The following is a 144,179-nucleotide window of genomic DNA, read 5'->3' on the forward strand; positions in this document are numbered from 1 at the left end:
ATTGAATAATTTTCTTATGGGATGATGATGTTATGATGTGTGTATTTTATAGTGTATGTCGAGATATGGGTTTGACTGATGTTCTGTTGTGTAGTGAAGGTATGATTCAGTAGTTACAGATCTATATGTAGTTTTTCTTCATAAACATTGTGTACATACTCGTATCTGCTTCTGGGAAGTCGTGTATCAATTCTGCAATATGGATAGATCTGTACACAGGTATGCTTCTTGAAAGGTGTGTACATACGCGGAAGTATCTTATAAGGGTTGCGTACATATGCTAGGGTTTTATTGAATATGATGTTTGATCAGTCTTTTTGTGTTTACTATTGTCTTTTGATGAAGTATTTCATGATGATCTGTGTTTGACAATGTTGGTTGAGGTCGAACTAATTATGTTATGAAATGTTGAATAGTAATGATGTTGTTATGAGATGATCTGTATTTAGTTCAGAGATATGTGACAAGGTCGGTATGTGTTTCAGTGATTGATTGCAAAAGTGTAGTGATTCAGTTTTAGGGTTCAGTGTTTTTAGATATGTACACGAGTTATCTGAAGGGAAAGTGCATATAAACGCGGGTATGTCTCATAATAGTAGTGTATATATTCTGACATAAGATTGACCAAGGTTTGCAGTGACAGGATCGAATTTCTGTGATGAACAGTGAGTAGTTTGACATTATGATGAAGAGTATACAGTGATTTGAGATGATCTAGATGCCTTGGTTGTTTGAGATACGGTAATTAGTATATTCAATGATTTGATATTATATTGGTTCAGTGATTTGATACAGTGATTGGTTTCATTTTTTTATTTGATATTGGGCTTAAATGATGGTAGTGGGTCCAGTCGTAAAATTTGATGAAACGTGGCCTACAGATTTGAAGTTTTGGTTCAGGTGGATCCAGTATGAAATATTATGAAACATAGTCCAAAGAAGTGTTGAGTGTTGGATCCCTCAGTGAATAAGTTGAAGCTTCCTTCAAGTGGTAGCTAGTAAATCTAATTAGGTGGTTGGAGCTCCCTTCCAATGGGTGTCGATAAATGAGATCAGGGGGTTGGAGCTCCCTTCAAGTGGGTGTCATAAATGAGATCAAGGGGATGGAGCTCCCTTCCAGTGGGTGTTGGAGAACGAGAGAAGTAGTAGGCTTCTACAGGTGGGTGCCTTCGTGCTGGTATGAGTCTGTGCCAGAGTAATATTGTAATAAGTTTTTGATTATAATAAAATATGAAGACAGAGATGACAACAGCAGTGGTTTTTTCCCACATTTGTTTTCCACATAAAAATCATAGTGTTAAAGTGCATTGATGTGTTTCTTATGTGTGATGGTTTATTTTTTCCTCATTGGACATGGTCATTGTTTAATTAATGCCTAATGAAGTACTGACACAATAGTTCAAGTTAAACAAATGATGAATTAACCAAAAAGTTAGTTAGCTGAATATACGCTAGTTGTCTGCATAACGGTCACTTACATATGCAGGTTTACTTCATCATAATCACGTACACAAATATGAATAAGAAAACAAAAGTTTAATTCAGTTTTTAAATACTGATTCAGCACCCCCCCCCCCCCCGCCCCGCCTCAGTATTTTTCCCACAATTGGTATCAGAAAAGGTCCTTTAGAAGAAGCTTGATCACTTGAAGGTGATCCATCAAGATGAGTAGTCAAGAAGGATTATTTTCTATCAGGCCATATCTATTTAATGGAACTAACTTTATCTTTTGGAAAGTCAGGATGAGAGCCTACTTGCAAGCGCTGGGAGCTGATGTATGGGAAATCGTTGAAAATGGATATCAATATCCAGCCTCCATTCCCACATATAATGTAGGAAAGAAACATTATGAAATCAATACAAAGGGTGTGAATGCCATCTTGGGATGTTTGGCTGAGTTTGAATTCGCGAAAGTAATGCAGCTGAAAATAACATAGGCAATGTGGGATAAGCTTATCCAAAGTTATGAAGGTGACACCAAGGTAAAAAGTGCTAAACCTAAATTATTTAGAATACAGTACGAGACATTGAAAATGCATGTTGATGAAAGAATTACAACATTTTTCCTTAGAGTATATGAAATTGTTAATTCCATGAGAAGTCTTGGTGACGAAATAAAAGATTCTACTGTTGTTGAGAAGATTTTGAGATCACTAACTCCGAAGTTCGATTGCAAAGTCTTCGCTACTGAAGAAACGCAAGATCTGAAAAGCATCACACTTGATCAACTCCACGGAATATTGACAAAATTTGAGATGAGGAAAGGTGGTCCTTCATACATGAAAGAAGTAGCCTTCAAATCCACATATAAACGAAAACAAAAGGAAGCACCCAAAGACACAAGCTACATATCAAATGAGGAAGAAGCGAACTTCATAAGAAAGTTTCAAGTGGGAACTGGAAAATTCAGAGGTAAGCTTCCCTTTAAATTTTTTTCTTGTGGAAGAGTAGGCCATTATGCATCCAAATGTCCTTATAGAGAAAATCATAAAGAGAATGGAAATAATGTTGCTAAAAAAGTTCTTTGACAAGATAATCTTTTACTCTATTGAAGATAGTCATAACACATCCGATGACCAAGAAAATTCAGATTCAGATTCTAACTATTTAGTACTTATGGCTCTTGAATATCAGTCATTAAATGAATTATTTAGTTGTGAGGTAAGTGATCCAATGAAATCTCTAAAGGATAATGATAAACTCAAGAATGCTAAGAAATAATTGGAATCAAAAGGAAACTGTATGATTGAGGAAATAAACATTTTAAAGATGGAATTAGAAGCAACCAATAGAAGAATTGAAAGAATAAGAAAACAACTTCAAGAAAAGGAAAAACATTGTGAAACATTAGAATATGAAATTATGACCCTAAAGGAAGATTATGAGAAGATCAACAAATGGGAAAAGGCATTTGAGTATTTAGAGAAGATTATTAATGAATAACGCTCTCCTTTGATCAAGATAGACATTAGGTATGTCATACACAATGCAATGACAAGAACCAGTATAGTATTGTTCAAGGGAAATCTGAATCAAGTCACACATCTCCTAGATCAAGGTCAAGATTTGTTCCTAGGCACAAAGGATGGTTTTATGGATATTGTTTCTCTTGTAACTAATTTGGGCATAAGGCCACTTATTGCAAGTCAAGTATGCAGAACAGAACCAGGAGATGGGATAAGTTCCTACACATAATTAGAAATTGCAAGAGGAAGAAGGAATCTCAATCATAAATGTAGGGAATATTGACCCTACATAATCCATTGGTTCTTAAAGCTTACTTCTCACAATGTCTGTAGAAGTGATGTGAGGTATAGGAACTCATAAGAGCAGAAGATGACTAGCCGGTCCTCAGGATCAGTGATTTGTAATCTTACGAGGAGTAATACATATGTTGTCTTGATGATGACTCTCGTGGTTTTTTTTTATATTCATGTTTCTTACATTACTGAAAATGCATTTGATGTAGTAATAGTGAACAAGAACAGACAAAATAGGCTCAGGGGGAGTTGTGGTTATGAAATTTAAAGATTTTACTTTATTTACGTGGATATTATAAAGGACAGACAGGTATATACGTGAGTTTTGATACAAATAGTTGCATGTGTTTGCCTATGATGAAGAAAAAGTAGGAAAAACTCAGGGAAAGGCTCTGATATTCTTCAGACAATTATTATTTGGCTTTCTTGTTCTGATGTTGTTGGTTACAGTCAACGTATGCTACTTAGAAATGGTATTGGCTTATAATGGTTTATGAGTTGTTGTAATATGTCATGAATTTACTGATTGATTTAGTTTCTTTGATGACCTTACTGATGGATGAGTTGATGTGATCAAACCTAACAAGTGAACAATTGGTAGAGGTTCACGGGGATCATTTGTTATGCTTTTGTTGGAGCGCCTACAACACCCTCCAAAATTTTGGCCTGCATCCAATTTTAGAGCCTTCCTTAGTTTTCCCTTGATGGTTGCAAACACTCGGGCTCATCCCATGAGCTCTTGTCGAGTCTTTACGCCCTCTTTGCTTGACCAATCACTGGACGTATTTTAGCATGTTGGTTGCAATGACATGCTTGCAGTCTTATTCTAGCTATATTGAAGGCATGTATTTGTGCGTACGAGTTGTGTTTGCTATGTAAACATCTTTCACACTCACACATGAAGTTGTAAACAATGTTGTGAAAGTGTTGTCATGGTCATTCAATAATCTATCCCAAGTGTCATGCTTGTCACTCTCACCCTTTAGTCAGTCACATTGAGCATATGTTGTCTTGTGGTTTGGGGTGTCTTGTCGTCGAGTCATGTTGAGTGTGTGTTCGCAATGTCATGTATACACGTGTTCACTCACTCACACACTTAACCATTTTTCCGAAGATCTATCGACCAGACCACCCTCCATCAACAGGACTTCCACTGAGATGCACAACACACTCTCAACCCTTAGTGACCAATCATTGTTGCCCAGAACTACATAGCGCTTGAGGCTTCCCTCCAAGCAGTCTACACTGTGAAATTCTAGAATCAACCTGGCTGACTGTCACCCAAAATAGTGCAGAAGTTTCCTAAGAATCCATCTCAGTCTACGGTCCCTGCAAGCCTATCCATCAAGCCTCCCACTGGTCAACTGGAGAATTTGACATTGGTAGTGACCCAGGGCTGCACTCATATCCAAAACTACACAAAAGTTGTCCAGCCTACCTGCCTGAAGAAATTGTGCAGACATGAGGGACAATCACCTGCTGCATATCACTGTAGTATACCGGGAAATTGTGTAGTTTTTCCAGGAACTCCCCATGTGGCCATATCTCCACTCCTCGTGAAAACTGTGCAGTTTTCATTGACATTCCACCTGATGCCCGACACCCCACTCAACACAGGAAATGCATAGTCATGTACATCTTGACTGCCTCCCAGAACTACGCAGTTCTGACCAGCAGGCTCTCGTAGCCCTCAGCCTCCTCTAGAAAATAACAAAGTTTTCATTTCTAGTGCCTCCTTCTAGCCGTGCTGCATTCCCTGGAAAATCTGTGAAATTTTTCCTCTCAGGTGAGCCATATCCCATAGATGTCACCGTTGTCCCGGACTACTCAACCCAACCTCTTAGTGACCTCTGCGCAGTTTTTCCCGACAGTGCCCCGGAGACTTGCATCCCAGCCTAAAATGTGCTCTGCGCAGCTTCAGAGCCTTGTCCTCTCTCCTGGTCACCTACACCCGAAAATGAAATATGATGCATCATGGTAGACTAGGGTATTTCTGGATTTGATGTTGTCTCATCATGAGTGATTGCAGAAACATGTAAATGAATGAGACATGGCTCAACGACAAGTGGGATGAAAAAGGAGTGCCCGTTAGGAGACTTATTCACGGACAAATGAGCACATGAAGCATATCAGGTACCCAACAAAGAGGACACATGCACATGCAACATCAAGAGAACACTAAGACCATTGAAGTCTCCACACACCTTTTCATGTGGAGGTGAAGCTATGATACACCAATAGCACACACATTACTCAGCAACACAGTAGCTCGACACAGACACCAGCATCAGCATGTACATACCAGCAGTGTCATGTTGATTCATGTTATGGGTCATCTCGGCTACATCACTACTATGGACCATACATGTTGTAATCAATGTAATGTAACGTGTAAGTCCAAGAGACTCACATATGAAGTGGAAGAGTCATGTTATTTGAAGAGTCATGTAAGTCAAACAGTGATGAGGGAAGTCGAAGAGTCACAAGGATCAAGTTCACCCTTGGCTATATATACCCATCATTTGTACATGCAAAGGACTTTTCACCTTGGCTCCTCCCACATAGCCTTGAGAGTTTGTAGTCTTTTATTTAAGGAGCGAGCAGTGGCTCTAATGCCCCACTACTAGGGTTAGTGATGTATGGTGTACGGATGTATCTTGGAACTTTTGCTTAATTTAGAAGCCTGTTAATAGGCCATCACATTTTCACACATGTATTGTATTCATTTGTAAGATTATTCTTTGAACGCTTGTAATGCATGTTTCTTTAACTTGTACTAAGATAGTTGAACTATTTTGGTTGCTTTAGTGTATACACTATTGGAATGTGTTGTATCAGTTGTTATCATTGTCTCGCCTGTGCGGACTACTCCACTGGACACTAGATATACTCATTCTTGTAAACTTGTTATAACAACCATCTCACTCATATGGACTACTCTGTTGGTTATTCTATGTACTATCTGTTCACTTTGTGTTTTTGACTGCCGCATCCATGTGGACTACTTCGCTGGGAGCTTCGCAAATCCTATTGTGTTGTGTGTCTCTACCTGAGTTGGGACTATTCCCTCTCGAATTGAGATTCACTCTCACCTTCTCCCTCTGCAGTGAAAGAACTTGGACACAAGTTACACTAAGCACTCACCAGGCACATGAACCTTGCTTTTTGAAGACTAAGTGAACCACTCTCATGTGTTGACAAGTACGAGATAAAGCATATCTTTAAGATAATGGCAACCAATCCATCATACCAGATGAGACTCCTACACCAAATGATGTGAGGTCTATTTGGGACTTCATACCAGGGAGATCCCCTGAATGTTGGCAGGTCGAGTATCGTCAACATTTCTAGTGCTAGAAGGAGGGTTGCCCGTAGTTTATTGTTGAATGTCCTCTCAATCCCACTCATCAATCATCTGGTCTAGGTAGTAATTCACACTCCATCTCACCTGCGTGAAACTATGAAGTTGGTCAATCCTCACCTCCTAGACATGAGCACAAAATTTCATATCAGCACCTCTGCTTTGTTCGTCCCATCAATCGTTAGTTTGCTAAAGAAGTCAGATTGATCCTAGGAATATAAGATCTTCCATACGCATAAAAGAAGCCAAAGACCACTCCCACGGGAGTTATTTTCTCATCAATGGAAGAAGCAGTTCTTTCCACTCTCAAAGGTCTGGTAGAAGCTGTTGAGGATGGAGAGGAAACTCCAGTCTTCTAATAGGGAGAATATGACACCCTCATGATCTTGGGCTTAGGCTCCGGTACAGGAGGCAGAGGGGAAGGTAGTAAAGGAGGTGGAAGTGGAGATGAACCAATCGACTCAAAGGCAGAACCATCAGATTCTGAAGAAGAGGAGGCGTACGAAGAATAAGAAGACATGGCTGATCAGAACTTGTAATGGATGACTCGTTGACCATTGGCTCTCCCAGGTTCTTTACACAAGATACCAAGGCATGCAGAGAAGTTGTTGACAAATTTTGACCTGGTAGAACAATGAAGGCAGAAGACCACTTGGACAAATTCTACCTACATCTGCAGACACTTGATGTGTGTTACGACGATGTTGCATGTAGATTGTTTCCCTGTACTTTGGATGGTCGAACAACGGTATGGTATCACATCCTTCATGTGAACTCCATCCAGAATTGGGGTATGTTCAAGAAAATGTTTCTGGAAAAAATTGTTGATGACAAGACCCCTTCCATGTTGCTCAAAGAGTTGGGCAATCTCAAGATGGAGTCGAAAGAAAAAGTGAAGGACTTTAACCAGAGGTTTTCATTCATCTTGAGAAAGTTTGTAGTAGACACAAATCCTCATGAATCCATCATTGTCGACTACTACACATCTGCATTACTGACCAACATTGCACAGTTCATCAAGCGAGATGTGAAACCAATGTTACTTGAACATTGTGAAGAGGCGATCATTGTGGAAAAGGACCCATGCGCGATTGGGTCAACAAGGATGATGAGCCAGTGAGAGACTCCAAAGATGTGAGAAGGAGGCCCCAGGCTGATGCGAGTAAGGTGAAAGACAAGGAATCAAGTGACATTGAAACCCTTACTCGTCTTGTCAAGACCTTGACAACAAAAGTGTCTGAACTGAAGCAACCACCAGTCAAGACAACTACTAGCAGTTGGCCTCCTAAAAACCCAAAGAGGAGCATGTCATCAAGCAGTAGCTACCTAGCTAAAACTACGTAGCGCTCCAACTCAGTGTTCCAAACAAAAATGTGCCTGAAGCCTAGTTTTTTCTCATTCCATGAAGACAATCACTTGTAAAGGACTTGTCTGTATTGGAACTGAGTTGCGAACTTGATGTGCGACGATATGAGAAACATGGGAAACAATGTGTAGTGTCATTCGCAAGATGAAGATGATGAATAATATGTTACATTTGATGAAGCACCAAGTGCTGGGAAGGTGATCAACATGTATCAACGTGTGCGCAACACAGAAAACAAACACCAAGAAGCAAACCCCAAAGCAATATAATCAATACAATCTCAAAAGTCAAGGGGCTACACTCAATGTTGGGGAGATGCATGAAAATCTTAAATTGATGAGGAAGGTTGATCCACTAGCCATCCTAAAGAAGAAAACACAAAGCAAGCCCAGGAATACAACTGAAAACAAGATTACATCCATGAGAAGTAAACTTCAGAACACTCCGCCGGACAGTATGGACATGAGTCTAACCTCGGACACCTCAGTGAGTTTACCCTCTCTTGACTACAATATTGTTGAAGATATGAAGAAAAATGTGCAAACATCTCTTTATTCGAGTTAGCCAAGATCAAGGGTCAGTCTGTTACACACATTGGGGAAAACATCCACAGACAACAAAGCCTCTACCAACAAGGGAGTAAGCACATCTCCCACTCTACATACAATTGTTCTCAACACACTCCGGATGGAAGAAGAAAACTCTCTTTCCCCTCCATTCTTTCTCTCATTCAAAATCTTTAACTACAATGTACACAATTGTTTGGTTGACTTTGGCACATTAGCTAACGTACGACCACTCTCCATTTCCAAGATGATCAATGCTCAATAGAGCAAGACATATGCACAAATCATCCAACTTGATTTAACATGTGTACCAACCATTGGTGAATGGCAGGATGTGATCATCTAATTACCTCATGACAGTCGAGTTCATCAGTGCATCAACATTGTCATTGTGGACATATCGGAAACATACGGCTTGCTACTTAGCAAAGACTGGTCCAAAAAGCTGAATGGATACTTTGCCATAAACTGGTCACACTCACGGCTTCTGTAAAAGGGAAAAAGCAATTAGATTTGGGTGTTATCTAAGAGATAGATGAAAGATAATGTCACTCCCATCAATGGTGAGAACGAACGGTTGGATTTCGTAGAACTCATGTTCAACAACTACCTCCTGGAAACACAGCTAGAGTGTTATCTCGCACAACCAGCCCCAACTCCACTAGACATGCTCTTGGGCCTCCTTTCTTGCCCAACTAATGGAAATGAAACATGTACAACACATTGTAACACTAGAAGTAGTAGCAGTAGTAGTACTAGCACAAGAAGCGGTCCATTTACAAACAAGTTTTGGACCATGTATTTTGACGGATCAAAGACATGGGATGGCTCTAGAGCTGGGTGTGTCTTGATAGAACCAATGCATAGGAAACACTTGATCTCAATCCGCTTGGAGTTTGAGTGCACAAACAACACTATTGAATATGACGCACTCGTATTGGGCTTACACAAAGCCATTAGCCTCAATGTTGTTGCGCTCAAAGTGATAGGTGATTCAGAAATCGTGGTACGACAAGTACATAACACCATACATTGTTTGCCACCTCATCTCAAAAGTTATCAATAGGAGGTATGGCGACTAGTCTCTAAATTCCAAGCTTTAAATATCATTGTTTTGCCAAGAATGTGTAATTCAGCTGTTGATGCCTTAGCTAACGTAGCTGCTAGGATAAAACCACTTACAGATAGGTTTATTGTTGAAATTTTGTATAAGCCTTCTATCACTAACATAATAACTAACTTAAACATTTTTTACGATGATCAACAAATACTGAACTTCATGGCCAATGCTAATGTCTTCAAGGACACAACGATTGACGAAGATGAGGACGAGAAGTCTCTGCAAACCGCAGCTGATGACAAGAAAGGAAACCTCATCCCCAAGGGTGTGGTATCTCTTGAAAAGATCTATGGCTTGTCGAACCGTTTCCAAGGACCAAGGAACAAAAAAACCCATAGTTCCACCATGATGCATGAACAGATCAACTTGGGAACATAACAAGATCCGAAGTTTTTCAATCTCAGTACGTGTTGCACACTACAGGCAAGCCTTTGTCTGCTTGTTTAAATAGTACGAGGATGCGTTTGCATGAACATGCGATGATCTGAAAACATATGGCACGAATAATCCAACATGTGATCTCGATCAAAGAAGGGGTCAATCCATTTCAACAGAAGTTGAGAAAAGTACATTCATCACTTGAACCCATCATACAGAAAGAACTGACTAAGATGTCGGATGTTCATATCATTTACAGAGTTCATCATTCTACGTGGGTTTCTAACTTAGTTCTTGTATGTAAGAAGTCCAGTACATCGTCTTATGCGTTGATTTTTGAAATTTGAACAGTGCCTCAGACAAGGACAACTAACCCGTGACGTCGATAGAACACATTCTACAGACTGTATCTGGAGCAGAAATGTTTTCTCTACTCGATGGTTTTTCAGGATATAACCAGAATGTAGCAAAACTTGATAGACCAAAAACTACCTTCCGTACCAAGTGGGTACATTTGCTTACAGAAGAATGCCATTTGGTCTTGTGAACATAGGTGCAACCTTTCAGTGCACGATGGAAATTGCCTTCCATGGAATTATTGGAAAAAGTGTAGGGGTTTACCTTGGAGACATGATAATCTTTTCTAGAAAATGTCAGACCACATACACCATTTGAAGAAGTTATTCGAGTGATGCCAAAAATACGGGATATCCTTGAATCCCAATAAGAGCATACTATTTGCAGTGTTTGAGGGGAACCTCCTTGGGCACATCATCGCTAGGAGTGGGATCAAGGTTGATCTGGACTAAGTTCAGACGATCACACAGATTCCTCACCCAGTCAACAAGAAATCCATGCAGTGCTTCTTGGGCAAGATCAACTTCCTTAGGAAGTTCATCTCAGATTATGCGCAGAGGGTGAAACCAATGCAATACATAATCAAGAAAGATGCAATCTAAAACTGGGGCAATAAGGAAAATGATGCATTCACCCATATCAAGCAGGCTATAGCAGATTCAAATTCACTTTATAGCCCAGACTTTATAAAAGGTTTCTTGCTATACACCTTCGCCTCCGACACTTCGCTTGATGCAGTACTCACTTAGAAGGATGAGCTGAAAAACGAACATCCTATCTCCTTCATGAGTGCAAGCATGCAGGGACTTGAACTCAACTACCCCGCCATCAATAAACAAACATATGTAGTATACAAGGCAGTGAAACACTTCAAACCCTACTTGTTGAAGAACCATTACATAGTCTTTGTGCCACACCCAATAGTATGATCACTGCTTGTTCAACAAGAGCCAGGTGAAAGACGTGCGAACTAGATCATAGGCTTAAAAGAGTATGATGTTGACATCAAGCTAGTTCACATTGTTAAGGGTCATGGTCTCTGCAGACTCGCAGTTGAAGCAGTCCATGCACAGGAGGAGGAACAAGAGCTCACTGGCTGGGAGCAAGAAATCGAGATGTATGATGTAGAGCGAGCACTACCTACTTCATATGGAGACTCTTGGTACGAAGATGTGTGCCAGTACCATGACCGTGGCACCATGCCCTCTCACTTCTCCATGTGACAGAAGAGGGCACTATGCCTCAAAGCTTTACCTTACCAGTTGGCTCACGGAGTGCTTTACCGAAAGCACAACAACGAAATTTTTCTCAGGTGCCTGGAGACACATGATTCAGAGAAGGTCTTGCATGATCTGCATGATGAACCAGCTGAGGGTCACTTCATGGGAAATGCCACTGCGCACAAAGTCATGTGGGCCAGTTTCTAATGGCCCACATTATTCAAGTATGCACATGCTTATGCCCGCAAGTGCCCGATATGTTAGCGATGCGCCGATAGAACATGAAAGTCAGTAGCCCCATTGCACCCTATTGCAGTGAGTGAACCATTTCAACAATGGGGCTTAGACATCTTTGGGGAAATTGTTTCACACTCATCAAAGCAACACCGCTACATATTGACAGCTACAAATTACTTCACGCAGTGGGAAGAAGCAATTCCACTTAAGCAAGTGAACGACCAAGAAGTAATCAACTTCCTTACACTAAGAATCATCTCACGATTTGGCATTCCAGTATCAGTATTTTTTGACAATGCAACTTACTTTTCATCTTTAAAGCTTTATTATTCTGCATTGAAATATGGTATCATGCTTAATCACTCAGCTAACTACTACCCATAGGGAAATGGTCTCATCAAATCTATGAATAAAAACCTCATTCGCATTATCAAGAAGACCATTTACTCTGAACAACGAAAGTGGCACACTTCTTTGACGAATGCCTTATGGGCTAACCATGTAACACTCAAACACTCTTTGAACACTTCTACATACTTCCTATTTTATGGGAAAGAATCCATCCTCTCGCCAAACATCTACTTACCTTGTCTCCAATTGTCCCAAGAATCTCAAGGCAAGCCATGTCTGTTAATTCAGTGTACGATGGATACACTTCACAAGATCCAAGAAGAACAGGTGAAAGCAAAGAAAAATTCACACTCCACTAGAACAAAATCAAGGGATTGCTCAACAAGGAGTCTGCAGGGAACACTATGTTGGGCATGGAATCCCCCCAAGGCATGTTTTGGGGCTTAAAGCCCATGTTTTGACTAAGTATTTTTGTAAAAGCTTTGCGAATTGTGGGTGTGGAACACGAAATTAAGATAGAGTCATAGGGTTGTGCACCCTTGTTTTTTTAATGTAATGTCGGCTTGATAGACCTACCCATGGTCTGCGAACCTTGGGATTGTATAAATAGAGCGAGGCTCTAAGTAGAGAAGACAACCAAAAAAAGATAGAAGATCATGCGAAGTCTAAGTGATTGAGTAGAAGTGAAAAGTGTGTCTTTGTGTCGTAGAGTAGGGGAAGGCTCTGCAACTGAGTGTGCAGAGGCCAAGTAGTCCGCAGCTGAATGCGCGGATCCCTATAGCTGAGTGCATAGGGTAGGTTGAGTCTGTATCCATTGGAGGAATCAATAAAGAGAAGTTTACCATATTTCTGTGCATCTTTTCCTGTTTTAATATATTATTGGGCATAATTTGCAAGTATATTGTTTATTTTCTACGCAAACTTATATGAATGTTTTGTATAACTAATCATAACGTAAGACATCCAAGTATGCAAAGGTAATTAACTGATATAGAAAGATAAGTAAGATCTGGGGTAATAGCGTAGAGTGTGGCTCTAGCAGTGTGGAAGCTCAACAACACCTGGTTAGGGTTGTGTGAAGGCAGTGTATCAGGGCATCAGGAACAGGGAAGTGCACGAAGTGACTTGCACGTAGGGACAAACGGTGGGACCAGTCGAACTTCTTAGACATCTCAAGGGTGCGGAAGCTTGGTTCTAGCACCCTCCCATACTACTTCGGGTGAGACCTCAGTCCGCACTACGTAGACTGTTGCTGAAAGGGCCAGTAGTACAAGGAGTTGTTTGGCTAATTAACTCCAAACCTAGGTCAAGCCCCAACAAGCCAACAAATAGTTCCATTGTTGGGATAAGGATTTGCATACAAATATTTGATATCGTATGACTAGAATCCGACAAAGAAAGGAATTGAAGATTGGTTGGACAGGAAGATTCACGAGTTCATGGCGCAGGAAAATAGGAATCCGTGACTATCAAAGGAAGAGTGGTTAGACTGCTACTTATATACAAAGATCCATGAAATTTTCTTTGCATCCTTCCCCACTGAGTTTTACGAGTGGATCGCGAAGCTAGCAAATAGCCAAGGAAGGTGTAAACTCGACAAAACTATTGTGTGGACTCCAGAATTGGTGCGCAGACTGGAAGCATCAGAATATAAGATCACGTGCTTTGTCGATCACTGGATCGATTGAATCATAGGAGCATTCATCACCGAATTCGCGATAGATACTTCAGTAAGTTATAGCGAGGCAGAACAACACTTCCTCAAAGGACCGCGAGGTAAGTACGTTAAATATTTGAACACTTGGATTAAAATGCTACTGTGTGAAAATGGGTTATGCGAATAAATTTATGTTTGGGGCTACGTGAAGTGGGAGAATCTACAGAAAAGAAGGTAGAACAGAACTAGAAACTAGCCCCTTGATTTCACCTCCACGAGGGGGCGAAGAAGAACTCGCGAAGGTCTCGCCAAGAAGTGAGATCAATCTGATGAGACAAAGAATTCCGCGCATACCACCCCGACCCACACCACCGCCAGTTTCACCATCTTCATCCTCATCTTCGCCCATACCACCTCTACCACCACCATGAAGCAGTATGGCAAGCGCGATAAAGATACCATTGTTCAAGGGAGTAGGGAATGAAGATCTAGACCAGTTTTGGTTTGTGATAAAAGCTGTATGGGAAGCACAGGGAGTCATAGATGACAATATAAAGAAGGCAATGTTGATCAGCGCTCTGTAGGATAGCGCGCTGACCTAGTACATTAAGAATTCCAATGACAATCCTAATGCGGGGATCACGGATATCCAAGTTGAGCTAAACAAAGGATTTAGCAGGCCAAAGTCAAAGGCACAGTCGATCATTGAGCTCAAGGAAATCACAATGCTACCAGGCGAGACCCCATGGGAGCTGGATCAAAGATTGAAGTGCACAATTCGTGAAGCGAACATGACATTAACAGATGGGCAACACCGCGAATGGTTTGTAGCATCATTAATGCCGCATATATGAAACACACTATCGCAACAAAGGCTAAGCACTCAGGCTGAGACCTTGGAGGTCGCGATGAGATTGCACGAGACCCCGATACAAGATCCCAACCTAGGGGTTCAGCAAATCCATGCGCAGTTGAAAAACTTGTGCCTTGAGATGCAGAGTTTGAAACAAGACAGGACAACCCTCCCAGAGATGTGCGATGAGGTATGGTGCATAAAATGCAAGGGCCAGGTGCATGAAAAGGACCACTGCCTGGTGTTTCGAATTACCTTGCGGGAGGAGGGCCAATGCCACTAAACTGGAGGCACAAGTAGTGTTAGATTGTTTTATATTGTTTCCACATAGTTAGTAGAGGGTTTGAAGGGCACCCGTAACCCCACTTTATGCGGTCTGGGGCAGCGCCCTGGAAAATTTGGTTTTGGACCCTATGTTAGGTTGGGCAGACCCACCTATGGTTTTTTGCATGATTTTCGCACATGCTTATTGGACGCGATGGTTTCTGGTCCATGGTATTGGACGCGATGGTTTTCGGTCCATGGTATTGGACGCGATGGTTTTCGGTCCATGGTATTGGATGCTTCCACATGTATAAATATGTATTGTAGCATTGAAAGGAACATAATGAAAAATCAAGTTGGTAGTCCTAGTTTTGGGATCCGGGGGAAAATTTCTGTGTATATGTGTTTTATGTGTTCTGCTCTCGCATTGTTTATTTTCTGTGTTGTAGAATTCATATGTAGGTAATTTATGTATGGGGTTAAAACCTACATTTGGTATCAAAGCAGTTTTGGCTTCAAGGGGACGCCTTTGTTGCTGAGGGTTTTCGCTCTGGCCTGTGGTAGACCCTGTTCAGTGGGAGATCTGTGAGATCGATTCTAGTGGTGAAAGAAGATGGCGAGCAGTGGAAAGATAAAGATCGAGAAATTTAATGGTCAGAGTTTTGAGTTGTGGAAACTCAAGATGGAGGATCTGTTGGTGGATAAAGATCAGTGGATCACGGTAGATCTGGGTACTAAACCAATGGAAGTGTCCGATGAAGAATGGAATAAGTTGGATCAGAAGGCAAAGAGCACAATACAATTATGTGTCTCAAATTCATTATTGTTGAATGTATCAGGGGAAGCTACAACAAAGGCTTTGTGGGACAAGTTAGGGACCTTGTACCAATCTAAGTCTCCGTGAATAAAATGTTCCTGCGGAAAAAGCTGTATAACCTGAGGATGAAAGATGGAGACTCGGTGACAGAGCATCTGAACGCATTTAATACTGTGGTAAGTCAGTTAGCATCTGTTGATATTAAAATTTTAGATGAAGATAAGTGCATCAGTTTGTTGTGTTCTCTACCATATTCGTGGGATAGTCTGGTTATTGCAATAGGTAGCAATGCAACTTCCTTGCATTTTGATGAAATAGTCTCATCCTTGATGACGGAGGAGATGAGACGAAAAAATATGGGGAGCCAAAATGGTGATGCCTTGTCTATACGAGGGTGGACCCAAAATAGAAACAAAAATAAGTCATCAAGTGGGAGATCTAAATCTAAAGGGAGATCTAAATCTCCAAGAAAACCTGTAAAGGTGGTTTGCTGGAAATGTGGAAAGGAAGGGCACTACAAAAGGGACTGTAAATCTAAAGCTCCTGACAAAGGAAAGGGATATGATGAGGCTCCTTCTGCTAAGGAAAAAACCACCTCAAATGAAGGTGGGGATGTGTACTTGGCTTCTTCAAGTACACATGTAGATCATGAGGCATGGTTGATTGACTCAGGTGCATCCTTTCACTTCACTCCCCATAGAGAGTGGTTCTGCGAGTATGAGAAATATGATGGCGGTGATGTCTTCTTGCGGGATGACAGGAAGGCTAGAATCATTGGTCATGGAAAAGTAAAGTTGAAGTTTCAAGGTGGAAGGGTTAGAAAACTTCCGGGTGTTCTACATATTCTTGCATTAGCCAAAAATCTGATTTCTGTAGGCAAGCTGGATGATGCAGGTGTAAAAACTGTGTTCGACAAGGATACCTGCAAGATGGTTTAGGGAGCACTGGTATTGATGCAAGGAGTTCGGATTGGAACTCTGTACAAGCTGCAAGGTAGCATTGTTATTGATGGGTGCAATAGTTCTGTGGTTCCTGAAAGTGGAGTAGAAAATCTAGTGGTCTCTGGAGAGAAGACCATGCTGTGGCATCAAAGGCTTCGACATATTGGAGAAAAGGGCCTTCATATACTTCATGGTAAAGGTATGGTAGAAGGAATGAGTAATAGCTCTCTGGATTTTAATTTCTATGAAAATTGTGTATATGGGAAGCAGAATCAGCTGAGTTTCCCCTCTAGTAGTAAGAGGGCGAAATAGATATTAGAGCTTGTGCACAGTGATGTGTTTGGACCTGTGAAGGTTCTGTCACTAGGTAAGTCTGTCTACTACGTATCATTTATAGATGACTTCTCAAGGAATACATGGATATATTTCCTTAAGAAGAAATTTGAAGTCTTTGACAGGTTTAAATAATTTAAGGCTCTCGTGGAAAATTAGACAGAGAAGAAGATAAAGGTGCTGAGGACAGATAATGGTGGAGAGTTTTGCAGCAAAGAATTTGAAGAATTCTGTAAGAAGTGTGGTATATCACACTAGAAGACTACTCCATGTACACCTCAGCAAAATTGAGTTGCAGAAAGAATGAATAAGACGTTGATGGAAAGGGCAAGAAGCATGCTCAGTGGTGCCGAGTTAGGACAAGATTTCTTGGCAGAGGCGGTGGATACTGCATGTTACCTAGTCAATAGGTCGCCTTCATCAGTGTTGGAGGATAAGACTCTACAAGAGGTATGCACTGGTAAGAAACCCTCTCTTTCACATCTAAGGGTATTTTTATGTGATGCATATGTACATGTTCCAAAGGAGAAACGAACCAAGTTGGATAGTAAATCTGAAAAGTGCATCTTTATTGGGTATAAGGATGGTTTAAAGGGTTATAAGCTTTGGAACCTAGTAACAAGGAAGGTTGTGTATAACCGAGATGTAGTGTTCAGAGAGGTGAAAGATGTTATTAAACATGAAGTCCAACCAAAGGAACCTGAGAAGATAGAGTTTAAGCTAAAGGAGGAAGAATTAGACTCTACAGCAGAGGAGGAATCAAAAGATAAAGAGCCACAAACTCTCGCTGTGAGAAAATCAGTTCGAGAAAGAAGGCAATCAGAAAGGTATAGTCCATCTACTTTCTATTCAAATTTTGTTTTGTCTGTTATTGATGATGATCCCAGAATTGTGAAGGAAGCAGTGGATTCAGAGGATGGAAAACTCTGGAAAGAGACCATGGTTGATTAAATGGCATCTTTGCACAAAAATGAGGCTTGGGATCTGGTGGAGATGCCAGCTGGAAGGAAACCCATTGGCAACAAATGGATATTAGAGAAGAAGACAAATGCAGAAGGGAAAGTGGAGAAATACAAAGCTCGGTTGGTAGCAAAAGGTGATTCCTAGGTGCTGGGAATTGATTTTGGTGATATTTTTTATCCTATTGCCAAGGTAACTTCTATTAAATTACTTTTATCTATTACTGCTGCTTTTTATTTTGAGGTAGAACAGATGAATGTGAAGACAACATTTCTTCACGGGGATCTGGAAGAGGAGATCTACATGAAGCAACTTGAAGGCTTTGTGGTGAAGGGTAAGAAAGAACTGGTGTGTAAGTTAAAGAAGTCTCTGTATGGGTTAAAATAGTCACCAAGGATGTGGTATCAGAAATTTGATACATTTATACGGGGACTTGGCTTCACCAGAAGCAAAGCAGATCACTGTGTGTATTTTAAATTAATTGGTGACCGTGTTATTTATCTAGTCTTGTATCTGGATGATATGTTGCTAGTTGGAAATGACAAAGAAATTATCCAGGATTTGAAGACCCAATTGTCCTACAAATTCAACATGAAAGATCTTGGTGTTGCAAACTATATTTTGGGCATGGAAATTAAAAGAGATCATACAAAGAGGAAGCTCTGGTTAAACCAGAGGAAGTATGTCAAGACAATACTGCATAGGTTTAATATGCAGGATAGTAAACCGATAAAGGTTCCTATTCCTGTAGGTGTGAGGTTATCTGCTGAACAATGTCCCAAGAAACAAGAAGAGGAAGAGGACATGTCTCGTGTTCCATATGCAAGTGTAGTCGATAGCCTGATGTATGCAATGGTCTGTACTAGACCAGACATTGCACATGCAGTGGGAGTATTGAGCAGGTTTATGTCAAAACTAGGAAAGGAGCATTGGAGAGTAGTGAAGTGGGTTTTCAGGTATTTGTGTGGCACTAGTGATTATGGTCTGTGCTACCAAGGAAGACCAGGATTGGACAGAGTGTTGGATATTCGTGGCTTTGTTAATGCAGACTGGGTTGGAGATCTGGATTAGAGAAGATCTACAAGTGGGTATGTTTTTAACCTATTTGGAGGTGCAGTCAGTTGGATGAGTAAGAAACAATCTGTAGTGGCACTATCAACTATAGAGGCAGAATACATGGCAGCCACTCATGCAAGCAAGGAAGCAGTTTGGTTGTAGAGATTGTGTTCAAGTCTGGGGTTAGTATAAGAAGCTATAAGGATAGACTATGACAGCCAAAGTGCAATTTTCTTGGCAAACAACCCTGCATATCATTCAAAGACAAAGCACATTGATGTTTAGTATCACTTTGTGAGGGATATGATAGAAGAAAAAAGGGTGTTGCTGGTAAAGTTGGACACTTTGAAGAATACTGCAGATGCATTGACAAAATTTGTGAGCTCTAAGAATTTCTCTTGGTGTAGAGAAACAATGGGTGTTGCAGAGCTGGATAAATGACTAAGCTCTCTTGTGGCCCCCTATGGAAAGAAAACAACAAGTGGGAGAATGTTGGGTTGTGTTATATTCTTTCCACATAGTTAACAGGGGGTTTGAAGGGCACCCATAACCCCACTTTATGGGGTCCGGGGTAGCACACCGGAAAATTTTGGTTTTGGACCCTATGTTAGGTTGGGCAGACCCACCTATGGTTTTGTGCATGATTTTCTCACATGTCTTTTGGACGCGATGGTTTTCGGTCCATGGTATTGAATGCTTCGATATGTATAAATATGTATTGTAACATTGAAAGGAACATAATGAAAAATCAAGCTAGTAGTCCCGGTTTTGGGATCCAGGGGAAAATATCTTTGTATATGTGTTTTATGTGTTCTACTCTCGCATTGTTTATTTTCTGTGTTTTAGAATTCGTATGCAAGTAATTTCTGTACGGGGTTAAAACCTACAAGTAGGACCAAGCGCAGCGCTGACACTATGGTGTGCGATTTGTCAAATAGGAGGAAAGCATGCTACAAATAACTGCCATCTATTACAGAAGTATACGCAAAATTCACAGCAGTTGTTCTGTAATTTCTGTAGATCAGTGGGACATGATGAGTGCACCTGTAGAAGTTATGAGCTGATGATGGATCGAACTTCTACTTACAGAGTTCAGTCTGAAACATGGCCCCTCTATCAGAATGCAGGAATGGCGTGCATCGGATTTCAAGGGTGCGAACGAGGCCAAGGTGGAGGGGGACCATGAAGGGGTCCCAGACAGCTGATATGTTACAATTGCGGAGGGCCAGGGCATTATGCCCATGATTGTACGAATCCAACATGACCATCATGCTTGTATTGTACATTATTTGATCATGAGATGGAGGATTGTCCCACACTGATAGCGAGGTTGCACGATAAAGGAGCACTCCAACCTCCCCTGAATCAGAACCTGCAAATGATGAGGTCTGAGCCACATGAGTTAGACCCTAATGTAAATATCGTGCTCTGGTTATTACGACAGGGGATGACAAAGGAAAGCAGCCTGAAGAAAGTACTTGGATTTGCAAGGCTCCAACAAAGGATCCAGAATTTGATTTGGAGCACACTAAGGAGACTTTCATGGAAGCTAAGAGGAGCTTCGTTGATGCCTCCACTTCAGGAATTAAAGATAGGCTAGAGACGGAAATGAACCCATCAATGCTCACTATGTTCTTGGAGACATGCATGAAGTTGTTGCATGACAACAAGGCTATAAAGGGGATGAAAGAACTCATAACTAGATGTGTTGGGACCGCGATAGGAGAACAGCGTGTAGTCTGGAAGCTCGAGAAACACACGACATGAATAGGAGGGTACATGAGATTGACTGCGCAAATAAGGGAATATGAGATGGACCAAGTGATTCTAGATCTAGGATCGGATGCAAACATCCTACCAAAGCAAACATGGGAGCGCATGGGTAGGCCTGCATTGTAATGGTCTCCTATCCAACTACGAATGACGAACTAATGAAAGATCCTACCTATGGGCAGATTGCAGGGAATCATAGTAGATATCGAAGGAGCAAGCGCGCTAGGATATTTTGAAGTGATAGAGATTGTTGATGACATCAATCCCTACCCCGCGCTATTAGGAATAGATTAGGACACTGACATGAATGGAGTGATAAATCTAAAGAAGCGCAAGATGATCTTTGAGAAAAAGTCTCTGCGTGTAGTGGTACCTTCATACCCTGCAGAAGGATCGCGCTACACAGAGCCAGTGCACGATTACGATAGCAACGATGATCTGGACTACATCTACAAGATAACTGCGCGGGAGCAAGACTAGGCAAATCCAATTGTGGGTAGCCAAATCTCATGGGATTTTGAAAGCTCCTGCACATTAGATTCTGATGAGGAGATAGAACGATGGCAGAATCGATTACGCGAGGTAACCATGCTCAACTGTAACATGATGACAAGATCACTATGCTACGTAGCAACAGAGGTAAGAGATCTACCTACATATGACGGGTTAAGCGAGGTGGATGACTTCCTGGATAGATTTGAAGGAGAAGTGCCAGAACAATAGTGCTTTGATGCTCTGAAATGGGTATTGCGAGCTACACCTGCAAGATGGTGGGGTACGCACCAAAGAAGTTTTGAGGATTGGCATGAATGTAGAAGGATGATGTGCATTTGGTTTGGGAAGCCTCCAATGTGATTAACAGACAAGATTTTCGGACGAACCAGCTAACACACCCACCTATCCAGGTGGATACAGGCATATGGTGCGAAACCTGCAGAAATGCACACAGTCCTCACGGTAGGAGACACAATCAGTAAGCAGGGGTGGGTAAGGCAATGGCACAAATGACCCCTCCAGTGGTGACCACAAAGTATGGAAAGACCAAGTGCACAAAAGGATATCCACGTAGAAGCTTTTAACAAAATATGCAAAGCGCCGAACAAGGTCCACAATTATGGATTTGAGACTTTTGCGATTTGCATTCTGTGTGGTTGTGTCTTCCGGATTCATCGCATCTGTTGTTTTAGTGCATCGACGTTTCGAACCAGCCTCTGTGGTTCATCATCAGGATGAGAATTATTGAAGAAGTCAGAGATGGGAGATGGTGAATAAATAGGTGAAGATAAGGGAGAGTGCAGGACCGACAAGATTCAGATAAGAGTGGTTTATTAATTAGATTTAGGATGAAAATTTTTAATTTTTATAAATATTTTATTACTATTATCATTTATCTTTTTTATTTATTTGTATTATGTTTAAATCTTTTTTTGACTTAATCATGTTTTTTAATTATGAATAGACTTATTAGTTCATATGTATATAAATGTTTATGTATATTTATTATGCTTTGACATAATTTGTTTTGTTTTAAACTAATTACAAGTACTTGATTTAATGTATTAGGATATGTATGTTGATTGATTTAATGTATATATATATATATATATATATTTTGATTTTAATATATATTATGCTTTGTTTTATTATATTGTGATATATATATATATTGATTTAATATGTATTGTGTATTATGTTTATTTCTTTATACCTATATATGTATATTGATTGGTATTAATGTATTAAGATATGTATATATTGCTTTATTATGTTAGGATATATATGTATATTTTGAATTAATATATATTATGTTATGTTTTATTATATTGTGATGTAATAAAACATCACAATATAATAAAACATAACATAATATATATTAATTCAAAATATACATATATATCCTAACATAATAAAGCAATATATACATATCTTAATACATTAATACCAATCAATATACATATATAGGTATAAAGAAATAAACATAATACACACTACATATTAAATCAATATATATATATATCACAATATAATAAAACAAAGCATAATATATATTAAAATCAATATATATATATTAAATCAAAACATAATATATATTAAATCAAAATATATATATATATATATATATATACATTAAATCAATCAACATACATATCCTAATACATTAAATCAAGTACTTGTAATTAGTTTAAAACAAAACAAATTATGTCAAAGCATAATAAATATACATAAACATTTATATACATATGAACTAATAAGTCTATTCATAACTAAAAAACATGATTAAGTCAAAAAAGATTTAAACACAATACAAATAAATAAAAAAATAAATGATAATAGTAATAAAATATTTATAAAAATTAAAAATTTTCATCCTAAATCTAATTAATAAACCACTCTTATCTGAATCTTGTCGGTCCTGCACTCTCCCTTATCTTCACTTATTTATTCACCATCTCCCATCTCTGACTTCTTCAATAATTCTCATCCTGATGATGAACCACAAAGGCTAGTCCGAAACGTCGATGCACTAAAACAACAGATGCGATGAATCCGGAAGACACAACCACAAGGTCCACAATGCGAAGCAGTCTGACTGGGACCTATGCGTACCAACGGTTCTATGGGCTTATAGGACCACGTGTAAGAACCTGGCTACGTAGGCACCACCAAGGCTGGAGTATAAAGCAAACGCTATATGCCCTATAGTACATGAAAATCTTAGATCGCGCATGATAGGACTCGTAGATGTGACGGTTCATATAACCTTGGAAGAAGAAATCCAATAGGGAAATTCTAGGCTCCAAAAACATGAAGAAGAAGGGGTACAATTAAGGAAGAAAAGCACTCTAGTAGACGCGGAAGTAAAGAAGCTGGAGGTTGAGATAAAGGAAGATTTCCTCGGTAAAAAGACTAGGGTGATAAGGCAGGATGCACATGACCACGAGGAAAAATTTGAGGCATATCGCCGCAAATTGATCAGTTTGATGCCTTCGCTTGGATCGCACATTACTAAGCGATTTCACCAGGGTAGCGCGTTACTGACGATAAAGTACGCGATGCCGCCTGTAACAATAAAAGGTGGGTATTTTATAGGAAACGGGATGGACGACAGAATGAAGCTTTACACAGGTGGTGCGACCACCTGACTAGACGAGGCAAGTACAGTCTTAACGCTCTAGGAAATTGAAAGGAAGCGCGGGACTATAAACTATTCTGCCCGAGAGTTACATTATGTTGGAGCTACGTGTAGAAGCAAAGAGTCACAAGGTTTGTGACCGCGCACTGGCAGCTGTGCTACCACGCGGGTTGGCTAGAAAGTGACCGTTGAAGTCACTATTCATGGTGGGATGCTCGACTTGAGACCAAATGGACCGAGCGGCAGGAATTTAAGACGTGATTTATGGGCCAGATTTGGGAAAATCTGCCGCCAAGGTTGCATTAATGTACCGGATTTGGGGGGAACGGTCGAATTCAAATTCAAAAAGTGTTATAAATTACAAGGGGTTTCCTAGCAAAAAACACTTGGTCATTTGCGAATTGAGCTATTGAGCAGAGCCCTATTTGTTTTGTGTCGAGCGTTGATTGAGCCCTTGAGTTTTCTAGTGATAGATTTGTGGACAAACATGATGGCAGCAACTGAGGAAGTTATGGAAATAATAGAAATGACCGCCAAAAAGGCCGCGCAGGCCCTAATTGTGGGGGATGATCTTGAAGGCGTCGAGAGTGTGGAAGAAATCCCGAAATCGCCGTGCATGCCAAGACCAAAGAAAGACAAACAAGCGACGATTCCCGTACGTGTGTCCCCATGGAACCCGCTATGCACCAAGTTGTTAATGGAGGACAAGGGGAAAGCCATCACCATAGAGACCGATGAAGAAGAAGAAGACCTGGAGGAACTTATTATTGAAGAGGATGAGGAAGAAGGCATGGAGGAGGAAACTGAGCCTGCGCACCCCTTGACAAAGCTTCCCGCCTATGTCCCCCCACGGAAAGGGAAGGCTAAAGTGCCCAAGGACCTTGAAAAGACCAAGAGCTCACTCTAGACCCCGCTCCTCCCAGAAAACATTATTTTTGAGGGCACACAACTAGGACGAGTGCCAAGCTTAAAATTTGAAGATTGGGACCTCGCTGACCACGAGAAGTTCCCTCACCTTAATACCTTGCACCTCATGAAGCCCAAGCAGAACATCAAAATGGGGGTTACAAAATTAGAGCTGTGAAAGTGGTTGCGCGGAGTGGAAAAGGCTGGGCTACTTAACCTGCTCTGGGTGCCGCATTTCCACTGCGACCCAATAACAATTTTTGTCATCAGGCAGCTCTGCCTAGAGCACGGTGGGTGTTTATGGTTGGAGGAGCCCATCCCCATCATGAAAGACTTGATTCACTGCATTACTCAGCTACCGCGCAAAGGAGATGATCTGAAATGGGGACCTAAAGGCTTCTTGTCAAACTTACAAGAATGTCTCCCACTCCAAAGCTTATATATTCCCAAGATCTAGCTTATGATTGATAATTTGCGGAATTAAAAGTGCTTGAAAGAGGTGTATGCTTGTGTTTTTTTTTATACTGTTCAAGTGCTTATGTACATTTTCTTATGCTGATGTAAAACACACATAACAGTAGATACAATGCAGCAAATAAGCAAACACATGAGACAACAATATAATGTGGAGTTCACCCTGATATCTTGGGCTATGTCTCCTTGACTTCTAATCAACTCAAATAGGATCTTTGGGATTATGGCTTAAATTCTTTTACAAGTTCCACACTTAAGTCCATAAGTTTACAACTATACCTATGGGCTTAGAATACCATCTTACCCGTGGTTGTCCTTACTCTGCAGACAGATCTAGGCTTCTCTGGACTAGACTCCTTCAGTCAGCGCTCTGATCTATCTTGAGCTCTAGCTCACACCAACTGCCTTAGAATTCTTTTAACTGTCTCTAGAATTCCTTCTTCTGTCTTTAGCACACATCGGACATCAACAATAGCTTGATCATTTGATCTCTTTATTTTTCTCTGGCTCTATCTGCCCTCTGGCTCTCTGGCTCTCAGCCTTTGTAACTCTGTTGTGTTCAGCTCTCTAGCTCTACAACTCTTCTATGCTCAGTTCTCTGAGGAATCACCCCTTTTCCATTGCCCCCAACCTCTGATGGCTTCTCTGGCTTTCTATGGAATAGTGGCTCTACCTCCAACCTCTGGTGGCTCTGCCTCTATCAGCTCTCTGAAGGGAAAACTACTCCTTCACTTGGTGCTCTGGCCTTTGACGAATCCTACGACTCTACGGCTTCCATCCGTTCCTTTATCCCCTAATCATGAGGAATCGTCCCTTTCTGGCTTTGTCTCTTCATGCTTTGTACGCATTCTTGTTACAGAAACGCCTGCTCATAGCGTGGCACAGGTGCGATGGACTATTTCCAATGGAAATGAACCGATGGGCGTAGGAAACCTGGTCGTTTGGCCTTCCTATGCAGAAATACCGAAAATAGCCACATAACAAAATACATAAGAAAACCGACGAAAAACACATCATGGAGCATTTTACTGGAACTCAAATAATATAAAATCGCCCCTATAATCCTCTCAGGTCCATCATTCTATCACATATTGCAATTGCATTCCATATGGCCAAAAACCCAATACACGGGAAAATACAAAGAAATCCTGTAAATCTAGATTTCAAATGATATGAAATCATGCTTATAAACATATCGGGTCTACACCCTGATCACAAATTGCAATCGCATATGTTAATGACCCTTTATATTGGGGATCCACCGATCGTCGATATCGGTGCATCGCATATCACTGTCAGCCCCATCGCATTGGCGTATTGTTATTGGCCCCCTCACATCGGTGTTATCGTTGATCAACTCCATCGCATATCGCAATCGCAACGGCCCGAGGCCTATACAATATCCCATGGACTGCTCCGATGCGATATATATATCGCCGATCATCAATCTGCTTCATTGCAATCGCTCGATCAGCTTGCCGAGGTTCTGATATCACATGGGAGCCTACTTCCGATGCGATACATCAGAGATTGCAATCGGGGATTCTTAAGGCCCACTGCTTCACACTTTATCATTGTGATGCGACTCCTTCAAGGAGCCCTTAAGTCCCATTTATAAGAAATTGCCTCCTTTTCTAAGGATAATGGACAAACTTATTTTTACAATAACTTCTTCATCCCAAGTCTGTTTTAGCCCATTCAAATTGTGTTAGATTCAAAATGAAGAGATCTATGCAATGAGGCTATTCCCAAGAGCATAATTTGACTTTCATTTTTCCTTTGTGAGGAAAATTCATAGACTTAGAAGTCTATGTTAGATCCATTTTGGATCATGCCTTCCCACTAAAAAGATTTTGGACTCCAAAAGACTAATATACTGTTCTAAATAGTAAATGAGAGTACATCACCCTCTTCTTTCAGCCTCCATACACTTGACTTGCATAGTGTCTCTGAACCAAAGCCTTTGAACACTCCCTTCCTAGATGTGCTTGTCCTCCTGGGAAGAACGATCTTCCTCCTTGACATCATGCTGAACTCCTACTGAGAAGGTCACTGAAGGTAGTTTGAACTTCTCTACCTTGATCATTGATCCAAGGTGGCTCAAACCAATGTGAAGTTACATCTGCTTCACAAAATTTTCATTTGTACCTATTTGACATCCTGTCAACAACAACAGGATTATAGACAACAACTAGATGGTCTAAACTCCTGCTTCAACAGAAGAAATAGATTTCACATCTTGTGAACACCTCCATGTCTTTACATTCGCATACAAACGATTGACGAGATAACAAGCCAACAAAACATGCCTTTAAAACAATTGACCCTTCAAGTAAAGCATGTAGAAAAATAATTCTATAGTTCTTTTCAAAGATGAAACACTTCATCATCATCTCCATCTTGGAGACCAAATCAACTTTTCTCAAGTCAATATTGCATTACATGCATGTTTACAACAAAGTAATCAACCCTTGAAGTTAATCACACATACATGTTCAAATACAAGGAAATCATGAACATCCTTGTGGTCATGCATGTTTGTGTTAGTCTTTGTAGCCTTCCTCCAGTGATCAAACATGCTCTTACAAAGTGATTTTAAGGTGTTAAGGTCAAATTTTGTCATTTCAGCGAGTCTTCAAGCAAAATTTGGTCATTAGGTATTAGGTATAGGGTTTGCTTTTACTCCTTCCAAAGTTGTCCAAATGTCGGTCTATGTCACCATTCAGCTGAGTGTACCAACATTTACAGGTTGTCATTATCATTTCAAGTTTCACTGGGTCATTTTACACCTTGTTCATGCTTCAGTTGCGCCTAGGCAAGGTTCATTTCCCTCTCCTAGGGTTTTGAAGGCAATTTCTCTTGGATGGTCAAATAATTAGCAAAAATTGTATCCGGATGTTCATACACCTTCCCCTATCCTTCGTGTACCTTATTAAATACTTCCCGTCACTGAGATCCCCCAAATTCCTCATTTTCGCATAAACCGTAGTTTCTTGCTACAAACCCTATTTTCTAGGCTAGGCCTGTGTTTTGGCCTTTTGGATCCCTTCCCCTCACTCAATTTCTAAGATTCCACTTTCCCCTACTTCCTAACATCCCTCCCTACTTCCCAAAATTTTCTCAAGAATTTAGAAGCCCCTTGTCCCCTTCATTTCGCTTCATTTCGACAAATCCCTTATTCCACACATCGGGATAGGTTTTACTCAAATGATTTTTCTAAGCAATAAAATATGACTTTGAGAAAACTGAGAGAGGTTTTTGTCCAAAACAGGCCAAGGAAGAAAAACCTCCTTCACTTTTTACACAGGTGTCATGGTTTTAGAGAAATATAAAAAATACAATTGTCTCGGGATAATTGATGCACCTCTAAAGTGACCTTGGGAAAATCACGTTTTCTCCTAGCTTGGTTGGCCAAATGACTTGATTGATGAGTCAAAGGCTAACTCGACACAAATATCATTCTATTGAGCTATCATGAGCTCAATTTGGAGTTAAGGAAGACATTCAAAACTTGACTGTAACAGCACTCTGCCTTGAGGCAGCCTCATTTGGCACATTTTGACCAGTCTTGGAAGATTTGATTTTTGACAGGGAATATGAACTCCAAATTGACAAATTCTAGTTGATATAGAAATTAGACTCAAATACCTTTCCAACGAGCTATCCTGCGCCCAATTTGGACACCGGAAAGGCCTCCAAAAGGCTCCTACAAAAAGGCGCGACACACTGGGGAGGCGCGCGCACTCGGAGAAAATTTCCAGTGTAAATTTACACTGGCGCGACGCACTGGGAAGGCATGGCGCACTAGGCTAAAAAGCCTGAAATTCACTCAAAAAACTCTCCCAAATTGCAAACTTTGCTCAATATTCTTGTGTTCAAGTAAGTTAACATTTCTCCCATGACCAATGAATGAGTTACCTTGGTGTTTATGGTGTTTTAGTGAGAAAATTTTCAAACCCTACCTACTTGCAATTTTTCCTCAAAAACATTGCTTAGGGTTTGCAGTTTGAGCTTTTGTTGTCAAGTCCACTTCTTCAGTCCCTCCCTAATTTATTTTCCAATTTCATAAACCCATTCCCTAACCCCATATCCCTAATTCTCATTAATTGTTATATCCCTAATTCTCATTATCCCAACCCTAGCTACATGTTTCTAAATCCTAATTGTTATCCCAAAATCTGAAAACTATCCCTAAAACCTTTCTATTCCCAAAATTCCAGTCGGAAACATTCCTAAAGCCCCTCTTACCCTCTCCCTCCACAATCCCACCTATCACTCTCCCCTTGGTGGCAAAGGTCAAGGCACACCATAAAATCACCTATTTTGCATCAAGACATTTCAAGGCAACTCCAAGACATTTCATCCACTAGTAGAGATGGCATCTGATCCGTCATATGATCATGAGGAGGAGACCCACAGTGATTCACCAACAGAAGTACATGCACCCAGGAGGCCTCATAGAGGTGGAAAAAACATAAAGAAAAACCGCCAAGCTACCCAAATAAGGAGGGTGGAGTTCACTTCGCTTGAGCAAGAAATCAACGCTGATCGAGAGTCTTGGCTCGAGAGAGTCAACATCCACTTAGAGAGACTGTTGGAAAAGGTCGATAAGGATCATGCATTGCTGAGACACATGGCTTTCCACTACATGGCGCAGAACAAGGTCTACAAGGTACAAATTAGGAATCTAAAGGCAAAATTAAAAAAAGGCAATAAGGAAACAAAAGAGGCAAAGGGAGCTTGATCGTCTTCAGATATTGGCTGAAGCCTCTTTAGCTCAGCGTGGCACTTAATGAAGAAGCTCCAGCCCAAATTTCAAGAAATTTGGGGCATTTTTGGCATTTTGGCAAATTTTGGTACAAAAAACAGGGTTTTTCTCCGTGTGCGCCGCACCACGTGGTGCGCGCTTTTGATAGGAAGCTCCAAACTGCAAAAAGTTATATTTTTGGATTTGACATGAAAAATCATGACTGGTGGTGCATGCCCAAGAAGTTTGGGCAAGTTTTGAGTCCTCAGGAGGTCAAAAACACTTAAAAAATGACCTCTCTGCCCCTATTTTGACACACAGGAAGTAGTCTTGGGAGATTGAAGTTTTGGAGGTGAAAATGGGCACCAAATTCTGAAATTCCACTTAGGTTGGAAAGTAGACAGGAAGGTATTTCCAACAAGCACACTTGGGCACAATTTGGACTTCAAGAATTTCCTCAAAATCAGCTCCAAAGTGGCGCAACACATACAGATTTTGGCGTGGCGCATAGAGAATTTTGGCTCGTTTTTCACTGTTCAGCTCAACAATTCGCCCAGTTTTGACCAGTTTTGCTTCTTGAAGTTATTTTTGACTTTTCATGATGTAATTTGACAACCATGATGTAATATTGGTATATTTTTACTTGTTCTAGAAGATTCATTCACAAAAAGGTGAAATGTGAGTGAATGAATTAGTTTCCTAGCATATAGGGGTAAGTTGTTTGACTACCTAGTTTTCAGTTCCTTGTTTAGAATTGGTTCAAACAACTCCTAGAATGATGAGCTCGACCCATAGAGGAAAGGGAATGGGTTGGGATAGTCTATATGATGTAATTTCTAAGTCATTTTCAGGGTTGGACACTTGGGATTGCTTTGGCATATCTTTGTACATTCTATCTCTACATTTTGGCTAAGGAAAGACTAGGGTTTTGCAGCACTGTTTGGGATCCATGTGGCTTTATGTTTTGATGGTGTGCTTCTCTAAGTAATTGTAAGTTCATTAGTGTTATGTGTATCATTTTTCTCTATTTTCTTCTGGATTTGAACAAATGAGTGATTAAGGTGGAATCCATTAACTGTTATGCTCTGCCTTTGAATTTTTTTAAATTTCCATGTTTTCATCTAAGGAGAATTCTTGAGACTCTCTTGCCCTCCTTAGCTCCTCGTCAGTCTGATATATACATTCACTCGATTTAAAGCATCAAAATGGTTGCCTTCCTTGCCCCAATCAGAACTCTGCAGAAATTGTGCCTCATCCCCGAGCCCAATTTGCCTTTCCCTGTTTCCAACACAAAACCCTTAAAAACTCAAATCAAAACCTTTGCACTTAATACCTAGCCTAAAATCAGTTGTTAAATCAGTCATCTCCAGCCCCATTTATTATCTTTCGCTGAGATTGACCCGGAGAGAGCCCTCTCCTGTCCTCGTAGGGCTAGCTACGAGGCTGAGCGTGGTTTGATGTGGACCTAGAACCTTGCCTTTTCAACCTGAGGCAAATCTAGGCTCTAACATAGTGGCGACCGTAGTGGGGAAGAAAATGGTTTGCTTTTTGATGTCATTTATTTTATAAGCTACAGACGGAGCATGAAGTTATGCCAGGAAGCCTTCAAAAAGCTTTTGCTTTGCATTAGCGGAAGTAGATAAACGCCGCTTCAGTCAATCTCGGTCTAGCTTGTAATCGTGACACTTGACTTGTAAATTGCCCCAGTACATGTATCAAGTTAGATCTGATGGTTGATGGTGGACAATGATCAGACACTGGCAAGGCTGAAATCATTCACCTAGCGACTCTAAATTAGTTTTGAGATCAGATCTAAAGACTCCACTGGAGGATGATCCTGACTAGCAGAAACATGAAAGGACAATATGGACAGATCAGGTATTCAAGTTGGAATTTCATCCAAGACATTTTGTTCTTTGTTATAAATTATTTCTTCTCTTTTCCCGAGAATGTCAAGAATGCTTTGCAAAGTATACTGTATTTGAGAAGAGATCCTCGGCCTGCAGTTGATTCTTTCCCTTTGAAGATTGTGAATACCAAATATTTGCATACCTTTGAGCTTGATCAAGACCTTTCTTCTGAATCTTGTGATGACCGTCTTAAAACTGATGAACCTCAAGAGACCAAAACTGATCCCGTAGCTCTTGTATATACTCCTACACCTTTTATAGTCCCGGATAGGTATAAACCTCTTGTTTTACCTTCTGTTCTCCATGCTTTCCCCAAAAACTATGATCTATACTTGCCGAGGTTTGATGGTGAAAGTAAGAATGTCAACGCTGAGCAACATGTGCAGAATGTTGAGACTTTTCTTGATCTTTTTGAGGTTGATGAAGAGGATGTTAGTATTAGGATTTTTGCTCTTTCTTTGCAAGGCAAAGTCAAGAGTTGGTTCAAAACCCTGCCTGATGCGAGCATCTCAGATTTCCAGCAGTTCATCAAAGCTTTCCTCGACAGGTGGGTGATCAGACAGAACCTTTTCTTGATTATAGAAGAGTATAACCAGCTGAAAAGACAGTCAAGGGAGACAGTACAACAATTTTCTGCCAGATTTAATCAAGTTTATTATTCGATGCCAGTTGATATAAGGCCTCCTCCTAGATCTTCTCTCTTGCACTATCTGGGTGCCTTTGATCCGGAAATGGAGTTTCAGTTGAGAGAAAGGAATGTTGCAACACTTGAAGAGATACAAAACAGTGCAGTAAATGTAGAGGCTCATCTACGGATCCGAAGGGCAAGGTTGAAGGAAGAAGAAATGAAAAACATAGATCCAGAGGAATCGACATCACTAGAGGTAAAGCTTGACATTTTGGTAAGTGTAGTGGAAGAGATGATGCAAAAGATCACCGCAAGGAATGATTATGATGTTCAAGCCCATGGCTCGCTGATTGAAGAAGAACAAGTGGCTGATCCAAAACATTTTGTTTCTTATCCCAGTTGTCATAGTGATTGTTTTATAGATCATCTTGGAGAAGAGAGAACTGTTGATATGACATGTATGCTTGATGATGTGTTTTATACTGATGATTTGCCTCAGTTTGATCAGTATGATGATGATTATGTTCTCCAAACAGAAGCTAATCTTGCAGACAAATCAGCAGCTAGTTTGTGGGAGGAGGAAGTTCACTTACAATAGCTTGAATACAATGTTCAGCCGATGCATATCACCTATGACAATGACGAGGAAAGTGCAACAAATTTTGAAGTTAGTGAAGGATCTTTGCCTTTTTGTTTTGCTTCGTTTCAGTTCATCAGAGACAACATTCATGCACTAAGAAATCAATTGTCGACAAGTCTTGATATGAACTACCTTGTGTTATAGACATTTTTGTGCCTTACAGCTCTAAGCATGAAATGTCCATAAATCAAGGGCTCCTAAGTCCCTAAAAGTGTTGTTCTAACTCCTAAAGAAACAAGGTCAACAAATTACAGCTTCTCCCAGAAGTTCTCCACCAGAAACTGCTCAGAATAAGTCAAATCAGGATCATTTCAGCTGCTTCACTAGCCAAGTGTGTTGCATAGCACCTAAGTCCACTAGCTAGGTGTGTTGCAAAGCACCTAAATGCACTACCAGGGTGTGTTGAGAGGGAAATGACAAGTGGCAGAGTCATTCCACGAGGTGGAGAGACAATGGAAGCTTCCAGAATCTTCTCCAATAACACTTGCCTCACTGAATTCGACCAAGGATGAGTAAGAGGCTTTCAGTCTCCAAGTGGAAGCAAGAACTGACAGAGAGAAGCCACTAATCAAATCATGGGCTGACTCATCCTCCTTGCATACATCTATATATGGATCCCTCATCCCAGAGATCCAGAGGCTGGAATTTTGCACATTGTAAGGAATTGCTGTTGGTTTTGAGATACATATCAGAGAATTGGGTGATCTATGCTTTGTTGGGGTTGAAGAAGGGACTTCTTTGCTGGGAGGTTGATGCTGGGTCAGGAATCATCGGTTGTAACTCCTCCTGGATCTTCTTGTATATCAATAAAACTATTTGAGTTTCTTCTCCATGCTTGTGTTTCATTGATGCTTGTTACATTTGTATGGTTAACTTAAATCTGATCCTAAGTTATTTGTGAATATAAACCCATGTCTTTGTATAGTTTCCTTCTTCTGTGATCTTACAGGTACTTGGTGAAGCTGGGAAAGTGAGAGAGCAGGTAGCTGGAAGCTGTCAAAGAGGAGAGAGATTGGATCAAAGGACTAGCGCAAGACACAGGTTGGTTCATCCTATTCCTCTTTGTTTATAGTTCATAAAGAAGAATACAAAAGTAGTTTTCTCTGTTTGTTTCTAAGGTAGCTGTCACACCTTAGTGAGATAAAGTAGTTCTAAATAGACACTTTTCCCGATAACAAAATGGCGACTCCGCTGGGGATCGTGTCTAGTTAGTTTATTTGTGTTTCTCTTGTTGTTTGTTTCATAAACTTAGAAGTAGCAATCGAACTGCATTTGCCTTAACAAATGCAAAGTAGATTACTTCTATCCATTCACTGGATTTGTTTATGATTTGAACGGTTGATTCATAAACTAACTGATTACCCTTGTGACAGCTCTTAGACCCCCCCTTAGATCTACCTCTGATTGTGCATTTCTGATTGCCTTTACTCGGCCAAAAACCATAGATTAAACTGCAAACTGTGACCCAGAACCCAGATAGAATTCTCGTTTCTGCCCTAGCGCAGGCTCTGTGAAGAGGTTCTGCATTTCAACGCACTTTCCGAGAGGGCTACTTGCGCTGCAATGCAGTTTCTCTGTGTAACAGGTGCGCTGATCAACCTAGCCTTGTGCAATTGAGGTTCTTTGCTTCATTTTTTCCAGTTTTGTCTCTGATTTTGCAGCCTGTGATCAGTATTTCACTGTTTCAAACCCCTTTTCCTTACTGATATTCCGCCTTAGTTGTACAAAAGAACTGTAGATGTTTTTATGTGTTTGTTGCGTCGTTTACAGTTTTCCATTGCAAAAGTAGAATAGTCGTACTGTCGTCCTTTGATTTAGATCTGTCGCAAGTGTCGATTTTGATCATAGGAGAAAGTTTATTTGTTGTTGACAGTCGATTATGCTTTTACTTTTGCCTTTGGTTTGAATTTTTGACTTTCTAGTGTCAAAACGAGTATTTATTTCAAAATCATAAAGTGTCGTAATCATCTCTACCTTTTGATTTCGAAAAGAAGCTTGTTTGTGTTTGTCACTTGAAAGCAAATTCAGATTTGTACATCAACTTTCTTTTTAGGCATCAATATTAAGAAAGTGAAAAACAAAACACATGCATGTGCATTTGCATATTGGCAGTCTGTTTGGCTTGATTTAGGAAAGTGCATTTATAGTGTGCTCTTTGCTCTTTGCGAAAAGATTGTGTCTTTCTTTTCCCCTAGTAGCTAGGATTTTCATTACTGAAAAGAGATAAAAGTTTGTTTATCATCTTTAGATTGCATTTTAGAAATTACATCTACATCTCGTGGTGATCCCAAAAGGAAAACTTCATAAGAAAGATCAACTTAAAATAAATTCAATGAACTTAACAACGCTTTGGAACTTAACGCACAACATTTAGAGGTCTAGGCTAGAGACGTATTCTGGCATCGTAAAGCCTGGTAACTGTTGTCCTCATTGATGGTTGGGTGATTCCTCCACTTTGAGACGATAAGTGCCAGTATGGACTTGAGCTCCCACGTACCGTCGAGTATATCTTGGGAGACCCCTATAGGCTTAAAACCTTTATCCATAGGAAGCCGTGTCGGCCGCCCTACTGATCGCAATGCACCGAACACAGCATTCGGGAAGATTGACTGCCGTACCGCAAAAAGTATTCTGCAGTTTTGCGATTGGTTTGGTACTCCCTCTACCTAGACCTCCAGAGCAGTCCCTTTCGTTCCTTTTCAGACTCTTTAACGGAAAAGGTCCATCTGAGCACTTGTCACTTCAGGCTCATTAAAAATCGAAGGAGACTAGAGTCATCTTTTATTTTTTCTCGACTCTTAAAAACTGAAAAAACAAGTTCTGTCAAAGCATGTTAAAATTTATTTTTAACGGAATATTCATACCCTTTTCCTACGTTGATCTTGGGTTGAGATAATGGAGCCTACCAACCAAGGAATTCCCCTTGGTGGAAATCCTAGTCCCTTCTCCTCTTGGGGAGATGTTGGTGCACTCCATATGGCCACATTGTCGCTTCTAGGACTGACAATTGGCTTGCCAGTATGGCTCTTCTCAACCAATGTCGTTCAGAACACCACCATTCCTGAACAATCGAATCAGCTATTAGACGAGTCCAGAGTTACCCACCAACCTTCTACTTCCTCTAATTCTTCCTCTCCTCCTTCCTCTTCGCTTGATGGAACTGGTAAAGCTAAAAGCCATGTTCCTAAGGAGAAGAAGGAAAAGAAGAAGAAAGAGAAGAAGAAGAAGGAGCCAAAGGCGAATGGGGGAAAACGAGTGTCGTCTAACGAAAATCCACACACTGCACCGACCAGGCCTAAATCGCCATGTGTCATTTGCAAAGGAAACCACTTTCACAGAGATTGTCCTTGCATCCCCCGGATACTAAGGGACTGGTCTCCTCGTTTGCACAACCTGGTGTCGTCAACCTCTGGTGATCATGTTGAAAGCACACCGTCAACTAGTGAAAGTGAAGCCCCAGGACAAAAAGGGAAAGCTAGATTTCCTTATAGACTGTGCGAAGGCAATCATGTCGTCTACCGTTGTCCATTCTTAGACGAAGCTAAAAGAGTTTTGGATGATCGTCCGGTTTCACCGTTACGACTCCCTCCTGGATATAAAAAACTCTTGCCGAGTCTGTCACTAGTTAAGAATCCAGCTGGCCCGCTTAGGTGGTCGGCTGAAGCGCCTATCATTGAAGATAAACCAACTGAATCCATACCAGACGAAAGTCAAAAGGTCGAGGTGGCAGTTGACCCGGTCTTGCCTTCAAAGGTTTTATCTTCAGATGATACAGTGACTAAAGAGAACAAGGATGACACCGTCCAAATTCTCTTCATAAACACAGACTCCGGCGAGCATGGGGGCAATCCACCCGTTCCTTTACCGCAGGAAGGAAGTTTGTCAGAGCCATACCCAGCCGTCTATTCGGTCCCACCTCCAAGCAACCTAGTTGTCTCCTTAGACTGGAATCAACTAGGCAGACCCCGCCTACCAGCAGGCATACCATTCCGAATTATCGTTCAAATATATAGAATGGTTATGGCTGGTACCATCATAGATGAGGGGTCTTCTGTGAGTATCCTTTCCTCAACTGCTTGGAAAGCGCTTGGTTCACCATCACTTTTGCTTGAGATGAGAAATCTGACAGGCTTTGATAAAGGAACCAGTCGACCTTTAGGTATCCTTCCCGATGTGCCCATAACATTGAGAAGGAAGACAGTTCGCATGAACGTAATGGTAGTTCAAGGACCCTTGGATTATAACCTACTCCTTGGACGAGACTATATTTATTGCATGGGATCGATTGTCTCCTCACTCTTTAGAGTAATGTGTTTTCCGCACGAAGGAAGAGTGGTCAAGCTCGTGGACCAGCTTTCATTTCCCGGATCGCGCATAGCAAATAGTCATATACCGTCCCTAAATGGTCTCTTCACGCAAGAAATGTCTCAATCCCCAGTCTGTCCTCCCGATGAGCGTGAGTAATTCGGAGGGATATGACTGAAACCCAGGGGGCATGCGTCCTGGTCTGCTTCGGCAGGGAAACTTCGAGTATAGGGTAGGTTTCCGCGGGAGAATATGACTAGTCTGTACCCCGTCCGTGATTGGAATAGGGGTTATTCTAGAATAAGATTCTCTTGTCAAAGTTATGTGAGTTGGCGGGCATCGTCACTCACCTTTGTTTATTTCGAGCAACATCACCGAAGAAGTGTTTTGTTTACGCCGTAAATAGAACAATCTTTGGGTAACCTGTAAGAGGTAGACCTCTCTTGGTAAAACAAATGTTTTGGCGGAAGTGAAGTAGAGGTAACCTTGAAACTCGGTTTTAAAACTGGGGGCATGCAAACCTTTTGGAGTGCAAGTGAAGAGCGACTATTTATTTTTTAAATTTATAGGACCTCTAACCCTTTAAACTCGTAGGATTGGTCGTTTCCTAACTTGCATAAAGAAAGGATGTGGGGAAACACTCGAAATATTGTTGTTTTTATATGAGACATTCTTATCATATGACTGGATTAATCGAGTAGTGTTACTGCAAGGTTCAAGCTCGTTAAAAAAATAAACTCGCACCGAGCAAATGTTTCTACCCGCGTTTAAGCTTGTTAAAAAATGAACTATCCCCTGGTAAATGACCACCGTGAATGTAACATTTCAGCCATAAAATCCTTGGTCGTGTTTGCACCGTCACCTCCACTTTTCCATTGGCCGATCATTCACCTCCATTTGATTGTTTACCCATTTTGAGGAACAGCTGCGAAGAGTGATTTCACTAGCCATCCTTGTGACACTGCCGTGATTGGAAAATTCCAAACCTTACCTGGAATCAGCTGCTACCCATTTTATCACTCGTTCCTCAAAAGACGAGTCTTCTTAAAGCTCTTTTCTGACTCATAAAATATGAAAATATTGCCGAGTTCTGGCCTTCCAGCTCGTTAAAGCGACAGAAAGTGCTATCCCTCCTCTATATTTTAATCTTTTTGGACCTGAGGGATTATTGCACAAAAAGATCGAGCGCTTGTTTTGTTCGGCTCGTTAAAGCTAATCGAAAATTCATCCCTTCTGTATTGTTTTATACTTTTTCGGACTTAAGGGATTAGATGACGAAAAAGGAATTTTGGAGTTACCTTTACGTACCTTTTCAGACTCTCTAAAAATGAAAAGGACCGAGTTATCTTTGTCTTTAGACGAGAACGAGTTTCACTATCACTAGGCTCGTTAAAACATAGTGATGGGTTTTCCCGAAGGGAAAATTATAGAACAAGTATTCCTCCTCAAGCTTGACAAAAATAAAGAGGTACTGGTCAGCAATGACTGGGGAAAAATTGGGAAGAAAACTCAAAGAATCTTTATTGGTAGCAAGTCGCTCTTGAACATGACACTTCCACTCCGTGCCCGAGTCGGGTTGGGTTGTTTCATTCACCGGTCACATCGCCATGGTCTCGCCATACCATCCACATTTGGGGTTAATGCTACCAATCCATCACATAAGTGTCGCCGACATGTTCAAGAGAAGTCATCCAAAAAGGCCACCTGTGTCCCACCCACTACCATACATTATACTCCATTCTTTCATGACCACCACCCTGAACCATATATCATCAGATCGTTTTCACCTCCATCAAAATAATTTGCTCCGTTCCGTGTCATTGATGTGGGATTCATTAAGGCCCTCCTATGACGGATCACTTCTTGTCGACATCAGCTCATTATCCAAGAATTTGATCTAGGAACACCCCATTCAGTACTTTGAAGCTTGCATGCCTCAATGGCAAGTTTCTCACTTCTGGCGACAAGTATACATCAATGACCTTCGACCGAAAGATTTTGCGTGGTGTTCGACGCCAAGTCCTTTATTCACACCACGTGAATTGTACTGCAGTACCTTGAGGGTCATTATCATTATCGATGATTCCTCTCACACTTGTTAACAGTTTACATCATTGACTAGTAATCAAGCGATGTCTTTCCATGTTCGACTTCAAAACATTTCTCACATGGATCGACTTGTACTTCGAGTGGAGATCGGACGATATTGAAGACCCCGGATCTAGTTTCATCCATCCGGGCTGCGATATATAGTCAGGAAAATAAAGACATTGAAATGTACAGCTGTCTCTATCAGAATCATCAGTCTACCATCAGACGATTGTCTGTCCTATGTACATGAAAATGAATTTATAAAGCTGAGCATGGGAATGCCCGCCTCAGCTAGATCATGAAACAGTATGAAGATAATGTATTGTATTGTATCTTATTACAGGTCTCCTCCCAGCATTGAAAGAACTTCGGATCCTCCTAATAAAGCATTTCACCCAATAAACGGCCTCATACTTTAGGGGGAAACTGTTATAGACATTTTTGTGCCTTACAGCTCTAAGCATGAAATGTCCATAAATCAAGGGCTCCTAAGTCCCTAAAAGTGTTGTTCTAACTCCTAAAGCAACAAGGTCAACAAATTACAGCTTCTCCCAGAAGTTCTCCACCAGAAACTGCTCAGAATAAGTCAAATCAGGATCATTTCAGCTGCTCCACTAGCCAAGTGCGTTGCATAGCACCTAAGTCCACTAGCTAGGTGTGTTGCAACACACCTAAATGCACTACCACGGTGCGTTGAGCGGTAAATGACAAGTGGCAGAGTCATTCCACGAGGTGGAGCGACAATGGAAGCTTCCAGAATCTTCTCCAATGGCACTTGCCTCACTGAATTCAACCAAGGATGAGTAAGAGGCTTTCAGTCTCCAAGTGGAAGCAAGAACTGATAGAGAGAAGCCACTAATCAAATCATGGGCTGACTCATCCTCCTTGCATACATCTATATATGGATCCCTCATCCCAGAGATCCAGAGGCTGGAATTTTGCACATTGTTAGGAATTGCTGTTGGTTTTGAGATACATATCAAAGAATTGGGTGATCTATGCTTTGTTGGGGTTGAAGAAGGGACTTCTTTGCTGGGAGGTTGATGCTGGGTCAGGAATCATCAGTTGTAACTCCTCCTGGATCTTCTTGTATATCAATAAAACTATTTGAGTTTCTTCTCCATGCTTGTGTTTCATTGATGCTCGTTACATTTGTATGGTTAACTTAAATCTAATCCTAAGTTATTTGTGAATATAAACCCATGTCTTTGTATAGTTTCCTTCTTCTGTGATCTTATAGGTACTTGGTGAAGCTAGGCAAGTGAGAGAGCAGGTAGCTGGAAGCTGTCAAAGAGGAGAGAGATTGGATCAAAGGACTAGCGCAAGACACAGGTTGGTTCATCCTATTCCTCTTTGTTTAGAGTTCATAAAGAAGAATACAAAAGTAGTTTTCTCTGTTTGTTTCTAAGGTAGCTGTCACACCTTAGTGGGATAGAGTAGTTCTAAATAGACACTTTTCCCGATAACACCTTGAGAGCAATGAAAACCTTAATCAAGGCTTCTCATATTCATATATCCAGCCCCCAAATGCCATTGATTGTCAAGTTTCACATGAAGACTTGGAAGCTGGAACATATGCTCAGATGATGCAAGATGATTCCATACCATTTTGTTTCGAATCATTTCAGTTTTTGAAGGGTAAATTGCACAATGAATCTTCGAATGGGCAGCCTGTAGGAAATCAACAATCTCTAGGTTTTAATGTTGAGGATGAAGGTTAGATTACAGATGAAGGTGTGGCAGCTGAAATACATGATTTAATGATGCAAGAGGATTCTGTACCCTTTTGTTTCGAAGCATTTCAGTTTATAAGGCAGAATCTTCACAATATCTCTAAAGAAAAAGATGAACAGCCAGTTGGATGTCATACCGTTTCAATGGATACATCGCAACAGTCTTCTCAAATTTTTGATGATCCTATTGCTCGTGTGTTGGATGATGTTTGCCGTAAAAGTTCTTCCCCATTGGCTAACCATGTGCTAGATAAGAATGTTGATAATAATCTTATTCAAAGGTCACCTTCATTGTCTTGTTTAACAGATTGTTCATTGCATACCCCATATCGAGGTTTGTGGTCATATGAGGAGATGGATAAAGGAGACCTTTGTTCTGTTTGGAATCAGCAACAGAGCTTAGTTATTCATGAAATTCAGGATCCTTTTGGCAGCTTGCTGCAATCACCAAAGAAAGACAGCGCAGATGTGAGGAAAATTTTAAAATTCAGCTATGATGGTTACTTGGACTAGAGCAGTAATGTGTTAATGGAAATCAATAGCTATGCTTATGAAGATCCTTTTGCAGTATTCTTGAAGTCATCCAGCCAATTCATATTCTGCAAGTGTATCACCAGTCAACTTGATTCCAAGTTTCCATGGGAGTTGTCTTTCGATTCTTCCCTTTTCCTGTGCATCAGAAAGCATTTAGGAAGCAATCAAATATCAGCCATGATGCTCACATGGTTGCATTGGTTGTTTCATTTCACTTGTTCTGGCAGTGAAATATAACAGTTAGAGTAGGTCGTATTAAATCAGCTTCATATTGAGCATTATTTTCCAGATTTTCGGTTGTGTTTAAGTATCGAGTCAGTTTTTAGTTGAGTGAGAGCCAGTTTGTGTTGTCAAGACGTCAATTTTCAGTCATGCCTTTCAGCTTGAGTTTTTTACTCCATTGCCCAATGGATGAAGGCACTTGTCTGCTCTCCCAGAGATCTGTCGTTCTTGGCACCTCCAAGGAGCTACCATCCCCATTGGAGCCAATGTTAGTGTTAGTCTTTGCAGCCTTCCTCCAGTGGTCAAACATGCTCTTACAAAGTGATTTTAAGGTGTTAAGGTCAAATTTTGTCATTTCAATGAGTCTTCAAGCAAAACTTGGTCACTAGGTATTAGGTCTAGGGTTTGCTTTTACTCCTTCCAAAGTTGTCCAAATGTCAGTCTATGTCACCATTCAGCTGAGTGTACCAACATTTGGAGGTTGTCATTATCATGTCAAGTTTCACTGGGTCATTTTACACCTTGTTCATGCTTTAGTTGCGCTTAGGCAAGGTTCATTTCCCTCTCCTAGGGTTTTGAAGGCAATTTCTCTTGGATGGTCAAATCATTAGCAAAAATTGTATCCGGATGTTCATACACCTTCCCCTATCCTTCATGTACCTTATTAAACAATTCCCATCACTGAGATCCCCCAAATTCCTCATTTTCGCACAAACCCTAGTTTCTTGCTACAAACCCTATTTTCTAGGCTAGGCCTGTGTTTTGGCCTTTTGGATCCCTTCCCCTCACTCAATTTCTGAGATTCTACTTTCCCCTACTTCCTAACATCCCTCCCTACTTCCCAAAATTTTCTCAAGAATTTAGAAGCCCCTTGTCCCCTTCATTTCGCTTCATTTAGACAAATCCCTTATTCCACACATCGGGATAGGTTTTACTCAAATGATGTTTTTGAGCAAGAAAAGATGAATTTGAGAAAAGTGAGAGATGGTTTTGTCCAAACAGGCCAAGGAATAAAAACCGCCTTCACTTTTTACACAAATGTCATGGTTTTAGAGAAATGTCAAAAATGCAATTGCCTCGGGATAATTGATGCACGTCTAAAGTGACCTTGGGAAAATCAAGTTTTATCCTAGCTTGGTTGGCCAAATGACTTGATTGATGAATCAAATGATAACTATACACAAATATCTTTCCAATTATCTATCATGAACTCAATTTGGAGCTGAGGAAGGCATTCAACAGTTGACTATAACAGCACTCTGCCTTGAGGCAGCCTCATTTGGCACATTTTGACCAGTCTTGGGAGATTTGATTTTTGATAGGTAAACTAAACTCAAAATTGACAAATTCTAATTGGGTTGGAAATTAGACTCAAATACCTTTTCAACGAGCTATCCTGCACCCAATTTGGACACCGGGAAGGCTTCCAAAAGGCTCCTGCAAAAAGGTGCGACGCACTGGGGAGGCGTGGCGCATTGGGAGAAAATTTCCAGTGTAAATTTACACTGGCGTGGCGCACTGGGCTAAAAGGCCTAAAATTCACTCAAAAAATTCTCCCAAATTTCAAACTTTTCTCAATCTTCGTGTGTTCAAGTAAGTTAACATTTCTCCCATGACCAATGAATGAGTTACCTTGGTGTTTATGGTGTTTTAGTGAGAAAATTTTCAAACCCTACCTCCTTGCAATTTTTCCTCAAAAACATTGCTTAGGTTTGCAGTTAGAGATTTTGTTGTCAAGTCCACTTCATCACTCCCTCCATGATTTATTTTCCAATTTCATAAACCCATTCCCTAACCCCATATCCCTAATTCTCATTAATCGCTATATCCCTAATTCTCATTATCCCAAACCCTAGCTACATGTTCCTAAATCCTAATTGTTATCCCAAAGTCTGAAAACTATCCCTAAAACCCTTCTATTCCCAAAATTCCAGTCAGAAACATTCCTAAAGCCCCTCTTACCCTCTCCCTCCACAGTCCCACCTATCACTATCCCCTTGGTGGCAAAGGTCAAGGCACACCATAAAATCACCTATTTTGCATCAAGACAGTTCAAGGCAGCTCCAAGACATTTCATCCACTAGTAGAGATGGCATCTGATCCGTCATATGATCATGAGGAGGAGATCCACAGTGATTCACCAACAGAAGTACATGCACCTAGGAGGCCTCATAGAGGTGGAAAAAACATAAAGAAAAACCGCCAAGCTACCCAAAGAAGGAGGGTGGAGTTCATTTCGCTTGAGCAAGAAATCAACGCTGATCGAGAGTCTTGGCTCGAGAGAGTCAACATCCACTTAGAGAGACTGTTGGACAAGGCTGATAAGGATCATGCATTGTTGAGACACATGGCTTTCCACTACATGGCGCGGAACAAGGTCTGCAAGGCACGAATCAGGAATCTAAAGGAAAAATTAAAGAAGGCAATAAAGAAGCAAAAGAGGCAAAGCGAAGGGATTTCCAAAAAGCACACTTGGGCTCAATTTGGACTTCGGGAAGTCCCTCAAAATCAGCTCCAAAGTGGCGCGACGTATACAGATTTTGGTGCGGCGCATAGAGAATTTTGGCTTGTTTTTCATTATTCAGCTCAACAATTCAATCAGGAATCTAAAGGCAAAATTAAAGAAGGCAATAAGGAAGCAAAAGAGGCAAAGCGAAGGGCTTTCCAAAAATCACACTTGGGCTCAATTTGGACTTCAAAAAGTCCCTCAAAATCAGCTCCAAAGTGGCACGACGCATACAGATTTTGGTGCGGCGCATAGAGAATTTTGGCTTGTTTTTCATTGTTCAGCTCAACAATTCACCCAGTTTTGACCAATTTTGATTCTTGAAGTTATTCTTGACTTTTCATGAAGTAATTTGAGAACCATGATGAAATATTGGCACATTTTTACTTGTTCTGGAACATTCATTCATCAAAAGGTGAAATGTGAGTGAATGAATTAGTTTCTTAGCATATAGGGGTAAGTTGTTTGACTACCTAGTTTTCAGTTCCTTGTTTAGAATTGGTTCAAACAACTCCTAGAATGATGAGCTCGACCCCTAGAGGCAAGGGAATGGGTTGGGCTAGTCTATATCATGTAATTTCTAAGTCATTTTCAGGGTTGGACACTTGGGATTGCTTTGGCATATCATTGTACATTCTATCTCTGCATTTTGGTTAAGGAAAGACCAGGGTTTTGCAGCATTGTTTGGGATCCATGTGGCTTTATGTTTTGATGGTGTGCTTCTCTAAGTAATTGTAAGTTCATTAGTGTTATGTGTATCATTTTCCTCTCTTTTCTTCTGAATTTGAACAAATAAGTGATTAAGGTGGAATCCATTCACTGTTATGCTCTGCCTTTGAATTTGTTTAAATTTCCATGTTTTCATTTGTTTAAGGAGAATTCTTGAGACTCTCTTGCCCTCCTTAGCTCCTCACCAGTTTGATCTATACATTCACTCGATTTAAAGCATCAAAATGATTGCCTTCCTTGCCCTAATCAGAACTCTGCAAAAATTGTGCCTCATCCCCGAGCCCAATTTTCCTTTCCCTGTTTCCAACACAAAACCCTCAAAAACTCAAATCAAAACCTTTGCACTTAATACCTAGCCTAAAATCAGTTGCTAAATCAGTCATCTCCAGCCCCATTGATTATCTTTCGCTGAGATTGACCCAAAGAGAGCCCGCTCCTGTCTTCGTAGGGCTAGCTACGAGGTTGAGCGTGGTTTGATGTGGACCTAGAACCTTGTCTTTTGAGCCTGAGGCAAATCTAGGCTCTAACAATGCATATCATGCTTATGCATGCATTTCACCTTTCAGTTTTTGCTTAATCACACCGTACTTTCAAAGCTGAAATGAATATAATGTTGCAACAATAGAGTGAGTCTCCTACTCAACTTTTCCATTCACCTTCTTGGTAAAACCCTGAAACTTGCATTCAATTAGCAAAGAAATGCAAATAGATGCATTATATCAATAGACATGCAATCTTAATTGGATAAGAACTCTGACCATTTCTTACCAATCCATTTCAAAGGTCCTTCCTTTGTCTGCACATTAACATCAACATGTGAATCATCTTGAAACACATCATTCATGGAATCTTTCTTTTCATTCCTGCCATTTTCTCTTTCCACCTTCTTCATGTTTCATGGAAGCATTGTTGGATTCAGAGTCCAAAACTTTTCAGCAATGTGTCCTTGCCTATGGCAGTAAGTGCAACACATGTGCATCTTCTCAACAGCATGATTTGCCTTGTCCAATGGATCTTTGGCTTCTTTCTTTTTTTCCTTCAAAAGTTTCATGTATGCAACCATTCTCTTCCAACATTTAGAAACACTATGGTTATCCAAAACACAAAAGGAACATGCAATGCTTTTCCAATGCTTATATGGAAATTTATCATGCTTAACATAATCAAAAGATATATGATTAGAACCAGATTTATACCTTTCTTTTTCACCTTTATTACCTTCATGAGGAGGTGAATCAAATGAAGTGGCTCCCTTTAGAACACCATCAATCTCTTCAAGGATTCCAAAGTTTCCACAACTCTCTGTTCAAGTGTATGCTTCTGAACATGTTGTGGGGTAAAATGCACGGGATGAAAACTACCCTCAAAGGCCTTCCTGGGACCTTCGACAAACTGTAAGATTATCTGCAAAAGCTACCTATTACACACATGTTCATCTATCAAACATAAATTGACATGGTATGGAATGAGGATCACCTTTGGTTCCTCCTAGATTCTCTTGGGGATCTTCGTGCGGCAAGAAGAACTCCTAAGCCGGCTCCAAGTCGATTCCTGCACAAAGGACAAAGCAAACCAATCACAGCATACGCTTATGAAAACTAATGTAAGAATCCGTAAGAAACATGTATAAATGTATAACTTAACTACTCAACTCGACAAGAATCAGAATGAACAAATAAATGAACAATATCACCGACACTTTGGAGTAGGGAACACAACTGCAGTTCTATATTCAGAATGGAAGAGTGATTACAACAATCCATTGTATCAGCCTTCCTTATCCCTTATTCCTCTCTCTCTCTCCCTCTTTCAACTAACTTCTTCAATAATATGACAGTTCACAACAGCTCTATGGGCTATCCTTCCAAATGCTCTGACCCTTTTGCAATGGCCCTCTCGCTGCTTATGTAGCAACTGAATTAGGGCTGCCAAGCTCCATCTAGAGTTCATTAGGGAAAAAGCCATGAACCTGCCATGTTTACAAGCATTTTCCCTTTTGCCTTCATTCTTAGAATAGAATTTCTCCAAATATCTTGTTTTTTGGAGTTTCCTTGCTTTTCTTGCACAAATTTAGGGATTTAATATCTAGATATTTATGAGCAGATTCGTTGGCATGACCTTCTGAACATCACTTAAGTTCACCAATGCTCCCCTTGGTCTAACAACATTAGTTAGCAGGGTGATTAACGCTCCTTTATGCTCGGTAACAAGATTTATAAAGCACGTTGTCAGTGTATATAGAGCGTTAGTGTGGATTTTGGGCCTGTAATTATGGTCATTGCTTTAGTCACCTTGTTTTTCTCCTCTGAGTTGATTAGGAGGTCAATTTTTCCTATAACAGATGCCCCATAAAGTATGAGATCAGAGGCAGAGACGATGGCCGAAATACTTTATGAAAAATCACTATAATTTGTCGTCAAAAATCTTTGTAGGGAGAGAGAGAAGTTTCGAGTGGCAAGGAAAACCTAATACAACACAGATACATATATATAAACTACTAAAATCATGTCCCGAGTCAAGCATTCCCATGCTCAGTAGCTATGTCAGAGTAATTTTCTCCTCGGAGATATAACAATGTTGGCCACCAATATGGCACAGGGCAGGTCCAATGTCATAATAGATCATCCTGAAATAGCTATCTCCAAAGAACAATATCACAGCTTGGGAGAGGAAATAAGGCTGAATGATGCAAGCCTCTACCCAAGGTCTTGATTCCTGCTTCACCGAACAGCATAGATTGGTAGATGTGATAATATGTGTTGACGTCAAACATGCATGAAATCATCTGATTACCAGAAAATAATGGAGACCGTTAATAGATGCAAGGAAGGCCACCGATAATGGTGATGGTATCCAAGATGCATAGTGCAAACTAGTCATTGTGAAAGATTTTTTGTTGTCCAACACTCGTAGAATTGCTTAACCACGAGCCCATAATGAAAACCCATGATCAAACACAAGGTAACCTACCACTAATGTCTGCAAGCACCAAGGCACTAAATGTGTTTTTGGGTTATCTTCCTAGATAGAGTGTTGAAGTCGATAGGAAGAAACCTTTCGAAAGGTAGGCAATGACGTGTCCTACATCAGTGGACACAAAACCGCACAAGGATGATTTTTGTTTTTTGAAGAATGTTTTGAGATTTTGGGTCTAAACAACGGAGGGCATGATGAAAGGATATGTAGGATCGGTTGATAGAGGAAACAAGTAGGGACCCTTGAACAATAGAAGGCACTACAATGGTTTTAACCAGACAACACTAGACTCATGAACACTACAGAGTGTTTAAGATACGGAGATGCAATTACATCAGGGCATATAGGCTAAAAAACTCATAGGTTGGTAGGGTTCATATTGAGAGGCTATCAAAATGAAGGTTTATCTGATGGAGTTCCATGTTCAAGGGAATGTTTGATGCCAAACCACGCTTGAAAATACAGGATACAGTTGTATTGTCCACTTTCCCCGTCTGATTTTTTAATGAGTCTAGACAGGTAAACTCATCGATATTTTCATGTTTAGAGAGTCTGAAAATGATTGAAAAAAGAACAACTCTTTGCCCTATCTGATTAGTTCAATGAGTCCAGACAGGCAAACTCGTCGATTTTTTCATCTTTTAAGAGTCTGAAAAGTATCGTAAAAAGAATGACTCTATATCTTGTCTTTGTATTTAAAGAGTCTAGACTAGACAACTTGGTGGTCTTTTCATCTTTAGAGAGTCTGAAAAGATCATAAAGAGAGACTCCATGGTGGTCCCTTTGTCATAGTTGTTAACCAAGTGCGACAAAAGGTTAATAGTATACCTGGATCAGTTACTTTTCCGTATTTTAATCTATTGAACCCGGATAAAGAGAAACCTTTTTCCAATAGATGTCAACCTCGTTTTGTTATGAGTACAAGGCAATGGACTAAACTCATGTTTTTTCATGACACTTTATTGAGCTTAGTAACAAAAACTTGGGATTTTTCAGTTTTTTAGTGAGCAAGAAAAAGTACCTGAAAGAATGCTCGGGTCATCTTTAGCATGTTTAATGAGCAGCAAGACATAGCTTGGGATTTTTTCAGTTTAAAGAGAAAGAAAAAAGTGCCTAAAAAGGATGATCTGTTGGGATTTTTCAGTTTACAAGCTGGCAAAAGATCAAAAAAGAGGTGCTCAGAGCAGCATTTGCATATATTTAACGAGTGCAAATGAAGAAAAACTCAGACATGGTTATTATTTTTTAAAGAGAAATAAAATATATCTTTTAAAGAGCAATAAAATATCATAAAAAGTGCTCAGACCATCGTTGCATATATTTAACGAGTGCAAATGATGAAAACTTGGGGAAGTTTATATTGTTTAAAGAGCGATAAAATATCCCTAAAAGTGCTCTACTGATTGTGGTATATATGTTTAACGAGCCCTACTACAAAAACTCGGAGATGTTTATATGTTTTAAAGAGCAATAAAATGTCACAAAAAGTGCTCTGTCCATGGTTGGATAGTTTTTAACGAGCTCAACAATGAAAACTCAGAGATGTTTATATTTTTTAAGAGCAATAAAATATCTCGAAAAGTGCTCTATCCATGGTTGGATAGTTTTCAACAAGCTCAACAATGAAAACTCGGAGATGTTTATATTTTTTAAAGAGCAATAAAATATCTCGAAAATTGCTCTATTGAGAATCGCATGTAGCTGTTACTGCTTTTCATTCCTGAAAGTCCTTTCATCAAAAGCAGCAAAAAGTATAAAATAGGCAGCAATTCCTATTATCTAGGTTCATGCATGATAAAAAATCATGTAGAATGGACTACATCCTCTTTAATGATTTTCAAAAATCATATCTCTCAAAGTTATGTAAGGAGATGCTTTGAGCTTTCACATGCATCATTTTCACTATTTTGAAGTTTGTGAGAGCTTGTTGGAGCTAAAGAGGAGACGATTTTCCGCAGACCATTGCAGGAGATCCGGACAACCATTCGACGTGTCGTCAATCCTAAGTGAGAGCTAAAACGTTGCTATATGCTTTATTAAACCTTTTTTTATCAGTTTTGTGGGTGGAAATTTGCAGATCTGAGGTGCCCTAGAGCCATATTTGCGCACTAATGCCCTCCAGATGGCCAGTAGAGAGCGTTAAATGCTCTGTACAAGCCACTGGAGGGCATTAATCCTCCCTGTACAGCACTGGGAGGGGCGTTAGGGCAGTAGGGCGCCTTTCAAATCCTCATGCATGGTTTCCTTAAGTGATTTTGCCTCATTTTAACTATTTTTAGGGTTATTTTTGTGCAGGTTTCAGGCTGAAATGACTCACCTATGGAGAGAATGGGCCCATGATAATGAGGAATTATTGATGTGAAACGATCCATCTTGCATACTTGCATTGTGCCGTTGCGGTTTGTTGAAATATGCAAGGCTAGAGCTGATGAAAGGACATGAAGATTTACTGAGATGGATCATACAGCATTGGGATGAACACAAGCAAGTGTTCAAGATTGGAGATAAGGAGCTGGTGATTGACTGGGATGATATTTACTTTGTGACAGGTTTGTCATGCCATGGGGCACAAGCAAACCTCACCAGTGGTAGGTCAGATCCACGATCTACTTCAAAGATGGTACAGATCTACTGCATCCCTGAGAGTGGACTAGTCAGCAATAGAATCCCGATAGAGAGGATTTGATCTCGGTCTATGAGGGCAGTTTTATGGTTGATTGTGCATTTGGCGGGGTCAAAATGTCCCCATGTAACGACAAAGGCCCAACTGTGGCTTGCCATTAACTGTGTCCAGCCCTAGATGTTCAACTAGTGTGAAGCAGTGCTTCGCTAGTTGAAGGCAGAATTGACAGCATGCAAGACCCGTACCCAACACAGTTTGGGTACGATACTATCATTGTCTCATTTTTCCTTGAAAGGGTACCTGTCATGCGCCCAGGGGTGAGCTTAGGTCCCTTTGATTCAAGGGAGCCAAGGCAGGGTCGTTGTTCACCACTTGATCCTCGCACAGGAGGAGGACCACTCCAGTGTTTCTTTGACAAAGACTTCTTCCAGTGGCTCCGTAGCTAGATAGTGATTGTTGAGGACTATGCCTATGAAGGCATGGACTTTACCAGTGACGCAGACTTGATGCTACCGCCCGGGACCAACTGGGGTCCTCAAGGTGAGAATAATTTTGATAGTACTTAAGTATTTTTGTACTTTTGAATGTATATGTAATGTTTTTTCACGATGAGATAAGGATTGACATGAAAATTTAATGCTTAACCTAGATGTGGCACCAGTAAAACTTGCAGGCAAACCTCGATATGTGCGATGATGCAGCCAACTACTTGCTGGAGGGGGCGATGCCAACAGTCTCCGCGAGGTTCTGAGGAACCTAGAGGGTTTGACTATGGGTGTCCCCCCTTCCTATGAGGGACATTCCTGGCCATATGCAACGACACACTCTTGGTGTACCTGAGTGGTTTTTGGTTCCTCTTCGGAGGGTAGCTAGAGTTGTTTTAGCTTTTCTGGAGCAATAGGCTCATTTTAGTAGGTGTTCTGGCGTAGCCATATGAGTGTTTTTAGTTGGGCTTTGAGACATTTTGTACTTCAATCATCCAAGTTTTGGAGTATTTTGATGTAAAAAACTAGATTTCGATCTATATATATATATACATATATTTTTGGTATTTTGGTGGTGTAAATGTGTTTTAAAATGTTTTTTGTGACAAATTTTTAACTTTAGTAAATGTTTTACTTCTCATGCATGCTACTATAACAAATTATACAAATGCCAATCCAATACATAGTTAGCTAACGAATCAACGACAATATTTAATTCTCGAGGAACATGCTCATATGTGATTATTTCAAATCGGCATTCCAAGAGGTGTACCCTTAGATAGTTACGTAACAAGGCTGGATTACAAACGTGATAATGGTTTGTCAATTGCATAACGACTAGCTGGGAGTCTAACCTGACGATCAAATTGGAGATGCCCCTTGATGACGCTTCCATGAGAAGTGAAACAAGAGGCATGTACTCGGCAATATTGTTGGTGGCGGTACCAAGAAAGACCCCCCCGGAGCAAAATAGTTCCGACTCGGGTGTATAGATGACCTAAGAAGCTGATGCAATGTGCCGTGTGTGATGACTAGCACCATCCGCGTATCCTACGTATGCTAAGGGAAATGACGACATCTGCATTGCGAGAAGAATGCATGAGACAAGTACTCCACTAAATAACAAAACAATCCAATCACATCAAAAAAGGTAAAAAAAACATATGAATACATAAAATTACAAAGCACATGCCTAGCGCGATACTAGGCACGATACTTTTTCAAATAGAGCCCGTATGTGGGCTCCTTGAGAGGGATTCCATCCTAGTCCTGTAGTTCATATACCCCCGACGGGAGGACTTTCGTTATGACATAGGGACCTAGCCAAATAGGTCGAACCGTGCATGCCTCCAAGAGATTATCTTTTGGATGATAGAGCGATACAAAATCGCCCTCTTGGAAAGAACAAAACCTAACCTCTTTTGCAAATTGGGTTTGTACCCTATCCTTGTGAGTTGCGAGTGCTGAATCGGCATCTCGACGGGTATTATCTAGCTGTTTGAGGTATAGTAGGTGTTCTTCTTCAGCTGTGGGGCCGGGCATGGGTCCAATGACTATTTCGAGGGAAGGAATTGGCCACCCATTCCGTTTTTCCTCGTCGTAAAGTTGGATTTCATGCGCGACAAACGGCGGGTTAAAGTCGGGCATTTCCTCGTGAGACCAAACAAATTCATCATGGAATTCCTCATTTAGGCAGGTGGAGCATGCAATTTCCTCGGGATTGCAATCTGCTCTCATCTGGGTGTCTTCCATGGTACCTGTCATGACTGAAATATCTATGGGCATTGACCTGGAAGTGTCATCCATATTCTCTTCCAACCCAAAAGTTTGGATCCTTATATAGGGTGGGGAAATGATTTCGTTTGTGTCAGAGGACAAGACTTTAAGAGGCATCATGTCTGAATCAAATGTCGGACCCCAAATATGCCAATCCTCCCAATGTTGCTCGCCAAAACTCATGATTTCTCTAACGGCTTCATCCGTTGAGGCGAGTTGATCACATGAATCTAAAGGAGGAGCGGTTATGGGAAGGGGGGTGGTACTGTCGATGATAGCCAACATGACTGGAGATGTGGATGTGGATTGAATGCCTTAGTAGGCTGATTCAGCTAGTGATAGTGGCATCTGGTCTCTGAATGTGTCAAGGTCTAAAGGCGCCGTTGGGATCCAGGGATCGGTCATTTCATGAGGAATTGATGAAAGCATGTTGACCAATTGTGGAACCTGTGGAGGCTGAAGAGGAAAACAACCCATCAGGGAGCAAGCCTTCAATAGACCAGTACCTATACTGACGAAACTGTCAATTACACCTCCTACTAGGGGTACGGAGCCGCTTGGTAATGGTGAATAATCAAGGGTGCAGAAAGACAATTGATCCACTGTAATGACCTTTCCATCCAGTGGAAATAGGATGATACGAAAGATAGTGAATACGACGGCCGTCATGGCATATGTCCAACTGCGACCCAGCAATAGATTATATTCAAGTTTCTTGTCCACAACTTCTATGTCCACCGTTACTGTTTTCCCAGCCAAAGTGATGGGAAAACTGGCTAAGAATCCTTTTGGGAAAAAGGTGTGGCTGTCGAAAGCTTTAAGGGAGTTTGACAATGGGGATAGAGTTGGGGAACCTAGGGCGAGCCAACATGAAGCCAATATGACGCAGGTTGAAGCACCTTTGTCGATAATAATTCAGTGTATACCTTTACCTTTCGAAGTGATATGCACCTGAAATACAAGCTAGTGGGAAAGGGAAGGTTTACACTTATCCATGTCGAAAATAACAAGCTTGGAATCCATAGGGTCAATACCCCTGATAGCCGAAAGCAAAGCTTTCCTTTGGCTAGGGCATGTTTGCAATACATCAAGAGCCGACATAGCTGACGGCGCTTGCGCCAAATCCTCTACGATGTTGTAGTGTTGGGTGGCACGTGCATATGTCTTGTGCGTTGTGCGTCGAAGTGCCCCCTTGGGGGGTCAAATTACAAAGTCCTCAACTGGCCTTTCGATACGCAGATCATTGGGCGACGATGGGTTTTGACCTAAGTATGGTTCTGCTACCGAAGCGAGAGGAGCTCCACAAGATTTGGCTCTTGTGGCTAGTTCTACCATTTCAAATGTGTAAATGGTAGAAATTCCTTCACCAGCGGAAGGATGTTGTGAACCATTGTTGCCCCTTGACGTGTGTGGTAGTTGGTTGGTAGCGCGATTTTGCTACTACTGAGTAGGAAAAGGATTTCTAAGGACAGCAGGTGCCTTACCAGTCTTTCTTTTGGCAAGGTAATCCATGAATTCTTGAAGATGTGGACAATGCCAGGTTACGTGATCTTCAAGACAGAGTTTGCATGAATAGTTGGTGTCTTTGTCCTTTTCTGTATCAGTAGGCATAGTGGCCTTTTTTTTTGGGTTGGGCTACTTAGATGACTGCTCCTTAGAAGGAGTAGTCTTGTTCTATTTCTTCTTGTTCTTGCCACTGTATTTCTGTGTAGACTACACAGAGTTAACCGCAGTGGCAGGGAGAGCAATTTCTTTGGTAGAGGAGTCCACTACTAGCTTGGCAATGAAACCACTGAGTTGTTTTATAGTGACCCCGGAGGTTGTGCCGACGATCCCGTCGGTGTGCGCTCTAGGGTGCTGAGTGGTGGGAGGATTTAGGTTACTGGGAGCATAGGGGATTATTTTGTAGAGAATGACAGACTGTGAATAAATCAAATCTAAGTCTTGGGCACAACATATGGATTGGTCTTCTGTGACCGCACCACCTAGAGTGACATCTCTAGCGATTTGTGGGAGTAACGACTTACAGAACCAGTCTGTTAAGAGAAAATTAGGGATGGGATCTATGACTAACCTCCACCTACGTCTCCATTCATGGATATGATTAGAGATGTGGGTGGCGATACCCTAATGAAATGAAGTAAGGAGCTCTGTCCCTGTCTCTTAATGGATAGGTAACTGAAACTGCTTTAGGAACTCCATCGCCAAAGCATCAAAGGTATTCACTGATGCGCGTGGTAACTCAATATACCACTTTGCAGCATTGCTAGTGAGGGTGAGGGGAAAAAGACGCAACCGGACACTATCATCCACCATGGAGTTAGAAACACACCAGAGATGGTAGGTTGTGACATGAGTGCCCGAATCCTCCGCTTGTTTTCCGTCGAACTTAGGAATGTTCGTCGTTATTTTATGTGGGATCGACGGCCATAGTAAGTTGTGGTAGATGGGGTCGTTTGTCAGCTTGTATAAGTTAGGAATATCCAATGTTGCCAAAAAAGGGAAATTGTTTGGTGCCCCCGACTCGGACCATGGTGATGATGGATGACCTAAGGAGCTTTGCGCTCCTCCCATCGTTTGGTTCCCCATGGTTTACATGGGTTGCATGGTGTAGCAGTTTCTTTGTGGTACAGTGTTGTAGAGTGGATTTCCATGAGGATTTTGATACTGGGGTATGAATTTTCCCCCAGTATAAGCGATGCCCCCTTGACTCATCTGAGTTTGTGAGCAGGGTTCCCCCATGGATTGGGTGGGAATCCCTTGTGGATTTCCAACTGACACAGAACTAGCCATATGGCTTTGATTGACAAAGGGAACACTCATGTCAATCAACGACTGTCCATGCATGCTTGAGAACGGTGGGGGAACTGTGACATTCCCTGTCGGCATGTGCATATTGAGAATCACCCCAGATATCTGAATCTAGGGGTTGGAACTATACATTGGCGGTCGACCTTGTTGTTGGTAAACTGGAACCATGCCCATAGTGCCACATTGAGTGTTATATGGAGCACTATATGTGGCGCTAGTCAAAGGTATGCTTTATCGCACCATAGGAGTGGAAACTAGCATTTCTGGGTTCCACTTATAGAGGGTGTTATTTTGAGTTGTAGTACTTGGGACAAATGAGATAGAGGAATTACACATTACCAGTGTTGTGATGGCCGTCAACTGGGGAAGTGGTAGAGGACCAACAGTGTCTCTATAATTCCACAACCCTTGAGGCGTCGACTGAATAGATGGGAAAGTTCCACCTACTAAAGAATGAAGTACAAGTACCACGGGAGAAATGATAGGATCCGATAGATCTGTAAGAGGAGTATTAAAATGAGGAAGAAATCCTTTTGTGAAGAAATCCTCCAACAAACTGGAATCATCGGTCGTCCACACAGATCTCGTGTGCAATTTAGGAGACTGATTCCTCAAAGATGAGGAATCTGAATCAGTGGAACTTGGCAGATCCTCCACAACGAGTGGAGGAAGTCCTAATAATCGTCTGGATTGATGATGAGGGCCAGATGTAGCCACAATTATTGTTAAGTTTTATCAAATAGATTTTAATGTGATATTCTTTAAAGTCTAAAAAATAAGAGCACTCAGGTACCTAAACAGAAAAAATACACGAAATATGTCAATCAGCAAACAGAGGGAAATTACCTCGTCTGATAAGCACCGATTACTGGAGATGAAACCCAGTCTCTCAATGAATAACAGAGAAGGATGGCCAAATGTACGGTTACGGTTACTTTTGAGCTTCGCCCAAACCTTAGATTTAGGGGCCAAGTACTCTCGTGAAGACGAACACCCTCCCAAAAACTGAAGACAAAGTAGATCTGTCCATTTGAGGTACGAGGACAACCCGTCCCAGTCACCTTAGGTAAGTACCTAGAATTTTTGGCCACTAGAGATACCTCAAATCATAGACATTACCAGGGGGGACATAGTCGTAGACAGCACGCTGTGTGGGTAGGATACTTGAGTCTCTAACTCAGTTCCGAAATCCCCAAAGGGACCCCCGATACACAGAATGCCCAAAGGCGTTGTAAGAGAAGGTGGGCTACCTTCAATTACAGTCCGATGTTGTTTTGTATTTCACTCCGTTGTTAGTGGAGTGGTCCTAGTAATATGAGTGCAGAAGGATTTTTCACTCGTTAACGACACTAGTTTTTATTTTCAACCTTGTGCAGTTCACTCACATGCTTATCCCAAGGTCCTGATCTAGCTAATGTTGGTTTGCTCAAAAAGAGTAACTAATTGATTTTAATGTAAATTTTAGTGTACTTGCTTATTTGTCTTCGGTAGGGGTGTTGACATATGAATATGGTGAGACTCTCTACTCAATAAACCATGCTGAACAATGATCTGAATTTTTTTTTCAATTTCTTATGCAAACAAGTCTTGTTATACACATGTATCTTTTCACATATTCATGGATTCATCAGTGCATCTAAATCCATTCAACACTTGCATAACCAAAAGTTTCTTTTCTAAATATTCCCTAACAACTACTGAAAAACAAAATGAAGCAGCCTACAACTATTTTGACAGAAGGAACAATACAGTTTATTAGCGTTTATTTAAAAAAAAATCTTTTAAGAGAGAGAAAAACTAAAACATTTTCTTAAAAATAAAATTTTCAAGACACCAAATTTGTTAGCATGATACTGTTGTAGATCTTACTTTAGCCCCTGAGACAAGTTCCCCCCCCCTTTTGGTCCACAGAATCTTCTGAAAAACATGGAAGTGGGAGACTAACACTCTATTTCTTTGTAAACAGAGAGTTAGTTTGGCCACTAACGCTCCCTATGCACAGTCAAAAAGCTTTATAAAGCTCTATGTAGACTAGCAACCTGCGTTAGTGAAGGAAATAGCTCAAACAAAGGGCATTTAGGATCACTTTCTGAGGAGAATGCAACTTTTCAGGATGCAAAAAGGTAGATGGTGGGTCAAAAAAGGATTTGAAGAAGTGGGAAGCTCTTATAAGAAAGAGAAGATCTAAGAGGAGTCCGGGTAACCGAGAACCAGATGTATAGTCCCCAGCGGAGTCGCCAATTTTGTTGTGGGGTAAAATGCACGGGATGAAAACTACCCTCAAAGGCCTTCCCGGGACCTTCAACAGACTGTAAGACTATCTGCAAAAGCTACCTATTACACACATGTTCATCTATCCAACATAAATTGACAGGGTATGGAAAGAGGATCACCTTTGGTTCCTTCTAGATTTGCTTGGGGATCTCCGTGCGGCAAGAAGAACTCCTTCTAAGCCGATTGCAAGTCGATTCTTGCACAAAGGAAAAAGCAAACCAATCACAGCATACGCTTCTGAAAACTAATGTAATAATCCATAGCAAACATGTATAAATGTATAACTTAACTACTCAACTCGACAAGCATCAGAATGAACAAATAAATGAACAATATCACCGACACTTTTGAGTAGGGAACACAACTGCAATTCTATATTCAGAATGGAAGATTGATTACAAAAATTCGTTGTATCAGCCTTCCTTACCCCTTCTTCCTCTCTCTCTCTCTCCCTCTTTCAGCTAACTTCTTCAAGAATATGATAATTCACAATAGCTCTATGGGCTATCCTTCCAAATGCTCTGACCCTTTTGCAATGGCCCTCTTGCTGCTTATGTAGCAATCAAATTAGGGCTACCAAGCTCCATCTAGAGTTCATTAGGGCAAAAACCATGAACCTGCCCTGTTTACAAGCTTTTTCCCATTTGCCTTCATTCTTAGAATAGAATTTCTCCAAATATCTTGATTTTTGGATTTTCCTTGCTTTTCTTGCACAAATTTAGGGATTTAATATCTAGATATTTATGAGCAGATTCGTTGGCATGACCTCCTGAACATCACTTAAGTTCACTAACGCTTGCCTTGGTCTAACAACATGAGTTATCAGGGTGACTAACGCTCCTTTATGCTTGGTAACAAGCTTTATAAAGCAGGTTGTTAGTGTATAGAGAGCGTTAGTGTGGATTTTGGGCCTGCAATTGTGGTCATTGTTTCAGTCACCTTGTTTTTCTCCTCTGAGTTGATTAGGAGGTCAATTTGTCCTATAAAAAAACAACTTCTTCCTGAAGATGATGTTTCAAGCTATTGCATTCCCCATGAATACAATCTTTACACTCTTGAGGTAGAAGACCTGAAATGAAACTCCTTCTTGGAACTGTTTCAATTGTCTTCATGGCAGCTTTGGAACTTTCTCCATAAGATTGTCCATAGCCAAGACCTAAATACTTAGGCCTTTCCTCAACCATTATTAACTCAACAATACCCTGTGCATGTTTTCCCAAGCCTTTTCCTTCATAGCCCATCTTGGACATTAACTTGGCACCTATGCCTCTAGTATGTTTTTCAAAAGAACCAATATAAACATTCTTAGAGGAAATTTAAGACAAATTGGAATTATTTACCTCTTCTTCAAGCTGATACTTGACTAAGGCTTCTTTGGCAACAAAGAGTTGTGTCTCCAACTCATGCATCCTTTCCAAATCCATATTTGAAATGTGAAGTTGTCTCTCCATTTCTTGGAATTTGTTAGAAAGCAACTGCTTCTCTTCCTTCATGGAATTCAACTGCTCTCGAAGTTTGGTACTCATTTCTCTCACCATATCCATCATGATGAACAAGTCTTGCATCATGTAATGATCAAAGACTCTTGTAAATGAGGAATATTTTGAGAACTTACTTGTAGAAGTTTTCATTATGAAAATTAACAAAAGAACTTCAAACAAGATTAACAAAGAGCTTATTCAAGCAACCTTTTGCAACAAACCTCTTATGCTTCAAGGATCGTCTCTAGGTCCTTTCGGATAAGAAGAATGCCTTCAACCCTTCTTCCTTCTTGTCCTCTCCTGGAATTAGCTATCAGTAGCTTTCCCTTCACCTTTGCAAACTAAAACAACAATCAGTATCAAACAATCAAACATCAAAATTCTTGCTACTGTTTGAACACCTTTCAAGTCAAACAAGCATATAGATTTCTCTGTCAATCAAGCATTCTGATCTGGTACCACTTGCATCATTATAGCACCTGCTCTGGTATAACTTAAGCTCTTATATAACCTTCTTTGAAGGTGGGGTTAATCAACCTAATGCTCCGATATAACCAGCTCTGATACCACTGATCTGAAATGGGGAACTAAAGGATTCTTATCAAACTTACAAGAACCTCTCCCACTCCAAAGCTTATATATTCCCAAGATCTAGCTTATGATTGATAATTTGCATAATTAAAAGTGCTCGAAAGAGGTGTATGCGTGTGTTTGTTTTTAGACTGTTCAAGTGCTTATGTACATTTGCTTATACTGATGTAAAACACACATAACAGTAAATAAAATGCAGCAACTAAGCAAACACATGAGACAACAATATAATATGGAGTTCATCCTGATATCTTGGGCTACGTCTCCTTGAGCTCTAATCAACTCAACTAGCCTCTTTGGGATTATGGCTTAAATTATTTTACAAGTTCCACACTTAATTCCATAGGTTTACAACTATACCTATGGGCTTAGAATACCATCTTACCCCTAGCTGTCCTTACTCTGCAGACAAATCTAGGCTTCTCTGGACTAGACTCCTTCAGTGAGCACTCTGAGCTATCTTAAGCTCTAGCTTGCACCAACTCCCCCAGAATTCTTCTAACTGTCTCTAGAATTCCTTCTTTTGTCTTCAACACACGTCGGACATCAGAAATACCTTGATCATTTGATCTCTTTCTGTTTTCTGGCTCTGTCTTCCCTCAGGCTCTTAGGCTCTCAGGTTCTCAGGCTTTGTAACTCTGTTGCATTCAGCTCTCTGGCTCTGCAACTTTGCTGCACTCAGTTCTATGAGGAATCACCCCTTTTCCATTGCTCCCAACCTCTGATGGCTTCTCTGGATTTCTCTGGAACTGGGCTCTGCCTCCAACCTCTGGTGGCTCTTTCTCTATCAGCTCTCTAAAGGGAAAACTGCTCCTTCGCTCGGCTCTCTGGCCTTTGACGAATCGTCTGAATTTGCAGCTTCCATCCATTCCTCTGTCCCCTAATCATGAGGAATCATCCCTTTTTGGCTCTATCTCTTCTTTCTTCATATGCATTCCTATTACAAAAACACCCACTCACAGTGTGGCGCAGGTGCTATGGATTGTTTCCAATGGAAATGAACCGGCAGGCACAGGAAACCCGGTCATTTGGCCTTCCTGTGCAAAAATCCCGAAAATAGCCACATAACAGAATACATAGGAAAACTAACGAAAAACACATCATGGATCATTTTGCTAGAACTCAAATAATATAGAATCGCCCCTATAATCCTCTCGGGTCCATCATTCTATCGCATATTGCAATCGCATTGCGTATGGCCAAAAACCCAATACCCGGGAAAATAAAAAGAAATCTCATAAATCTGGATTTCAAATGATATTAAATCACGCTTATAAACCTATCAGGTCAGCGCCCTGATCGCAAATCACAATCACATATGTCAACGGCCCTTTATATTGGGGATCCACTGATCACCGATCACCGATCGCCAATATTGACGCATCACATATCGCTATCGGCCCCATCGCATCGGCTTATCGCTATCGACCCCTTGCATCGGTGCTATCACTGATCGGTGCCATTGCATATCACAATCGCAATGGCCCGAGGCCTATACAACATCCCATGGACTGCTCCGATGCGATATATATATCGCCGATCGCCGATCCACTTTGTCGCAATCGCTTTATTGGCTCGCCTGGGTGTCGATATCGCATGGTAGCGTACCTCCGATGCGATACGTCGGAGATCACAATCGGGGATTCTTAAGGCCCGCTGCTTCACCCTTTATCATTGCGATGCAATTCCTTTAAGGAGCCCTTAAGTCCCATTTATAATAAATTGGCTCCTTTTCTAAGGATAATGGGCAAAGTTCTTTTTACAACAACTTCTTCATCTGAAGTGCGTTTTAGCCCATTCAAATCACGTTAGATTTAGAATGAAGAGATATATGCAATGAGACTATTCCCAAGAGCATCCTTTGACTTTCATTTTTCCTCTGTGAGGAAAATTCATAGACTTAGAAGTCTATGTTAGATCCATTTTGGATCAAGAGAGGACCTCGTAGACATCTCAGAGGGGAAGAGCAGTGACTTGGCCAATATGGAGGCCATGAAGAAGAAGTACAAGCTGGAAAAGAAGACAAGGGGCTACACCATATTCAATATCAATGAAAAAGTAGTGAAAGTGGCAACCCAAATATTGGTCGGTAAGATTATGCACAAGTGTCACACGGACGAGGTACTCACGCTGGTGGTAACACTGGCTGAGCAGTGCACGGAGGGGCTCCAATTTAACTGGTCTAAGTTCCTTTGCAAGGGGTTCCTGGAAAATTTCTGTGAGGCCCAGGAACAAGGAAAAACATTCCACTATGCATGGCTTTTGCTATCCATAGTGCTCATGGTCGGGGAACTGATGGAGGATAGTCAATTCCCCATAATTGACAAGGATCTGTCAGAGGCTGTGAAGTACACTTTGCTCTGGGCCACAAAGGATGAAAATAGGATCGCGACAACAAGATATTCTGGGTGTTCATGGAGATGAACCTCAAAATGGGGATCAACCGCAAGCCGCGGTTGTCACCCATTGTCTACAATAGCCTGCAGAGTTTTGCAGAGTTTAAAGCAGACATCCACAACATATACATCATAGCACGCAAGGACCCGGCCAAGTAATGGAGAGAGCTACCCTTTGTAGCCATGGATGATGTAATCTTCAATGTACTAGAGACATGGCCGCCGGAGTGGTGCGCTCCAGACATTGCGGAAATAGAGAAGTCGGTGGCGTAGAGGAGGAAAGAGGAGGCCAAACTGCACATGGCACAATTAGCAGAGAAACGAAGGAAGGAGGCAACGACAACAGAAGTGCAGGTGGCACAGGACAATGCACAGAAAGTAACTGAACAGGAAACGACCGCAACAGGAGTAGCACAGGAGGCAGCCACAAAGGTGTGCGAGGTCCAAATGTTGCCTTCACATGGGCAGGAAGTAGAGGAGGAAGAGGGAGGCGCGGACCCACAAACCGCGTCAACACAGTTGAAGCGCCAACACCTGACCGAGCAGACAGGGCCGCACAAGAAGGTCAAGGCATTGAAGTTGTCTATTGACCTGATCACCCTAACCGAGGGTGATCTGCACAACATCGACGAGACAGTGCGCGATGTCACCTCTGAGGCCCTCCAAAATTTTATGTAGGAGAACTAGATTGTGTTGGGGGCCCTCAGAGTGTAGCTGCAGGAGTTACAAGTGCACCCACCTCCGGTTGGTACCCTTTTGACCAGCCTCGCAGTCAAAACAAGGGCAGCAGAACAGATGTTACGCGCTTGGGTGACGAATATAGTAGTGCTGCCCAAAGGGGCACTAGTGACAAAAAATGAGGCCAATAGGCCTACGATTAGCGCACTGAAGGGTCTTAGCATCAACATGGCTGCACTCCCGTGGGAGACCTTATACGTTCTATAGGATGGGATAGCTGCAGAACTACGAGCTAGGGAGAGCCGTGCACTGCAAGTCCTCAGTGAGCAGAAAATCAACATGGAACAATTGAGCTTGCAATGCGACGAAGTGGTGTCACAGAATTGAAAGCTGGTACATGTATTAGATGAAGCTTGCCAAAGTGTTCCAGAGCTGGCCATCCCAGTAGACACACCAGCAGAGGTGCACATCCACAGGCTAGTAGCATGGTTGTGCAAGGCACGGGAGAAAATGACAAAGGTTCAGCTGGAGCTAAACCTTCAAATTGTCGAGCTGTTGTTAAAGGTGCAGCCGTCCACCCCTCTGGAAGTCAGAGAACAACGCGCTAGCACTATTACAATGGGACTGGACAAGATTGGCAGTGCAGTACGAGACTACACCAACATGTTGGAAGAGTCATTTGAGGTCCTCACAAATCTGTGGGAGGAACCAACATCCAACGCTTAGAGATAGAGGTGCGAGAACTCAAACAGCAATATGACAACATCAAAAGAAATGTGTAGGCGATGGCCCTCACTCAGAGGCTCGCGCAAATGAAATATGCCAAAGCACTGAAAGAATAGGTGGAAACAGCATGGCACAGGGAAGCAGTCCTGAAGGCACGCATTCAGCCTTGGATCGACGAGGCCTTCACCATGACAGTAGAAATCGAAGGCAAGTTCGCACAGATCCAGGGGATACAGGTACAAATGCAAAGAAGCATTTCCGACACCGTGGTCTCGGAACAACGCATGCAGCAGATCCAGCAGGCAACAGATCAGTGCACTGCTAACCTTGCAACAATTTGAGCAGAGTTGGAAGCACTCCGTGCAAAGATCTTCGCGCCGACAGAGTTACTCGAGGGCAAGTTACGATGTTTGTGTGGGGGGCCTATTGGGCATGGAATCCCCCCAAGGCATGTTTTGGGGCTTAAAGCCCAAGTTTTGACCAAGTCTTTTTGTAGAAGCTCTGCGAATTGTGGGCACAAAGCGTGAAATTATGATAGAGTCACAGGGTTGTCCACCCTTGTTTTTGTAATGTAATGTCAGCTTGATAGACCTACCCATGGTCCGCTGACGATCGAATTGTATAAAGAGAGAGAGGCTCTAAGTAAAGAAGATAGCCAAAAAAATAATAGAAGATCATGAGAAGTCGAAGTGATTGAGTAGAAGTGAAAAGTGTGTCTTTGGGTCATAGAGTAGGGGAAGGCTCTGCAACTCAGTGTGTAGAGGCCAAGTATTCTGCAGCTGAGTGCACGGACCCGTACAGCTGAGTGCACTGGGAAGGTCGAGTCTATAACTATTGGAGGAATAAATAAAGAGAAGTTTACCATATTTCTGTGGATCTTCTCCTGTTTTAATATGTGATTGGGTATAATTTGCAAGTATACTGTTTATTTGCTACGTGAAATTATATGAATGTTTTGTATAACTAATTATAATGTAAGACATCCAAGTACGCGAAGATAATTAATTGATATAGAAAGATATGTAAGATCTCAGGTAATAGCGCAGAGTGCGGCTCTAGTAGCGCGGAAGCTCCACAACCCCTGGTTAGGGTTGCACGAAGGCAGTGTATCAGGGCATGAGGAACAGGGAAGTGTGCAAAGTGACCTGTGCGCAGGGACAAACAGTGGGACCAGTCGAACCTCTTAGACATCTCAAGGGTACGGAAACCTGGTTCTAGCACCCTCCCATACTACTTCGGGTGAGACCTCAGTCCACGCTCCGCGGACTATTACCAAAAGGGCCAGTAGTACAGGGATTTGTTTGGCTAATTAACTTCTAACTTGGGTCAGGCCCCAACAAGTCAACACACTAACTTCGATGTGGGTGACATAGTCTTGAAATGGGACAAACCCCATGAAGACAAAGGCAAACATACGAAGTTCTAGTCCATGTGGATTGGTACATACACTGTTTCGGAAAATCTTGGCCCACACACGTATCGTCTACAATCAATTAACAAGAAGATTGGCAACCTTCCTTTCAATAGCCAAGACTTAAAGCATTATTTTTAGTAACCTGGTGCCACACCCCAAGCTATGTACATAGTCGTTTTTGTTGGGTTGTGTTATATTCTTTCCACGACTAGCCCACGTAGTTAAGGGGGGGGGGGGGGGGGGGGGGGGTTAAAGAGGGGGTGGAGCCCCCCCCTTCGTTGCGTCGAATGCGTAGTGGGGGGGTCACAGGGGGTTTGAGCGGTGCAGGTAACCCCACTCTATGGGGTCCGGGGTAGCACCCCAGAAAATTTTGGTTTTGGAACCTATGTTAGGTTGGGCGGACCCACTTATGGTTTTGTGTATGATTTTCGCACATGTTTTTGGACGCGATGGTTTTCGGTCCATGGTTTTGGACGTGATGGTTTTCGGTCCATGGTATTGGATGCTTTGACATGTATAAATATGTATTTTAAGATTGAAAGAAATATAATGAAAAACCAAGTTGGTAGTCCCGGTTTTTGGATCCAGGGGAAAATCTCTATGTATATGTGTTTTATGTGTTATGCTCTCACATTGTTTATTTTATGCGTTTTAGAATTCGTATGCAGGTAATTTCTGTATGGGGTTAAAACCTACATTTGGTATCAGAGTTGTTTTGGCTTCAAGGGGATGCCTTTGTTGCTGAAGGGTTTCACTCAGGCCTGTGGTAGACCCTATTTAGTGGGAGATCTGTGAGATCGATTCTGGTGGTGAAAGAAGATGGTGAGCAGTGGAAAGATAGAGATCGAGAAATTTAATGGTCAAAGTTTTGAGTTGTGGAAACTCAAGATGGAGGATCTGTTGGTGGATAAAGATCAGTGGATTGTGGTAGATTCGAGTACTAAACCAATGGGAGTGTTTGATGAAGAATGGAAAAAGTTGGATCAGAAGGCAAAGAGCACAATATGATTGTGTGTCTCAAATTCAGTATTGTTGAATGTATCAAGGGAAGTTACGGTGAAGGCTTTGTGGGACAAGTTAGGGACTTTGTACCAATCTAAGTCTCTGGTGAACAAACTGTTCCTACGGAAAAAGCTGTATAACCTGAGGATGAAAGATGGAGACTCAATGACAAAGCATTTGAATGCGTTTAATACTGTGGTAAGTCAGTTATCGCCTGTTTATATCAAAAATTCAGTTGAAGATAAGTGCATTAGTTTGTTGTGTTCTCTACCAGATTCGTGGGATAGTCTAGTTATTGCAATAGGTAGCAATGCAACTACCTTGCAGTTTGATGAAATAGTCTCATCCTTGTTGACGTAGGAGATGAGACGGAAAAATATGGAGAGCCGAAATGGTTATGCGTTTTCTATACAAGGATGGTCATAGAATAGAAACAAAAATAAGTCATCGAGTGGGAGATCTAAATCTAGAGGGAGATATAAATCTCTAGGAAAAACTGTAAAGGTGATATGTTATAAATGCGGAAAGGAAGGGCACTAAAAAAAGGGACTGTAAATCTAAAGCTCCTAACAAAGAAAAGGAATATGATGATGCTTCTTCTGTAGAGGTGAAAACCACCTTAGATGAAGGTGGGGATGCGTACTTGGCTTCTTCAAGTACACATGTAGATCATGAGGCATTGTTGATTGACTCAGGTGCATCCTTCCACTTCAATCCCCATAGAGAGTGGTTATGTGAGTATGATAAATACGATGGTGGTGATGTCTTCTTAGGGGATGATAGGAAGGCTAGAATCATTGGTCACGGAAAATTAAAGTTGAAGTTGCAAGGTGGAAGGGTTAGAACACTTCCGGGTGTTCTCCATATTCTTGCATTAGCCAGAAATATGATTTCTATAAGCAAGCTAGATGATGCAGGTGTAAAAACAATGTTCGAGAAGGATACCTGCAAGATGGTTCGAGGAGCACTGGTAATGATGCGAGGAGTTCGGACTGGAACTTTGTACAAGCTGCAAGGTAGCAATGTTGTTGATGGGTGCAACAGTTCTGTGGTTCCTGAAAGTGGAGCAGAAAATCTAGTGGTCTTTGGAGAGAAGACCATGCTATGGCATCAAAGTCTTGGACATATTAGAGAAAAGGGCCTTCGAATACTTCATGGTAAAGGTATGGTAGAAGGTATGAGTAATAGCTCTCTGGATTTTTATTTCTATGAAAATTGTGTATATGGGAAGCAGAATCGGGTGAGTTTCCCCTCTGATGGTAAGAGGGCAAAACAAATTTTAGAGCTTGTGCATAGTGATGTGTTTGGACCTGTGAAGGTTCCATCACTAGGTAAGTCTATGTACTTTGTATCATTTATAGATGACTTCTAAAGGATTACATAGATATATTTCCTTAAGAAAAAATCTGAAGTCTTTGACAGGTTTAAAGAATTTAAGTCTCTGGTGGAAAACCAGATAGAGAAGAAGATAAAGGTGTTGAGGACAGATAATGGTGGAGAGTTTTTCAGTAAGGAATTTGAAGAATTTTGTAAGAAGTGTGGTATAGCACGGCAGAAGACTACTCCATATACACCTCAGAAAAATGGAGTTGCAGATAGAATGAACAAGACATTGATGGCAAGGGCAAGAAGCATGCTCAGTGGTGTCGGGTTAGGACAGGAATCTGGGTAGAGGCGGTGGAGACAGCATGTTACCTGGTCAATAGATCACCTTCATCAGTGTTGGAGGATAAGACTCCACAAGAGGTATGCACTGGTAAGAAACCCTCTCTTTCACATCTGAGGGTATTTGCATGTGATGCATATGTACATGTTCCAAAGGAGAAATGAACCAAGTTGGATAGTAAATCTGAAAAGTGCATCTTTATTGGGTATAAGGATGGTTTAAAGGGTTATAAGCTGTTAGGACCTCATATTGTCCCTTTTTGACCATACATTTTGCCATGATATCATCCTTTTCAACTTACATTTAAAAGTCCTTGTTAGTGTTTTAACCCAATTATCTCAAAGATATGTAATGATTCTTCTCATTACTATATGTTTAATTATTTAACATATAATCACGACATCTTCATAGTTAATATTTGAATTATTAAGTGTTGAACAGTTAAAGATTAATGTGCAGTCTGCGTTGCTGAAACATCCTGGAGTTTGCGAGACTATTTTTGCAGTTGCTGAAACAGAAAAAACGGCACGCGAATCTTGATGCTGAAACAGTTGAGATTTGCGTTCTAAATTTGACAGCAACAAAGGAACCAGAACTGATCACTGAGGAAGCTATTACACTGGATGTAATGCCTATAATCTAAATACAGCATTACTGTAACAACATTTTGTTGACGGGAAATTGATTTCCCTATTTTTGTATAATGGGTTAAAATAATGTAAATCTTTTGTAATAGATGTCTCCTATTTATAAAGAGGAGACATCTACATTAGAAGGGGATGAACAGATTGTGAAAAAAGGCTTAGCTGAAGGAACAGAACTGGAATTTTTTTTTGTAATATGACATATTGATGGATGAATAAGATTTTGTTCTGAACATATTTTTCTAGTTCTTGTTTCCTAGGGAATCTTGTGAGAAGGACAGGGCCCACCTTCATCACAAGATTCACCCATTATATTTCTGCAGTGTGTCAAGTGTGTCTTTTATTCATGCCTTGTTAACAAGTACTGTTCCCTGAATATTGTTTATAATACCTTTTGCTGAAACTCTATTTCTTTCTCAATTTATTGTTGTGTTATTCAAAGTTAATTCATGAGTGTTTCACCAGTGATTAAGTTACAGAGTGAATTGGCAAGCTAGTTAATCAGAGGCAGGTGCTGGAGATTCCCGCTCTGGGGATAGGGTCCTGACTCTCTGTTACAGCACAACCATTGTTTTCCTTTGCAGATTGATTCTTTTTCATTATATGATTCTTTGAATGGAATTAAGCATTCTTTAGTTATCTGCAATAGAGTGTAATTGCTGTAATGCAGAGTGGAGCTTCAGTTTGTTAATTTAAGGCGTGATTTGTTTGTACTACAACTTTTGTTGCTTTTAAAATTGAGTGCATATAGTACGCAGTTGCCTTTGAAATAACAAGACTTCCCTGGGTTGACAATTAATGTCGCACTTTGTTGTTTAATTCAATAAGCAATTAAAGTGACCAACATTTTGGCACCGTTTCTGGGGAAGGCAATTATAGATTTTAAAAGTACTGATGATTTCCTTGTAGATATGTAGGATGCATGAGAGGACGCAAGAAAACTAATCCTACAGGTGGCAAGGGAAAAGGAAGAGGAGGAAGAAAAACTTTCATCGATGATATTATTTCAAAAGCTGAGACATCCCAGAGGTTAAGCTCTCGGAGGCCACAGACTCAGCACTCTCTCCAAACAGACTATCAAACAGAGGAAGTAGTGGGACCTGAAAGGGTTGTAGAAACAGCAAAACATACCGAGGAACCCGTGGAGGAAGTTGAAGAACCAGTAGAAGATATTGAAATTGAAGAACCAATAGAAGATATTGAAGTTGAGGAACCAGTTCAGGACATTGAGAGTCCAACGGAAAACACTGAAGACCGGGAAAGTGCATCAGGAAAGCAACCAATGGATGGAAACAATGAAGGAATCTTTGGTGGAGGACGTAGAGGTGAAGGAAGAGGTGAGAATTCTCTCTCCACCTTGGAATTCCCTATTGAGGAACTTCCCAGAGGTACAACTCCTATGAAGAATATTCCACTCTCAACCCTACCTAACTTCCATGGTTTATCCTCTGAAGACCCTGATGAGTTTCTTTTTGAGTTTGATATATTGTGCAGAAGTTATGATTATGTTAATAACACTGAAAATTTAAAGTTGTTTCCCGAAACACTAAAATGAAATGCACTAAAATGGTTTATGAGCTTGGGAGGTCATGTGATCACAACATGGGATCAGATGAAGGAGAAATTTATGGTCAAATACCAAGATTATTGCCAGACGAGAGAAAAAAGGGAGGAATTATTTAAAATGGTTCAGAAGGAGGATGAAAATCCGGAGGACTTTATGGAAAGACTCCAGTTTAATCTGCAGATATCTGAGCATCCTAATGTAAGTAAAGATATTCTTAAAACAATATTATTGAAAGGGGTAAGGGATGATTGTTTAGATATGTTAAATATGCTTGGTAAAGGGGATATATCTAAAGAATCATATGATGAAATTGTTAACCTCTGCAAGAGGTGTTCAAGAGGAGCTGCAAATAAATCAAAGAGCAGGGATAGTACTTATTCAAGGGTCCAGAAATCAGCTAGTGGAGGAGCAACAAGAGATGAAATAGGTAATCTACTTGAGGAATTCAAGACTGAAATGTTAAGTTCTTTTGCTTCACAGATTGATACCTTGCAGGTTAAAAAGAAGCAGGCAGAGGCAGAAGCTACTTTGGCCATTTTCTGCCCTAAATGCAGAGAAAAACACCCATTGAGGGAATGCCCACTAGACAAGGTACCAATCTATACCATTTGTGAAAAGGACCACGAAACTCAACAATGCCCCTCTTTACTAGGGATAAAGGTAGCGTTACAACCAACTGAGGAGGAAGCTAAAGCAGTTTATCTGCTGACACAAAGGAGGCAATGGCAACCATGAGGACAAGGTACGAACTCTAGTATGCCATTTAATCATTGGAATAATTATCCTTCTTTTAATCAAGCAAATTACCCACCCTTTAACCAAATGCAATACCCACCCTTTAATCAAATGAATTTCCCACCCATGCAGCAAACAAACCCTCCCTCTATAGACCCTGCAATGTGGACTCCCTGGCTTCTACAGCAATCCCATTTTAACCAATGGAACCCAAACTGGAGAGCTCAACAAACTCCATTCACAAACCAATTTCCTCAATTCCAGCAACAACTTTCTCTCCTGTCAGGTACCCCACCGAATAATCAAACCATGAAGCCTTAGCTGCCTGTACAACCGAACCCTAACCCTAATAATAATAAAGCTATGCAAGTCATCGACATTCAGAACCTGCCTACATCTCCTGTGCAATGTAATGATATTCATTTACGATCTGGGAGAGTAGTCGAGCCAATTATAGATGATATTACCTCTTCCAACTCTGATAAAGAAGAGACAAAAAAGAGTAAATCATCTAATAAGGATGCTGAAACAGTCAAGCCATCCTCTAATGAAACTACTGAAACAGTAGAACCACCATTCCCTGAGCGTTTGGCTCTCACTAAGATGCCTGAGCCGCCTGCTTTTAACCTTTTAGGGGAATTGCAGAATCTGTATGTTAAAATTCCACTTTTACAAGAACTCAGAGATGTACCAATCTATGCCAGAACCGTTAGAAACATTTGCATCAAGAAACCTGGTAGGAAGGCTAAAGATCCCCTTACAGTTCATGTGATGGGAGATCTAGTTGCTTTAATGTTAGGAAAAGTTCCCCCTGTAAAATATGGTGACCCTGGTCACCCCATGGTCACAGTACAAGTTGGAAAAACTATTGTTTCGCGAGTTCTGGTAGACCTAGATGCTGCTATAAATATTATGACCCTTGAAACTGCACAAATGTTACAGTTGAAAAATGTAATTAGAGAGACACCAACTATCCTGGAATTAGCTGATCATTCCACAATCAAACTAGAGGGGGTTATTGAAGACCTGATCATTTTAGTTGAATCCTGGAATTACCCAACTGACTTTGTTGTGTTACAGACTAAAGCAAAGTTGGGGGGCATCCTCTGATCTTAGGGAGACCCTGGCTGGCTACAGCAGATGCTTTTATCAGCTGTAGATCAGGTTCAATGAAAATTTCTAATGGATGTGAAACTAAGCAGCTTATGTTGTACCCTCATGCTACACCTATGATTAACAATGATGATTCTGTATGGTTAGACTATGAGGATAATGATACTCAACCCATTTTAACCATTGGACAAGCCTTAACTCTTAAAGATACCACAGAAGATGAAGTAATTAGTAATTTTATTTCTGAACCTTCCTCAGTTACTTCTGAAGCACATAATCAGTTAACTGCAATTCTGGATCCTGAAACACAGCAAAAGCTTAAATCTGAAAATTTACCTCAAACATCAACTGCTATCTCCTCTAAAAGCATAATAGTAGAAATTGAACCTGGCAAAACATTGAACATAAACCCCAATTTATCAGATGCTGAAACACAACAGCTAATGAAGTTGCTCCATGAGAAAAAGGAAGCATTCGCATGGGACTACACAGACATGAAGGGGATCTCTCCTGAATTATGTACTCATTGTATCTATATTAAGGAGGGGGCTCGATCAGTCTGTCAACCCTAGTGGCTAATGAATCCCAATTTGAGGGAAATTGTTAAGGAAGAACTTCAAAAGTTGCTTAATGCAGGGTTTATATACCCCATATCTAACAGTGAATGGGTTTCTCCATTGGTAATAGTACCAAAAAAAAATGGGAAGTGGAGAGTGTGTAGATTATAGAGCCTTAAATAAAGCTACCCAAAAAGATCATTTCCCCTTGCCATTTATTGATCAGATGTTGGACAGCTTGTCAAGAAAGAAATTCTTTTCCTTTTTAGATGGTTTTAGTGGATATAACCAAATCAGGATTGCACCTCAAGATCAAGACAAGACCACTTTTACTAGTCCTTAGGGGACTTTTGCTTATAGAGTTCTCCCATTTGGATTATGTAATGCTCCAGCAATGTTTCAAAGAGCAGTAATAGGAATCTTTTCTGATATGCTTAATGATTCTTTGGAGATATTTATGGATGATTTCACTCCCTATGGTGTGACTTTTGAAGTTGCGCTACAAAACCTTGAGAAAGTACTTCAACGATGCATACAATCTAAACTTTCCTTGAGTACCGAAAAATGTCATATGATGATGAACGAAGGAATTTTACTAGGACACTTCATTTCATTCCTTGGGATTCAAGTGGATCCATACAAAGTACAGGTAATTCAGACCCTTCCTATTCCTAAAACACAAACTGATGTAAAAAGTTTTTTAGGACATGCTGGATATTACAAAAGATTTATCAAAATTTTTTCTAAAATAGCTTTTCATTTGTTTGTGTTACTTATGAAAAATGTTGAATTTAAGTGGACTGATGCCTGTCAGAAAGCATTTGATGAACTTAAGCATCAGTTGTCTACAACTCCTATTCTGAGGGGACCTGATTAGGAACTTCACTTTCATATATCCTCTGATGCTTCAGATACTGCAATTGGAGTTGTCTTGGGTCAAGAAGAAAACAATCTTCCTTATGCTATCTACTTCATTAGTAAGAATATGACCCCTTCTGAGCTTAACTACATAGTTACCGAGAAAGAATTTTTAGCAGTTGTTTATGCTATTAATAAATTTCGACATTACATTACTGGTTATCCTACTTTTGTTCATACTGACCACTCGGCTATCAAGTATTTAATGAATAAATCCGTTACAAATGCTCGAGTTACCAGGCGGTTATTATTACTACAAGAATTTGATATTACAATTGTGGATCGACCAGGTAAAGAAAATGTAGTTGCTGATTTTCTTTCTCGGATAAAAACTGATGATAATACTCCAGTAGATGATTCCTTTCCTGATGAATACTTGTTTGCAGTATCTGCTCACTAACCATGGTATGCAGACATTGCCAATTATCTGGCTGCAGGGTAGCTACCATCACACCTATTACACCGGGAGAAAAGAAAGATCATTCAACAAAGTGTGAGGTATAGTTGGATAAGTGGGTGTCTTTTTCATAGAGGACTTGATCAGGAGATCCGAAGATGCATTAGAGAAGATGAGGTTTATGATATATTGAAGGCTTGTCATGATGGCCCTTATGGTGGACATTTTGCTAATAAGAGAACAACACATAAAATTCTCAGGATGGGTTATTATTGGCCCTCACTTTTCATGGATGCAAAGAAATATGTCAAGGTCTGCGACAGTTGTCAGAGAATGGGCCAACCCAATCATAGAGAGGAAATGCCACTGAACCCTCAGGTAATACTTGAACCCTTTGAAAGATGGGCTCTAGATTTTGTAGGGCCCATTAATCCTCCATCCAACCAAAGAGTTTATAAATTGGTTTGTACAGATTATATGACTAAATGGGTGGAAGCTAAGGCACTTATTAAAGCTAATGAAGAATCTATTTTAACCTTTTTATTTGAAGAAATCTTCGTTAGATTTGGGGTGCCTAGAGAACTAGTCACAGATGGAGGACCTCCTTTCAATTCACATGGTTTTAAAGCTATGCTTCAAAAATATCATATCAATCATAAAATGACTACACCTTACCACCCCCAAGTTAATGGTCAGGTGGAAAGTACAAATAAAGTCATAGAAGCTATTTTAACAAAAACTATGAAGGAGAATAGGAAAGATTGGTCTCAAAGACCGCCTGAGGCATTATGGGCTTATAAAACTACTTGGAGGAACACTACAGGCTTTTCACCCTATGAATTGGTTTATGGTAAAAGTGTTGTTTTTCCTGTGGAATTTGAAATTAAAACCTTAAGAACTGCTTTAGCTGTTAACCTTGATTTGACTGATGCACAGACAACTAGGTTGCAGCAGCTGCAGGAATTGGATGAAAAAAGGTTGGATGCCATCCATCAAACAACTATGATTCAGCAGCAAAGAACCAGGTGGCATGACAAAACTATTAAGCATAAGCAGTTCCAAAAAGGTAATTTGGATTTACTATATGATTCTAGGTTTGAAAATTTTCAAGGGAAACTACGAACAAGGTGGTTGGGACCTTACGAGATAGATACTGTTTTTCCCAATCGAACAGTAAGGCTCCTAACAATTGATGGTTCTAGAACTCCATTGTTAGTAAATGGGTATCGGCTTCATCTGTACCAGCAACCAATTTCTAAGGAGGATTTTAAGGCCACTTGCATGGCAGATTCACATTATATCTTTTTGGGGGAGCCTCTTGCCCCTCATTGCACTTAATCTCTGCATTATATATTCTTGTATTATTATTAGATTAGATTACTTAACTAATAATCCCTGTCAAGGGCTGCCATATTACAATTTATTTTGCAGGTCTTGGATTCGGAGGCTGGCTGAAGGAACAATTGCATTACAAGCAGGATCAGGTTTCAGTTTGGGAAACATTGCCATTCCACTCCAATTCACAATCCATCCCCTCATACTACCCTTCAGCAACATTTTCCTATTCTTCTTTAACAGCAACATCTCTTTTTCTCGTTGCTGAAACACCAGTTTCGACCGTTGCTGAAACACCAATCTTTGCCCATTTTTCCCCGTTGCTGAAACACCAACTTTTCCCCATTCTCTCCATTGCTGATACAACGAATTTTTCCATTTTTCTGAAAAAGCGTCAATTTTCCCATTTTTTCCGTAAATGAGGCATCAACTTCTCTCAAAAACAACTAATACATATCACTTTCCATTGAGAGAATCAGCCATTCATCCTGATAATTGTGTTCCTTCACCATTACCTCCTGTGAATAGAGAAATCCTTTTATATAAATACCCTCATATCTTACAACCCTTTCCCATAACCATTGGTGATCTACTAAACGACGAAATTATACTTTCAGCACAACAATCGAAGGTAAAACATGAGGTATGTTTGTTTATGTGTAAATATTAAACTATATTTAGTGAGAAGATTCTGATATGATTGCCGAAATCACCGTACATTCAAAACTTATCATTTTAGCCGCAATTGGGAGGAAAATCAAAATTTTGCAATCATTACCCGATATGCCAATCACCATCGTTTTTTATCACGACCGAGTCTCGTCACCCCGTCTCTGTCTTATTATGTCATAACCTCATTTGCAATATCTTACTCTGTCTCACCTGTAGTAACTCGGCTCTGTATTGTGCATTTTGCTGAATCGATAACTATGGGAGGTAACATTGTTTGACATGAACCTGGTTCAACGGCTCTATTGGAACTACACCCAAAAGCATATTAAATTTTTTTGCAAGCAGGCTGGGTGGATTACTTCCGAAGGCTCCAGGAATTTGATTCTCAGCAAGTCCTGGAATTCGCACTTAATTTAAAGGAAGGTTATTCTATTGTTCGGGGAGTGCGAATTCCGGTAACAGGGGAAGATATAGCATAGGTTTCAGGATTACCAGCCGATGGCATCCATTGGTTCAGTCGTAAACACATCATTCTAAATGCACAACAAGATTTTCTTCTACCAGGGGAGCGGGTCGAACCTAAAGGTAGGGGTGTTGCACTGCATTCATTACCACCTCCATAGCCAAAGGTTGCAGAGTTTGTCAAGCACTACCTCACCTGCGAAAGACGTTATCAGGTAGAGTACTAACATGACTTTCTGCTGTTGAATCATTTAAGACATGGTCATTTATTAAATATGTCATACTAGCTGCTTGGGTGTCTAAAGAATATGTCACATTATTCCACGGATGCAAAGTACCCACTCCTCTCCCTTACTCACCATCGCCTAGTTTAGCTTTTAATCCTGAGGGGCTTTGCCCTGCAGAATCCTCCTCCCCTTAACAACCCACCCCAGGAAGCTGCTGAAATCCCTCAACCAGCAGCTGAAAACCCCCAGGAAGCTGCTGAAGTTACTCAACCAGCAGCCGAAAATCCTCAAGAAACTGCCGAAACTTCTCAAGCAGCAGCTGAAACTCCCCAAGTGAATGCTGAAAATCCCCAGCCATCTGTGACAGTTAGTCCAATTGACCCCGCCATTGCATCAACCCCATCCCATAATTTACCTGGATCATCCACTCCCACTGTCCATATCCCCAGCGATGATTCAGACGATGACATTCCCCTGGCTAAGCTGAAAAGGAAAAGGAAAAGGCAAGAAACGGTTGTTCCTTCATCAAAAAGATGAACAAGGGCCTCAATTAAAGAAGCTATTACCTCTAATGTCCCTCCTACCCCAGAGAAGGCCATCCATAAAAGAAAAACCATTGTTTTCCTGCCTCCTTACCTCGAAGACGAAGGAGGACATCTTCTGAAGCAGCAACAGAGACCCCCACCCCAAATTCCCCACCCATTATCCTAAAACCTCGTACCCCACCAAACCTTGAATCCTTACCTTCTTCACCCTCAGGTACCGAAATACAAAATGTCCAGTATTTTGTGACATCATTCCTTTCAAAAGACACAGCTGTTCCACAAGAACCAACGTCTAATTTATCAAAAGTAGACACCCAAGACGATGTACAACATATAGCTGTTACACAAGAACCAGCTACTAACTCAACAGGTGCTGAGGAGCAAAAATTAGATGACCTAGAGGTAGTTGTCCCACAAGAACCAGCTACTAGTCCAGCAAGTGCTACACAAGAACCACCTGCTGATGATCATGATCAGGAAGTAGATCAGGACATAGCAGCTACTGACTCAGTAGGTGCTACACAAGAACCACCTGCTGATAAACAGGAAATGGATAATCAACATGTAGCTAAATCAGCTAATAGCTCAGCAAGTGTCACACAAGAACCACCTACTGATGACCATGACCAGGAAATAGAGCAAGACTTGGCTGCTACTGACTCAATGGTCAACACACAGGAGCCACCTGCTGATGAGCAAAGTGTAGATAACCAGGGTACTGCACAAACTATAGTTGTTACAGAAGAACCAGCCACTCAGTTGGCTGATATGCAAAATTCGCATGTTCAGGAGGATATAGCTATTACAGAACTAGATGATGACCCAGCAGTTGTCACACAAGAACCACCTGTTGGAGATACAAATGATGAAGCTGCCACCAAACAACCATCCTCCCATCCACTTGAACCAGCTACAGAGACTGCAATTGCTACAGAAGGCCATGTCACGTTAGCTTCCCTTCAACAAAAGAATGAGTTTCTGAAAGTCAAGATTCAGACTTATAAGCAGGAGTTAATAATAGCAAGGGAAGCTTATGAAAAAGAACTTAATTTGTATACTTTAGCTCAGGTAGCATCTGCAACCGAGAAAAGTGCAGATAAGGATCGATACGATGAATACATGTGCAGCCAATGTGGTGACCTCTATTCTCAAGCTGGTTATAAGGTAATCGAAGTCCCATTGCCTGGACCCACTCCTGCATTTATTCCTGTTGTAGTTAAAAAGGAATGCCCTGCTGTGCACAAGAACCAGTAGGGCCTTCAAAGATTTCTGAAGAAGAAGAGGAACCGCAAGTACCCCAGCCTACCCTAGTTGTTAAAGCTAAAAATACTGCACCAAAGCCTGCAAAGACGGTGTTTACCCAGACTAAATCTTCGTGTGCAGAGACTATCTTCACTCAGACCTTAAGCATTCAAGAACTCAGGAATATATGGAAAAAAGAGTATGCCCTGTCGCAATAAAATGCATTGCAGGAACATAAATCATTATGGCAGAATCATGTATATAGAAATTGGGAAGTCCTGAAACAGTTCCATGCATAGCAGAAGGAAAATAAGGAGTTTAAAACTAGACTGTCTCTTATCTTTGAGTTAGTTCAAAGACTTTTCGCCACCAGGAAACCATCCTTTAACTATTCTGTGTTTCTAGCAGAATGCCTAGCATTCCTTCAGGTAAAAGCAGTCAGAGATGGATGACCTCATGAGGTGTCTACACCGCAACAGTTTATTGAAACCTTTGCAGCAGCGTCAGTCAGTGAACAGAATCTCTTATGTGAACTCTATCTCCATAATGAAGCCATGCCAGAAGATAGAAAGCTTAATTTGATTCCTGTGGCTGGTGACATTCAGATTAGAGCCTTGGTCTCTTTTATGGCCAATTAGCTCACGTGGAAAAACACTTATCTTTCGGCAAAACATAATGAATAAAATTGTCTTCTGTGGATCTAAGCTGAACCACAGAATGCTGTTATTTTCATTGCTAAACATCATCGGGTTATAAGAGAACCAGGAATCACTGAGCATATCAGAGAATTATAGGCAGCAGTGTTAGAGGAATGTCAACAGTATGTCAAAAACAAAGGACCTCTTGCCATACAGGCAAACAATTTGTTCTGGGAACATTTCCCTAAGGAAAGAAGGGAATACCATCCCTTTAACCCTCTTAATCTTCATGCAACAATTTCACGAGTGCCTAATTATGTTAAATACATTCAACAGTGTGGCAAAAAATGGTTGGGTTATCATTTTCATTTCCTGCTTCTCTGGTTGCCAGTACAGCAATATAAGACCTACTTTAAGGTGTCCAAAAAGGAGGAGCTTGCAGCATGGCAGAGATTACAGAATGTCCAGGGCTTTAGAGATTCGACTGATAGCACCTTATATACTTAATATATAATTAATTTGCATTGTACATCCCAGTACTCTGATTCAGACTCAGAGTAAATGTTGCATGGGGACATGCAACTGCTTCAGTTGGGGGGGATATTAGGACGTCATATTGTCCCTTTTTGACCATACATTTTGCCATGATATCATCCTTTTCAACTTACGTTTAAAAGTCCTTGTTAGTGTTTTAACCCAATTATCTCAAAGGTATGTAATGATTCTTCTCATCACTATACATTTAATTATTTAGCATATAATCACGACATCTTCATAGTTAATCTTTGAATTATTAAGTGCTGAACATTTAAAGAATGATGTGCAGTCCGCGTTGCTGAAACATCATGGAGTTTGCGAGAATATTTTTGCAGTTGCTGAAACAGTAAAAACGGCATGCGAATCTTGATGCTAAAACAGTTGAGATTTGCGTTCTAAATTTGACAGTAGCAAAGGAACCAGAACTGATCACCGAGGAAGCTGTTACATTGGATGTAACGCCTATAATCTAAAGACAGCATTACTGTAACAACATTTTGTTGACGGGAAATTGATTTCCCTATTTTTGTATAATGGGTTAAAATAATGTAAATCTTTTGTAATAGATGTCTCCTCTTTATAAAGAGGAGACATCTACATTAGAAGGGGATGAACAGACTGTGGAAAAAGGCTTAGCTAAAAGAACAAAACTGGAATTATTTTTTGTAATATGACATATTGATGCATGAATAAGATTTTGTTATGAACATATTTTTCTAGTTCTTGTTTCCTGGGGAATCTTGTGAGAAGGACAGGGCCCAACTTCATCACAAGATTCACCCATTATATTTCTGCAGTGTGTCAAGTGTGTATTTTATTCATGCCTTGTTAACAAGTACTGTTCCCTGAATATTGTTTGTAATACCTTTTGCTGAAACTCTGTTTCTTTCTCAATTGATTGTTGTTTTATTCAAAGTTAATTCATGAGTGTTTCACGGGTGATTAAGTTACATAGTGAATTGGCAGGCTAGTTAATCAGAGGCAGGTGTCACATGGAATGAGTCGATCTTGCGGACAAGATAGACCTTCCTAGAATCTAAAGAAGACCTAGTGACAAGCAAGCCAATCAAAAACTATCTTTCTCTAAATATGCATTTATAAACAAAGGCAAACAAGTGTTTTAGGCCTACCTTGGGTCCAATGCAAGTTTGTGGAAGCCTCACTCCTTTGATCCAAGTGAGCTCCCTTGTTGAAAATTTGCAAACACAAACAAGCAAACAAATTAAATAGCACCTGAAAATCCAATATCATAAAACATATTTAACATGAAAGTCAAGGAATTCATGAAACAAATGACATAAGACAATTTGTTGAGAAAAATGAATCTGATTGTATTAATTCAAATCAAAAGAATAACTTTACAACCTGTGCCTTGACGCTGTACAAGCTCCTCCCAGAGTCCAGCAAGAAGTCTCCTCTACTTTGACAATTTTCACTCTCTTCCCAATGAAGCCAAAAATGTATGTGATCTCTCCTCTCAAGCTTAACTAGGAAGTCTTAATTCCACCAGCATTTACCCTAAAAAATGTTCAGCTTCTAACCTCCCTAGCAACCAGCCCAATGCCTTAATTTATAGTGTAATGGAGGGAAGTTACTAGGTCCTCCTTCAAAGGGATAGCTCCTCTCATCAAGGGATTAGCTCCTTCTCTTTTGGGATGCATGAACCACCTAAGAGCGGCCAATCCACGTCAAAATTCCTTCTAGAATTAACTCAAAGTGAGTTTTTTAGAATAAACTTGCGCCTTTTTTACTTTCACAGGGGTCTGCACCCACTCCTTTAGGGACAGAGCGGGCAGGTCCGTAGTTTTTGTAAACAGGAGGTGCGGGACCGCAAGCAACAGTGAGAGAAAGTGCGGAACCAGAGCTTTGTTGATTTTCAATGTCTTTCTCTCATTTTCAAAGCTTGACTTGAAGAGCTGAGGTTTGAGACTTGCTTAGGAGGACAGTACAAGTGATGATAGACCCATACTGACTACAAATAATCATGGTGACGATATTTTTGTGTAACAGCAAGTGCTGGAGATTCCCGCTCTGGGGATAGGGTCCTAACTCTCTGTTATAGTACAACCATTGTTTTCCTTTGCAGATTGATTCTTTTTCATTATATGATTCTTTGAATGGAATTAAGCATTCTTTAGTTATCTGCAATAGAGTGTAATTGTTGTAATGTAGAGTGGAGCTTTAGTTTGTTAATTTAAGGCATTATTTGTTTGTACTACAACTTTTGTTGCTTTTAAAATTGAGTGCATATAGTACGCAGTTGCCTTTGAAATAACAAGACTTCCCTGGGTTGACAATTAATGTCGTACTTTGTTGTTAAATTCAATAAGCAATTAAAGTGACCAACATAAGCTTTGGAACCCAGTAACAAGGAAGGTTGTGTACAGCCGAGATGTGGTGTTAAGAGAGGTGAAAGATGTTATTAAACATGAATTCCAACAAAAGGAACTTGAGAAGATAGAGTTTGAGCTAAAGGAGGAAGAATCAGACTCTATAGCAGAGGAGGAATCAAAAGATGAAGAGCCACAAACTCTGGGTGTGAGAAGATCAGTTCAAGAAAGAAGGCAGCTAGAAAGGTATATTCCATCTACTTTCTATTCAAATTTTGCTTTATCTGTTATTGACGATGATCCCATAACTGTGAAGGAAGCAGTAGATTCAGAGGATGTAAAACTATGGAAAGAGGCCATGGTTGATGAAATGGCATCTTTGCACAAAAATGAGGCTTGGGATCTAGTGGAGTTGTCGGTTGGAAGGAAACCCATTGGTAGCAAATGGGTGTTCAAGAAGAAGACAAATGCAGAAGGAAAGGTGGAGAAACACAAAGCTCGGTTGGTAGCAAAACGTTATTCCGAGGTGCCAGGAATTGATTTTGGTGATATTTTTTCTCCTGTTTCCAAGGTAACTTCTATTGGATTACTTTTATCTGTTGTTGCTGCTTTTGATTTTGAGGTAGAACAGATGGATGTGAAGACAACATTTCTTCACTGGGATTTGGAAGAGGAAATCTACATGAAGCAACCTGAAGGCTTTGTGGAGAAGGGTAAGAAGGAACTGGTATGCAAGTTAAAGAAGTCTCTGTATGGGTTAAAACAGTCACCAAGGATGTGGTATCAAAAATTTGATACATTTATACGGGGACTTGGCTTCACCAGAAGCAAAGTAGATCACTGTGTGTATTTTAAATTAATTGGTGACCGTGTTATTTATTTGGTCTTATTTATTTGGTCCAGGATTTGAAGACCTAATTGTCCTCCAAATTCGACATGAAAGATCTTCGTGCTGCAAACTATGTTTTGGACATAGAAATTAAAAGGGATCAGTCAAAGAGGAAGCTTTGGTTAAACCAAAGGAAGTATGTCGAGACAATATTGCAGAGATTTAATATGCAGGATAGTAAACCGGTGAAGGTTCCTATTCCTGTAGGTGTAAAGTTATCTACTGAATAGTGTCCCAAGACATAAGAAGAGGAAGAGAAGATGTCCCATGTTCCATATGCAAGTGCAGTCGGTAGCCTGATGTATGTAATGGTATGTACTAGACCAGACATTGCACATGCAATGGGAGTATTAAGCAAGTTTATGTCAAAACCAGGAAACGAGCATTGGACAGCAGTGAAGCGGGTTTTCGGGTATTTTCGTGGCACTAGTGATTATGGTTTGTGCTACGAAGGAAGACCAGGATTGGATAGAGTGTTGGATATTCATGGCTTTATTGATGCAGACTGAGCTGGAGATCTAGTTCAGAGAAGATCTACAAGTGGGTATGTGTTTAACCTATTTGGAGGTGTAGTTAGTTGGATGAGTAAGAAACAATTTGTAATGGCACTATCAACTACAGAGACAGAATACAGGGCAGACACTCATCCAAGCAAGGAAGCAGTTTGGTTGTAGAGTTTGTGTTCAAATATGGGGTTAGTACAGGGAGCTATAAGGATAGACTGTTACAGCAAAAGTGCAATTTTCTTGGCAAAGAACCCTACATATCATTCAAAGACAAAGAACATTGATGTTCAATATCCCTTTGTGAGGGATATGATAGAAGACAAAATGGTATTGTTGGTAAAGCTGGACACTTTGAAGAATACTGCAGATGCATTGAAAAAATTTGTGAGCTCTAAGAAGTTCTCTTGGTGTAGAGAAACAATGGGTGTTGCAGGGCTAGATAAATGACTAAGCTCTCTTGTGGCCCCCTATGGAAAGAAAACAACAAGTGGGAGAATGTTGGGTTGTGTTATATTCTTTCCACAACTAGCCCGTGTAGTTAAGGGGCGGTTAGAGGGGGGTGGAGCCCCCCCTTTCGTTGCATCGATTGCGTAGCGGGTCGGTCACAGGGGGTTTGAGGGGTGTAGGTAACCCCACTCTATGGGTTCCGGAGCAATGCCCCTGAAAATTTTGGTTTTGGAACCTATGTTAGGTTGCGCGGACCCACCTATGGTTTTGTGCATGATTTTTGAACATATTTTTTGACGCGATGGTTTTCGGTCCATGGTTTTGGACGCGACGGTTTTTGGTCCATGTTATTGGATGCTTTGACATGTATAAATATATATTGTAACATTGAAAGGAATAATAATGAAAAATCAAACTGGTAGTCCCGATTTTGGAATCCAGGGGAAAATCTCTGTGTATATGTGTTTTATGTGTTATGCTCTCGCATTGTTTATTTTATGTGTTTTAGAATTCGTATACAGGTAATTTCTGTACGGGGTTAAAACCTACATTTTTACTGCTTGTTTTTTCACTTTGTTTTGCTATTTTTTCTTCGCTTTGTTTTGTTTTCTTAATATCATTATATTTTTGTTTTTGCCAATAAGTTCTTCCCTCTACTGAGTTCTGGCTTTTGAATGAGTATGTGGCTGAGATCCAAATATTCTTGTGACACTGCAACACTTAGCCATTCCCGTATATGACTTCTTTGTGCTTGGTTATAACCTTCGGTCGCTGATGTCTTGACAGAAAATACGAGTCGTTTTTAAGGGAAGATCTAGTCCAACCATGAACCTATGCCCATTTCTCTTAAATATACATACATACATACATACATACATATATATATATATATATATATATAAAGGCGAAAGAAGAGAACGGCTTCCTGCACAGAGAGGTGAAGCATGCAATTCAACTTGTTGGCAGTGGAGCAAGGCGTGTGTTCCTGCGTGACTCCACTGAGGTACTTTCCAGGCCTATTGGCAGTAGAAAAACACCAGAGATGAAAAATATACTTTGAAAATTTTAAACTCGTGAGCTAAACTACCCTCGTCGATTTTGAAACACTGTGATCAATCTGAAACTTGTTGTTGTGTTTGACTGAGTTGGCAAAAGGTGAACCATGTTTGTCCATGGGATAAGTGGGGAAACCAAATTAACCTACACAATGATTCAATACTCCCTGATAGACCAAGGCCCTGTGTTGTCAATGAACCGAAACACAGAAGTTGGTATTCAACCAGTGTGTCACCAAGTGTTGTAGCGACTGCAACACCCTCCAAAATTTTGGTATGCATCCAATTTCAGAGACTTCCTTGGTTTTTCCTTAATGGTTGCAAACACTTCGGCTCAACCCGTGAGCTCTTCTCGAGTCTTTATGCCCTCTTTGGTTGACCAATCATTAGTCATATGTTAGCATGTTGGTTGTAATGTCATGCTTGCAGTCTTGTTCTAGCTATGTTGAAGGTTTGTATTTGTGCGTACGAGTTGTGTTTGCTATGTAAACATCTATCACACTCACACACGAAGTTGTAAACAATGTCGCATAAGTCGTCACAATCGTTCAATGATCTATCTCAAGTGTTGTGCTTTTTGCTCTCACCCTTTAGTCAGTCACACTGAGCGTATGTTCTCTTGTGGTTTGAGGTGTCATGACATCGAGTCGTGTTGAGTGTGTGTTCACAAAGTCATGTATACATGAGTTCACTCACTCACGAACTTAACCATTTTTCCGAAGCTCTATCGATTGTACCACCCTCCATCATCCAGACCTACACTGATCTGCACTACGCAGTCTGAGCCCTCAATGGCCAAGCACTGTTGCCCAGAATTGTGCAGAGATTGAGGATGCCCTCTAGGAAGTCTGCACTGCACAATTTTGGAATCAACCTAGATGACTATCACTCAGAACAACGCAGAAGCTTCCCGGGAATCCATCTTAGTTTGTGCTCCCCACAAGACTATCCATCAAGCCTCTTACTGATCAACTAGAGAATTTGACTTTAACAGTGACCCAAGGCTGCACTCATCTCCAAAACTGCACAGAAGCTATCCAGCCTACCTTCCTGCACTACCTGAAGAAACTGCATTGAAATGAGGGACAGGCACTTATTTCCTGTCACTGCATTGTCCCGGGAAATTGCGCAGTTTTTCCAGGCAGTCCCCCTGATGGACTACTCTCCACTCCTGCTAAAAACTGCATAGTTTTCATTAAAATTCCACCTATTTATCGAAAACCCACTGAACTCGGAAACTACACAGTCATGTCTTGCTTGACTGCCTCCCAGAACTGCACATTTCTAACTAGCAGGCTCCCGCAACCTGAACTCGGCCTTCTCTGAAAAATAGCATATTTTTCACTGGCAATGCCTCCTGCTGCCCGGGCTGCCTTCCCCAGAAAAATTTGTGCAATTTTTCCTCCCAGCTGAGCCATATCCCACAGATGTCACTTTTGTCCTGGAGTGCTTAACCTAGCCTCTCAGTGACCTCTGCGAAATTTTTCCCGATAGTGCCCCAGAGCCTCGCATCCCAGTGTTAGGTCCCTATACTACTAGTGTAACCCCTTATTGTTATTAGTGCAACCCCCTGTTGTATATTTGTGCCCATATAGTCCCCATGTTTTTATTATTGTGCCCCATAGAAGCCCACTATTGTTATTGTTGTGCCCCTACAATATTATTGTTATGTAGGCTCTGATTGTATTGGGACCCCTTAAGACTCCTATATATAAAAAGGAGGTATTTTCATTTTTATCATCCAAGAATTTTTCATTTGTGTAATGTAAAGGAGGTTTCCCCCTAGAAGAGTCTTATTTTGAAGTCATTGATCTATCTTTTCTATCTGTTACACAAAAATATCGTCACCATGATTATTTTCAATCAGTATGGGTCTATCATCACTTGTACTGTCCTTCTAAGCAAGTCTCAGACCTCATCTCTTCAAGTCAAGCTTTGAAAATGAGAGAAAGACATTGAAAATCAACAAAGCTCTGGTTCCGCACATTCTCTCACTGTTGCCTGCGGTCCTGCACCTCTTGTTTACAAAAACTGTGGACCTGCCCGCTCTGTCCCTAAAGGAGTGGGTGTAGACCCCTGTGAAAGTCAAAAAGGCGCAAGTTTATTCTAAAAAACTCACTTTGGGTTAATTCTAGATGATTCTAGAAGAAATTTTGACGTGGATTGGCCGCTCTTAGGTGGTTCATGCATCCCAAAAGAGAAGGAGCTAATCCCTTGATGAGAGGAGCTATCCCTTTGAATGAGGGCTTTATCCATTTGAAGGAGGACCTAGTAACTTCCCTCCATTGCACTATAAATTAAGGCATTGGGCTGGTTGCTAGGGATGTTAGAAGCTGAACATTTTTTAGGATAAATGATGGTGGAATTAAGACTTCCTAGTTAAGCTTGAGAGGAGAGATCACATACCTTTTTGGCTTCATTGGGAAGAGAGTGAAACTTGTCAAAGTAGAGGAGACTTCTTGCTGGACCCTAGGAGGAGCTTGTACAGCGTCAAGGCACAGGTTGTAAAGTTCTTCTTTTGATTTGAATTAATACAATCAGATTCATTTTTCTCAACAAATTGTCTTATGTCATTTGTTTCATGAATTCCTTGACTTTCATGTTAAATATGTTTTATGATATTGGCTTTTCAGGTGCTATTTAATTTGTTTGCTTGTTTGTGCTTGCAGGTTCACGACAAGGGAGCTCACTTGGATCAAAGGAGCGAGGCTTCCACAAACTTGCATTGGACCCAAGGTAGGCCTAAAACACTTGTTTGCATTTGTTTATAAATGCATATTTAGAGAAATATAGTTTGTGATTGGCTTGCTTGTCACTAGGTCTTCTTTAGATTCTAGGAAGGTCTATCTTGTCCGCAAGATCGACTCATTCCATGTGACAAAATGGCGACTCCGTTGAAGACTTGATTTTTTCCTTGTTTTTACTTTGACCTGAGAAACTGTGTTTTTGTTTCTGTTTTTGGCTTGTTGTGTGTGGAATTGGGTAGAATTAGTAGATCCAGGGTTATTTTTTGTTTTTCATAACTTTGGGAGAGGACCGCACCCTAGGCTTTTGACACAGTGCATACTTATCAACACTTTTGTTTTTAGCACAAAGCGGTACCACACCTGTGTTAACTGTGGGCCTGCGGACCCTGTCAAAATTTTGGAAAACCTAAGATTTTATCTGTTAGTCAGCTTAGTTTTTATTTAGATGTTATTACCCCCTGCCCAGACCTGCATATAACCTGTCAGAATCTTTCCTTAGGTTGATTTCATTGGTGTTAGGGTTTTAGGTGAAATTCCTAGAAGTTTTGGTTGTTGGGTTTGATTTTCATCTTGGTCTTGTAGTAGCTCTGAGCTTAGAAGTTGTACGAACCTCAGATCACCTTGGTTTCTACCAGCCTTCTTATGAGTCTGACCATGTGTGAAATCTACCTATGTTGAGGAATCCGCCTTGTGATTTCTCTTTACAAAACTTTGAAAAGCTTGTGTTTAAAAGTTTGGATTTCATTTTTAAAAAAGAAAGCAAAATTCGCTATTTTTGACTGATTTGTGATTCTGCATAAATTGGTCCTTAGTTTACATCTAGCTAAGTAAAACATCCTTAAAAAAGACATTTTGTAAGCTTTGACTTCAAATAGGTTTTTATAATTTATAGATCTCAAGGTTAGTCGTTTGCATAGTTTTGAGTGTTTTATAAAAAATAAAAAAAATCTCTTTTGGAAAAAAGTTTGTTTTTGTAGTGGTTGAGTGTTTTGACAAAGAAAAGGGAAATTTTTGTGAAAATAACTAGTTGTCTCGTTTTGAGTGCATTGGAAAGGACAAAAGCTCTTCTTTTAATTTGCTTGTTAAGAAAGATTTGTGCTTACAAGTATTTGCATTCTCAAACTCTTTCCTAGCTAGAAGTTCATTGAAAGGAAAAGATTGTTTAATAATCTTAAGTGCATTTTTAGTGATTTTGAGTCGACCCTTCATACCACGAGTTTCATCTCCGCACCTTTTGACTTAAACAAAAACCAATAAAAATAACGCTTAAAGTAAAATTTATCTAGTAATATTTTATTTCTAGGGCTCTGATACACCAACATAGCTTAGGCTAGTGTCTTGGAGTAGGAGAGTAATTAACTCTCCAAGACAGTAAAAACAAACAAGTAGTTGTATCTTGTGGTAGGGAAGAAATCCAATTGTTGCATTTATGCTCTGGGAAAGCTCCTCTTAAAGGACAAGCACGAGATCGTGTCCAAACCGGTGTGGGAATCAATCCTTCCTCATTGGAAACGATGCCAGATATTCACTTATTAAAAACGGTAAACCTCGGATTAACCATTGTCGAGGAGCCTGGGGTGACTTGTTGGTAAACCTTGGATTATGTCAAGGAGCCTTCAAGGAGATTGAGCTTGCTACTCTACCCTTGCATGCGTATAGGATCGTAGACTGTTCCCCCAGGTATATTTGTTTCGATTGGTAACCTTAGTGACCATATTCTTTAGGATTCTTCCTAAGGTGACAATGGTGGGAAGATCCCACTGTACCTGGAGCAGACGTCAGATATACTCACTTGGATTTTCTGGGGGTTCTCTTCACTCGAGACGGTTAAGTGGAGGAGCTTGTGCCAGGCTATTCATTAAGCAGGTTGTCGGGGTAACTGTTCCAACCGCCATTTCTGTATTGAACTCTGCAACGTTGGATTTCATCACCAACTAGTGTTTTAAGTACAGAAAGTTAATGTTTGTGTGTTTTTGATCTCCTAGATTCTTTAGGCGTGTGATTCAAATTTGTTTGGTTCTTTAGATTCTTTAGGTGGTTTTCATTGAGATTTTACTTTGTTTACGTGTGAAGTAGTTAAAAAATTTTAACGGTGGCTGAATTACTGAGGAAGTCCCGTAGACTTCGGGACCAACCTCCTGAGTTTTCACCAAGCCGGCCTGAAGGGTTGAGAATCCTCGTAACTCCTAGAGACAGTAGATTTGGGTCACCTGAAGAAGGAGACTCTTCTTTGGTGGTACATCCTGATTTTCAAGCTTTAGTAGCAAATTATAATCCACAATCAGTGTCTGTTTCTGAAGTTACTGGTAGTTTTTCATCTACTAGTGATATAGGTGAGGAACCTGAAATATCCGAACCTGAAAGTGAATTTGCTGCTACTCCAACATCGGGGTTTGCTTCTCCAGCTTCTAATGGTCTTGGTTCACCTAGGGTAGAAAGAATAATTACCCAAAATCTTCCTTCTGGACTTATAGCTATCGAAGAACTTGCTACTCCAGAAGAAGAAGTAGGCATCCCTATCCCTGAAAATCAACCTGCTATTGAACTAAGGGAGCGTGAATCAATTTTTTACAGTCCACCTAGGAGCACTGCTTGGTATCTTTCTTTAACTAATTTCTTACAAAACCCAGGGTTAAGTTTTTCACCACCTCGTGTTCCTTATCACCCAACACCTAGAGGTTACTATCCTCCGTTAAATATGTCGAGACAGTCGTCCATGTTTACTCAATCACCCGAATCTTTTTTGTACGGCGGTCCTTCTATTCCCTCTGGGTATCAATCACTTTCTAGTACTTTTTCGGGAGCATCTCCTCAACCCATTGAACAAGGGTTATTAACTGAAAGCAATGGTACTAAGCCGTTGAGCATAGAAGATATTCTCATGATGTCAGGAACTATTCCCAATCCTCAACCTCAAGGTGGCCACTTACCGCCTAGGGGGGCAACTTCAAAATCCTCAATTATCGCCTAGGGGCAACCTCAAGGTACCCAATTTGCACCTGGGGGGCAACCTCAAGGTACCCAATTTGCGCCTGGGGGGCAACCTCAAGGACAGTACATACTTACGGGACAGTACATTCCTCAAGGTCAACCCCAGACTCAACATGTACCCCAAGGTCAACCCCAGTATCAATATGTACCTCAAGGTCAACCCCAATATCAGTACGTGCCTCAAGGGTATCAACCCCAAGGTCAGTACTCGAACCAAGGTTTCCAACCACCCTTCGGTCAATCATATGTTCAAGGAACGGGAAACGTACCTTTGAATTATCAATCCTATCCTCAACCCGGTTATGGTCCTCAATATTCTCAACCTGTTATGGGTCCGTACCCCGGAATGAATTTAGTGTATGATCCATCGCAAACTCAACAGGTCTTGCAACCGAATGTACAGTTGTCATCTCAAATTGGACAAACCTTAGTTTCTGGTACACCCCAGCAACTTGTCCACTCTTCTATTCAAACTTCTGTACCTTCGGTAGTTTCTCAGCCTGGGCCTAGTACGCCTTGTACTCCACCTCAAACAACTGCCGCAACATTTGTTCAATCTACCCCATCTACTTCTGGAGTATCGACAGCTCTGGTTTCTACTATTCCTGTATCTACTCCTCAGACATCTTTACCTCTGTTTGGATCCACGATTCAAACTTCGGTTCAAATGCCTGTAGGACAACCTGGTTCAAGTATGATTATCACAAGTCAACCACAATTTACTTATCAACCATACCAAGGACAGTACCAATTCAGTCCTGCTATGCAGCAACCAGTCTATCGGTATCAACCGTACCCTGGGTACATATATCAACAACCCAGTACGGTCCGGTTAATCCTGGTTTTCCGGGAGGATACAATATCCCAAACGAAATTCCTATTCCTAGTTATCCTGGATATCCTCTTCCTGGAGCTGGTCTCATGACCCAGAGTTTTAGGGACCCTAATCGTCAGTTACCGTTTATCGCAACTTTGGACTTGCCTGACTTGTCATGACTAACGAACGATCCCATTAATTATCTTCCGTTTTGGCCACCAATGCCGAATAAGTTGCCTAGTGATATTCCTAAGTTCGAAGGTAAATCGGGAGAGGACCCATCGAACCATGTGATGACTTATCACCTCTGGTGTGCGTCTAACTCCATTTCAGATGATTCAATCCGTCTAAGGCTTTTCAAGTGCACTCTAATTGGTCTCGCGGCCAAGTGGTACATTGAGTTACCACGAGGCACTTTTTATAATTTTAGTCAATTAGCTACCTTGTTTTTACCTCATTTTCAGTTGCCAGTCAGATATGATAATGGCACGGAATTACTAACTTCGTTAAAGCAATCGACGTCCACTTACATTTCAGATCAAATTCATGAATGGAGACGTCGACGGCGTTTAGTGAAGGTTTTTATTCCGGATCAGATTGTGGCTGAATGGTTTGTAAAATCTTTGTTGCCAAAGATCACTGAAGATGTAGCTAAGGCTGGAGTTGTTACTGAGGAGCAAGTAATTGCTCAAGCATAGTACCTTGACTTGGTCTACACTCAGTCAGGTACGTTACACGAGAAAATCCCCAGTCTTCCCAAGCAAAATCAAATCGCTGCAGCTCCATCAGGGTCTCATGCCGCCGATGGTATGATTGGTACGGTTAACACTAAAAGTAAGAAGAAGTCTTCCAAGAATTCTTCTCCTATCATAACCTTGCCTGATTCCCCGACAGGAGATTCTTCCGCGGAGATTTCCACCGATATTCACGTTGTAGAGTCATCTACAGCCAAATCAAAATCCGGTGGCAAGAAGAAAGGGAAGAAGAAGAATAAAACGGACAAAAATTCAAAAGAGAAACCTGAAAAATTGGAATCTAATGATGAAAAACGCAAACCTCGTTATCCTTGTCTCATTTGTGACGAAGAACATTTTACAAGAGACTGCCCTCATCGTGCAGAGGTTGCGAAGATTGTCAAAGGTTCCCAAACGCCTGCTGTTTTGAAGGATCCTTTTCCAAGTCAAGACAGTAAGATGATAGGTTCTTCCTCGAGTGCCAATGAAGAACCCATATTGATGATGTCCCATGTTAGGATTGCGACTCGATCGCATGATTATGGTAGTAAAAGTCCTGTTGATGGTAAAGAAGCAGAATCTTCTCATGCTAACCCATCAACCTCAGCTCCCGGTTCCGATCCACTACAGATCAAGAAACCTAATCCGGACTTGGTAATCAAACCGACCGCCAAGGGTATACATTGAATGTCATCTTTCAATCCACATGCGAGAGCAGCTCAGAACTATAACGTTGTTGAGGATTTCGTTGTTTCACCCTCAACAATGTCGACTTTGGAAGTGTTGCAATCATGTCTAGCACAGCGTAAATTACTTTTGTCGACTATAGGAGCTGTTGATGTTCAGGACTCGAACCTAATAATTTTCGATCTAGAAAATAGTACACCACGCTTACCTCATCAAATGGCTTTCCAGATTCCAGTGATAGTAAAAAACAGGCCTATTCATCGGACTGTGATTGATGAGGGAGCCTCAACGTGTATTATGTCGATACAGTGTTGGAGATCGCTTGGTTCTCCTTCGCTAAATCAATCCCCGATGATTCTAAAGGCCTTTGATGGCCATGGGTTTCATCCTTTTGGCATTCTACAGGATTTACCTATAGGGGTTGAAGGAAAAACCGTTAATCTAGATGTGGAGGTGGTTGATGCCCCTCTAGATTACAACCTTCTCTTGGGTCGTAGTTGGTCTTATGCTATGACAGCTGTCATTTCATCGGTCTTTCGGGTTATAAAGTTTCCTCATAATGGAAAGATCGTAACAATAGACCAGCTGAATTACTTTTCATCTCACCCAGCCTCTTCTGAAAGTATTCAGCATGTCGGTAAAACGACTATCCTGTATAAGGATGTTGGAGTAGGACTTGTTAAAGATGTCGGCTTACTAGGAACTTTTCCTTTTCCTCTGATCAATGCATCGTCTCCATTTGCAACCATTCATATGATTCCGTCAGACACCATTGTTTATGATGATCTTTGGATCGTTGCTTCTGAATCCGAGATAGACTCATTTTGTGATGACATGCCTTTGAGTCCATATGAAATTGCGTATGAGGCCGTGCAATCATTTACTGACTCATCTTCAACCAAAATTGACCTAACGAATGTGGTCCGCGAAGAACCACTTTTCATATCAACCTCGGATTCAATCACGTTTTCTGAACTTGTTCACTCTGTTGAGCAAATTCGAGAAATCCTATGTGTAGATGATTTACCATGGGAAGATCTCCATCACAGATCTTCGTTTTTACTCGAGAATGATCGTTTTGAAAATGATTTTTCATCAATTTTTACGACTGAATATGTCAAGAAACCTCAGAATCCAATGAAAAATCCTGATTCAGAGTTAAATTTGGGAAACATCTCTCGAACTATTCCTATTGACATTTCGGTTAAGCTTGGAATTGTTGAGAACATTCATATAGGTGCCTCGTGTACAGAAGACGAAATCCAAATATATAAGGCCCTATTTCAAGAATTCTGCGACGTGTTTTCCTGGTCCTATGAGGAAATGCCAAGAATTGATCCCGCGACTGTTGTTCATGAAATCAAGACTTACCTGGATGCTAAACCCGTCTGGCAACGTTTGCATCGGATTCACCCAAGAAAAGCTACTACTATCAAAGCAGAAGTTGAAAAATTACTCAAAGCAGGTTTCATTTATCTGATCCCACTAACGGATTGGGTATCGAATATTGTTCTGGTTAACAAAAAGCAAGGGACAATAAGAATATGTATCGATTATAGGGACATTAATCGAGCCCGTCCAAAGGACAATTACTCACTCCCTATATCGATCAAATCATTGATGATTATGCCGGCAACAAAATATTCTCCTTCATATATGGTTTTTCCAGATACAATCAAATCAATATCCTACCTGCCGATCAACCAAAAATGGCTTTCATTTGTTCGTGGGGGACATTTGCTTATTGCAAATTACCTTTTGGGCTCAAGAATGCCGACGCAACTTTTCAAAGGGCCATGTCTTATGCATTTCATGACATCAAACACATTGTGCAACCCTATCTCGATGATTTGTCTGCTCATTCATTACATCGAGTTGATCATCTCATCCATTTACGAGCAATCGTTATGAGGTGTAGGCATTATCGTATTCGGTTGAATCCACACAAGTGTGATTTCTGTATAGAAACGGGTCGATTGCTGGGGTTTGTTGTTTCGAAAGCCGACATTCGCATCGATCCCTTGAAGGTCAAAGCTATTGTCAAATTACCTCCTCCTTCAAGTCTTCGCCAACTCCAGAGTTTGCAAGGGAAAGCAAACTTTTTACGACGATTCATTCATAACTACGCCGAGGTTACAAAGGGTTTTACCCGGTTGTTGAAACAGAATACTCCATTCTATTGGGATGAGATAGCTCAGAAACCTTTTGATGCACTAAAACATGTTTTGACCCATGCACCGTTACTGCATCCTCCCAACTACAACCAGGATTACTTCTTGTATCTCGCCGCCTCTCATTCCACCATTGGAATGGTCTTAGTTCAAGAACATGAATTTGGTACTGAACATGTGATATATTACCTTAGTCGAACTTTAAATCCAACTGAGTTAAAATACTCACATGTGGAGAAATTGGCATTGGCAGCTGTTCAAGCTGTCCAGCGTTTTCGTCACTACATTTTACTACGTAAAACTACAGTAATTTCTGATTGCAACCCTATGATCTACATTTTGACCAAGAAATTGCTAGGGGGCAAGTACTCTAAATGGATTGTTATCCTGTAGGAGTTCGACTTTGAATTTGAAAAATCTAAGTCTAAGAAATCTTTAGTTTTTGCGGAGTTAATGTGTGACTTCCCGCGTGCTGACACGGAAACTGTGGCGGAGGAGCCCATTACGGACGAATCCTTATTTCTCATCAGCACTGTAGATCCATGGTATGGGGATATCATCATTTATCTCCAGACCCAATCCTTTCGGCCAGAAATTTCAAGGTCAGAACGTCGGAAAATACGATTCCAATCCCAACAATTCAAGATTATTGGAGATACTCTTTATCGTCGTGGGGCAGACTTTGTTTTTCAACATTATTTAACTCACGAGGAAGCTGAAATGGTTCTAAATGACTGTCACTCTGGAGCATGTGGCGGTCATATGTCTGGGTATGCCACAGCCCAAAAGATATTGCGCGCTGGATACTTCTGGCCGTATTTGTTTAAAGATTGTATTAATGCGGTCCGAAAATGCCACAACTGCCAAATTTTTGATCGAAATATGCGCGCTCCACCTGCTCATCTCCACCCTATAATTGCCATTGGTCCTTTTGCCAAACGGGGTATCGATTTTATTACATGTAACCCTCACTCGGCCGGGGGCATGCGTATATCATCCCTGCGGTAGATTATTTTACCAAGTGGGCTGAGGCGATGCCTACATTTGAGGCAGACGGAAAAACAGCTGTAATTTTCGTGTTCAATCATATAATTGCTAGGTTTGGTGTCCCACAAGCGATTATCACTGATCATGGGCGTCATTTTCGAAACGTTATGATGACTGAACTTACAGGCCAACTTGGTTTGCGTCATGATAGTTCAACTCTTTATTATCCACAAGCTAATGGTCTGGTTGAATCCATCAACAAAGTTTTAGTCATCATGATCCGACGAATCATTGGGATTCATCGGTCGAATTGGAATAACATGCTATTTTCACCACTTTGGGCGTATCGTACCTCAGTAAAAACATCAACAGGGTTCACTCATTTCCAACTAGTTTATGGTCTGGAAGCTATGTTACCTATTGAATGCGAAATCTCGTCATTGCAAATGGCCATCGAGTTACTTCCAGCCACTTCCGAAGAGGAAAAACGTTTGTTATACTTGGCTCAATTAGATGAGAATCGATGTGATGCTGCATTGGCGATCGAAACTCACGCAAAACGTATGAAAGCTCAGTATGATCGAAATGTGACCCCTCGAAATTTTTCGGAAGGAAATCTAGTCTTAGTTTACGAACAAGTTAATGATAAATTAGGCGCTGGAAAATTCATTCCTATGTGGCATGGTCCCTATGTTGTCAAGCGAAAGCTAGCAAAAGGGGCCTATGAATTGGTAGACTTTGATGGGAACTCTTTGGGTAAACCCAGAAATGGTCTTTACTTGAAGAGGTATTATTCTTAAAGAATGGGTATGGAGATTTTTAGTTAGGATAGTTTTTCTTTCTAGCTGGTGTGTTTTAGTTTAAAAAAAAAAAAGTGTGCTTAGCCTAGAGAGTGTTTTTTCGTCATCATTCCTACTTATCTTGGTTTTACTCTTGGTATTGCAGATGTCGATGCCTCTCCAAACATACATTGGTTTCGCTGATGGTGCTTGTCGTAATACACGAAACATTTCTTCCGTAGCTTGGGTTATCTATTCGCCTTCTAACGAGTTGGTATCTATGCATGGTGTAAGCCTCGGTCAAACAACAAACAACATTTCCAAGTATAGTGTAGTGATTGAGTTATTATCTGAATCTATTTCATTTGGGATTCGGAGTTTGATAGTGAGGTTAGATTCTGAACTCGTTGTATTACAGCTTAATAGAGTGTATGCCATTAGAAATCCAGTGTTATTGAGGTTATTTTTGAGAGTGCGTCTCTTGGAACGTGAATTTGATTATATTGAATATCAGCATATTCCAAGATCTTTAAATACATTAGCAGATGCAATTGCTTCTCGAATGTTAAGTAGACATTTTCAATAATCATACATGTAAATTTAAAACCATTCCATAACATGATTTACAAGATAAGCCGGTAATAGTGATATATATATATATAGGAGTGTGTCAAAAAATACATCGTCCTCGATCATAGGTTGAAAAACACCTTATGATCGACAAAAATGATAAGTACAAAAAGCAAAAATGTCATATGTGCCCACAATAGGCGATCATCCTATCACTGGTGATGATCTCAATAAGAAACCACTGCACGGGCCACCTTGTAAAGGAACCTCCTAAAAGGTCCTGAGACCCCAATCACATAGCGCTGAAGTCGACGAGGAATGTCATCTATGCTGGTCTCCAGAATATCTCCTGTCAAGCGCTCTAGATGACTCTCCAACTCAGCCAAAACCTCTGCTGATTCATCCTGTGGGGCTGGTGCGGCTGCAACTGGTTGTTTCCTCTCGTAAGGCCGGAGAGCGGCTGGTCACTATGGACCCACATCTGCATTTGAAACTTTTACTATCAATTTTGGGACGATAGAAAAATAATAAAAAAATTAAAATAGGAAAATGTTGAAAATGATTTTACCTGAGTCATCCCATTGCTCTCTTGGTGGAAGAGCCATGTCTGGGTCACCACGGAAATCTACCCCAGCGTAAGGGAAGTCCTGAATAGAGAAAACCTGGTTTTCCAACCATTGGAAATACTTAGGTTTTAATCGAACAACCTCAGTCCCCTCGTCCGGATGACGAGCCATAATTGCAACCCATCGCATCAGTTTGGGCTCTCGAGGAAGCCCAGCTCCAACAATAAGGTGTTGCGGGATCAACAAGGGAACCCTCTCCAGACCAAAGCTCACAACCAAATCCCCATAACCAAAGGTCTTCAGTTGTTCATTCTTGGCTCTGGTCAGTTGGCCTTTCACATTGGCCAACACAGCATCGCACCAGTTGAAGATGGTGCCTCGAACGTAGTCAACTGCCATCCACATCTGGGATCCGGTGGCAATATCTAATGCGGCACTCCCGCAAAGTTTGGTGACAGTAAACGCGATCACCATGAGTTCAGGAAGGGATATGGTTTTAATGTCTATCCCTTTGTCTCTAGCCTGGCTATTGCAGAACTCTAGCCGGAGGCTATCGACAGACTGGCCACCTGGCCTAGTCCCGAATAGAGTCAAGTCTTCACCTCTCTTAGGCAAACCGGTCAAGAAATATATGTCTGCCGGCTCGATTTCGAGCTGGTGGCCACCAATGAAGAAGCACTGGTCCTGTATGCTCCATCTGTCAACCAGCCACTGTAAGAAATCCACCTGGGCCCTCATGCCAGGTATGGCCCAGAATTTGTACAAGCCGCATGCCTTCAATGCATCGATCGAAGTTTGGTGATTCAACACAGCAAGTTCCACATCCTCATGCTCTCGTTTACGCCAATCTAGCATGATGAACTCTCTACATCTAATAAAAAGACAAATTAGAATGCTAGAAAGTAATTTGTTTGACTCAAATTTGAGAATTTTTGGGTTAAAAACCTTTGCTGCGGGGACCGCACCCTCTATATTAGAGACAGTGCGTGGGTCCGCACCTTGCCTACATGGAAGATGCGGACCCCTGACTTTTTCCCCATTGAGAAAAAGTCGGGGTTCGCGGGCTGCCAGTGTTACGCCTGCAGGCCCCCGCGCGCAGGTTTTTAGCCTAAAAACCCTCCAAAAAATGAAATAAAAGCCTAAAACAAAAAATGAAACGGTTAAAAATGAAGAATACGATGATGTGGACTACCTGGAGAAGACGGCGTTCGATTCCGACGATTGGATTTTCCGCAATCTTCACGGGAAGTTTTCTAAGCAAAAGCACTATTTTCTCACCCAAATCTCAAACGGTAAAAATGAATTGGTGAAAGCCCTTTTTATAAGTTTTTTGAGTAAATAAATTGCAAATTTGTTTATGTTTCACTTTGGAAAGGTAATTTTTGCAGCATTTTTATCCATTTCAAACAGGTATTCGTAATGTTTGCATTTTTGTTCAAGATACCGGATTATTTAGGCGAAATCTATCTTTTTCGACAGAAAAACATTTAGAGTCACCTTTAAGCTCTTTTCTGACTCCTAAAACATGAAAAGATCGCCGAGTTTTTCTTTTTAAACTCGTTAAAATGGAACTAAAAAGACGGTCCACTTACAACTCTTTTCTGACCGTAAAAACATGAAAATATTACCGGATTTTTGTCGTTTCAAATTCGATATTGGTTATAAAACGACGTGTCGTTGATCGCTTTTTTAATTTTTCGGATCCGGGGCACTAATTACGAAAAGTACTCCTTGGTCGTAAAGATAAAGCGGTTCTCTCAAATATTATTTTATACTTTTTCGGGCTTGGGAGACACAAATTTACGAAAAATGTCAACCCTGGAGTCTTCTTAAGTTTTTTCAGACTCTCTAAAATTGAAAAACGCCGAGTTTCTCCTATACTAGACTCGTTAAAATTTTACAGTAAAGGACTTGTTCAATTACAAACAGGAACGAACCACTCCTTCTTAGGGTTCGAATTTAAACTAAGTTGGACTCATCCAAAAGATCAGCTTATAATCAAGCAAATGTTATCCTCCTCAAGCTTGTCAAAAATAAAGAGGAACTTGCCAGAAATGGTGGGGGAAAAGAGAGAAAAATGAGCCCGTTTGTCATACTTTGTAACCACTCTTGAACACGACACTTTTATTCACCTGGGTTGGGAAATCCTTTGCCTAACAGTTGATCAAACCACATTGAAAGTCTTCAGCCAGTTTCTGACTATTAACTTTGGGTCAATTGTCACCAAACCATCTGTTGTGTCGTTATGTGTTCAAGAGGTCACTACCAATAAGCCATTCATCTGCAAAATATTTGTCATCCATCTTGACCATCCCTGAGTCAGTCCTTGCAACTAAATTTCTTCAACTTGATCTATGATTTCATGTTGTGGGCTTTCCTGCGATGGATCGCTTTCTATCGACTTCAGCTCATTATCTAGAAATATGATCTAGAAATCGTCAGTACCTTGGGATCTGCATGCCTCAATGGCAGGTTTTTCGCCTTTGATGACAGGTTGCATCATTGACCTTCGATCAAAGGATTCCGTGACATGTTCGATATCAACACATTTATTCACATCTCATGGATTGTACTGGGTACTTTGAGAGCCATTGACATCACTGGTGGTTTCTCTCACACTTGTTAACAGTTTACATCATTGACTGGTAATCAAGTGGTTTCTACCATGTTCGACTTCAACACATTCATTCGCATGGATAGAATCGTACTGTTTCGGGAAGTAGAAATGAAGACCCTAGATCTAGTTTCTGCAATCCAGGCTGCGAGGAATTTTGTATTCATTATATGATGGACTATTCATAAACAGATGGTTGTGTCCATACTGTGTCCACATGAGTCTATACTTGTGATGTCTTACAAGATCATTCCTGTATCAGAGCAGTAGTTAGTTTTCTAAGTCAGTTTTGATATGAATATGGGAATGCCCACCTCAGCAATGACATGATCTCATATATATATATATATATATATATATATATATATATCTTGCATTGAGTGTTTTTACAGGTTCCAACCGGGCTCTCCACAAGATGATCCTCGAAATGATATAGTACTTCACTCTTCCTAAATGATAAATGAAATCCTCATCTACTACAGAGTTCACACTTTAGGGGGAAATCAGTTAATCAAAAATATCGTCACCATGATTATTTGCAGTCAGTATGGGTCTGTCATCACTTGTACTGTCCTCCTAAGCAAGTCTCAGACCTCAGCTCTTCAAGTCAAGCTTTGAAAATGAGAGAAAGACATTGAAAATCAACAAAGCTCTTGTTCTGCACTTTCTCTCGCTGTTGCCTGCGGTCCCCCACCTCCTGTTTATAAAAACTGCGGACCTGACCACTCTGTCCCTAAAGGAGTGGGTGCGGACCCCTGTGAAAGTAAAAAAGGCGCAAGTTTATTCTAAAAGACTCACTTTGGGTTAATTCTAGATGATTCTAGAAGGAATTTTGACGTGGATTGGCCACTCTTAGGTGGTTCATGCATCCCAAAAGAGAAGGAGCTAATCCCTTGATGAGAGGAGTTATCCCTTTGAAGGAGGGCTTTATCCCTTTGAAGGAGGACCTAGTAACTTCCCTCCCTTGCACTATAAATTAAGGCGTTGGGCTGGTTGCTAGGGAGGTTAGACGCTGAACATTTTTTAGGGTAAATGCTGGTGGAATTAAGACTTCCTAGTTAAGCTTGAGAGGAGAGATCACATACCTTTTTGGCTTTATTGGGAAGAGAGTGAAACTTGTCAAAGTAGAGGAGACTTCTTGCTGAACCCTGGGAGGAGCTTGTACAGCGTCAAGGCACAGGTTGTAAAGTTCTTCTTTTGATTTGAATTAATACAATCAGATTCATTTTTCTCAACAAATTGTCTTATGTCATTTGTTTCATGAATTCCTTGACTTTCATGTTAAATATGTTTTATAATATTGGCTTTTCAGGTGCTATTTAATTTGTCTGCTTGTTTGTGTTTGCAGATTCGCGACAAGGGAGTTCACTTGGATCAAAGGAGCGAGGCTTCCACAAACTTGCATTGGACTCAAGGTAGGCCTAAAACACTTGTTTGCCTTTGTTTATAAATTCATATTTAGAGAAAGATAGTTTGTGATTGGCTTGCCCTTCACTAGGTCTTCTTTAGATTCTAGGAAGGTCTATCTTGTCCGCAAGATCGACTCATTCCATGTGACACTATCTTTTTGTGAGCTGGTTTCATAAAATTTTGTATCACAACTTTGGATTCTGGGGTTTTGTTGCTCCAAACAAGTCATCATGGAATTTTCACTACAGAAAAAATTCTACGACATTTCAGAAGCTAAAATTCAAACCCATTTGAACCAAAATCTCAATGAACTTTAGATCTGAATTTCTGATCATTTCTCGCTATATGTTCGGAGATAGGATCCAAGGAAGTTAGGGTTTTGTTAGGCTCCCAAATTATATCTCAAACAGGTGACCTGAGGAAAATCATCATAACTTTCTCTCTCAGCATCATATTGAAATCTCGTAAACATTTACAAAAAGAGGATAGCCTATAGTTTTCTTTCTATCAGTTTTAGGTCCTAAGGTTGAAACAATGACATGTGGCACTTCGTATAAGTTTCCTCTACTGAACAAGTCTATAATCAGGACATCGTGGGATATTTGATATAACTCTTCCTTGGATAATCCAATCTTGATCAGAATTTCGAGGTTGAAAAGAGAACTTAGAGGGCTACCACAGGACAAAATTTAAGACCTTGGAGATTTTAAATTACAGAGATACAACATATTCAATATCGAGCTCCTACAAAGTGAAAAAAATTGTGTAGTTTTTTTTAAATTTTTGGTTGAAAAATTAGTTTGAAGGAATTCAAAGGGCATAGTGAAGCATTATTATCATTAGTTGATGCCCCAAAGAAAGAAAATGGAAACACCTAGTAAGAATACTGAAAGCTCTAGCATGAATAATGAAGAAGAGGAATAAATGATATATCAAAATTACAAGACCAAGTGCAACAAAATTCACTCTCACAAAAAGTAACAGAAGCTAAGATGGATGGTTTAAATAAATACGTGGAAGCTAAGATAGATGATTTAAAGAAATGTGTGGAAGCTAAGATGGATGGTTTAAATAAAGGTGTGGAAGCTAAGATGAATGACGTGGAAGTTAATATGGATGGTATAGAAGAAAAACTTAAAGGCAACATGAAAGATTTGAAGACAGATTTGACAAGGTTGCTACAAGAAATGCCTACTAATGGCGAAAGGGTAGTAAAAGAAACTCATGATGAGAACAAAATAAATGTTAATGATGATTTCATAGACTCTAACGTTGGATTGAAGACCCACCATGTTCCAAAGATCGATATGATGAAGTTTGATGGCAAGGATCCTGTATAATGGATACTACAGATGAAGCAATATTTTGATCTCCATAACGTCCAAAACACACAAAAGGTATGCATTGAAACTTTATATTTGGAACCAAATCAGTGTATATGGTATCATTGGCTTTTCCCTCATAGAAAAATTGTCACTTGGGCAATTTTTACGGAATAAATGATAACACATTATGAGAATACAAAAATAAACACATTTTTTCGCTAATTGACAAATCTCAAACAAAAGGGTTCAATGATGGAGCACATTGAGGACTTCCAAAAATTGATTATAAGGGTAAAAGATATTCCATAGGAGCATAGTATTGATGTGTTCATAGGGACTTTAAAGGATAACATCCAACATGAGGTTCGTCTTTGGGAGCCTGATTCATTGGAGAAGACATTCAGGCTGGCAAGAAAAATGGAAAGCAAAATTATGGAAACAAGGAAGCCTGGACCACTCACAATTATAAAGATGAAAGTGTTGTTTCCCTTAGATTTCCACAACCTAAAAGGTTTATATCACAACAATTGGAAGAAGAAAGAGAAAAATGGCTTTCTTACAGTTGTGATAGAAAATACACTAAAGGTCATAAGTGTGCCGAGAAGAAATTATTTTACATATATTTTGAAGAGGAGGAAGAAAAGGAACATGAAATGTAAAAATAAGAGGATATACACCAGGAACCAATCCTAGAGAAGGAAGGAATGAATCTGACCATATCATGTAATGCATTGACAGGAATTACCACTCCTCAAACTCTCAAAATAGAAGGGCATATCAAGAAGAAAAAGGTAACAGTGTTGATTGATTTGGGTAGTACCCATAATTTTATTCATTATAAGGTAGCCAAGGAATTGAATTGCTTCCTATATCCAGCACTAGAGTGTAAAGTAATGGTTGCAAATGGAGGAGCCATAAATTGCTTTGGAAAGTGCCATAATATCAAGCTATCCATGGGAGAATATGTCTTGAATAATTCAACGCTTTCCATTCCAATGGGTGGTGCTGATGTTGTACTAGGAGTCCAATGGCTACAATCTTTGGGTACAATAGCTTTTAATTTTCAATAACGTTTCTTGAAATTTTTTTGGAAAGAAAAGGAAGTTGAATTAAGGGGTATCGTAGAGAAATCAAGAAGGATAATCAACTCTAACAACATGACAAAGCTTCTACATCGAAATCATCTATTTCTCTAAATCTCCAAAAACTTTTGGACCATCATTCCAAGGTATTTGAGACTCCCAAAGGCCTCCCACCTATTCCTGATCATGATCATGCTATTCATTTGATTCCAAGAAGTGTTCCCCAAAACATCAGGCCTTACAGATATCCATATGCCCAAAAGAGTGAAATTGAATATATGGTTGCAGAAATGCTAGAGGTTGGTATAATTCAACCTGGTCAAAGTTCTTTCTCTGCTCCAGTGGTATGGGTACACAAGAAGAATGGATCATGACGCATGTGTCTGGATTATAGAGAGCTCAACAAGCTTACTATTAAAGATAAATTTCCCATTCCTGTCATTGATGAATTATTGGATGAAATACATGAAGCAATTTACTTCACCAAGTTGGATCTTCATTCAGGATATCATCAAATTAGAATGAAGACTGAAGACATTCCAAAAACAACATTTAGAACTCATGAGGGTCATTATGAATTTTTGTTCATGCCTTTGGCCTTACCAATGCACCTTCTACATTTCAAGGTTTGATGAATTCCATTTTCAAACCCTTCCTTAGAAAATTTGTGTTAGTATTTTCGAATGATATACTAATCTACAACAAGTCATGTTCAACATGTTGACAAGGTGCTCAAACTATTGGAGGAGAAACAATTATATGTAAAAACCTCCAAATGTTTCTTTGGAGTACAAGAGGCAGAATATTTGGGTCATATTGTATCTCATGAAGTTGTTAAGGTGGACCCTAAAAAATTAAAGCCATTAAGGAACAGAAAATTCCCACATCCATAAAGAATCTCCGAGGATTTCTCAGGTTGATAGGGTATTATCACAAATTTGTTAAGAATTATGGGAGAATAAAAGCACCTCTAACAACATTACTAAAGAAAGATGCATTTTCTTGGACTCCAGAAGTAATGAAGGCCTTTGAACATATTAAATAGGCAATGTGCCAAGCACTGGTCTTAGCTATGCCAAACTTCACAAAAACCTTTATTGTGGACTATGATGCCTTAGGAAATGGAATTGGCATTGTTTTAATGAAAGAAGAAAGACCCATTGCTTTCGAAAGTCGTCCAATCAAAAGAAAGTATTTACAAAAAACTATTTACGAGAAAGAAATGTTGGCAATACTACATGCACTTAAGAAATTGCAACCTTACCTAATGGGAAGACACTTCAAGGTAAAAATAGATCATGATAGTCTTAAATACTTTTTAAAACAAAGATTATCTTTATAATAACATAAAAAATGGGTCACAAAGATGTTGGGTTATGACTTTGAAATCATCTACAAAAAAGGGAAGCAAAATGTTATTGCAGATGCACTCTCAAGAAAGGATGAGGATGTGGAAGCATTCTGTTGTGCCATTTCTATTATCTAGCCAGATTGGATAAACGAAGCAAGGGATGAATGGAAGAATGATGAAGAAGTGTGGCCACTCATTCAAAAGTTGTAGAAGATCCCAGTTAAAATAATATTGCTAGAACTTGACGAGGAAGGAGAAATCATAATGGAACCTAAAGCAATCACAGAAACAAGAAATCGATAGCTATGAAATTTATCAATTTAAGAGTATCTCATCAAGTGGAAGAACTTACCTGTTGAATATTTTATACATAAGACTTTAGAACTACTCAAACGTTGAGAACAACACTTTTTGAAGGAGAGGGGCATGTTAGGTTTCTATACTACTAGTGTAACCCCTTATTGTTATTAGTGAAACCCCCTTATTGTATTATTGTGCTCATATAGTCCCTGTGTTGTTACTATTGTGCCCCATAGAAGCCCACTATTGTTATTGTTGTGGCCCTACAATATTATTGTTATGTAGGCTATGATTGTACTGGGACCCCTTAGACTCCTATTTATTTAAAGGAGGTCTTGTCATTTGTATCATCCATGAATTGTTCATTTGTGTAATGTAAAGGAGGTTTCCCCCTCGAAGAGGTTGATTTTGAAGTCGTTGATCTATATTTTCTATATTTTTGTGAGCTGGTTTCCTAACACCTGGCTTGAAATGTGCTCTGCATAGTTTCAGAGCCTTGTCCTCTCTCCCGATCAGTTGCACCCGAAAACGAAATATGATGCATCATGGTAGACTAGGGGATTTCTATATTTTATGCCATCTCATCATGAGTGATTGCAGAAACAGGTATATTAATGAGACATGGCATGATGACGAACAAGATGAACAAGGAGCACATGTTAGGAGACTTGTTCCCGGACGGATGAACACATGAATCATACCAAGTTCCGAGTGAAGGGGACACATGCACATGCAACATCAACGAACACCAAGACCATCGAAGTCTCTTCACACCTTCTCATGCGCAGGTGAAGCTATGATAGACCAAGAGCACACTCATTACTCAGCAACACAACAACTCAACATGAACACCACCATCAGCATGTACATACCAGCGGTGTCATGTCGAGTCATGTCATGATTCATCTCAGCCACATCACTACTATGGGCCATACGTGTTGTAATCAATGTAATGTAACGTGGAAGTCCAAGAGACCCAGATATGAATTTGAAGAGTCATGTCAGTTGAAGAGTCATGTAATTCAAATAGTCATTCAGGAAGTCGAAGAGTCACAACGGTCAAGTTCACCCTTGGCTATATATACCCCTCATTTGTACATGCAAAGGACTTTTCACCTTGGCTCCTCCCAAATAGCCTCGAGAGCCTGTAGTCTTTTCTTTAAGGAGTGAGAAATGACTCCAACGCCCCACTACTAGGGTTAGTGATGTATGGGGTACGGATGTGTCTTGGAACTTTCACTTAATTCAAAAGCCTTTTAATAGGCCAACACGTTTTCACGCATGTATTGTATTAGTTTGTAAGACTATTCTTTGAACGCTTGTAATGCAAGTTGTTTTAACTTGTACTAAGATAGTTGAACTATTTCGGTTGTTTAAGTGCATACACTGTTGGATATTCGTTGTATCAGTTTTTATCATTGTCTCACCCATGTGGACTACTCTATCGAACACTAGACAGACTCATTCTTGTAAACATGTTATAATGTTTGTCGCACTCGTGTGGACTACTGTGTTGGGTTTTGTACGTGCTATATGTTCACTTTGTGTTTGTGACTATTGCATCTGTGTGGACTACTTCGCCAGAATCTGTACAAATCTTGTTGTGTTGTGTGTCTCTGCTTGAGTTGGGACTATTCCCTCTCGACTTGAGACTCACTCTCACCCTCTCCCTCTGTAGTGAAAAAACTTAGATACAAGTTACACTAAGCACTCACCAGGCACATGAACCTCGCTTTTTGAAGACTAAGTGAACCAATCTCATGTGCTAACAAGAAAGAGCTAAGGCATATGTTTAAGATAATGGCAACCGGGCCATCATACCAGATGGACTCCTACACCAAACGGTTTTAGGTCTAGTTGGGACTTCATATCGGGGACATCCTGTGAATGTTGGCGGGTCCAGCACCAACAACACCTTCTAATAATACATTATTGGAATTATGATTTCTTTAGTACTCCTTATTGAATAATGGTGTTCATGATAAGTATATTGCTAATGTTGTTGAAGACACACATGATTGATGAAGTTTTGAATGATAACTACATGTTGTTGTTGTCATTTTTCATAAGTTGCTTATTGTGAAATATAGATGATGTTGATCAAATTTGTTATGCATGTTTATGACGATACATATGACATGAAAAGAGAAAGTTGATCTTGTTGATATGAGATCAAGGAGATGAGTTGATTTCACAATCTCATGATTGGTCAATAACGATGATCAGTTCATACATATCGTAGAAAGGGATCTTATGGATGACTACTTGAATTGCATATTGGTGAAATAGTTTTTGATGTGACAATTCTTCTTGTATGAAGATTATCGGCCAAGAAAATGATGTTGTTGCAAGTTTCACAAAGACATGGTTATCGATATACTACTGCTACATCTGTGAGATGATACTTGGAAACATGGCATATTTTGATGATGTTGAAGAATGATGCTACACTGCCCTATCTTGCTTTATAAAGATATGCTTGGTTCTCACCTATGTTGTTGATGTTGCATAGTTGGTCACATGTTGATGATATTGAAGCTACATTGTCTTATCTTCCATATTGATGATGATTTGTTGTTGCTGATATCTATGGTGTTGTTGCAGCGGCTACAACCACCCTCCAAAAATTTTCCTTAGCTTCGTTTTGGAGCCTCCCTTCCAACCTTCACAACAGCTTGCCTTGCTTCATCAAGTCCACAAGCTTCAGTGTTTTTCTTTCACAAAGGCAGCCTGTTGATCACAGCTTGATGCATTCCCCTCACAGGCTGATCACCCAAACTTGGTCCAACTGTAGGTAGAATATCTCCCCCAAGAAATTGCACAATTCTGGAGGGCAACTAGCCATCCCTCCAGAAATTGTGCAATCCTGACTGGTAGCCTACCGGGCTCTAGAATTGCGCAATTCTGGCAGTCAACACTCATATTGAAAATTGCACAATTTTCCCCAGCATGGCTGCTCATCCCAGAACTTGTGCAAATCTAGGCAGCAGTCAGTTGCTCTACCCAGAAATTGCGCAAATATCTTAGGTAGTTAGCCCAACTCCCAGCCAAAAATGCGCATTTCATTCAAACAGTCGAATAACCTCTTGCATGTGCAACTGAGTTGACCGGTTCCCTCCGATACCAAGGAAAAAAACTTGCATGCATGGGTTGCTTGTCCCAAGGCAACATGCAAAGGCATCCCTTGTTTCAAGGATCTATGTTTAGAAGTTGGAGGTTACATGCAAGGATCATTTCATAAACCTCTCACCAAGTGTCGCTTTCCCTAGATTTGTTGCATTCACGTCACAAACTTGATGTTACCAAAATGCATCAACCAGACATTGCAGAGCTCATTCCTCACATCAACCTTGTAGCTCTGACATCCCACATCACATATAGGAGCAGTCGACACATTCAACTTAGCTGTTTTGGGGTAAGCCCACTTCCCATGCCTTGTGTCGCATTTTTGTCGCTTTTTATGCTTTCGCTTGTGTGAGTATTGTTTTCTTGATTTCAATGAGCGCTTGTTGTCATTTACATGTATACTAGATTGTCCTAGCATTATTTTAGTTTTCATTGCTATCTCACTACTATCACATGCATGAAACTGTTTTGCACAAACGGTCGCTAATTCGGCGAATCACTTCACCCACATGCATGTTGATCTTTTTACTGACTATTTCATTCATGTTTGCATGCACTAATAATCACTTCTGCTATCACTTAGTGTCACCATGCATTCAATATCACATTTGTTTTCAGTTGCCCGTCAACGAGTCTGAGTGGCCTTGGCCTGGACTCTCCCTCACCAAGACAACATTATGCAATCCTGAGAGGGAAGGCTCTGTCTTCCTCTTAGGAAGTGCATATTTCTTCCTAATGACTATCCTCCAGGACAATTTTGCACATTTATGAGGGACAGTGACTGCTGGCCCAGAAAATTACGCAATGCAGTCACTGAGCCTGCAGCCATTACTAGCTGAGATTGCACATTACAAAATTCCAACAGCCAGTAGCCAAACTGGACTATGTATTGTGAAATCATAATAGTCAGTGAGTCTCCCAGCAGCCCAGATTTTGCCTTGCGTAGTCTTGGCAGTCAGTCTCCTGATCGAAATAGTGCAACCTTCATGATCAGTCACACAGGTATGTTGCAAGTCGGTTCTCAAGTTCATTTTGGTTTTTGACTGACAGGTTGCTTACCATGAGTGTTGCCATGTCTCCAAGTATAGCAGGTGTTCATCTTCCTCTCAACAGTGCAGGTACAATGGTCTCCAAGAGAGAAGAGTCGAGGACACCGTTCAGAGCACACCTGGAGATGTAGTAGATAAAATGTCTATGAGCTTGCCTACTCACAAAGATATCAAGTTGTTCGTAGATGAGGACATCAAGATATGCCAACAGCAGTATCACAGTGAGAAACATCATGAAAAGCAACTGAAGGAAGCATATCGAATGCAACGAATGCAAGAGGAAGGTTATTGACAACACAAAGGCAAAACAAAGTTGTGAGCTCAAGCAGATCCACTAATAATGAAAGAAACTTTGGAGACTTAGGCTATGAGGTGATGGCACAACATGAAGATCGCATGAAGACAGAGAAAAAAAATGAGTTGCATGCGTTGAAGCAGCAACTCAAGGAAGAACATGAAGCTGCACAGATAGATGAATGAGTTGTAGCAGGAACAAGAACAACAGTGGGCGCAACATGCACTCATGGATGAAACTGCACCTATATAAGTTATAGATCTATCCCAGCAGCTGGCACGGACCAGACATGGTGAGAAGTGTTGTCGATCACATGCAAGGGATTCAGCAGCATGCATGTCATTGTGCACATGCATGCGATCCAAACCATTAAGCACACTCACCAAGGCGAAGACAAGAAGCAAGTCCAACTGGAGATGAACATGTTTTTCGGCAAGTTGATGCGCATGACCACCAACACACACTTAAATATTAGCACGGACACTAGGAATTAGAGTGTTGTTGGTTCAACCACACCCAAGAAGACCATGCACATGTTAGCAGACGAGTTGGATGAAGGAGCCAAACCAATGCACCGGTTGCAACGAAGGCAAGAGTTCACTTCAGCAAGATATCACCATGAGGTGCATGCACATCATCACAGATGACCAAGCTTGGCATCAGATCACCACCTTCACCATCACAAGCATGCCAAAGAGTTGGTGTCATCACAACGGACCAAGTGTCAGTGATGTCTTGCATGGCTTGCTCAAACCATGTTGTCTCACATCAGTACATATGCATTGTAATGTTGAGTCATGGCAAGTTAAGTCAAGTGTTAATAGTGGATGTAATAGTCATAGAGTAGGTGAAGAGTCATGAGGGTAGTTGAATGGTCACAAAGGAGAATGTCAAGGGTTACCCCACCCTTTGCTATAAATAATCCCTCATAACTCACTGTAAGGGCTTTTAGTCAGCCAAGCTTCTGATAAGACTATCTTGGAGAGAGCTTGGACAGTATTGTAACGAGCCTTGGCTTTTCCACTGCACGGAGCTAGTACATCTCTTTGGATGGGCAGGAAGATGTGGTTGTAATGTTTCACTGTTTGGGATAGCGGTTTTACATGGATGTATTGTATGATTGGAAGTTCAACTTCTTTATATATTAAGATCCAACACGTTTTCATGCATATGTTGTCATTAAAGTTGGATTGTTCTAGTTGCTGTAGCAATGTATGTTGTTTAACTTATGTAGTTGTGTATGAACTGCTTTGTATGCAATTATATGAATCTTGTTGCAGATGTGATGTTGGTTTAACCATCACTTTGGATTGCCAGCTGACTTGCTTTCCAGCTTGTGATGTATCTTCGCTCGTGTGTTCCCTTCCCAGCTAAGTATTGTTACAGGTTGCCAAGGGGCGCACTCATCTCAACCCACCTGTGTTAGAACCTCTCATGCACCTTCCTTGACTCATTGCAATGGTCACACCCTTGCTACTGATAGAGTTATCTTACTTGCTTTTGTGCGACATCGCAGTCAAGACATTGCTTTACGACCCACTGCTGGGACTCTTACACCAAACGATTTGAGGTCTAATTGGGACTTCTTACTGGGGAGATCCCCTTACATGTTGACGGATCCAACATCGCCAACAGGTGCAGATCCTACATAGTATATGATGGTTGTTGAGTACTATATATGGACTATTGTGATCAAGTCATATATGGACTATTGTGATCAAGTCAAGTAATCCCATCATTTTGGGCATATGATGTAATGTTGGATCAAATATGTAACCCCTCTATGTTGGGTGATCAATGTAAGCATGAGTCATTGGTGTTAGGAAAGGTCATGTCTAGTTGAGTCATGTACTTCTTTTATCTTCAGAAAAATTAGCATGTGCTCAGGGGGAGCATAGTTAGTGTTCAAAGTTCATTCTTAGTAGATCAGATCTACAATGCTCATGTCGACAAAGGGGGAGAGAAGCTTGATGACTTGGTAATGCTCAGTTAATTGGGAGAGAAACTTGGTATATCTACAAATGTGTTTACAGGGATCCACAGGTGGTGGTGACCAAACACCAAAGTGGTTGCAATCAAGTCCAAAGGGGGAGATTGTTGGCATTATAACAAATGTGTTGTCCTTGATGACAACCTACTTAATAAAGATGTCAACATGATGGTAGTAGGATGAGTATTTAGGCTAGTACAGATGTGACAGAAAGATTGAACAAAGGAATATCAGTTCAGAGACAGAGGAATGATAAAGATGAAGTTTTACGATGTATACGCGGGTTCTGTGAAGCAAAGTCATGTATATACATAGGTATGGTGAAGCAAAGTTACATATAGTTTCCACACCATGGTATTGTAAATACGAGGGGTCTTTACCATGGTATTGACACATAATAATGAGTGTGACAATGGATATTTGATCCTGTCAAAGAATACCATCAACATAACTATGGAATTGGCCTAAGGTATTGGCTAAGACCTAAACTATATAAGGATATGTAGATCAAAGTGTTTTGAGTGTGCATATATGGGTTGTTGATGAATTATTTGATCTAAAATAAGTGTGCACCTGGGAGTGTGATGATGGATTAGATCTTATATATCTGAAATGACTACACATTGAATAATCTGCTAATGGGATGATGATGTTATGATATGTGTCTTTTAAAGTGTATGTCGATATTTGGGTTTGACTGATGTTTTGTTATGCAACGAAGGTATGATTCAGTAGTTAAATATCCCTACGTAGGTTTTCTTCAGAAATATCAGATACATTCGCAGATTTTTTTTGGGTAGTAGCATATCGATTATGCAATATGGACAGTTCTGTTGTTGGAAATAACACTAAGAGGGGGGGGTGAATCAGTATATGTAAATCAATAACTTTTTCATTTCCATAATCAGATTTATATACGCTACTTCAATGAAGGGAACTCGTGTGCACACACAACTGTTCTTAAGGCAACCAGCGTATATCTAGTGAACTTATGATTCAGTTAATTCATCATATGTTGATCTTTAATCTGTGCATCAATACTTTATTAAACATTAAACAGTAACCATGTGCAGTTAATAACAGAATAAACCATCACACATAAGCAACACACATGAACACCAATATTTAAGGTGGAAACCCAACGTGGGTGAAAACCACCTGCTTCTGTCGTCTCTGTCTTCTTTTAATAATAAGAAAATTTGTTTACAACATTGTACTGGTGTAGACTCATAACAGTACGCAGGCTTCTACCTATACAAAGTTACAACCTTCTCTCGTTCTCCAACTTCTACCGAAAGGGAGCTACAACCCCCTAGCTCTTGTACTAGTCGATATGTTTACTAGTATGTAGGCATTGACCTATAGAAGGCTACAACCTTCTTTCTTCCTCCAGGGACCACGTTTCATAAATTTTCAGACTGGATACTCCTGGTACACAACAATACACATGAAGGCCTCATTTCATACACTTTTCATATTGAACCCATCAACAACATTGAAGCTTAGAATCAATCATCTTTGTAATATAACCATCAACTACATCTGCATCAAGCAATCATTGAAACTCAATCATCACTCTCTAAATCAACCAAACTCAATCAATCACTGACAACCTTTGAACCTCTGACACAACTAAATCAACCATTCATTCATACTTAATCAACTTCAACAAATCCACTGGAATAGATAAATCAATGTAACCAGTACACAGATCTGAACCCAAAATACTGCATCATCATTTAGAACTAGTTGTAACCTCAAACATGCATCAGAGTGTATACGCAACTTGGAAGAGCCGAACCAGCGTGTATACGCAACTTCATCAAAGCAAACCAGCGTATAGATCTGTAAATACTTACTTATAACTTCGTTGCACTTCCCGAATTCAGACATACCCAGATCATCAAATAAAAGGATAAAACATCTGTTAGTATTTAGATCTAGCCCATCAGATCACATAATGATTAGTCATTATGATCCTGATCCATCATTAGATCTCATCCATCATCATTGAAGCAAATCACAATCAATCAATCTGAACACTGTCACCAGAACATAAAGCAAACCCCAGAACTCTGCATCAACAACCAAAACCAACTGTAACTTCAAACATAGTTCATAAGGTATACGCTACTTCGATGTGTCGAACCAGTGTGTATATGCACATTTACCAAAGAAAACCAGCGTACATATCTGTAAATACTAACTTAAAACTTCACAGACATTCCAGACTTCAGTCATACCCAGATCATATCATTTACAGAATAAAACATGCGTCAATATTCAGATCTAGATTGTCCATGATCAAAACCACATAGTGATAATACATTTAAGGCTTTATGATACCAATCCATCAACCATCATCAACCACATGGGTGCATCCTTAGATCAGATCAAGCAACACATCAGAAGCTCATAACCTGCATATATGATGTAACACTTCAGAAGATACTCAAAACTTGCACAACTTGCCTAATGATCTTCTCCTCCTTATATACTCTTAGGCCTTTCTTAATACCTTGGACCAAAACTACTTAGGACCAATACCTTAGACCAAATACCTAAGGTCAATACCTTGGGCCAAATACCTCGATCGAAATACCTTATACCAATACATTGGATCAAAATACGTTGGTCCAAAACTTTGGTTTTCCACCATGTACGCGCTTTTCCTTTTTTGAAACTGTGTGTATACGTTATACACTCCTTTGGTTCTGTTAACCCGCGTGTATACGCTCCTTAGACAAAGTGAACTAGCGTATACCTCTCTTTCTTCATTCTTTGGAGTCTGATCTGTAATCCTTTGTTGTTCACCTGCTGCACTGTGAATTTTCATCTGAGAGAGTTACCATTGTACATTACTTATGAACTGATTCCTTTGAACTGCCCTGCATTCTGTCACATCTGTAAACACAACTGCCATGCATTCTGTCACATCTACTATCTCTTCTGTAGATACAAGTGAGTTGTTCTGCTACAAGTGCGTTGCCATCAAGTACAACACATGCATCATAATGCCAACATCTATACGTGGTTATAATTCTTAAAAGGTGCGTACATACACAAAAGTGTCTTATAAGGGTCACGTACATATGCTAGGGTTTTGTTGATTATGATGTATGATTAGTCTTGTTATGTTTACTGTTGTTTGTCGATGAAGTTTTTCATGTTGATATGTGTTTGGCAATGATTGTTGAAGTTGAAATTATTATGTTATAAAATGTTGAATAGTAATGGTGATGCTATGAGATGATCTGTATTTGGTTTAGATATTTGTGACAAGGTCAGTATGTGTTTCAGTGATTGATTTCAGTAGTGAAATGATTCAATTTCAGGGTTCAGTGTTTTGAGATCTGTACGTGGGTTATTTGAAGAGAAAATGTGTATATGCGCGAGTATGTCTCATAATAGTATCTTATATATTCCGACACAATATTGACTAGGGTTTGCAATGACAAAATCTGGATTTTGTGATGAACAATAAGTGTTCTGACCTTTTGATGAAGGGTATACAGTGATTTTAGATGATTTATTTGCTTTGGTTATTTGAGATTCGGTAATTAGTTTATTCAATGATTTGATGATTAAATCAGTTCCATGATTTGATACAGTGATTGGTTTCAGTTTTTTACTTGATATTGGGCTTAAATGATGGTAGTGGGTCCAATCTGAAAATTTGATGAAACGTGGCCTACAGATTAGAAGTTTTAGTTCAAGTGGATCCAGTATGAAATAATATGAAACATGGTCCACGGAGGTGATGAGAGTTGGAGCCCTCAGTGTTATAGCTCTGATACCACTTGTTATAGCTCCGATACCACTTGTTATAGATCTAACCTGAAAATAAATATATGAGAATAGAAAATAACTCAAGAATAATAAGATAAAATATGGATAGAAATGATTATTTATTATCAAACCCTTAAGGTCGGGCAACACCATACATTCACTCCTTAAGGAAGGAGAACACTCCACAAGCCATATGCATGTTCATACAATAATCCTTCACACAATATTCCTTAGCAATCTCCATGTGGAGTCTCTAGCCTCTATATAGGCCTCATACATACAATACCATGGGTCATTACCATGGTTCCCTCATACCATCAACTAATACCATGGGCCCATTACATTATTACTAACTACTTGTGGTCCCTTACATGATATGGGTTAACCACCTTATTTATTAGTATGGCCCATCTCATTATTACATTATTACCTTGGGTACCTCCCTTGGTACCCCATATTATCCCCCCTAGGTATATAACATTCCACCCCCCTTAGAATGTTTCATCCCCGAAACATGGAAAGAACACAAATAATAAGAAATACTCAAAAGAGTAGTCCACTGGTACCATGCACGTGCATCTAGCCATCCAAGGGTGAACCTTCGATTTCGTTGGTGCCTCGCTCGCTTGAGATGGAAGTTGACAGTGGTAGCTCTTCTGTGTTGATGTATAGTAGGTGGATCTGTGCTCCTCTCTATCTGTCCTGTAGGGGTTGTTGTACGTGTGTCTAATTGGTTGCCATCTTGATGGTTGTCTTGCGAGGTGATGTGGGTGATGATATGTTGAAGTTTTAACCCACGATGGCTTTTTTTTTAATTCACCCTGTTGTGGTGCCTGTTGTGTTGTCTTCTCTTCCAATATGACTTCAACCACTGAGCCCTCATCTGATGTACTTGTAACCTTTTCTGCTTCAGCCTCTGTTTGTGTTTGATTGTCTATCATCACTGGCTCATCGTCTAATATGTCAGACCCTGGAACATCTTCTACTTCAACATTCGTGGACTCTACCTGTTTATTGATGGAAATATCCTGTAATGTAATTTTCTTCTTTTTATACCATATCTTCAGGAATTTCTTCTGCACATTAATATTGATAGTACCCACCTCTTCCATCCAAAGGTATCCCAAAACAACATCCACATTAGCCATATTTGAAGCATAAAAATTAGAATGCAATACATACTTGTCCATAGAAATCTTCAAATCTTTATAAACTTGAACATCCTCATTATCAATCTGTGCGGTTTCAATGTGTTTTGCTGGAACTTGCAATCTTTTTGCCAAATTAACATTGATAAAATTATGCTTGCAACTAGGATTTATAGAAACCATGATCTTCTCCTTTTGAATCAATCCATGAACCTGTAATAAGGATATACCAGTAGGAAATAGCCCCACATGTTTCTCCTTATCTTGTTTTCTGGCATGAGACCATCTGTCTAAAAGTAATTTTTCAAATTCTTCATCGGGCAGGTTGGAACACTTCTTTTGGTTAAGTAATCCCCACCATGTGGCCGCCTCATCTCTAAATTGCTGCACTACCCACCATTTCCAACGGTTGTTCCATAACCACTTCTGTTTTTTTATGTATTCTTCAATAGTAGGACCATTATCTTTTCCTGTAAATAATAGAACCTTGCTAGAAGCCATAAAGAGGGTTTTGAAAAAAATGGTGAAAATTTGAATTTGTCACAATTCCGTCAATATTGCTCAGAATCCCTATTATGACCTGTTTTCAGAAATGGAACAATCATTCTGCATCTGCCCATGTGATAGAAATCCTGATCCAGGCACTTGGAATTTCAGATCTGTGCTGCAACTCTCCCGCCATCACCAAAATTTCTGCAAAAAAAGCTGATTTTAAATCAACAATATCTCCCTCATCCGGACTCCGATTCGATTGAATTTTTTTTTTTGAAATTGAGTGTTTTTCACACAGAATCTATATCTACAATCAGATTTTGCCGATATTGCACCAAGACGTCCAGATCTGTGCCGCAACATCGCTGCCCCGAAAAATTGTCTGCAACCCCACTGATTTTTAAATCAGCGATATCTCCTTCATCCGGACTCCGATTCAACTGATTTTTTTTTTAAATCGGCTATTTTTTCACAAATAATCCAGATTTGCAATTAGATTTAGCAGATATTGCACCAAAACGTATATATATGATCTGCAAACTTCGCCGCCCTTGAAATCCTGAAAAAAAAAAAAATAATAATAAAAATAAAAATAAAAAAAATAAAAAAATTCTCCACTGTTTGCCTAAGAAAGTGCTCAACGACAGATCCCGTGGTTTAAAAACGTCGGAACACGTCTCTAGCCAAAAAAAAAAATTTGCTAAGAAATGGAGATCCCACTGGCCCTGGAAAGTGCTCTAATACCACTTGTTATAGCTCTGATACCACTTGTTATAGATCTAACCCGGAAATAAATATATGAGAATAGAAAATAACCCAAGAATAATAAGATCAAAATATGGATAGAAATGATTCTTTATTATTAAACCCTTAAGGTAGGGCAACACCATACATTCACTCCTTAAGGAAGGAGAACACTCCACAAGCCATATGATTGTTCATACAATAATCCTTCACACAATATTCCTTGACAATCTCCATGTGGAGTCTCTAGCCTCTATATAGGCCTCATACATACAATACCATGGGTCATTACCATAGTTCCCTCATACCATCAACTAATACCATGGGCCCATTACATTATTACTAACTACTTGTGGTCCCTTACATGATATGGGTTAACCACCTTATTTATTACTATGGCCCATCTCATTATTACATTATTACCTTGGGTACCTCCCTTAGTACCCCATATTATCCCCCCTAGGTATATAACACTCAGTGAGGAAGTCAAAGCTTCCTTCAAGTGGTAGCTGGTAAGTCTGATCAGGGGATTGGATCTCCCTTCTGGTGGGTGTCGATAAATGGGATTAGGGGGTTGGAGCTCCCTTCTGGTGGGTGTCGATAAATGAGATTAGGGGGTTGGAGCTCCCTTCTTGTGGGTGTCAATAAATTAGATCAGGGGGTAGGAGCTCCCTTCCAGTGGGTAGTGGAGAATGAGATAAGCTTGTTGCCTTTTGCACATGGGCGCCTGCATACTAGTATGAGTCTACGCCAGTACAAGATTGTAAGAATTTTTTCATTATAATAAAAGTTAAAGGCAGAGACGACAACAACGATGGTTTTTTCCCACATTGGGTTTCCACCTAAAAGTCTTGGTGTTCATGTGTGTTTATGTGTTGCTTATGTGTGATGGTTTATTACGTTCTCACTGCACATGATTAGAGTTTAATTAATGCCTAATGAAGTATTGACACACTAGTTCAAGTTAAATAGATGATGAATTAAATGAAAAGTTAGTTAAATAGATATACGCTAGTTGTCTATATAACAATCCTATACATATGCAAGTTTACTTCATTATAGCCGCGTATAGAAATATGAATGCATATTCTTTATCTAAATATGCTGCAAATTGAATCAATTCGTTCTCTCGACAAAAATGCTCGAACTGGGTGTTATGCAACGATATTAGTTCGTGATGAATCTGGTATGGTTGTAAGTGTAAGGCTCGTACTAATGGTTGTGAAATCGTTGTAGTTCCAAGCATGTCATGAAGGTAGTTGCCTCCTTGGTATTTGACATTGTGATGCTTCCAGCCATGATGGGTTAGGCAATGGTAATTAGAAAAAGGAAGACTATAAACCTTGGAAGTATGACCCTTGCTTCATCTTACTAGCAGCAAGGGAAAATAAGACCATTGGGCCAAAATCTCATTAGAGAAAGCCATTAGAGGATAAATTGGCGTCCATGAAATGATAAGCATCTCCGTATTCGGATCCACACGATTAGTTTCACCCCCGTCCATTAGATTAAAAGCCTCCATGGAAAGAGCGTGACGATTGAACAATAGTAAAAAGTCATAGCAAAACTAGGTGGGTAAGTATGTGGATGGCTATGAGTGACAGATTCAATAACACCATCCATGACATGGGATGCCCCTGGTGTCGATAGGTCACCTGAGTGGGAGCGAGGGGCATCAGGAAGATATGACGAGAATGAGCATCTATTGTATTCTATATGTCCCGATTCTCTACATCCTAGGTCTCTCTGTGCCATCATCTGGCTTATATTATTTATGTAGCTTTCAAAATAAATGACTTTAACAAATTACGTTAATACTTTCATATGTTATGAATAAAGTTTAAATTAATTTTTAAAAACATTAATTCACCCCTCTCGATATTTTTCCTAACAACCCAAAGTTGAAAGTTCATACACTCCACCAACAAACAAATAGCTCCACATCTTTGAACTAAGAAAACATAGAACACTACTTATATGTGATGCATTGCAACCTCCCATATTCTCCCATATTTCATGTGGATAATTGTCCTCAAATGTTTTTGTATTCAAAATGACATAGAAGTATGCATAATCTTGGGTTGTTTTTCCTAATATTTTATATATGTGGCCCATTCAATTTATGCAATAAGATATAGCGAAGTGGCTGGAATATATGAATTCAAGGTTTTATTTTGATCAGTAAATTGTTGAATTCGATTGGCTATCTCCATATGTATGGAAATGTTGGGGAATTGTGTCAACTTCTCACAACCACTATATCATCACAGGCATATCACACGTGGGATTTCGTTATGCATTAGAATAATTATTTATCCTTCCATATAAATTCCGTGGTGAATAACTCGTGTAGGGCTCATGGTGATAAGTTTTCAATAGATATTGGTTATATTGGCAAGGTAAAAAAAATGAATGGATATAGGAGGTGTTAAAAGACGGTAATTTATTCATATAATTTGTTTCTTTTTACGAGAAAAAAAGGGAAGTTTCTAAAAGGTGAATGTGAAAAGTTACAGGGTTAGTCGAAACTCATGTTTTTTTATATGAGTACGTTAGAAAGGATTGTCTTAAAAATAATCATATATGCAGTTTGCAAATGGAAACTAGATATGCGATGATTTGGGGATGTATTAAAGACTTAGAAGGATGATTATTGTCTTATAAATAATCACATATGCAGTTTGCAAATGCCAACTAGATATTGGATGATTTGGCGTATGTATTAAAGACCTAGTAGAAGGGTGATTTGGGGTATGTATTAAAGACGTAGAAAGATTGTAAAATACCATCTTCAGCAATTAATACCATAATTTAATGTGAGGTATATTAGATAACGTAAGTTAAAATAAAATTACTGAAGACAAACCATTTAGAATTTAAATTAAATTTTGATGTATGGAGGGTGAAAAGGCGTAACACTAATTTTGACACTTTAGATTATATCATAAAGATAGATCAAAAGAAATAAAAAGCATAATGAGTGAATGTAAATAATTGGTTTAAAAAAAAATTGTTGGAGATGGATGGATAAACCAATGTGTTTACAGACACTATATATACCTATTTAATCATGAAGTTAGAACAAAGTGAAGTTTAAAATATTGGAGACAGATTGTAAATGGGAAGAACCAATACAATTGTCTAACATTCATCTGACAATTGAGTCAATTTCCATTCAACAATGATAGAGACCATTCATTTGTAAGAATACCTATAAAAGGAGGTACCTCTCTTAGAACAATGATATATAAATTCCCACTTGCCATATACCTACATGATGCCATAATAGCATTTGTAAGAATACCTATAAGAGGAGGTAGCTCTCTTAGAACAAAGATATATAAATTCCCGCTTGCTATATACCTACATGATGCCATAATAGTGAGTGAAGGTGTTCGTTGGTGTTGTGAGGTTTCCCTTTTATTGTTTCTTTCCCTTATTTCTTGCATCTAATCTTTGTGAGCTAATGGAGACCTCTTCCCAAGATAATTCAAGGGCGCAAAGGCAAAGTTCTATAGGTTAAAGGCTTAGTGAAGGTATCAACTTTATTTTTTGTTCAATTTTCACTCTTTACTATTCACAAGTATTGATGATGTGATGGGCATGTAGGAGTAAATGATGATCTCATCAGGGCATTGATCTATTTAAAAATGACTTTGTCTTTTCCTTCATATTTTACAAACAATTTTACACAGAGTTGTATTCATAGATCAAAGCAAGTGACTTTGTCTTCTCCTTCATATTTTACAAACAATTTTACAGAGAGTTGTAGTCATAGATTGAAGCAATAAAAGAACATTCATTTATCATTCTTAATTCCCCATGTTCTATAGTATTTCATTTTATTTTTGTTTGCATTATTTGTTTTCATTTATTCTTAATCTCTTTATTATAATTTTTTATTACATGAATATTTTTTTTAATGTTTCTTTAAATTTAATTGTTAGGTTTTGGTTTTATGGGCCCAATTCTTTTAATCTTTCTTTAGGTTTTAGTTGTTTTAATCTCAATCTTTCCCTCTTTTTTTTAGATTATGTTAAGTAATTTAACTATTTACTTTTTCACTTGTTTATTTGTTTTGTTTTATTTATGGTTAAATAAGAAAAAATAAATAAAAATCAAATAACTTGTAAAATACAAAAACAAAAAAAGTAATTAATGCATTCACTTTTAACTCATAGCCTGTGCAATAGATTATTCACATATAAATTCAAGATTGGAATTGGTTGTAATGGATCTTAGTTTAATTGTTGTTTTAACAGTATTCATAAGAAATTTATTAATTGTATTTAGTTGCACATTTAATTTACTAAATAATATTTCTTATTCTCATTAAATCAACACAGATACAACAATTTAAGTACATAATTAAGGAGCTAATTTCACAAGTTATGTGCATGGTTCAATGGAAAAGTAATTAGTTGTACAACTTGGAGTTCATGATTTTAAACCCCCACATGTTCATTTTGTTCACTAATGTTATATTAAAGATGGGGTATATTAACTCTTTTTTTCATCATTGCTAATTGTTGTATAATGAAGTTTTATTTACAATCAAGAAACATTAAGTGTTTAATATGCCTTCGCTCATTCACATATGCATTTAATACTTTATGAGGGATATTGTCTAATTAATTGTTCATGTATAAGCTTTATAATCAATCTCCTTTCTTCTTCTTTAGGTTTCACGCAACTTATGCTCTATAGGACTTTAGGCCTTTTAGCTTAAGTTTTGACTAGCTCACTGCCTTTTTTGCATCTATAGTAGCTCAGGCCCTACAATGATCCAAGGTCCAAACCTTGGAAATCTTAATGGTTCACATCCTTGTATATAACTTTGCATTTAATGTTAGAGTTATTTTAGTGAGTTGTTCTTTATTTCACAAACGAGATAGTCACTCTAGGACTCTTCCTTGTGAGCGACGATTCTATTCTCAGTGGAACATTCCATTCTAAAACATCAACAGAAAAAATCTCAAAGGTGGTGGTACATGCCTAGGGTCTCTAGAATCCCTTTCATGATCATAGGTACATCCCAAGATGGATCCATAAAACTCAGTCCTAGTGCTGGTGTAATTTGGCCTCATATGTAGCACGAACTCCGCATATATATGCTTTGAAAAGTAAAAGGGGACTTGGTCATGGTGGGGGAACTGGTCCCAAGCTCCAATGAATCAATCATAAAAAAAAGGGGTTGCATCAACATTCTTAAAATATTTGAGTGGAATCAGACGTTGATGTCTAGCACAACGCTTCGGAGGGATGATGAACAACTTCCCATGAACATCAATGTCTTTGGTGGCATCTTTCTACACCTCCCAAGTATGTGGGCCTCTAACCTCCTACCTCTTAATCCTTTGTATGGAATTAAGGAGGTAGCTATGTAGGTCCACCTTCTGATAAGTCTTGATCAACCTATCGATGTTATACAACATCAAGGAAAAACTACGTCTCATAGACGAACTAACAAAGATTTTACCCAACTCTCGTGTGATCCATGTATGTTCCGCCCTAACATCCTCTGGTGTATTATTGGTTGTAGCATCGTCCCACGGAGGGATCGATGCTACACTGTGATCTTCAGCTTCGCCTTGTTGAGGGTTTATAAATCGTAAACATAATTTAACATATATATATAACAAACTAGAAGCATAATAACATATACATTAAATTCAAACACATCAATTAAAGATGATTTAAAAATTAAAGACAATTTCAAAACACATACACATAAGGTTTTAAGAAGATTTAAAAATGCACCTGTAGCAGGTGAATATGGTCTACTATTTGTAACATGATCGCCAATAGAGACAAAAACACTACCTCTAACATGTTGACTAGTGTCGAAGCCAAGATCTATGAGTGGAACACACACTCTAGTTGGGCTACATGATCTATCATGAGCTCGACCATGTATAGTAGATCCCCCCCACACTCTAACATCTTGGGGTTGGGAAGCATATAGGAGATGGCTTTGCATGTTACATATAATACATATAAACTAATCCAAAAAAAATGTTGACTATACTATTAAATATGACACATATAAACTAATCCAAAAACAAAATTGACAAAAAAACCATTTATAAATTCAATTAGAATAATCTAGCATGAAGTCCTAAACTTTAGAGTCCCTTTTTTGATAATTTATCTACTAAAGTATTGAGTTCCATGTAAACACAATTGAAAGAAGTGATTAAATCTACCTTCACACTTTTTTCCCATTTCGAAATAATGCATTTTATTTATAGAGCATAAATATGTAAAAAATTGAAATAAACTTATTTGCAAAACTCATAAAATTTCATGCCAACCAAATACTCCATTAGACAGAGTTCTTCTAATATTTGACTTTGACACATGACATGTACTAAGTGCAAGCACATGAAGACAATGTTTTTGGTAAAACACACTACATAATGAAACAATATGGTACAAATTAAAAAAAGAGAAAATTATTTTATTGAATTTGCACTTTTCATCGTGGATTTAATGCATGTATCAATGATACATAGTTGAAACTTGAAATATATATCTATCTATATATATATATATATATATATATATATATAAAATGTTAATTAAATGTTATAGTTATGTTATAGCATATATTATGCTATAGTTACAATGTTATGTTATACATTTATAATTATTTATAGTCATATTACATAGTTAAAAATATAATTACATATTTAGCTTATGTTGTTTATGTTATATATAGTATGTTATATCTAATTATATGTTATATTAAATATATATAATTATTATAGTTGAATGTTATATTTAGTAGGTTATATATAATTATAATTTGTATTAAATATATGTATAATTTAATTTTATATTAAATTTATTTTATTTTATTTTGTACTTTTAATTTAGATAATATTTTATTTAAGTAATTAATTTTTTTAAACTATATCTTTTAACTTTGATAAATAGAAGCTCACCATGAGCAACCATATTCATTATGTCAATCTTAAACTCATAATTTGTTTAATTATTGGTTATAGCTTGGTTATTTTATGTTTCAAAGTTTTTTTTCGCATATTTTTTTGGTCAAATTTATCATATTTTGAAACAAAAAATCAATTTTATTTCACTAAATTCCTAAGAAAAAAACTTCAAAACATAAAATAATTAGAAAACAAAAAATTTTACCATTCAAAATTTGAAAAAAAATCATAATAAACATATTACCATTGCATTATTGAAAACTTATACAATGAAAAAAAAAACTAATTTATCCAGTATTTTTTGTGGTTTTCAAGGGTTTTCTTGGTGTTTTTTGTGGTTTTATAGGTTCTTTTGGTTGTCAAGGGTTTTCTTGAAGGTTTTTTGTGGTTTTCTAAGTTGTTTTTTATTTTCAAGGGTTTTCTCAGTGGTTTTCATGGTTATTTTTGGTGGGTATTGTGGTTTTTGTATAATGGGGTTTCATTTCAAATTAATTTATTTTTTTTGCAAGAAAAAATAATTCAATTAGAGAAACAATGATAGGAAGCCTACCTTGGCCTCCAGAAAATAGTTGGTTTGATCTTTGGGGATGTTGCTGGGGTTGTTGTGCAACTGGATTGAGCTCATTCATCTCCCAAACCCTTAGTCGTATAGTTAAAACCCTCAATTGAGTTGTTTTCTGCCTCACAGTCTGCACGAAATGACTTGCGCGAACCATCAATATGGCTTTTAATGACAAATAGAGGCTCGATCAAGCCATGTGTTAACTCAAGATACATAGGAGTTCAATCAATGGTTTGTTTAAATTCTCAATCGAGCTATCTCTAAGTCCTTAAGTGGCTCAATCGAGTGCTTAAAAATTTCTCGATCAAGCGCTTAAAATGGCTTGATCAAACTCCCTTTTTCACCAAAATGCACCTGTGCTTTGTCAAAAAGTGTAACCCAACTCCATGCATAGACCCCATTCATTCATTCATTCATTAGCAACACATCACAATGTATAGCAGTATATCTATGCACAATTATATAATAAGCAAATTAAACATGCATAAATTATGAGCAGCATAAAAAATCAACAAGACATATAAGAAGACACTGACTGTATGGTGGAAACCCTTCCGGGAGAAAAACCACCATCTGCTTTGTATTATTCGTTCTTCTTCTTATTAGTAAAATATTCATTACATCATCATATCACTGACCACCACTTGTGTGCAAGGCACAATTTTCCAATCATTCGAGCAACCACTTGCTCCAGGCCACTACCTAACAAAAGTCACCACTTCCTAAACTTTGCAGGTCACCACTTGTTGGAAGCCACACTCCTTCAACTATCCAGGTCACCACCTACTGGATGCTCCAACACCCAATGGTTTTTCTAGCCACCACTAGAAAGAAGCCACCACTCTCAAATTCTCATGTCACTGCTTAAAGTATGCCATTACACCCTAAATCAACAAGCCACCACTTGCCTCATTGAAAGCCCCAACCTTCAAGCTCTCATGAACCACTTTTCATGCATTTTCAAAGTAGGATCCGTGATCATACAAACTCAAACAACCATGGGCCTCGTTCCATCCCATTTTCACATTGGACACACTACGACTCTTTTGCTCAACTGATACAAAAACTCCTCAATATAAACAACCTCTCACCATCAACTTTCCCTCAACAATACATCAACAACCTACATCTCTCACTCAACTTACTAACACATTGCATTGTATTTCACTCAAACATTAGTTCAGAAGCACCTCTCGCCAAATTGTCAACTCACAACCTCACCATACAATATATAGCCCCAAACTCACTCAATCAATACATAAGAATTCAAATCCTCACCATACATATTCTACTCATCAAAGCTCGAAAAAATGCAACCAATATCACATTCATACATTAGACCTAGTATACATGCAAGCTATAAAAATGCATATATTGGAAAACATACAAACACAGTAGTTGTAACGATATATACACCCCTACAATAAAAAACAGGTCAATCATACATAAGCACAACATATGCCCCTGCAATCATTACAATTCCTCACAAATCCTCTATCCAACACAGGCACCCACTATCGATCTCTAATGCACTATCTCTAATATTTAATATCTGCAATAATCCACCATAACGCACTTCGCCTCTCTACCATCAATGATAGGTATATATCATTTGGACCTATGCACACTTCAACTCTATCATTCACACCCTGACTCCGGTATTATGTAGATGAGTGCTCCATGCTTTGTCCATTCACTCTCTTCTCACCCAATCACTTTTCCACAAGTGTTAAAATCACAGCTACAGATACATTGATTTGCCTATTCTATGTTATATGCACTCTACAACATAGCCACTTCATCGCACTTGCAACCAATCCTATCATGTGCATTGTCTCACTAACAATGGCAGACTTTAACACCAAACATAGACTCTCTATGTACATATTTTTGTCATCGGGTCTAGAGTGATGCCATCACTCCTCTTTCGACCAACAAATCACACTAGGTTTCTATAGGGGCATGCACTCTAAATCTAATACATGCATTGGCCAATGCTGGCTCTGTCCAACACTTGGGTATTTAAACTTTTTTGCATAGGACTAGATACGTGACACTTTAATGACCAGAACATATATTTATCAATGTGTTTACACATGTGGAGGAGTTGAAACATTTGATCAAAATCAGATCTACGCTTACTTAATGACTATATCAATGCCACTAGAACTCAACCAACCAATCAATGTGTTCAACTACTTCTTCGACCAAATGAAGTGATGACCACATCAACTATAACTTCAGCAAGTAAATGCATTCACATGAACGTTGAAGACACCCCGATCAAACTAAATCATTGGGAAATTACAATGGTTTGTGCTTGTGGAATTTAATTTTTGCACCTACAAGGCAATGTTGTTGGCACCTAACTAGTAGTCTATAGCAATCTGCACTGATAGAACATGGAAAGAGCGTAGCACTACCTTAGTGTTTCTCTTTGAAGAAAGGATGACCATGTCACTAAAGTAAAACAAGGAAAATTCAAAGGCTCACTTCCTAGAACTTCTTCTAACTTCATTAATCCAACTTCAACCCTTTTGTAACACCTCCAAGACCTATACAACCGCATCAAACCTCTATCAATCATCAAGAACACTTATTCACATGGTCATCAAACCCGTTGACATAAATACCAACATAACTATCTCTAGGGTTGACATCAATGCCAACACCGTGTTTCCAACAATCTTCCCTTTTAACATTGATGGAAACCTTCAAACACTCCAACTAATTAATCTTCATCACTACTATCTAGTTGATCTCACTCTTTGCAAGTATTTGTGACACTCTCCCCCTTTGACATCAATGAAAAATGGTTATCTAACCTTCACTGAAACACCATGCTGAGACATATGAATACACCATGCTAATACTAATTGATTTTCAAATGAAATTGGGTCAACTACGACCAATCATCCCTATATAATAGGCATTAGAATCAAAGCAAATATTATCGCATGTAACCAAAATGCCTCTCTACCAACACTGTATGCTTCTCTCACTAAATATGCTCCCCATGAACATGTACTAGGGATTGCAAACATCTCCAAGTTATTGTACAAACACTCCTTCTACTGACATTACCTCCTTGCCACATGCAAGAGGCTACACCAAGTTTGACCAATGACTCCATACATACCATAGTAAAATGATAGACAATCGGTTACATGGAATTCAATGAATACAAGGCTATATCAATAAGATACAACACTGAAAGAATAACATCCACAAGCTCATGCATGGTTGTAGTATGACTCTTTTTTATGCAAGCCAAGACTCATGACTCACCTATGCATGCCTATTACAATGATTACATAACCAACAATCCCAATGATGAAAGAAATACAAGTACAAGGATACATCTTACACTCAACATGGAAAAAATAGAATGACCCATTGATATGCATGCCAAACCAATGACTCCTCCTATGCATGACTATGACAATGAATTTCTTTCCCATGAAACTCTCAACTAGCTTGCCACACATAGTCGAAAGACAACTCATTCCTATGCACATACAACCAAGTGACTTTCTCTCCAATGCATGACCAATACAATGACATATAATGCAAGTACATGGATACTACATCAATGCACTCATCGATGCTTACATGGCTAAAACATAAAACTTCTTTTATGCATGCCAAAAGACTCATAACTCTCTTATACATGGCTAAACCAAAGATAATCTTCAATACATAGCTGGTACAGGGGCATTTCAACCAATTTTCCAATGATACACATACGTGCATATGGTTGAAACAACATTCCACTCATGCTAATAAAACATGGACCTGCTACAAAACAAAAAGGAGTGCAAGTGAAATAGTAATGAAACATAGCCCTTGAAACCCTAAGGCCATGCACAACTCCCCTTAAGCACATGTACCTATATACACATGTTGATCATGTGGACCTAGTTATGAATTATAAGTTCTTGAACGCATCATGCATTTGCTACTACAACTTATACAAATGTCTTCAACAAGCTGTCATGTGCTCCCCTTAAGGCTATGCATCCCTTGTCACACCCCACCCCGCATTTACCTGCTTTTACAATCTCACCAGGGTAAACATGAGCTGAGAGTTACTATGCTTGACCCAACATCCAAGTTCCAGTTATGGAAGTGGGGTCTACTATCCTGAAACTTACTGCAATCTCCTAGGGAGAACTGATCACCCAGATGTCAAACAACATCCATTGGTGATCTTTCTCTAAGCTAGAACTATCTTTTTAACTCATTTTACAACCTAGTTTCACACATGCAAACCTGTACATGCGGCCAGAAGGCTTCGGAAACAAGCACAACCTATCTTTCGTGTAGCTACAACCAAGATTTTTCAGTTAAGAGACTGTGGCTAGAAACCCTATTCCGGATTCTTAGGGCTAGTTACAATCCAACTACCGAGAACTCTCCAAAATTCTCTCGATCACCTATAAGAGCCATGACTCTCTATCCTTAGCTCAATTCCTACTCAAAATTGTCAAAGACATGATAATCATTTATACAAACACTTTGTAACCATAGTACCTATAGGTCATGAATGCATATATGTTAACTAATTCATTAAGTTCATCAGAGAATCATCAAGAAGGCTTACTACCCTCTCCTACTAGTTGCAACAACATGCATTAACTCATGCATTCATATAAAGTAACCAAGAGCCTATAAAACCATTGAATGGATCCATAAAAGGAGAACATCTTATAATGAGAAATATGTAACCATGCATGTAACCAACATTTAACTAGAATGGAACCATGACAAACCAATCATAAAATCATGCATTAAAGCAAAACTTGTGCTCATTAATCTCAATAAGGATTAACACATAATGTCAATCAAGTCAGGTACTTTCACGTACCACCTAACCATAGATTGGGGCTGAAACAAATCTTTCTTTCAACCCAATCACCTTCGTGCCATATTCCAAGCATGAATGTGAGATCTCATGGGATAAACCAAACCATAACCAAACAGGGACTCCAAAGGTTAAACCACCTCCACCCTTAAGCCATAGTGATCTCACCTAAACTGGTCCAGAGATCACTAAACCAATAGAAGCTTGAACTCCTTGGAATTTCTTCACCTAATTAGAGGATTTTTTCTGTCTCCACCCACCTGTCAAGGGATTCTAGGAGAAAACCATCTCCACCCCCAACCCTTGTGATTTTCCTGAGACAAACTCATCTAGATCTAAAATCTACTGGAAATCCAAAGTTCAACCAAATAGAAAACCCACTACATCATGGCTATCTGGAAATGGAAAAGGAAAATTTATACACATTGTCAATCTAGGAAATCCCATCCTAATGACAACAAAACAACCAATAAACTAAATGCATGTGCAATGCATTCAAATATCAACAAGGAAAACATACATGCAACCTATTACTTGCAAAATCATCATATTGTAGTTGCTCTTCCAATGTTCCCCTCACATTCCCTTGCTTTTCCTTGCTTGTCCTTTGCTTGCATCCTAGTATCCAAGTGTTCTCTCTCTCATGTTGTAGTTGTTCTCTCCTATTTTTCCTCCAAGTCCAAGTGAGAATGCTTCAATTGCCAAGTATATCCAAAAAAAAATATGTTCCTCTTTTATTTTCTTTTTCTTTTCCCTTTTCTTCGATTTCCCTTGCATGCATATTCATCTTTTCATCTTCCTTTTCTCTTATTTTCCTTTATTCCTAATTTAATTAATTTCCATTTAGTGCCCTTTTGCTTTTGCCAATTCTAATGCTAATTTCCATAGCCAATAATTAAACATAAGTGGACCCCAATGTAATGTTTTTTCCTTCATTCAGCTTGGAATATGTGCACCATGACCTTAGTTTGAATTTCGTCTTTTATAATTCCCATTTATTACATGGAAATTTAACCCGAGGATCTTACACCCCTCATATATGTTTTGCGGCCCTTTATGAATATGCATAAGGTAACAATACGTTTCAGTGTGGACTAGCTTCTCCTACTTAGATTCTAAAGAGGAAAAGATTGTCCCTAATCTCTTGCTTTTGCTCACTCTTCCATTCAACATGTACACATTGTCTGGGGTCCTAATTCCTTTTGCAATCACTCTCTTAGACCCTTATTTCTAGATGTAGCAACCCTTGGATTTGAATATCACTTCCTTTACTCCATCAACCATCTATATCACACTGAGGATGTTATGCTTCAATCCTTCTACCAATAATACATTAACTGCATTGGTCTTCTTATCACCAAGATTGACCTTTCCTTTGCCCAATACTTTGGTTACTGCATTATCTCCAAGAATGACATGTCCATCTTTAATTTTCTTCAAGGAGATAAAGTTTCTCTTATCCCTTGACATATGGCAGGAACAAGCACTATCGAATACCATTAGTCATCATCATCAAAATTTCATATAGCAATTCCACATATCACTTGTTTCTCCTCCTTCTTGTTTCACACTATAGTAGGTTGCTTCTTTACATGCACATTATCCCCTTGTTCTATGCTAAGCCTACTCTAGTTCATTTGATCCTTTTGCTTGTTTTGTCTTGAAAAACTAAACACCTTGCAGTCTCCCATGTGACCAAGATTGTGACATGCATATCATCTCACATGACCAAGATATGTGGCTAGAGGGTTAAATCTTAGCCTCGCATTGTTAAGCTTCTATTACATGGACTACATTTGCACTCAATTGCCATGTGGCCAAATAGGTTACATGAAAAAAAAAATACTTTAAATGAACTAGTCACACTTGATGACTCACAAACTCCCCTGTTGTCCTTGCTACCCATACTGTTGATTGGATCTTAACAATCTACTTCTACAGCTGGTTGCAACGTGTCCATAGTTTAGTAGATGTAACACTCTACCTTGTCCATAAAAGGAGCAAAGTGTTTTTGACTCTTTTGAAATCTACCAACACCAACCCTATGAGAAAATGTTCTTCTTGACAAGGTTGCTCCAAAAGGTTCTCTTCTTGGTTGTTGCTAGATCTACTACTTCTTTCCTCTTTTGTTACTTCCATTTTCCGCTACAGGATCTTTAGAATTTGCATCATTCTTTGCATGTACATGCTTGTTAGAATCTCCCTTTTGAAATTCAAGACCAAATTTGACCAAAGGAGATCTTTGGTTGCTAAGTAGACTGTCCAAAGCCTTGGTGCTCTTCTTTTTTTGAGCTTATTGTTCTTCACTTCTAGCTACTTCCTCAATGTGATAACTTCACCCTCAAGTTTTTCAATTTGTCCCTCTTTCTCTTTTAGTTGGTTTCCCTTTACATCTTCAACTCTTATCACTTCTTCCAGTTGGATATTCAAACTAACGATCTCTCCTTTGAGCTAGATCTCCTTGTCATCACAGATATGCAAAAGTTTTTCTTGATCTTTGCATGCAATTGTTAGCCTACCCACTTCAATAATTAGTCTCTATATTACAACCATAGTTGAGCCATATTTAGCTTCAAGAAGTATCAATCTATCACATTCATCAACTTGACTATTTTAATCGAAGATTCACATCAAATCCATCTAATGTATAGTTAAAAAATAATTCACTACCATTTATACCTTTAGACCTACCTCCTTGTAACACATTTGGTTACGCTAAGCCTTCATTTTCTAATCTCTCCTTATCAGCTGCTAAAATTGCATTGGGGAATGAGACTCTTTCTTTTGCGAGGCCTTCTTCTTTTTCTTTTTTCCCTTCTTCACTTTTTCTCCATTGTTTTCTCCATTTAACACCTACAATTTGTCCCATATCTCCTTTACATATTCTAGATCTACTATCTTCTCCAAATCTACATTTTTAATATTTTCATAGAAGATACGACTCACTTGTGCATTTTGTTGCATCACTTTAGCTGGCATAGGATCTTGGCCACAACCTTCACACAATGATTACCAAATTCCATATCCATAAGCTAATTCCTAAGATACTTTTCATCCCATACCTGGTACTTTGCAGCAGTGAGAAAATATACTCCTTGATGATCCATTCTAATAAAATTCAAAATTTTCACCTGTATCTACTTTCCAGCGGTCGCACTTGAAAGCACTCGCTTTGATACTAATTATTGGAAGCTTGATAATATTGAGAGGGAGGGGATGAATCAATATTTTGCACTATTGAACAACTTATATGAATTTTTGTCTTTTCTTTACAAACATTGATTCATTCCTTCATTAGCAGCACATCACAATGTATTGCAATATATCTATGCACAATATAATAAGCATATTACACATGCATAAACTATAAGTAACATATAATCAACAAGATGTAATATCTAAGGTGGAAACCTTTCAGGGAGAAAAAACACCATCTACTTTGCCTGCTTCGTTCTTCTTCTTATTAGTAAAATCTTTGTTACATCATCCTATCACTAGCCGCCACCAATATGCAAGCCACAACTTTCCAATCACGCGAGCAACTACTCGCTCCAAGCCACTACCTAACAGAAGCAACCACTTCATGAACTTTGCAAGCCAACACATGCTGGAAGCCAATTCCCTCAACTATGCAGGTCACCACCTATTTAATGCCCCAACACCCAATAGCTTTTCTAGCCACCACTTCCAAATTCTGATACCACTACCTAAAGGATGACACTACACCCTAAATTAGCAAGCCACCACTTGCCTCACTGAAGGCCCCAACCTTCAAACTCTCGTGGACCACTTTTCATGCATTTTCAAAATAGGATCCACCATAAAAACTCAAACAAACATGGGCCTCATTTCATTCCATTTTCAAAATGGGCCCATTGTGACTCTTTTGCTCAATTGATACAAAAACTACTCAATAAAAGCAACCTCTCACCATCAACCTACCCTCAATAATATGACAGCAACATAAGTCTATCACTCAACTTAGTGACACATTAAATAACATTTCACTCATACATCAATTCATAGTCACCTCTCCTCAAACTGCCAACTCACAACCTCACCATACAATAGACAACTCCAAACTCACTCAGCCAATACATAACAATTTTAACCCTCAACATACATATTATGCTCATTAAAACTAACTCATCGCAACTCAACAACATGCAACCAATATCACATTCATACATTAGACCTACTATACATTCAAGCTACAACAATGCACATATTGGCAACCATACAAACACAATAGCTACAACAGTATGCATGCCCTTGTAATCACAAACATGTCAGTCATACATAAGCACAACATCTGCCCTTACAATCACTATAATGTCAACTCACAAATCCTCTGTCCAACACAGGAACCCACTATCAATCTCTAACACATTTCTCCAACTCATTATCTCTAACATTTAATCCCTGCAACAATCCACCAGATTGTGCTTTACTCTTTGTCATTAGAAACAGGTGTATATCAGTTGGACCTATGCACACTTCACCTCTGCCATTCACACTTTGCATCGGCTATTATGTAAATGAGTGCTTCATGCTTTGTCCATTCAGTCTCTTCTCACCAAATCACTCTTCTACAAGAGTTTAGATCGTAGCTACATGTATATTGATTTTGTCTATACAATGTCATATGCACTCTACAACACAACCACTTCATCAAACTAGCAACCAATCTTGTCAGGCGTTGTTAAAGCCAACATATTCAAGCATGAGAACTTGCCTACTCACAAGCTCAATTACAGTTTGATATAGTGAACTGGAAGTCCTACCTAAAGGAAATCGCTACAAAAATTATTTTCTTCACTCTTATGGCCTTTGAAGAGATGGAATTTTACTTGAGATTTTGGAAGCATAAAGCTCATTATGCTCTCAAATGGCTACAATGAAGTAGCAAACTCTTCTATCATATGGCAGGTCATAGAAAATATGGAAAATGATTGCTATTTTCCCTTCATTGGACCAACAGACAACTTCTTTCCACATAAATAAGTATCTAATGACGTGAATGAATATATTAGTACTAGAAAAAAAGGATACGAAGTCTCTCCTCGAAGTTAATGCAGCACCCATCCACAAACTATTGAGGTTGCTACTAAGGACATAACATTGATCAAAACTTTGTTTTCTAAGATGGAGAAATTTGAAAAGAATAAGGAAAAGTATTTGCATCATACAAAAACTTCATATAAAGAACAAAATTTCATTGGAGGAGATGCACTAAATGAAACCTTAAGCATGTGAAGCTTATGTAAGGAAATGCAGAAAAGAAAGAGATGAATCTTCATCAAGCAACGTGGAGCACTCTACTAGGGGAGGGGATGTGAACATCCAAGCAAGGGATTTGGACATGCAAGAGGCATCAAACCCTAAAATAGGGTTTGAAAATGAAAATGCAATAAAGGAACCCAATAGGAAGTGAGGGGAAATAATTAGTTTGCCAAATGTGTTAATCTATTGGGTTTCATCTCTTTTTTCTATACATATAAGGTGAATTAAATTAAGGGGTTTTTTTGCTTCTATATTTTGTAAAACTTCTTTAGAAAATTAATGAATGAGAAAACATTGCTAGCCAAACTATTTTAAAAACAAATCTTAGTTTTAAAACTAATGGTGCATGGGACTTCTGGTGTAAATAGTGTAAATATATGCTTTTACAATGTATACTTTTCTGGTGTATAAGCAATCTGTCATATCTTACTTTTCTCACAAATTGTTTATAGCTAATAAGTGATCCATTTTTAGACTTCTATGATATGCATATGATTATTTAGATTTATATTTATATTTCCATAATAACTTCAATACCAAAAATATAAACTAATAATATATTTATCTCTTTGATTTTATTAGTTTAGCATATTGAAATAGTTACATTTCATTTATTACATCTAAACAATATAAACAGAATAAAACTCTCTTTTATATATTCTTGGGAAATAGCTTTAAATGTTCCAAAGATGATAATGCCTTCTTATTCTCTATACATTGGATATATCTTTTTAATAATGAAAAAAATAAATAGACTTAAATTATATTCCAACCTAGAACTACTGAGCCAAGAGGCTTATTCTATAGCTCAACAATATGATGTGTAACCCTGTCCATCAGTAATCAAAGTTGAAATTTTGCTCATGTCTCCCAAAACATATTTTTTTTTAAATCTAAAAATAAAATAAAATAAAAATAACTATACAAAACATGTCAAGTCATTAAAAAAAAATTGTACATAAAAATATTGGATGTGTAACTTGTCCATAACTATACAAAACATGTATGCTCATAAAAAAAAAAATTGAACATAAAAAAATTGGATGTGTAAACTGTCCATCCTTAATCAAAGTTGAAATTTTGCTAGTGTCTGCCAAAATAAAAAAATTTAAAAATTTATACAGAAAAAACAACTATACAAAACATTTAAATAATGTCTCCTCATAAAAAAAGTTATACATAAAAAAATTAGATCTCTAATTAACATGATGGATCCAGCCCACCCTTGTCACACTTATAAACGTTAATATGATTATGAATGTATTTAATGATGAGTAGTTGGATTACATATGATATTGTTTTATTTCGCGGTTGATTGAAATGATTTAATAATTGGTTTGGGGTCTGCACTTATGATTTGTACCCGCGCTAGTTGATATTGGACAAGTGTCCACTCCTCGGCATTGTCACTCCCGCTTTGGTATGAGGGTCTCAAACCCTATCTCCCGATCATTTTTCTCATGAATTGTTGAGGTTTGAGGGTTCTGCAATATGGTTATGCTGTGCGGTTTTCTCTATGTAATATTATGCTGCCTATGGTACTCTGGCTCGGCTCTCAACCCGGAAACTTGTCGGCTTCTCTATCTGGTAATGAACTCTTGTTTGAACCTGGTTATTCCGTTATTTGTTTCTCTGTCTGGCACTTAATCTTTCTGTCAAATTATGGATTTTAGTTTGCTTGTTGGAATCTGGAATTTCTCTATGTACAAGTTGATACTGGTTATTTATCTGCACTGTGCAACTTCTTTTGGTCTTTAATCCTTCTATGCGACTATTCGTTGGGTTCTCTGGTTACATTCCTCTGTTTCATGGACAGGTTGCGATCGCAGGGCCTCGGCTTCGGTTTCTTCCACAATATCAAGGTAATATTGTGTTCTCTGTTATCATTTCTTTCACCTTTTTCTTTCAACTGACGCACTTGCTCCTTCGTGAGCAAAGTGGCCCTATGTGACTGCAGTGTGAGTGCCCTGTCTCTGTAAGGCAAGTTCAAACCTCTGGTCTCGTTATTTCCTTCCAGCCTCTTCTTTATTTGCCACAGTATGCTCACAAATTTCAGTGGTTGTCTGTCATTGCAGGTATGTTCATCCTGCAGGATTTTGGTTCCGGTTTCTCAGTGCGTTGGCTAGACCCGGGTAGGGTCGTTCCCTATTTTTCTTATCACTTGTGCTATGTTCGTCATAGGCTAGGGTTACAGTAGTTTATTGTAATGATTTGAGACCGCCGACAATATGTGGTCGTAGGCCACTAGATTTGCACCTTTCTTCTTGTGGGTAGTTTATGTAGGGTTTGATTTGCGGTTAGGGCTTCTAAACCCGTATGCTATGATACTCCATCAAACCTTGTACAATGTTATTGTATGGATTGTATGTATATTTAAATGAGGTTTTGTAACTGTGTATATTCGAACAAAGTTTCTTGTGCTTATTTTATAAATGAAACAAGAGGGTTTGTTCTTCAGAAGTACCTGTATGATTTTTTTAACTTTGTTGTTCAGAAATGCTTGCGTCTTGTCTCTACCTTTGATGCTCGAATTAAGTATAAACGTCCAAGATTCCTCTGCACTCATTTGATTGATAAATTCAGGGACTATATGCCCTCGTTTCCGCAACGTACTCTTTAATTATGTCTACAAACTTGTTTTGATTTGTAGGCCTACTTGAATCAATACAAATAGAAACACATATGTGTGTACATGCTTGTGGAATAAAACAGAGAATGTTCTTTCACTGTTTTTGGAAATTTAACAGAATGACAAATAGATAGTTACAGGATATTGGAAAATATTCTGTGTGCTCAGAGATACTTTATTAGATTTCACTCTCTCCTAAAAAGTCGAACCTCTTACAATTGCAATATGTTCCCTTTCAATAATTGTCTGGAACTGTTTTCTCCTAACTACTATTGGTTACACATTTTTTTTAGTTCCAAAAACTGTTTATTGTCCTACGTTACAATCTTGTAAAAGTTGACATGAAAATAAAATTAATTACTTGCAACAATTTAACTAATTAATCCTCTACCTTCCTAAATACTATTCTTTACTAAATTAAAACAACATAAAAAAAAACAACTACAGTGTTCACTTAGCATTTTCCTTTTCAGTCCTCTCAAAGGCCAAACAACCTTTCATCATGATGACTCGTCAGATAGATGCTCCTGCATCAAGCTCCCAGGGTAAGAAAAAATCATGGCTCCATTCCATGAGCTCCTCCACAGAATAGCCCGCCTTCTGTATCTGCACCGCGTCGAGCCACGAACTGTCCTCGATTGGACGGTTCTTCCACTTAACAAGGTATCGCAGATACTCCTTCTTGCAAGTCCTCTTGGCCACCTATGTGTCAAGAATCTTCTCGATCTCATGGGGTTGAGCCGAAGGCATGTGCCTCATCCAAGAACTGTCTCCAACTTGGGTGTCCCGTTCTGGCCATACCACACTGTCATCCTCTGGGTTGGCAGTGTATGGGAATAGGTCTACCACGTTGAAAATAGGTGATATGCCTATATTTGGTGGTAGTTGTATCTCATAAGCGTTGGCTGAGAATATGCGCAAAATATTGCAGAGACCAATCTTCTTGAATTTTAGCTTGTTATACGCGTCCTTAGGAAACCGTTCTTTGCGTAAGTGTGCAAGGACTTTATCACCTACATTGAATTAGACTTCTCGTCGCCTTCCGAATGTTGTCCTACAACTTTGTTTTCCCCTGTTCATGTAGTTCATTCATCGCTTCGGCAAAATCTTCCCCATCAACACTTCTCTTCTCCAACTTTCCCAGATCGTGCAACTCATGTATTCCGCGAGGATGCATGCCGTACAGGATCTGAAATGGACTGTGTTCAGTGCTGCGGTTCGGTGAATCATTATAGGCGAATTCTGCCTAAGCGAGTGCATGATCCCATAACCATGAATTTTCCCTAGTCAAGCTCCGTAACAAGTTTCCCAAACTCTTGTTCACCACTTCCATTTTCCCATCAGTCTGTGGATGATATGCAGAGCTGAAGTTCAACTATGTGTCCAACTTCTTCCACAGGGTGCGCCAAAAGTGTCCCGTGAATTTTACGTCTCTGTCAGAAACAATAGATCTGGGTAGGCCATATAATCTAACAATCTCCGTGAAAAACAGGTGAGCTACGTGAGTGGCATCACTAGTTTTTCAACAAGGGATGAAATGCGCCATTTTCGAAAACCTATCTACCACCACCATCACCAAGTCACAACCTCGATGTGTTCTAGGCAGTCCTAAGACAAATTCAATGTTGACTGAGTCCCATGGTCTACTTGGGACAGACAGTGGTGTGTAAATTCCGGTGTTTTGACTTGTCCCTTCTCCAGTTGGTATACTTTACACCTACTCACATATCGCTGTACATCCCTTCACATTCTTGGCCAGTAATAGAAGTGTCTGAGCTGTTCCAAAGTTTTGTCTATGCCAAAATGTCTTGCTAGACCTTCGCTATGCTTCTCCCGTATAATATTTTCTCTCATCGAATAATCAAGAATACATAATTGTCCCCCTCTAAACAATAGTTCCTCCTGCAAGTTGTAGTCCAACCATGGACTTTTGTTCCTCGGCAAGAGATTTTGACAAGCTTCATAGGCCTCTTTGAAATCCGTGTCGGTCTAGTACAAATCTTTCAAATGCTCGAAACCCAACACTTGTATTGTACTTTCTTGTAAGAGCAAGGCTCTTCTGCTCAATGCATCTGCCACCTTGTTGGCCTGCCCGCTGATGTGTTTCAACACAAAGGTGAAATTCTGCAAATACTCCACCCATTTGGCATGCTTGTGGTTCAATTTATGCTGTTGTATTACATATTGCAACGCTGAATTATCAGAAAATAACACAAATTCACTCCCCAACAGGTAGTGTCTCCAATGCTTTAAAGCTTGGATGACAGCATAAAATTCCTTGTCATATGAGGAATACTTCTACCTGCTTTTGTTCAACTTCTCGCTGAAAAATGCAACATGTTTTTCTTCTTGGCTGAGTACAGCACCAATAGTTGTACCACTTGCATCACATCGAACTTGGAATAGCTTATTAAAATCTGGTAACCTTAAAATTGGCCTTTCTGTAATTTTCCTCTTTAGGAGCTGAAAGTTGTCCTCTGCTGCCTTGGTCCAACAAAAAGGTTGACTGGCCTTTTTGATAGTGTCCAACATAGGTGCACAGATTTCACTAAAATTTCTTATAAATTTGCGATAAAAACTCGCCAACCCATGAAAACTACGTACCTCAAATAAGCTTTTCGAAGATGGCCAGTTAATGATCGCTGCAATCTTTTCTAGGTTCATCTTTAACTCATTTTCTGCAATTACAAAGCCTAGATAAGTCAATTCTCTTTGTAGGAAAGTACATTTTTTCAAATTTATTAGCAGTTTATTTTGTTGCAATTTCTCCAGCACTCTTCGAACATGTTGAAGGTGCTCCTCTTTAGTCCTGCTGAAAATTAATATGTCATCAAGGTATACTATCACAAACTTGCTGATGAACTCTTTTAGCATTTCGTTCATCAATCTCATAAAAGTACTAGGTGCATTACTCAAACAGAACGACATGACCAGCCACTCGTACAGCCCTTCATTAGTCTTGAAGGTTGTGTTCCACTCATCTCCTTCCCTGATCAGGATCTAATGATAGCCACTCTTCAGATCAATCTTCATGAAGTATGCTGCCCCACTTAGGCAGTCCATCATATTGTCCATCCATGGTAGGGGAAACGTGTACCTAATGGTGATTTTGTTGATGGCTCGTGAATCCATGCACATCCACCATTCTCCTCCTTTCTTATGAGCGAGAACTGTTGGTACTGCACAAGGGCTCAAACTTTCCCTTATCATCCCTTTATCTAGCAATTCCTACACCTGTTTCCTGATCTCCTCATTATCTTTGGGGCTCATCCAATACGTTGCCTTATTTGGTAGGCTTGCTCTAGGTATAAAGTCGATATGATGACTGATGCTTCTTTTGGGAGGCAACTTGTCCGGCAAATCATCAACTACAATGTCTTTGAATTCCTGCAGCATCTCTTGAATTTCTACAGGAAAATCAGACATTTATGTGTGCAACAGCACTGTCTTTGCCCTCCTCACAACATCATAGTTCACTTCACTTTCCTCTATCTATTTCACAAACTGTTTTCCACCTATTAACAATGCTTTCATCCCGCTTGCTTCTACTATCTCCTCTTCTTTGATGGGTACAAGCGTATGCTTGATTCCATCTTTAACAAACTTGTAGCAATTCGTTTTCCCATCGTGTGCTACCTTCCGATCATATTGCCATGGTCTTCCTAGTAGTATGTGACACACGTCCATTGGCATAATATCATAGATAACTTTGTCTTTGTATCTGCCAATGTGAAATTCAACCTCACATTGTTCATCAACCAACAGCTGGTGGCCTTTCTGCAGCCACGACACCTTGTACAGGGTGGGGTGCTTAAGCCACTTCAAACCCAACTTCTCCACCATCTCAGTGGCAACTAGATTATCTCTACTCCCACTGTCAATGATAAATTTGCAGCACTTCACGTGTGATTTGCAAACTATCCGGAATAGTGCTTTCCATTGGGTCTGTTCCGTTGTTTCTTTGGCTGGTTTCAGCAATACTTTGTTTAGAACTAAGGCCTCCCCTGTTTCCGCTACATTTTCTACTTCTTGGGGCGATGTCTCAGCTTCCTCAAGCTGTGCAACAAACGTTCCTCTCTGGCCAGCTTGCTCTGCTTCAGGGCATTCAAAAGATTTGTGCCCCCACTTGTGGCACCTGTAGCACTGGAAATTAGCTCCTCTACCTCGGCCATTCCCTCTTCCTCGCTGATATGGCCTGCCACCTCTAGTGTTGTCTCCTTTTTCTGCTGTTCTTGAAGCCTTGGAGCTTCTGCCCTCTTCTCCATTACTAGCAGTTCGTCCTCTGCCATAGGACTGTCCTCGTCCTCTGTCGGTTCCCCGTCCTCCCCTAGCATTTTATTTTCTAGTAATCTTTTCTTCAGCCTTCACGACACTCTAATAGGCTTCTTCTATATTTCTTGGGGAAAGAATGCTGATTTCATCCAGTATTTCCAGTCTCAAACCGTTTACGTATCTTGTTGTCTTCTTCGGAGTGTCATCGGTATACCTAGTTCTCAAGCTCACCCGGTAGAATTCTTCTGTATATTCCCTTACTGTCATCCCTTTTTGTCGTAAATTCTGCACTTGTCGGTAAAGTGCAACCTGGTAATCCTTTGGTAGAAATCTACCTTTCAGTTTGGCCACCATCCTTGACCACTTCTTTATCAGTAACTTGTTCATCCTCCTTCTCTCTGCTTGGACACTATCCCACCACAGGGCTGCATGTCCCTTCAATTTGGTTGTAGTGAACTTGACTCTCCAGTCCTCGCTGATCTCTTCACTTTCAAAATACTTGTCCAACTCTCTTACCCAGCCCAACAGAACTTCTGTGGATACGCTGCCATCGTAGTTAGGAATCTCCGGTTTGGGCTTGCTGCTGGCCAACAGAACCGAACTCAACAACCTCATCTCCGGTCCTTCCTCATCCAATCCGTTTGTTGCAACTATGGCTTCTTTCTCGCTATCATCTCCTATTTCTGGATCCCTTCTCCTTCCTGCCTCC

Source organism: Pinus tabuliformis, chromosome 9, assembly GCF_031772625.1.
Source record: "Pinus tabuliformis cultivar Carrire ecotype Pingquan chromosome 9, CPIR1, whole genome shotgun sequence".
NCBI classification, from domain to species: Eukaryota; Viridiplantae; Streptophyta; class Pinopsida; order Pinales; family Pinaceae; genus Pinus; species Pinus tabuliformis.